The sequence below is a fragment of the Bufo bufo genome, chromosome 1 (genome assembly GCF_905171765.1).
Source record: "Bufo bufo chromosome 1, aBufBuf1.1, whole genome shotgun sequence".
In the NCBI taxonomy this organism is placed as follows: domain Eukaryota; kingdom Metazoa; phylum Chordata; class Amphibia; order Anura; family Bufonidae; genus Bufo; species Bufo bufo.
The window spans coordinates 623,851,020-623,983,512 of NC_053389.1; the positions used below are offsets into that span (position 1 = coordinate 623,851,020).

At 45.8% G+C, this 132,493-nt stretch overlaps 2 protein-coding genes and 8 non-coding genes across 13 annotated transcripts; 8 read left to right on the forward strand and 2 right to left on the reverse strand.

Moving 5' to 3' along the window:
- Positions 1-15,865: 15,865 nt before the first annotated feature.
- On the reverse strand, positions 15,866-107,201 carry LOC120985707 (endonuclease 8-like 1). Of its 4 annotated transcripts, none has more exons than XM_040413806.1 (10): positions 107,130-107,201; positions 36,742-37,165; positions 34,636-34,755; positions 34,484-34,547; positions 25,116-25,215; positions 24,890-25,014; positions 24,754-24,781; positions 21,237-21,286; positions 19,510-19,915; positions 15,866-15,986 (listed from the first exon to the last, which is right to left on the reverse strand). In XM_040413806.1, exons 2-10 carry the CDS (start codon positions 37,161-37,163, stop codon positions 15,958-15,960), a joined length of 1,344 nt encoding a protein of 447 aa, XP_040269740.1. In that variant the 5' UTR covers positions 37,164-37,165; positions 107,130-107,201; the 3' UTR covers positions 15,866-15,957. The 4 variants fall into 4 exon arrangements, with proteins under 4 accessions (XP_040269740.1, XP_040269742.1, XP_040269739.1 ...); XM_040413808.1 differs by lacking the exon at positions 107,130-107,201 and adding an exon at positions 75,335-75,357; XM_040413805.1 differs by lacking the exon at positions 107,130-107,201 and adding an exon at positions 38,926-39,007.
- TRNAD-GUC lies at positions 39,261-39,332 on the forward strand. Its single transcript has one exon. It is a non-coding gene; the product is annotated as a tRNA-Asp (tRNA).
- Positions 39,549-39,622, forward strand: TRNAI-AAU. Its single transcript has one exon. It is a non-coding gene; the product is annotated as a tRNA-Ile (tRNA).
- LOC120985709 (endonuclease 8-like 1) lies at positions 47,461-75,401 on the reverse strand. The gene is made up of 10 exons (XM_040413809.1): positions 75,367-75,401; positions 62,354-62,777; positions 60,568-60,687; positions 60,416-60,479; positions 59,807-59,906; positions 59,583-59,707; positions 59,456-59,483; positions 53,758-53,807; positions 52,298-52,703; positions 47,461-47,677 (listed from the first exon to the last, which is right to left on the reverse strand). Exons 2-10 carry the CDS (start codon positions 62,773-62,775, stop codon positions 47,649-47,651), a joined length of 1,344 nt encoding a protein of 447 aa, XP_040269743.1. The 5' UTR covers positions 62,776-62,777; positions 75,367-75,401; the 3' UTR covers positions 47,461-47,648.
- Positions 75,637-75,708, forward strand: TRNAD-GUC. The gene has a single exon. It is a non-coding gene; the product is annotated as a tRNA-Asp (tRNA).
- TRNAI-AAU lies at positions 75,956-76,029 on the forward strand. The gene has a single exon. It is a non-coding gene; the product is annotated as a tRNA-Ile (tRNA).
- On the forward strand, positions 83,157-83,228 carry TRNAD-GUC. Its single transcript has one exon. It is a non-coding gene; the product is annotated as a tRNA-Asp (tRNA).
- TRNAI-AAU lies at positions 83,476-83,549 on the forward strand. The gene has a single exon. It is a non-coding gene; the product is annotated as a tRNA-Ile (tRNA).
- Positions 107,202-107,402: 201 nt separating the features above from the next.
- On the forward strand, positions 107,403-107,474 carry TRNAD-GUC. The gene has a single exon. It is a non-coding gene; the product is annotated as a tRNA-Asp (tRNA).
- A 245-nt stretch (positions 107,475-107,719) lies between these two features.
- TRNAI-AAU lies at positions 107,720-107,793 on the forward strand. The gene has a single exon. It is a non-coding gene; the product is annotated as a tRNA-Ile (tRNA).
- The last annotated feature ends 24,700 nt before the right edge of the window (positions 107,794-132,493 follow it).

Sequence of the window (132,493 nt, forward strand, 5' to 3'; positions counted from 1 at the left end):
AGCTTCTGATCGGCAGGGGTCCGACACCCGGGACCCCCAGCCAATCAGCTGTTTGAGAAGGCAGAGCGCTCCAGCAGCGCCGCAGCCTTCTCACTGTTTACCGCTGGTCCAGTGACGTCACGACTAGTATCAACTGGCCTGGGCGGGGCTAAGCTCCATTCAAGTGAACAGAGCTTAGCCCCGCCCACACTAGTTGATACTAGTCGTGACGTCAGTGGGCCGGCGGTAAACAGTGAGAAGGCTGCGGCGCTGCTGGAGCGCTCTGCCTTCTCAAACAGCTGATGGGCGGGGGTCCCGGGTGTCGGACCCCCGCCGATCAGAAGCTGATGATCTATCCAGAGGATAGATCATCAGTTAAATGAAAGTGCAGAACCCCTTTAACCACCTCCGGACCGCTGTACGCACAGACGCGTCCTGGAGGTGGTTGTTTCATTCCTCCTGGACGCGCCGGCGCGTCTTCTCGCGAGACGCGAGATTTCGGTCACAGCCGGCCCGCGCATGCGCATCGCGGGCCGGCAAAAGTTCGAGGAGAGTTGCATCAGCAACCTGCCAGCCAATGATCGTCGCTGGCAGGTTGCTGATTTTTAAAAAATCAAATCACAAGCCATATAACAGATCATATTAGTAAATATGATCTGTTATATGGCTTGTCTGCTCCTGTGCTGGTCCTTTTCGTCGGTTGGATCCAGCACAGGAGCAGACTTCACAGTGAGTACACCAAACAGCACACCTTAGCCCCAGATCACCCCCCTGCACCCCAATTAACCCTTTGATCACCCCTTTGATCGCCCCTGTCAATCACTAGTGAAAGGAAAAAAAGTGATCAGTGTAAACTGTCACTTTTTTTTTTTCACTGGTATTGGCTGTTAGGTTTTAGGGATAGTTTAGGCCCCTTGGTTAGGTAGTTAGCGTCAGTTAGCGCCCACCCCACCGCACCGCAGTCACTTTTATTCGCTGATTAGCGTATCGCTAATCAGCATTTGTACTTTTATAGTATCTGTAAGTGATCAAAACTGATCACGGTCAGATCTATAATAGTATTAGTTAGGGTTGTCCCGATACCACTTTTTTAGGACCGAGTACAAGTACCGATACTTTTTTTCAAGTAGTCACCGATACCGAATACCGATACTTTTTTTAAATGTCATGTGACCGTTTTGGGGGATCTGTGGATCTGTGGATGACGCACTGTCATGTGGGGGATCTGTGGATGGCACTGTTATGGGGGACCTGTGGATGGCACTGTTATGGGGGATCTGTGGATTGCACTGTTATGGGGGATCTGTGGATGGCACTGTTATGGGGGATCTGTGGATGGCACTGTTATGGGGATCTGTGGATGGCACTGTTATGGGGGATCTGTGGATGGCACTGTTATGGGGGATCTGTGGATGGCACTGTTATGGGGGATCTGTGGATGGCACTGTTAGGGGGGATCTGTGGATGGCACTGTTATGGGGGATCTGTGGATGGCACTGTTATGGGGGATCTGTGGATGGCACTGTTATGGGGGATCTGTGGATGGCACTGTTATGGGGGATCTGTGGATGGCACTGTTATGGGGATCTGTGGATGGTACTGATATGGGGTGGGATATCTGTGGATGGCATTGTTATGGGGTGGGGGGATCTGAGGATGGCATTGTTATTTGGTGGGGGATCTGTGGATGGTGCTGTTATAGGGGATCTGTGGATGGAACTGTTATGGGGAGGATCTGTGGATGACACTGCTATATGTCATCCACAGATCCCCCTCATAACAGTGTCCCCCAATACACCGGGCCCCGCCGCTCACCGAAGTATTTATAAACGTGAATCCTTATCCTGTTATTAAGTTGAACTAACGCTGCCCTCTCCCATGTTCCCCTGTATCCCCCTGTATCTCCACAGCACTTACTTAAGCTTCCATAGCAGGCAGAGCAGACGGCACCAGTAACGTCACTCACTGACGTCGCGCGTCTGCTCCGCCTGCTTCACTCATAAAGTGGGCGGAGCAGGCGCTCTACGTCAGTGAGTGACGTTACTGCTGCCGTCTGCTCTGCCTGCTATGGAAGCTTAAGTAAGTGCTGTGGGGATACAGGGGGATACAGGGGAACATGGGAGAGGGCAGCGTTAGTTCAACTTAATAACAGGATAAGGATTCACGTTTATAAATACTTTGGTGAGCGGCGGGGCCCGGTGTAAGAGTACAGTGACTGCACCGGGCCCCGCCCATAGTTACGCCCATAGTATTCTATTTATGTATCGGGGCGGGGTATCGGCGGCTGAGTACCGCCGAGAAAACTCGGAATCGGTCCCGATACCGATACTAGTATCGGTATCGGGACAACCCTAGTATTAGTGTCACTTTAGTTCGCCCTCCACCCAAAACGCAGTGTTTGCCCGATCAGGCCTGATCGGTCGCCCACACGTGCGTTCACCCACGCCCGCCCCACCGCAGTGACAAAAAATTATTATTTTTTGATCACTGCACATTCACTTTACACGCACTGCGGCGATAAAAAAATCAGTTTTGATATTTTTTATCAACCGCAGCGGCCTCCGGTACTTCGCTAGCCTCCCCTTTGTAAGACAGGTTTGCTTTTTTTCTTGGGTAGTCTCAGGGAATACCCCTAAATTTAGTAGTCCAAAATGTCAAACAGGGGGTATTCTTCTGAAGAGGCCTACAGGATTCTGACCCAGTCGGATGAGGAGTGGGAACCCTCATCTGACGAATCTAGCGGGTCAGAATATGAACCTGTAGAAAGCAGTGGCTCTCTGACCCAAAGTTCGGACGAGGAGGTTGAGGTCCCTGGCAGCACCAGGCGTACCCGGCCCCGTGTCGCTAGACCACAGGTTACGCAGGATCCGCTTCAAGAGCAGCAGAGTGGGGCTGTCGCTGCCGGATCACGTGGTGAGGCATACACCAGCAGCGCAGCCCTTCCTGGACCTAGTACCAGCACTGCCGTACAACCTGGTGAAGTAGCGAGCACCAGAAGGGCAGTTGAAGCTGGTACGGTGGCACGTGCAGTAGTTACCCCGTCGCAGCCACCGCGCAGACAGGCCCGTAGACCCCCTAGAGTCCCTGAGGTGCTGGCAAACCCTGATTGGCAGTCACCAACTTCAGCCGCACCTGTAGTTCCCCCTTTCACCGCCCAGTCTGGAGTTCGGGTTGAGACGGCTCAAATCGCTTCGGCCCTGGGATTTTTTGAGCTGTTCTTGACTGCGGAGCTCTTGGACTTAGTCGTGGCAGAGACCAACCAATATGCCACACAATTTATAACCGCAAACCCGGAAAGCTATTATGCCCAGCCTTTCCGGTGGAAACCAGTCCAAGTTTCCGAACTTAAAATTTTTCTGGGCCTTCTCCTCAACATGGGCCTGACAAAAAAGCATGAATTGCGGTCATATTGGTCCACGAACCCAATTCATCACATGCCCATGTTCTCTGCTGCTATGTCCAGGACACGATTTGAGACCATCCTGCGTTTTCTGCATTTTAGCGACAACACCACCTCCCGTCCCAGAGGCCACCCAGCTTTTGACCGGCTCCACAAAATTCGGCCCCTCATAGACCATTTCAACCAGAAATTTGCAGATTTGTATACCCCTGAGCAAAACATCTGCGTAGACGAGTCCCTAATACATTTTACCGGGCGCCTTGGCTTCAAACAATACATCCCAAGCAAGCGTGCCCGGTATGGGGTCAAATTGTATAAGCTCTGTGAAAGGGCCACAGGCTATACCCACAAATTTCGGATCTATGAGGGAAAAGATCAGACCCTGGAGCCGGTCGGTTGCCCTGACTACCTGGGGAGCAGTGGGAAGACAGTCTGGGACTTGGTGTCACCCTTATTCGGCAAGGGGTACCATCTTTATGTGGACAATTTTTACACAAGTGTGGCCCTCTTTAGGCATTTGTTTCTAGAACGGATTTGCGCCTGTGGCACCGCGCGAACTAGTCGCGTGGGCTTCCCCCAACGGCTTGTAACCACCCGTCTTGCAAGGGGGGAGAGGGCTGCCTTGTGTAACGAAGAACTGCTCGCGGTGAAATGGAGAGACAAGCGTGACGTTTACATGCTCTCCTCCATTCACGCAGACACGACAATCCAAATTGAAAGGGCAACCCGTGTCATTGAAAAGCCCCTCTCAGTCCACGACTATAATGCGCTCATGGGAGGGGTGGACTTCAATGACCAGATGTTGGCTCCCTATTTAGTTTCCCGCAGAACCAGACGCTGGTATAAGAAGGTGTCTGTATATTTAATTCAATTGGCGCTGTACAATAGTTTTGTTCTCTACAGTAAGGCTGGGAGAACAGGATCCTTCCTCAAATTCCAGGAAGAGATCATCGCGAACCTCCTTTACCCAGGAGGTTCCGTGGCCCCATCCACCAGTGTAGTTAGCCGTCTACACGAGCGACATTTCCCCAGTGTCGTTGCTGGTACCTCAACCCAACCGCCACCCCGAAAAAAATGTCGTGTCTGTAGCAGGAGTGGAATAAGGCGTGACACCCGCTATTTCTGTCCTGACTGCCCTGACCACCCTGCCCTATGCTTAGGTGAGTGTTTCCGGAAGTACCACACACAGGTACACCTAGCATAGGGATTGCATCTCACAGGACAGGCACACAGGGCTATTAGGGCCCTTTTACTCACAGCTGCTGCAAACCTCTCCTTTCACCTGGGATAAAGTGCATAACGTACTTCGCCACATCTTTTGGCGATTTGCGCTTTGCACATTGTCCCATGGGGAAGGAGAGGTTTGTTCTATAAAGGTAAAAAAAACTAAACAAAAAAAAAATTACCGGTAAGTAAAAAAGTTACAAAAGTTAAAAAAAGTTAATATGTTCTGTTCCAAAGTTAATAAAGTTATTGCTTTGCGGCCTGGTTTTTTCTTTTTTTTTTTTTTTTTTTTTACCTTTCAGGTGGACCAACCGATCGACTAGCTGCAGCACTGATGTGCATTCGGACAGAAGCATTGCGCTGCTGTCAGATTACACGCAAGTCGGTGTATGCGGCGCTGCAAGACGAGATTTCTCCTCTGCAGTAAAAGATATGTTTGCCGAGGCATATGAGCTGAGGAGGTGGCGGTGTTCATATACTTTGGCAAACACTTTGTATATATAAAAAAAAAAATCCCGGCAATGATTTATTCATCCACATCGATTGATGTGAATGGAGAAATCGGGTTTGCCAGGGCATACGAGCTAAGTGGGCATGGATGTTGGGCGGAGCTCCTATGTCCTGGCAGACGCCTTTCCCCTCCTTTTTCTTTTTTTGGCAGAGATTTTTTCATCCACATTGATTGATGCGAATGAAGAAATCTGTGCCGTTCATTTTTTTCTTTCAGCCCAGAGGCTGAACGGAAAAAAAAAATCTCATTACCTGTATGCTCAATATAAGGAGAATAGCAGAAACTCCTAATGCTGGGCATACATGTAATGATTGCGGAGACCCTCAAATGCCAGGGCAGTACAAACACCCCACAAATAACACTATTTTGGAAAGAAGACACCCCAAGGTATTCGCTGAGGGGCATATTGAGTCCATGAAAGATTGAAATTTCTGTCCCAAGTTAGCGGAAAGGGAGACTTTGTGAGAAAAAAAAAAAAAAAAAAATCAATTTCCGCTAACTTGTGCCAAAAATTTTTTTTTTCTATGAACTCGCCATGCCCCTCATTGAATACCTTGGGGTGTCTTCTTTCCAAAATGGGGTCACATGTGGGGTATTTATACTGCCCTGGCATTTTAGGGGCCCCAAAGCGTGAGAAGAAGCCTGGTATCCAAATGTCTAAAAATGCCCTCCTAAAAGGAATTTGGGCCCCTTTGCCCACCTAGGCTGCAAAAAAGTGTCACACATGTGGTATCTCCGTATTCAGTAGAAGTTGGTGAATGTGTTTTGGGGTGTCATTTTACATATACCCATGCTGGGTGAGATAAATATCTTGGTCAAATGCCAACTTTGTATAAAAAAAATGGGAAAAGTTGTCTTTTGCCAAGATATTTCTCTCACCCAGCATGGGTATATGTAAAATGACACCACAAAACACATTCCCCAACTTCTCCCGAGTACGGCGATACCAGATGTGTGACACTTTTTTGCAGCCTAGGTGGGCAAAGGGGCCCACATTCCAAAGAGCACCTTTCGGATTTCACAGGTCATTTACCTACTTACCACACATTAGGGCCCCTGGAAAATGCCAGGGCAGTATAACTACCCCACAAGTGACCCTATTTTGGAAAGAAGACACCCCAAGGTATTCCGTGAGGGGCATGGCGAGTTCCTAGAATTTTTTATTTTTTGTCACAAGTTAGTGGAAAATTATGATTTTTTTTTTTTTTTTTTTTTTTACATACAAAGTCTCATATTCCACTAACTTGTGACAAAAAATAAAAACTTCCATGAACTCACTATGCCCATCAGCGAATACCTTGGGATGTCTTCTTTCCAAAATGGGGTCACTTGTGGGGTAGTTATACTGCCCTGGCATTCTAGGGGCCCAAATGTGTGGTAAGGAGTTTGAAATCAAATTCTGTAAGAAATGACGAGTGAAATCCGAAAGGTGCTCTTTGGAATATGGGCCCCTTTGCCCACCTAGGCTGCAAAAAAGTGTCACACATCTGGTATCTCCGTACTCAGTAGAAGTTGGGGAATGTGTTTTGGGGTGTCATTTTACATATACCCATGCTGGGTGAGAGAAATATCTTGGCAAAAGACAACTTTTCCCATTTTTTTATACAAAGTTGGCATTTGACCAAGATATTTATCTCACCCAGCATGGGTATATGTAAAAAGACACCCCAAAACACATTCCCCAACTTCTACTGAATAAGGAGATACCAGATGTGTGACACTTTTTTGCAGCCTAGGTGGGCAAAGGGGCCCATATTCCAAAGAGCACCTTTCGGATTTCACTCGTCATTTTTTACAGAATTTGATTTCAAACTCCTTACCACACATTTGGGCCCCTAGAATGCCAGGGCAGTATAACTACCCCACAAGTGACCCCATTTTGGAAAGAAGACACCCCAAGGTATTTCGTGAGGGGCATGGCGAGTTCCTAGAATTTTTTATTTTTTGTCACAAGTTAGTGGAAAATGATGATTTTTTTTTTTCTTTTTTTTTTTCATACAAAGTCTCATATTCCACTAACTTGTGACAAAAAATAAAAACTTCCATGAACTCGCCATGCCCATCAGTGAATACCTTGGGGTCTCTTCTTTCCAAAATGGGGTCACTTGTGGGGTAGTTATACTGCCCTGGCATTCTAGGGGCCCAAATGTGTGGTAAGGAGTTTGAAATCAAATTCTGTAAAAAATGACGAGTGAAATCCGAAAGGTGCTCTTTGGAATATGGGCCCCTTTGCCCACCTAGGCTGCAAAAAAGTGTCACACATCTGGTATCTCCGTACTCAGTAGAAGTTGGGGAATGTGTTTTGGGGTGTCATTTTACATATACCCATGCTGGGTGAGAGAAATATCTTGGCAAAAGACAACTTTTCCCATTTTTTTATACAAAGTTGGCATTTGACCAAGATATTTATCTCACCCAGCATGGGTATATGTAAAAAGACACCCCAAAACACATTCCCCAACTTCTACTGAATAAGGAGATACCAGATGTGTGACACTTTTTTGCAGCCTAGGTGGGCAAAGGGGCCCATATTCCAAAGAGCACCTTTCGGATTTCACTCGTCATTTTTTACAGAATTTGATTTCAAACTCCTTACCACACATTTGGGCCCCTAGAATGCCAGGGCAGTATAACTACCCCACAAGTGACCCCATTTTGGAAAGAAGACACCCCAAGGTATTCCGTGAGGGGCATGGCGAGTTCCTAGAATTTTTTATTTTTTGTCACAAGTTAGTGGAAAATGATGATTTTTTTTTTTTTTTTTTTTTCATACAAAGTCTCATATTCCACTAACTTGTGACAAAAAATAAAAACTTCCATGAACTCGCCATGCCCATCAGTGAATACCTTGGGGTCTCTTCTTTCCAAAATGGGGTCACTTGTGGGGTAGTTATACTGCCCTGGCATTCTAGGGGCCCAAATGTGTGGTAAGGAGTTTGAAATCAAATTCTGTAAAAAATGACGAGTGAAATCCGAAAGGTGCTCTTTGGAATATGGGCCCCTTTGCCCACCTAGGCTGCAAAAAAGTGTCACACATCTGGTATCTCCGTACTCAGTAGAAGTTGGGGAATGTGTTTTGGGGTGTCATTTTACATATACCCATGCTGGGTGAGAGAAATATCTTGGCAAAAGACAACTTTTCCCATTTTTTTATACAAAGTTGGCATTTGACCAAGATATTTCTCTCACCCAGCATGGGTATATGTAAAAAGACACCCCAAAACACATTCCCCACCTTCTCCTGAGTACGGAGATACCAGATGTGTGACACTTTTTTGCAGCCTAGATGGGCAAAGGGGCCCATATTCCAAAGAGCACCTTTCGGATTTCACTCGTCATTTTTTACAGAATTTGATTTCAAACTCCTTACCACACATTTGGGCCCCTAGAATGCCAGGGCAGTAGAAATACCCCACAAGTGACCCCATTTTGGAAAGAAGAGACCCCAAGGTATTCGCTGATGGGCATAGTGAGTTCATAGAACTTTTTATTTTTTGTCACAAGTTAGTGGAATATGAGACTTTGTAATAAAAAAAAAAAAAAAATAAATCATAATTTTCCGCTAACTTGTGACAAAAAATAAAAAGTTCTATGAACTCACTATGCCCATCAGTGAATACCTTAGGGTGTGTACTTTCCGAAATGGGGTCATTTGTGGGGTGTTTGTACTGTCTGGCCATTGTAGAACCTCAGGAAACATGACAGGTGCTCAGAAAGTCAGAGCTGCTTCAAAAAGCGGAAATTCACATTTTTGTACCATAGTTTGTAAACGCTATAACTTTTACCCAAACCATTTTTTTTTTACCCAAACATTTTTTTTTTATCAAAGACATGTAGGACAATAAATTTAGAGCAAAATTTATATATGGATCTTGTTTTTTTTGCAAAATTTTACAACTGAAAGTGAAAAATGTCATTTTTTTGCAAAAAAATCGTTAAATTTCGATTAATAACAAAAAAAGTAAAAATGTCAGCAGCAATGAAATACCACCAAATGAAAGCTCTATTAGTGAGAAGAAAAGGAGGCAAAATTCATTTGGGTGGTAAGTTGCATGACCGAGCAATAAATGGTGAAAGTAGTGTAGGTCAGAAGTGTAAAAAGTGGCCTGGTCTTTCAGGGTGTTTAAGCACTGGGGGCTGAGGTGGTTAAGTTAAACTCTTTCATTAGGTGTTCCACGTTAGGAGCCATAAGTAGATACAGGTAAGTCCGTGCCTCCTCACTGATTGTGAGAAGTGTGGTATGAGTCTCAGATAGGTGGGCACAGCATGTTGGACACTGAAATGCCATATATGTGGAAAATTTGCAATTTTCATTTTGCGTGGTCTGCCGGGCATTAATTTCTGCAAAATACCTTTGACGTCAAAATGCTCACTGCACCCCTTAATACCTTGTGGGGTGGAGTTTCCAAAATGTGTCCACTTTTGGGGGTTCCAATTATTATTTCACCCCATAGCCTCTACAAGGTGCTCTTTTACTCCTGAGATCTGTTCAGGCAAATCGTCTGGCCGCGCAGCGATGGGAAGGGCATACCTTTCTTCCATTTGGGGCATTCCCTGGCTTAGGGGTCCTCTTGCCTGATGTTGGTGTTGAGCATTGCTGTGAGATGCAAGGCAGGGTCCCTTAGCAGCAGAAGATGTTGGCACACTGTAGCGGTGCAGGAAATAATGAGGTCAAGTTAACAGCAGAATGTTTTTTCACTGAAAAATTAAAGGGTTATGCCATGATTGATGTAAAAACTTTAAATCACACATCATATAGTACATGACAAATACCTTTGTAACAAAGCTAGAACCAGCCCTGTAGCTCACATGGTCTGATAGATTTATATCAAGCTGACAGCTCAAGGGGAGTGTCTTGCCTGCAGATAAGGGGGCATGTCCATTCTGCTGCAGCTCTCTCCCTATCACAGCTCAGGGGGCGTGTCCATTCTGCTGCAGCTCTCTCCCTATGACAGCTCAGGAGGCAGTTAAAGGTTTAAACTGAGCATGTGCAGCGATATTAGTGAGCTGGATAAAGAAATAATAAAATGAACAAACAGCAGGTGTCGCTATACATGTGCATTTTACTGAATAACTCAATGGCTATACAACATTTTTGGATGGTTTGAAAACTGTATACTATTTTTTGTGGGACAACCCCCTTAAGTTTAGATGCATTGGTCACAGGTCTCATGGTATGGTATGCATGGACTGGCAGTTGTTACACAGACACCAGACCCACAGCACTGGACTGGATGGACCTTTAACGGGTTTAACCTTTAACCTTTAGATGTGACTTCACCATTTACTGTACCTCTGCTGTGACATCACTATCTGCATTATCATTATGCTATGACATCACTGTATGGGCTATCCTTGTACTGTGACATCACTGAGTTTATCATCTATGTATATGGATCCAGGTGTTTTGTTGAACTCCATATTATGACCACTAATCTCCATTTTGTGCCTTATTGTATATAATTGGTGGCACATAAAGAAAGTCGTTATACGTCTTCTCTAGTGTCCAACCAAGGTTGAAATGAAGAGGAATAATATGATCTTATGTGGCATCCCAGGTCCACACTAGATATTAAGTGAGATCATGAGGTAGGGGTAAAAGAATACTAACTGGGATGCTGTGTGTATAATGTGAAACTACAGACACCATACTCAGATGTAGATATGAGTTCCTATTACATAAAGCCCTTCATTTACAATTGAAGGTTTGGAGCTACCATGCCAAGACTGGTGGATAGTGGGATTGATTATAGAAGCATTTTAAATACTTACGTGAACATAGCGGCATTACTATTACTGGGGGAATTTTCGGGGGCAATATAGAGTGCATTATTTACTACTGGGAACTCTGTGTTTCCTGCACTATAGTAGATGGGGGGCATTGGGGGGCACAGCGTGCACAGTGTTGGGATAGTGCCAGGATAGGGAATTTGCATTTAGATGGTTGGAAGGATGATGGAAAAGTGAGGAATCTAAGATGTCTACGTAACAAACTCTACAGAGATGCGATGCAGCTGGAAAAAGTTGTCATGGCAGTCTGGTTCAAATGGTTCAGATGAGTAGAGAGAACATCTACAGTATATTTGAGGAGACATCACTGGATGTAAGAGTCATGTGGTGCTGTATTCTCCTATATGACCAGACAGCATGCTGAAGGTAGGGTTTACTCGCTGCTATAGCCTACGTCTCACCTCCTCAGCCCCCTCCTAGAGGGATCCCGATCGCGGTCATTAGCCGCGGGTATCTGCTGTATGAAACAGGAGGCACACGGTAGCTATGTCGTGCACTCTACTTCGGAGCGGGCGCCATCTTCAAAGACCTGACATCCACCAAACTCACACTGTGGATGTCGTGAAGGGGTTAAAAATGCCACACACATTGCTATTTTTTTTCAAGCAGGGCCAAAAAAAAAAATGGAGGTCTATGGGTCAAAAAGGGCAGAAAATGAGAGAAAACCAGACTAACAGCAATTACTAAAAATGCATCAAAAGTTTTTAATGCCACTACAACAGACGCCATGTTTGTTCTGTGTTCAATAATTCCCAAAGGCACCCATGAATCTGGAGCTGGCATTTTTGTATAATAGTTGCAGAAAAACACCCTGTTAAAAAAAAAAAAAGACCAAATGACTTGAAAAAAAGGCTACGGGGAAGATTCATCAAAAATGATGCTATGTACATGAACTCTATGTACAACTTTTATACATGATTTCATACTATTTCATATGAATACTCAAAAATTATATAAATTTTTTTTTTAAATGATCCTAAGAAAAACTGATTTAGTTGCCCATAGCAACCAATCAGATTGATCCTTTTTAGTTTTAAAAGGGGCTCTAAAAAAGATAAATGGAGTCTGATTGGTTGCTATGTGCAACCAAGTCAGTTTTCCTTAGCATCAGTTTTGATAAATCTTCCCCATAGCCTTTTTTAGGAACGCCTCCCACGAGCGGAGATCAGGGAGAAGTTCCGTTTTGATAAATCTTCCCCTATGAGTGACACTACCCACAGGGTGGATTCACACAGATTTTAGTGGCAGTTTTCAACACTTTTTTTTGCACCTGGGGTTTTTGGTATGCTTTTTGCTGGAGTGTTGGTTCCTCCTACTTCTTCTTCTACTGTTAGTTCAGCTAGTTTGCAGAATGTTGGTTCTTCCAAACTTCTAACCTCTAGCATGAATTCAGTACCAATTTTAGATAGAGGTATGGGGTCGACGCCTTTGGGGTTTCACTTGTCTTTTAGTGTTAATTTGTTGATTTACTGGCATTGTTACCGTCTTCTAAAGATCACTTAGTTCGTACTGAGAAAAGAGATAAGGTTGAGGAGGATAAGAAAAGGAATAGTTCCTTGATTAATTGGCTTCAAGCATTCTGTATTCATGCTGTGGTTTTGAGTCCGTGTTTTCCTGATAGATGAAGGGGTCTCATCCAACATGTCGATAGTGTCCTGAAAGCTTATTGTGATTTTGGAGAACTGGCTTGGTACCACAATGACGAATCTTTTCGCCAGGCGATAGCAATCCATTCTTCCATTAAATCGGCGGGGGGAAGGAGATGTTGACTTATGGCTGAATTTGATGCTACCCCAGAGTGCGGCAGTTGTTAAACAGGCAACCCCTGGGAAGACCACTCTCAAAAAGGGAGTTTTTTTTTTTGCCTTTAATGAGGCCACTTGTAAATGGTGGAATAATTGTCATTATTGCCATGAGTGTTCTTTTTGTAAGGCTGCTCATCCTATGAACTGCTGCTTCAAGGAGTTTGGTCAACCTGCGCCACCTTTTCCTAGCCCCAAAGAGCTGTTGTTAAAAAGTCTAGACACCAGTGAGGTTGCAAAACATTCTGCCTTGTCTTGACCGTTACCCAGATGGCTAAATTAATAACTGATGGTTTTTCTGTTGGCTTTGTGGTGCCAGAATTTGCTGGGCCTGGGTGTGTTTGAGTGCATAATTTAAGAACATCCCGGCTACAGTGGAAAGGTGTAGTAGAACCTTTGAAGGACAGAGTATAAAGATAAAAGTAAAATAAGTTTACGCAAAAAAAATGACCCACCAAAATTAGTATCATAACTCTAAGGGCGCATTCACACGAACGTGGTTTGGTTCCGCATTATTCTATAATGGGCCGTCCGTTCCACAATTTGCGGCAGCTCCGGTCACATAGCATTATATTGATTTATGATGCTATGTAACCCTTACAGTTCTGGAATGTATTGGATAACACTGACAACATTATGTCAGTATTATCCAATACTTTCCAGACCTCTAAGGGTTACATAGCATCATAAGTCAATACAATACTATGCGACCCCGGCAGTACTGGGAGTTGAGGACAGGAGCTGTCTTATACTCACGCAGCGAGTCCAGAGTGCGCAACTCGCTCGTCTGAGAGCGGACTACAAGTCTCAGCTGTACAGTACAATGCGATTGCTGATACACACAGGATTTTCCCCCTACCTGTGCAATGCTCTGCAGACATTTCCTCACAGCCAGCATAAGAGTACAGAGGAGAGAACGGTGTTTCAGATCTGCGTTTGCAGGGGTGAGGAGGGAGTGAAAATCCTGTGCACAGCATTTGTCTCTTCGTTGCCTGAAGAAGCAGACCCTCCAACCCCGAGTCTGTGCTGCTTATGGTAGAAGGGGTTAAACTGTGCTGAAGAATCCAGTGGGAGGGGAGACATAGGGCAGACAGCTCAGAGCAGGGAAAGAAGCGGACATCACAGGTCATGTGACGCTCCGCTAACTAGGAGAACAGGGCCACTGTAGATGAAGTAAGTGAACTGAAAACCCTTTAGATTTGCTTAGTTAGAAACATACAAAGAGCAAAAAAAAACAAAAAAAATATATAAAACTTTGAGAACCCCTTTAAGGAGGCAACATGATGTGGCTCTTGTTTTTTTCTTAATATGTCTAAGGATTTAAGGGGTTTAGCATCCAGTACATAATGATCACTTATCCTCAGGATAAATCAATATCAGATAGGCGGGAGTCAGCTGTTTGAAGAGGAGGCGGTTTTAAAGGGATATTCCAGTGTACAGCATGCTGGATAGGACATAATTGCTTGATCTGTGCAGTTTCGACCAGTTGCACCAACCATAGCTAGAAGGACTTTCAATTGAGCAGCGGTCAAGTATGCACCCTACTGCTCCACTGACAATGTATGGTAAAAAGCAGAGCATAGAAAGACGGGAGGCCCCCTTACACATTAGATGGTAGGTCGGATGGCAGGGCACAGTTGGGTTTTAAAATGCCCGCTTCATTTGTTCAGCAGGTGAGGTGTTTGGCAGCGGATTATTACCCATTCAGAAAAAATGTACATTCAGCTGAACTTGCACTTGTATGGTGTCAAGAGGAATAGCTGCCGGCCGAACAGGCGTTCTGTGGGCAGAAATGTGTATGGCCGGCCTTACTGTTAAGGGGCATTCACGGGAACGTATCATTTTTGCAGTCTGCAACTTGCGAATCTGCAAAACATGGATACCGGCCATGTGCGTCCTGCCTTTTGCAGATCAGCATGTCCTGCTCTTTGTTAGAGATGTCTATTCTTGTCCACAAAACACACAAGAATAAGACATGTTTAATAAATTTACTATTGGGGGGGGGGGGGGGCGACATACAGATGCGGACAGCATGCAGTGTGCATAAATGAAATGAACGGGTCCACATCCGATCCACAAAAAAATAAAAATAAAATGCACATCAAAACTAGTCATGTGAATGCCCCTTTACGCTAAATTCCCAAGACAGAGTGCCCCTCTGTCACCGTTTCCACCCCAATCCTGGCACTCAAAGAATGAGACCAGCCAGCAACCCTTGGCTACACTCCTGCTACATTATACAGTGATCCCTCAAGTTACAATGGCCAAGTTGAAACCAGACTCAAGTTTTTTTTTCTTCCTGGCAGTAAATCCACATAATGAAACTGTATAAAGATTAAAACTATATTTATTTTATTGAAAAGGTTTAAAAGGTGTGTGGTTATAAAAATACATTTCAATATAAAATTTAATATTTTAACAGAAATCACACTTAAAGGGTTTCTACCACCTCGTTTTGAGAAATTTAGCTGTCAGACACTAGCGATCCGCTAGTGTCTGCTCTACCAAACAATGCTATTATAATAGCTTTTTGTGCAGCCGTTTGCATAAAAAACTAACTTTTATCGATATGCTAATGAGCCTCTAGGTGCTATGCGGGCGTCTTTTCAGCACCTGGAGGCTCGGTCTACCTTCACAAAATGCCGCCCAGCGCGTCCCTCCAGCCCACCCATCTCCTCTGGAATGCGATTCTCCCTCTGAGTCAGCGGACGAATTCTCGCGCATGCGCCGTGCGTGTCTGTCTTCGGCGCAGTTAATGTCTGACCGCTTTCTGCACAGACATCTCCACGGTCAGACATTAACTGCGCCGAAGACAGACGCGCACCGCGCATGCGCGAGAATTCGTCCGCTGACTCGGAGGGAGGATCGCATTCCAGAGGAGATGGGTGGGCTGGAGGGACGCGCTGGGTGGCATTTAGTTAAGGTAGACCGAGCCTCTAGGTGCTGAAAAGACGCCCGCATAGCACCTAGAGGTTCATTAGCATATCGATAAAAGTTAGTTTTTTATGGAAACAGCTGCACAAAAAGCTATTATAATAGCATTGTTTGGTAGAGCAGACACTAGCGGATCGCTAGTGTCTGACAGCTAAATTTCTCAAAACAAGGTGGTAGAAACCCTTTAAAAAAAAGAACAAAAAAAAAATAAAAATGATCTTTTTTTTCCTGAAGGACCAAGCTGGTTTAAAATCAGCAGTGGATCTGCATAAAACATGAGCAGCACGTTTCTCTCATAACAGGCTTCTAGTAGGCGTTCATGACTTTTTCTCTGCAGCACGTAGAGCTGGGGATATAAAGAATACATAGAAAATTAAATATACAGTATATGTAGTACCTTGTACTATTATCATATTTTACAGATTGTCAACCATTCTACAGTTCAGAGCCGATGATTGGAGGCAAGCTTATCAGAACTAACGAGCAGTAATTGTGAAGGGATTATGAGCTTGAAGCTCTGTGCTCTGATCAGTGCTCCCTGTGAATGAGAAACTTGATCAGTGCTGGCTGTGGATGAGTGTAAAGGGGGAATATTAATCACCAATATTTATGCAAATATCGATAATTAATATTCATAAATGGGAGGAACCATCTTGTGATAACTCCGCCCATTTATGCCTTTATATAATAATAACAATACTTTCGCTATGCTCTACACTGATCACTTATGCTAACTGCATGCGCCTTACTAACTCGCTACCGCTAACAAGTACACGCTACACAAAAGGGTACAAATATAACAGTATTTATTACACCAAGCAATACACTAACAATACACTACGCACGCAGTACACTACAATACAGCACTAAATATACAATCCTAAACTACACTACACATTCCCATATTCCACCCATAAACTAACTAGACAATTCACACATACAAGTATATTAACAATCCACCCCACCTGACTATATACTGTCCCTACGGGGTATGACGAAGGGTTATAAGGATTTGTTTGCAGAGCAGAAGCATGCTCTACAGGACCAGGGTAACCAAGGCAGGGAACCAGGGCCACCAGGGTACAGGGGTCTAGGGGGGGGGGGGGTGTACCAGGGGAGAGCAGGCACACAGGGAACCAGGGGTTAATCAGGGTTAACCAGGGGTGTGGAGTTCCAGGGGTCAATAGGGGATCAGGGGATTTAGGGTTAGGTTTACAGGGAACAAGGGGTGTATAGGGTCAAGGGTATCAGGGACCAGGACTCACAGAGACCATGGTCCATAATAGGATAGAGATGGGGATCAATGTAGGGGTAATAGGTAGGGTTGCACAGTGGGGTATGAAAGGGTTAGGGATCAGGGTGTCAGGGAATAAGGGGGTGATACTTATGTCCAGGGAGGGGTCTCGATCCTCACTGCGGCCTCGAGCGCCGATCGCGCTCTCCTAGATGAAGGGGGGGTCCGGTCGAGTGCTCTGCTCTGAGCGCAGGGCGCGCTCTCCTCCACGTGGGGGGCGGCAGGGGGGGGGTCCCGCACCGCTTCGTCCGGAGCGCAGGACGCACTCCTCTTCAATGGTGGGGGGCCCAGAACCTAACTCTGGAGTGCCGGGGCCGCCGGATATTTATCCCCCGGCGGCCCGCACTCCCGCGCCACCAGGGGGCGCGCGCGCGCCCCCATCCTCCACGTGGGCCGGCGCAGTGATATGACGTCACTGCGCCGGCCAGCACATCGGGGACGCGCTGCAGACAGGCGGGAGAAGCCTTTGATCTCCCGCCTGCTGCACCTCGCATTCCGGACAGTGCGATGGTAATCGCATTGTCGGAATGCACATAATAGAAGGAGGAGAGGCTTCTCCCCTTCTTCTATCATGTGTAATTATCTCCAGCAGCGCTGAGGATAATTACAACAAAGGGCTCAGATTCTGTTGAATCTGAGCTCTTTGTATCCATCAGGATGACCGGACCCTTGTCTGGTCATTCTGATGTAATTAGCCAGATTGCATCGGTGTGAATGCTTGGGGCACATTCACACCGATGCACCTGGTTTCAGTTGTAGGAGGGGGGGGGGATATATATAATATACATGCGAATTGATGCTTGGGGCACATCCATACACATGTATACATTAATCATATCTAAGGGGGATTATATAAGGGGATATATAAGGTGGCACAGATAAGGGGGCAGAAGCCCCTACACTATCAGGGGGCACAAGCCCCTACACTATCAGGGGGCACAAGCCCCTACACTATCAGGGGACACAAGCCCCTACATTATCAGGGGACACAAGCCCCTACATTATCAGGGGACACAAGCCCCTACATTATCAGGGGACACAAGCCCCTACATTATCAGGGGACACAAGCCCCTACATTATCGGGGGACACATATTTCCCACAGGGGCCAGCATGAGCCCCTGGGGATCACCATGGGCAGACGTGCACAGATGCTGGGCACATCTGTGCACATCGTCCCATGATGCTATGTCTCATGTATGCACATATATACCATACATGCCCGCACGTGTTTGCAGGCATGCATGGATATATATGCATACATCTCAACCGTTCCTCAACAATGAGAAACATGATTCTGCACCAGTCAGACAGCACAGAGCTCTGATCTCAGTCATTAAGATCTCTGCTTGTCTCATATTGCTGCCTTCTATCCTTACACACTTCCAAGGTTGCAGTGTAGTCAGCTCGGTATTTCACTTTTACTTTCTTATGACTGTCATTGTGCAAATGTAGCCCACAACAAATTCTGGGACACAAGGCACCTTTTACTTGACTGTGAGACTCTGAATGGCAGTATGTGCTGGGACTTGTAGTAACACACCTGCTGGAAAATCTGTGTCAGGATTTCATAGAAGTTGGCCTAACAGCAGGAAAGTTGTTGAAACAAAAATAAAAAATAATTATATACACACACAAAATACACCCTTGTTTCATCACTTGCATCTCTAGCAGTGCTGATCCGATGATTCTTGCCAGTTTTCCCTCTCTGGTCTGGGGATCACCAAAGAGTCAGAGCTAGACCAGCAGATGATAAAACAGTATTGTTTTATTCTATTTTTTAATGTTAAAGTACGTTTTTGCTGTTTTGTTTTTATAAGACAACCCCTTTAAAGAAAATCCGTAAGCACACCCACCTCTTGGAACCCCTTTCAGTGGTGCCTGGTAGCTAGTTGCTGTACATACACAGCAGCCCATTAAACACTGAGTTCCCTCATATAGTCAGCAGAGTTCTCCCATAATCAGTCAGTATCATTTGTTTCAGTATATACTAGTGTACAAGGGTCAGTTCATAAAGAGTTTTTTTTACCGCTGATTTAGGAGCATCAAAACAGACTCCCATATATGTCAATGGGAGCAGCACAAGTGGAAAAAAGAAGCATAGAAAAAAGAAGAAGCAGCATGCCGTATGTTGTGGCACAATCCACTCTACAATCTTTCTTTGGAATGAAAAGGAAGGCTCAAAAAAACTAAACAAACCTTTCCATACAGGTCAGTGCTTTTTTTGCTTTGGTTTTCGGCACGGATCTGCTCTAAATACCACAAGTTTAAAAAAAAAAAAAACACAAACCACAAAAAAAGTGTGGGAAAAAACCCCAAATGTGCATTATACAATAAATTTTGTAGGCAGATTTTCAAAATCCGCCATGTGAACATAAAATATACCAGTTTAAGGTAGCTTTAGCAAAAAAAAATCGAAAGTGTAGTGTATACGCAGGTGAACTTATTTGTAGAAGAACAAAAATGACTGACTTCAGTGGACACAGTTATTACCTATACACTTTTAAAGTTATCTACAACTCTCAGAGGACAGAAACCATATAATTGCAACCTAATGAAATCAGACATTTGGCTCACCAGATTTTCTTCTTGTTCTAGGCTTCGACTTCGGCGAGTCCTTTGGCTGGTTGCCCACATCAGACCTGAGCCTCCTTGGCCTGGGTTTAGGTGTAGGCACATCTTCTTTCTCTTGTTTTATAGCTTTTCCTCTTCTTGATGGAGTCTTTGGCATTGGGCTTCGGTGGGACTGTCGCCCACTGACCTTCACTTCAGGGTCTACAGCTTTCTTTCCTCTTGGTAACCTCTTTCCTTGTTCTCCTTTATTTCTCATTTTAGCGTCTTCAGTTGTATTTTCAGTCATTTTGGCCCTTTTCCTTTTTACAGCAGTTTCCTCTCCTGCTTCAACCTTCACTTCTTTGCACTCTTTCTTCACAGCTGTCAATTTGCCCCTTGTAGATTTCCTTTTAGTTGCATTAGGCTCAACCTATATGGCAAATAATTATTTCCAGTTAGACACTTCTTTCATTTAGACCTTTTTTTTTCTCAGACAAAAATCAAACACAAATGTTCAATCAAGATCTTTCCTTGTTATCATCTAAGCACGGTAACCAGGCAAGATTAATTTAGATTATAGGAATATTGTAATACAACATTAATATTCTGCATTTTCCACCAGTCTCCCTCTACAGGCTCCATCACTAAATATTAGTTGTCCCGAGCCAGTGAGTGAAAATTAGCTGCAATGATGTCTCCCATACACAGCACATGGAGAAGAGGAGATCCCTCTCTTGTCGATCTGTAGTACCACCTGATAAACAGCAGCAGCATAGAGTGCATTATACAGCAAAACGGTGCAGAGTGGCTGTGAAGCCAGTGAAATAGAAACTGCAGTAGCATCTCTGTGTGGGGGAGAGAGCCAGAGACACAATCTGCAGCTCCTTCCTCCCCCTCCATTGACTTATGTACCCAGATCCATCAGTGAGCCGATCTGATCTTTCAAGACAGGTTTTAGTTATGAATGGAGTGTGAATGATCAGTGTTGAGGCAGGAGAAGATTTTCTCCGATATTTAAATATACAGCAAGTTTCTTAAATTTGTTTGTACTATTGATTTATGCAAAGATTGCTGTAATGACTATGCCTATTTAAAGGGGTTGTGCAGCCTGTTTGTATTGGCGCACGACATCGTTGAATAACTTCAGTAATTGATTATTACAGTGAAAAATCTCGGAACCAAAGCAGAGTTTGGTTCCAAGTTTTGAAGTGTTTTTTCACAGTAATAATCAATTACAGAAGTTATACAACGAAGTCTCACGCAACTTCGTGAATAACTTACTTCGGCTCATCGGAGCCCGTACATTCTAATACTGTAAGGAGATGAATCACCATACAGTATTATGACAATTTTTTTTTGCAAAGTGGCTTCGAATGTAGCATCCGAAGCTCGCTTTGCTCATCTCTACTGGTGACCTACCCTGAGGACAGGTCATCAATATCTGAAGCCTGAATAAAACCCCTTTAAGTACAGCAATCCGGCAATGTTATATGGAGATCGGACAGTTCTATCAGCACACTTCATGTTAACATTACTTTTGGATTCCTTTTCTATAATTTTATGATAATTTAGAATATCTGCTATTGATCAGCTGGGATTGAATTGCTGAAGAACAGAAATTTCCCTATAAAACATACATGTATAAAATACTTTCAGTTAAAGGGGTTGTGTCATCTCCAGTTATCAGACAGTGGGGGCCTATCCTAGCCACCAGTGTTTGGGATGACACAACCCTTTCCATAAAATAGTACCTTGACTGCTTTGATATCCACAGATTTGCGTTTGTTTCGTGCTTTCTTCCCTAAAATTCAGTCCAAATTTTAATAAAGTCAAAGGATTCACAATGCATACAACGCTATATTTCCTGTAAAAACAATGGACACCTCAGCAGTAGCTGACCCCGTTATAATGGGGTCTGTCGGTGACCTTTATTGTATGAATAATCCCACAATACATTGTGGTTTCTGTTATAATTGGAAACCACAAAGTAAGGGCTGCATTACACCGACAGATTATCTGACCAACTTCTGTCCAATCAGACCAATAGTTTGTTTGTATAACAGACCACCTGACCAGTGATAATACAGCACTAAATGTGAACAGAGCCTTGATTGGGACTAATTTTATACAACAAAAAATATAAATGAAAAAAAAATGAACCTAAGAAACAGATTAAAACAGCAAATTGAACAAATATGCCTTTGTTTAAACAAATGGTTCGTTGTCCGATCTTGCAGTCTTATCTTATGTACATCCTTCTATCTGCCCCCTCTTCTATAGTGAGTAAATGAGGGAGAAGGTGGAAAAGAGTAACACGACTGCAGGATCCGACTACATAGGATTTATCGGACACATAGAAGCCGTATACACCCTGGTAGGATTTAGTTATATCAAGACCACTAATAAAATTGCCTCTTTATTTGAGAAATAACAAAAAAAATATTGTACATCTAGACTTTAAAGAGCACCGGTCAGCAGGATCAACTCCATTAAACAAGGCATACTGCCTGGTAGAGTTGGACCTGCTGATTAAATGATACCCGACTTGTAAAAATCATTTTGCGGTTTTCATGAAGAAAATAAATAAATGGGGGGACATTTACTAAGACCTGCGTTTTAGACGCTGGTCTTAATATCCCCTAGACCTGGCAGTGGTTCCAACGTTATGAAGAACCACCGGCCTCTCCGTAGCTTCGGCGCATCCAGAGCCAGTTCTAAATGTAAGACAGCTTCCGAGAGGTCTTACATTTCGACCCTTTTCTAACACTTGAAACAAGTGTAGAAAATGGTGAGATGGGCCTGTCCCCTTCCCCGCCCACTTTAGACCTGGCTTGAGTAGGGAGAAGTCGCAGATTGCGGTGCAAAGGACCTCTGCACCGTAATCTGCGCCAGAAATACGCCTAATTTAGTTTCATAAATGACCCCCTATTCTTTAACCCTTTCAACCCTGGGAAATGTTTGTTTTTTCACTCCCTGCCTTCCCAGAACCAGAAGTTTCTAATGACACAATTTTATACTGCTTTCCCTATGCAGTAAAATAGACTTGTTACCTTCATTCTCTGGGTCAGTACGATTACAGCGATACCACAATTATATAGTTTTTCTTGTGTTTTCCATACTTTGAAAATAAAAACTGGAGAAAAAAAAAATTCTCTTTGCATCACCATATTAAGAAGACTGGCACTTCGCAGGAAGTTCAACCAAAGATGCGATTTATTGGTCACATATTATAATTCCATAGTGACGCGTTTCAGCACGAATGTGCTTTCATCAGACTACAAACATCTCACTCAAGCTTTATATACACAAATTAAATACAGAGGAACTGACATCATTGGTAAAGCTCCTCCCCCTCATTGACGATAGTAACCATATCATCGAAATTTTATAATCGGATATAATCCAATATTCGGTAATTAATCCCGCTGGGGAAAAAAAAAAATATACATTTGTAAAAATTCGTATAAGCAGTGTACTTCATGGTTACTATCGTCAATGAGGGGGAGGAGCTTTACCAATGATGTCAGTTCCTCTGTATTTCATTTGTGTATATAAAGCCTGAGTGAGATGTTTGTAGTCTGATGAAAGCACATTCGTGCTGAAACGCGTCACTATGGAATTATAATATGTGACCAATAAATCGCATCTTTGGTTGAAATTCCTGCGAAGTGCCAGTCTTCTTACTACATTGTTTGATTGGACGCCATTCCACTGACACGTGCACCGCTAACTTCGAGAAAAGGTAGTGCCGACCTGTTATCTACTGCATCACCATATTGTCACAAACTCACCTGTCTCCAGCGGCGCAATCTCCACCGTCAACACAGCTATGCCGGGAGAGACGCGCTGCTAAGCCAGGCCTCCTGGTGACGATACAGCATCCTTAGTAACAGGATGCAATGCGGTGTTCCTCCCCACAGCTGGCGTGTGCTGGAGGAGACTAGCAGGGGGCTGATTGCTCAGCTGCTCTATTCCTATGTGCTAGTGTTTCTGACTAATGGAGTGCTGAGTCATGACCTATCAGGTTCTGATCCTGGAACTCTGTGCTCTATTTAAACCCCTTCCTGGCCATACAGCAGTGCCAGTGAGTCTGACTCACTAGCTGCGTTTCTGTGCTTTTGGATTGCTCGTTCTGACCACTCTGTCTCTCATTTGGTACGGCGTAGCCTGTCTAGTTCTGACCCATTTACGTATGACCCTGTTTTTGTGTTGTTTTGTCTCTTGGCGTTTGTGTGTCTGCACCTTAGTAGTATAGGGACAGTCAACCAGTTGCAGTCTTGCTACCTAGGGCTTGTACTGCAAGTAGGAAGGAAAAGCGACTAGGTTCTAGGTCAGGGCTCACTGTCTGTCCCTACCTACGGGCCTTACACATATTCTGACATCCACAACTTTTTCATAGTTTTGTCTACTGAGCTGTGTGAGGGCTCATTTTTTAGGGGGGGATTTGTAGTTTTTATTGATATAATTTTGGAGTGTGTATGACTTTTCGATCACTTTCTTAAGAAACTATTTTTATTCTTGGGAAAGGGGGGACTTTAACAAGCGACTGTTAGATCGCTCGTCCATTTAGACTGCAATAAATGAACATTGCAGCCTATGGCAGTTCCATTGTGTTCCTATGGAGCCCTGCCACCTGCAGGCCTCCATGAGAGCTACTGCTGTAGTAGCCTCAGATCCTTCAAAGGAAACAAGTCTACTACAAAAAATAAATGCCAACCTGGATCGCCACATGTGGTAGCCATTTGGACCCCATGAAAAAGCCGCCTCAGATGCCATGGTCACAACTGACCATGGCATCTGAGGGGTTAAATGTCTGATCGTCGTTATCGCTGATCACAGACATTAGCCCTAGGTCTTTGCTGTATGAAACCTGAGGAACCTGGAGGCTACTGTGTCCGCTGTGCTCTGCAGCAGGTGCCATCTTCAAAGCCCCGACCAGCGCCGTACATGTACAGTGCTGGTCAGGAAGGGGGTTAAGAAAATAAGGGCTCGAGTGCAGTCAGCTTTCCAGTGCTGGCCACACTACTTGGTGCACTGAAGCCCTCATCTGCATAAAAAAAATAAAAAATAAAAAAAAAGTCTTTTTATTCTCTAGATTTTCATGTTAATCAGCAGGAGCAACCCTACCAGATATCATACATGGTATAATAATATTGATCCTGCTGACAGGTGCTCTTTAAGAAGAGAATTTGCCATCAATCTCACTACAGTTTTTTTTTTTTGAGAAACAGATATAGATGATGAGACAACCAGTAAGGAGAACGTTACCTTTTGGAGCAAGTGGGCCTGGTTCTCCCTGCAAAAGAAATTTTAAAAAAATTATCAGAACCCAAAAGTTAGTAGCCTCAACTCAAATTCCCCTTACTACAAACACAAGTTACCCTGCACACATCTTATGTCTCACCTGGAACCAGACTGTCCTCCCATTGCTGTCTCTCAGAGATTTCATTCCTGGAGCATTGTAACACTGCATCCACTGCATCAGGACAGTATAGTCATGTGTATGCGCAGGGTTATAACCTTTATCCGCTGACGGAAAAAAAAAAAAAAAGTAGATAAAGGGGGCCTGATACCACTGCATATATCCACATGGTTTGGATCAGAACCTCGTTAAAGCAATTTAGTCCTACCCAAATGAATGACCGCCAAAGGCACAGAGTTACAAAGCTGTAAAAAGTCGGGATTTTCTTTCTTGATCTTGATTTTCTTACTAAGAGAAAGGTCTCCGTTCTGAAACAACAGCACGTACCAGTGAATATCTATCCCACAGAAAATGTAAAGGGGTATTCCGGCAATATCGTGTTATCCCCTCAGTCTCCATAATGAAGTGCAGCTAATAACGGGCAGAAGATCTCAAGAACTAAAGTAATATATAGACCGATACTGGGGGCTCCCTGTACCCCAGTACTGTGCTCAGAACATAATCAGCGTCAGATTAATATCATCCATAGCAACTTATCTTCTATTAATCGGCGAGGCCAGGAGCACACAAGGCTGGTTTTATCCATTTTTTGTGGCTTTTTTTGTCTTTATGCATATACAGAAATATTATAGCCCCCCCCCCCACACACACACACACACACACAATGACAGTCCTAATGAATTTTTTAATAAGTGGAAACATTTTATAATAAAAAATAATAATAATAATTATATCATGCTTCACCTCACCGAATTTACATGACTTATATTAGAAAAAAGTGTAATATGTGCTCGTTCTTAACACCATAGCTGTCAATGCATTCATACCAGAATACTTAAATACACTCCCCCATGCAGCTCTAGGTCTCCTGCTTCCTGCTTCACTTCAGTACATGATAAAAGTATCAGCCTGCAGCCACCACTAGGGGGAGCTCAGTGCATAGGAATTTATATACAGTAGTGAACACTCAAAAGGCTATGGACACTTTTGTGCACTAAACAAAAAAAAATAAAAAAATCAATAAACCCATACCTTACCGTAATGCAGCACATAATAAAATTGCACTTGTTTATTGGTATCAGCTTTGCTTCCCATGCCCTCAGAAATGCTCTTCTATAAGTTTTGCTGACTGCTGTCATCTCCTGTGAGGCTCTGTGGATTTCCCATGCACAGCACAAGCTCCGCTGCCCCGCCCCCACATCCTGTTACATAGCACAGCTAGCAGCCACTTACATACAGGCTGCTGGAACCTGCAAGTAACTTGGTAGTAAGATTTCATTCCAATCCACAACATGGTGAGTCTTACAGTATGCTACAACCTGTAATAAGCAGATCTATTTCTCACTTTCTATTCTGTAGAAAATCCATTATTTATAGACACAATAGCTATTTCTGCTGTTAACGTTAGTGCAGCGATCTACAGTCAGAACCATGGCGTTATAAGCAGGATATAGATCTCATTACTGACAGCTCTCAGTCCATGCACTCTCTTCTGAACACAGTATTGTGTGCAGTCTACACAGTGAACTGTCACTTTTCCCACACAGATTAGTACAGTGTGACGACACACAATGCTATGTACACGGTGGGGGAGATTTATCAAAACTAGTGCAAAGGAAAACTGGCTTAGTTGCCCATAGTAACCAATCAGATTCCTCCTTTCATTTTCCAATGAAGCTGTGAAAAATGAAAGGTGGAATCTGATTGGTTGCTATGGGCAACTAATGCTACTTTCACACTCGCGTTTTGGCTTTCCGTTTGAGATCTGTTCAGGGATCTCACAAGCGGTCCAGAACGGATCAGTTTTGCCCTAAAACATTCTGAATGGAAAAGGATCCGCTCAGAATGCATCAGTTTGCCTCCGTTCAGCCACCATTCCGCTCTGGAGGCGGACACCAAAACGCTGCCTGCAGGGTTTTGCTGTCCGTTTGACGAAGCAGAGCCGTCCTGGCACACAATGTAAGTCATTGGTGACGGATCCATTTTCTCTGACACAATAGAAAACCGATCCGTCTCCCATTGACTTTCAATGGTGTTCAAGACGGATCCGTCATGGCTATAGAAGACATAATACATAATGCATGCGGTTGTATTATTGTAACGGAAGCGTTTTTGCAGATCCATGATGGATCCGCAAAAAAGCGCTAGTGTGAATTAAAATCACTGAGAGCAAGTATCTTAAAACATAACTTTTATTTATGTATTTGTAAAAAAAACAACACCACCCATGGATCCAATAAAGATCCTTTTGACAAATACCACGAGCTATCAACTACATAAAGGCTGAAAAAGTGAGGTGACAAAGGCAGCAAACAGTCGGGACGCGGGAAAATTAAAACTATCCCTTCACTGAGCCCTTAGGCCTCTTTCACACGAGCGTGTCCGGATTAGGTCTGGATGCGTCCCGGTGCATTGGGGCAAACCCGCGCGAGTAGGTACGCAATTGCAGTCAGTTTTGACTGCGATTGCGTTCAGTTGTTCAGTTTTTATCGCGCGGGTGCAATGTGTTTTGCATGCGCGTGATAAAAAACTGAATGTGGTACCCAGACCCGAATTTCTTCACAGAAGTTCAGGTTTGGGTTCAAGGTTGTGTAGATTGTATTATTTTCCCTTATAACATGGTTATAAGGGAAAATAATAGCATTCTGAATACAGAATGCATAGTACAATAGGGCTGAAGGGGTTAAAAAAATAATAATAATTTAACTCACCTTAGTCCACTTGTTCGCGCAGCCGGCATCTCTTCCGTCTTCATCTGTGAGGAAAAGGACCTTTGATGACATCACTACGCTCATCACATGATCATTCACATGATCCATCACCATGATGATGGATCATGTGATGAGCGTAGTGACATCAAAGGTCCTTTTCCTCACAGAAGAAGACAGAAGAGATGCCGGGCTGCTCGAACAAGTGGATTAAGGTGAGTTAAATTATTTTTTATTTGTTTTTAACCCCTCCAGCACTATTTTACTATGCATTCTGTATTCAGAATGCTATTATTTTCCCTTATAACCATGTTATAAGGGGAAATAATAATGATCGGGTCCCCATCCCGATCGTCACCTAGCAACCGTGCGTGAAAAATCGCACCGCATCCGCACTTGCTTGCGCACTTGCTTGCGCACTTGGGATCGAAGTCTATAGATCCATTCTGTATCCATCACGTGACAGAGATACTCTTTTAGTTCCCAAGGAATCGACCCCAGTCCGGGACACTATTCGGATCATCTCCACCTTTGATGTGGAGAATAGACGTATTCAGAACATAATCCGAAAATACTGGCCCATACTACATATGGACCCTGACGTGGCAGATGGCCTTACACCTAATCCAAGTATTACGTTTAAGCGCGGTAGCTCTCTGAAGGATAGACTGGTCCATAGTCACTTCACACGCCCTACACCACCAGGCAGTTGGCTGGAACGTAGACCTTTAGGAACGTTTAAATGTGGTTCCTGTGTAGCCTGTCCATTTGTTAATAGAACTAAAAGTATTGTATGTTCTGTTACGAAACAGGTATTCATTAGAGATTTTACCAACTGTCGGAGTAAAGGAGTAGTACACTGCTCAAAAAAATAAAGGGAACACTTAAACAACACAATGTAACTCCAAGTCAATCACACTTCTGTGAAATCAAACTGTCCACTTAGGAAGCAACACTGAGTGACAATCAATTTCACATGCTGTTGTGCAAATGGGATAGACAACAGGTGGAAATTATAGGCAATTAGCAAGACACCCCCAATAAAGGAGTGGTTCTGCAGGTGGTGACCACAGTCCACTTCTCAGTTCCTATGCTTCCTGGCTGATGTTTTGGTCACTTTTGAATGCTGGCGGTGCTTTCACTCTAGTGGTAGCATGAGACAGAGTCTACAACCCACACAAGTGGCTCAGGTAGTGCAGCTTATCCAGGATGGCACATCAATGCGAGCTGTGGCAAGAAGGTTTGCGGTGTCTGTCAGCGTAGTGTCCAGAGCATGGAGGCGCTACCAGGAGACAGGCCAGTACATCAGGAGACATGGAGGAGGCCGTAGGAGGGTAACAACCCAGCAGCAGGACTGCTACCTCCGCCTTTGTGCAAGGAGGAACAGGAGGAGCACTGCCAGAGCCCTGCAAAATGACCTCCAGCAGGCCACAAATGTGCATGTGTCTGCTCAAACGGTTAGAAACAGACTCCATGAGGGCCTGACGTCCACAGGTGGGGGTTGTGCTTACAGCCCAACACCGTGCAGGACGTTTGCCATTTGCCAGAGAACACCAAGATTGGCAAATTCGCCACTGGTGCCCTGTGCTCTTCACAGATGAAAGCAGGTTCACACTGAGCACATGTGACAGACGTGACAGAGTCTTGAGACGCCGTGGAGAACGTTCTGCTGCCTGCAACATCCTCCAGCATGACCGGTTTGGCATTGGGTCAGTAATGGTGTGAGGTGGCATTTCTTTGGAGGGGCGCACAGCCCTCCATGTGCTCGCCAGAGGTAGCCTGACTGCCATTAGGTACCGAGATGAGATCCTCAGACCCCTTGTGAGACCATATGCTGGTGCGGTTGGCCCTGGGTTCCTCCTAATGCAAGACAATGCTAGACCTCATGTGGCTGGAGTGTGTCAGCAGTTCCTGCAAGACGAAGGTATTGATGCTATGGACTGGCCCGCCCGTTCCCCAGACCTGAATCCAATTGACCACATCTGGGACATCATGTCTCGCTCTATCCACCAATGTCACGTTGCACCACAGACTGTCCAGGAGTTGGCAGATGCTTTAGTCTAGGTCTGGGAGGAGATCCCTCAGGAGACCGTCCGCCACCTCATCAGGAGCATGCACAGGCATTGTAGGGAGGTCATACAGGCATGTGGAGTCCACACACACTACTGAGCCTCATTTTGACTTGTTTTAAGAACATTACATCAAAGTTGGATCCGCTTGTAGTGTGTTTTTCCACTTTAATTTTGAGTGTGACTCCAAATCCAGACCTCCATGGGTTGAAAAATTTGATTTCCATTTTTTAATTTTTGTGTGATTTTGTTGTCAGCACATTCAACTATGTAAAGAACAAAGTATCTCAGAAGAATATTTAATTAATTCAGATCTAGGATGTGTTATTTTTGTATTCCCTTTATTTTTTTGAGCAGTGTATATGTGTGCCAATGTCCTTGTCCTCGCGACTATGTGGGGAAAACCTACAGAGCTTCGACGAAGAGTCTTGGAACGTGTCAATGACATTAAAAAACAAAAAGAACAGCCCCGTGGCAGACCATGTCTGGGAATGTCATGGAGGCAATCAAATTCCTAAATTTTGCCATGCTTGAAGTGGTACGACCCTCACCCAGGAAGGGTGACTGGGATCGAAGGATCCTTCAAAAAGAAACAGAATGGATCTATAGACTTCGATCCCAGTCACCTGGGGGACTCAATGAGAGGTTAACTTTCTCTTGCGTTATTTAGCCCTGCTGTCTCTGTCATTACTTCAGAGTAGCCTCTCCTCCGGTACTATTTGTTTCTAAAATATATCTTTGTTGGTTTTAACTTCCCAACTTATTGTTGTTATCGTAAATCTCATTAATCTATATCTATTAACCCTTTTATTTGGCTTAGCATTTTCTTTGCAATGGCACATTATGGATATTATGCCACATGATGGACTATCTGCATTTATCAGGATATTACCCTCACAAAACCGTATTTTGGCTGTACACACTCCTTATGTGTGGTTACCTGCCTTTTGAGTAGATTTGTTGGCTTTGCGCATGAACGATTCCATGATACGAACATCTACGTTCCACAGTGGAACGCACTGCCATCCTACCTGTGGCCCTGACATGCGCAATATCTCTACCGCATTGGATACACATAGTGCGCATGCGCAGTCTGTCTCGCGTTTTATCCACGGCCCTGACATGCGCTCTTTTTTCATCGTACTGAATACACAGTAAGCATGCGCAGTCTGTCCTGTCAATCTGTAGTGGGTGGAGTGACGCTCGGGCATCGTCACCAGTATGTCCAAATCATCTCCTGAACGAGGCTTGGCGTGCATATTGTTGTGGGCGGTAGTAAGCTGCATGTATACCTCCAATGGGAGTTAATACCGGTCATACTGATAGATCCATCCACCAATGGGGGAACACCTTGAGCTACCATCTGCTCCAGTTTGCAGCGGACATCATTCACAGTACTGGTCTTGTGAGTATATCTTTACTGACTACGGCACCCCGGTATGTAAATTGCTTTAAGTTCTCTTGTATTAATGCCCATGCATCGTGATGGGATACTCGTACAACTTCCTTTTACCCTGTATTGGTGATATAAGTTGTATTACGTCTTGAGACCTGGATTATCTTTGATTCTGGCTTTTATATGCACATACTTGGCTGTATTTGGTTCCGCTTGCAATTGTTCTGTACGGTGCATACTGTCACACGCACGCTAATAGCTACTGTTTATAGTATATTGGTCCCCTGAGGAACCCCCGTAATTATCCTCCAAAAAAGGGGGGGGGGGGGGGAACGCGTCGGGCTATACCTTAGCTAGTTTTTTCTAAGTTAGGTTGAGGACAGTTTAAGGACAGAATAGTCCTAGGTACGAGAACAGGGAACACCTACCATCAGGGTGTGTCCCTGGGTTGAGAAGTGTAAGGGCGCAGTGAAGGGATAGTTTTAATTTTCCCGCATCCCGACTGTTTGCTGCCTTTGGCACCTCACTTTTTCAGCCTTTATGTAGTTGATAGCTCGTTGTATTTGTCAAAAGGATCTTTATTGGATCCATGGGTGGTGTTATTATTTTTACAAATACATAAATAAAAGTTATGTTTTAAGATATTTGCTAGTGTGAATTAGCCTTAGCCAGTTCTACTTTACACCAGTTTGATAAGTGACATATACAAGAAAAAAAGGTCTGCACTCTCAAACACTTTATTCACTCCTGTGGTCGCAATGTTTTCAGCTTATTCACAGAGCCTTTTTTCAACCTAAGCTAAAACGTTGCAACTAGTGTTGAGCGAGCTTGTGTTTCAAGTTCGGCGTACAAGGTTCAGGTTATCTACGAATTCCGTTATGGATTACGCTACCACGGACCATAAGGGTCCATTCACACATCTGCAACTGTTTTGCGGTCCGCAAATTACGTATCTGCAAAACACGGACACTGCACATGGCTGGCACTATGATAGAAATGCCCATTCTTGTCCGTGGCTGTGGACAAGAATACTACATGCTCTATTTTTTTTGGCGGGGCCACGGAACGGAGGTGCGGATGCGGACAGCACATGGTGGTGCTGTCCGCATCTTTTGCGGCCCCATTGAAAATGAATGGGTCCGCACCCCTTCCGAAAAATTGCGGAACGGATGCAGACGTGTAAATGGACCCTTCGTCATGGTCCGTGGTAGCAGGATCCATAACGGAATTCTTACATAACTCGAACCTTGTACGCCAAACTTGAAACACAAGTTCACTCATCCCTAGTTGCGACCACAGGGGTGAATAAAGTGTTTTTCTTTTCACTCATTTTTTGAGAGAGTGCTGCCATTTTTTTTTTATTCTTATGTTGTCTAGGATTTGTTGCCGGATCCATTGGCCTGCACCTCCATATTGATATTTGGCCTGATGTGCTGCCATTGTTATATATTATATTCCTGCAGTATATAAATCTTTAGCTAGAGGTAGTTGTGCATTATGTGTGTGTATATATGTATATATCTCTCTATCTTACTCTTTTTGTGAGGCAAGGTAACCAAAAAATGTCTGTTCTGTCAGTTTCTGGCAGTTTAATTTTTATAAATGTTCACCTATTTTTATAGAGCAGCTCGTAAAAACACGGCGATACCCAATATGTCTATTTTTTATTTTATTTTGGACTTACACAATAAAAAAAAAAATTGTAAAAGAAAAAAAAAAAAAACAACACTTTTGTGTTTCTATTTTCTGAAAGCCATTATTTTTTATTTTTTGGGCGATTGTCTTAGGTAGGTTCTCATTTTTTGCGGGATGAGATGACGGTTTGATTGGTACTATTTTGGGTTACATATGACTCTTTTGATCACTTTTTATACCATTTTATGGGAAGTGCGGTGGGCAAAATTGCAATTCAATCAAAGTTTATTTTCTTTTTTTATGGTATTCACCATGCGGTAAAAGTACATGGTCAGATGCCTCTACAATACACTGTATAGTGTACTGCAATGTATTGTCATTCACAGTAAGCCTGATCAGGTTCAGCTATACCATGGCAAATCCGGAGGCCTGTGAAGGCACCAGGTTGCCATGGTAACCATCGGGACGCTGTCACAGTGGCCTGATGGGGGAGGGAGCTCCCTCCTTCAGTTTACCCTTCATGCATCGGGCTGCTGCCACAGCAGCCTGATGGTTATCTCCTTCATGCAGCGGTCCCTAAGGAGGGGGGAGGGGGCTTGTTGCATTGCCGGCCATCCTGAAGGAGGGGGGGAAAGCTTGTTGCCGGCCATCCGAATGGGAGGTGACTGCTTGTATGGAGGCGCGGACGACCATCCTACACGGCGGGGGAGGAGGGACGGCATCGGGCCCGATGGTCAGCCCCTTCCATACAGCGGTCCCTAAGGACCATGGCATGGAAGGGTTATGTCTGCAGTTTGAAGCAGACGTCAACTGTACAAATTTTGCAGTAATTCAGATATATATGATGTATAGGCCCACATAATATTATGAGGCTGATATTTCTGCAGGGAAAACATTGCTAGTCTCCTATGCAGAAATAAATGTACACAATTTTACATTTATCCAACACCATACACTAAACATAAGACCACTGCTGCCATACACAGCACCCACCTGACGCTGCCATACACAGCCCCCACCTGACGCTACTATATACATTATATACACATTGCACACACAGCTCTGCTACATGTCCATTACACAGATAGAAGTAATCTGTGCACATTAGACACAAAAAACTGTACAATAGACTGGTTACACTGACATAGCCCTGCTTCATACACACCTTCCATACATAAAGTACCTCTGCATTCTCCACCAGCACAGTCCTACATGGAGCCTGTGTTTCCCTAACTCCTCCCACACACATGGCTGATCACATAACTGTGACATCACCACAGGTCCTGTAACCACAATGTAGTCTGGAGCTGCTCATGGTGAGAGAAATGTCCGTGAACCAATTGGAGAAATGATTTTCTCCACACAAAAAAAAAAAAAAAAAAAAAAAAAAAGCCAATAAAAATACTGTGTGAAGCAAGGCTAAAGGTGCCACCACAGTTTTTGTCATGGGTTTTCTTTTGTGGCACAGTGTTTGAGCACACATTTTTTAGCTTTTTTTGCATGCCTTGCGGTTTTATATAGGAAAGCATGTGCCCCTTTGTAATGTCTTTTGTAGAGCAGTATGCAAAAAATGCATTGTTAAAAAAAAAATAAAAAAAAATTGCATGCTTGTGCTGCATTTAATACTTCCCATAGACTTCCATGTAATATCTGCAGATGACTTTCTTTTCATAAAAAATGCAAAAAAAATGCCTGTGGGACATGAGCCTATAGGTGATGGATATTCCAAACATTCTGCGAGATCAGATTTTTAGTGCCCATCTCTTACCTGGCTTTGATTGGTCACACTTTCCAGGACAACACGTGCTGGGGTAAATGGAGGAATCTTCAGCCTGACCACGGACGATACGGAGAGGTTAGTTATAGGAACACATTGTAACAGGGAAGAGTCATAAAATGTAAAGCTTCTATTATACCGACCGATGCAGGATCTCTGATCGCAAGTAGTTGCCAATCCCATTGAAGTATTTCTGGTTCAGCATGAGCTCACAGATCGGTTTGTCAAATAGCTTCGCAGACAAGTGTTTTAATACGTTCTCCCTGTATGGAAAAAATAAATATCAGACAACACACAGAATTAGAATACTAGGTGATTTAAAGGGAATCTGTCAGCAGTTCTGACCTTGCTAAACTGCTGACAGCTCTAGGTAGGGTCTGGGGAGAACTGTATGATACCTTTTGTGCAGTCTTTACTATCAGGAGTAGTGTGAACATGAACTTTTATTCTGCCAAATTCTGCTCATGCAGGTGCACTTTAGGTGGAGCTTCACTGTTAAGTTTCCTCTGCATTGAGCTGCTTTACAGCCCCTGCCCTCTGCATGACAGCTGTAGTGCTCTGATGGTTGGATGCTACAGCTGTCACTCAGAGCAGAGGGGAGGAGCTATGAAGCAGCTCAATGCAGAGAGCACTTAAAGGGGCTGTCCACTTTCTGGTCACTGTTGACCAATGTGTTTGTGAGAGGATTATGTGACACTTACTAATATAGTCTTCATTGAAATTCCGCACCATTTTCTATATTTTATCAGATATGTCCCCTTGTTTACAAAGTCTTTTGTGCTGTCCACACAGAGGTCCTGTCCATAAAATGGCTGCCGACGGAGGGTCATGTGAGCAGGTTAATCACCTCCATGTGACATCTCTTCTATTCAAACACACTGAATCTGCTCTAAACTCTGAAAAGAACAAGTGCAAATGACAGGTGCAGTGTATTTGAACGGAGGAGTGATTTGCCTGGTCACATGAAGTGATTTGCCTGGTCACATGACACTCCATAAGCGGCCATCTTATGGACAGGAACTCTGTGTGGACAGCACAAAAGACTTTGTATACCTTAGAAAATATAGCAAATGGTGCAGAGTTTCAACAGAGACTATATTAGTAATAATCATCTCATAAACACATTGGTCAACAGTAACCAAAAAGTGGACAACCCCTTTAATAGTGAAGCTCCACTTCTGCTACACTTGCAGTAGCAAAACCTGCCAGAATAAAAGCTCATACTCCTGTAGGGACAGGTTGCAAGGGACTTGTGGGGCCACGTATATCAGTTGAGGATCTCCATCAGTGACAGTTGGACAGACAGGTCCCAGCCATTACCAGAAGACACCAGCTCTGAAAGGTACACAGTCCAGCGGCTGCTATCTTAGCTTTGCCCTCTAGTGTTGCCCAGTGTAAGGGCCCTTGCACAGGACCGCATGTCCTCCAAGACATACGGTCCATGAGCAGGCCATATGTCCCAGAGCGGCATTGATCGTGCGCACAGCATAGCATCATAGATTACAATGATGCTGTGGACGTCGGGCCACCTGCGGGGCTATTGTCCTGCACTCATATGATCTTATGAGTGCGGGACAATAGTCCCGCAAGCGGCCCGACGTGCACAATATCATTGTAATCTATGATGCTGTGCGCTCCCGTGCGCACGATCTATGCCGCTCTGGGACATATGGCCTGCTCATGGACCGTATGTCTTGGAGGGCATATGGTCGCGTGCAAGGGCCCCAAGTCTGTAGTCAAAGGCCACAGTAGACTTGTACCACTCTGCTGTCAGTTACTGGATAAAGTATCCAGAGGAACTGTCCATAAGAGTATTCAAAAGTACTGAAGGGCAGAGAAGAAGTAGCACAGCAGGATCTCTGGAGGTCTACCGGCACGAATCTGAATTACAGACTATAGTGAGAGAGAAAGCTGAACCTAAGTTACCCTACTTAGAAACCTTTCCTATTGGTGTTTTTAGAGAACCTGGATATTAAGCGTGCTTCCAGGTTAAGAACAGCATCCCCGTGTGTCGCGATCGGGGATGCCGTTCAATATTTCAGTGTATTAGACCTGCAGTTCCTATGTTGGGCAGCAGGTGACAGGCCAACATAGGATATCAGCAATTATAGAATTATTATACTCCTTATGGTAGTATAGTAATATTCTCTAAAAAACAAAGTAGTGGACATTGTAGCCTCCTAGAGGGGCTACAATAAAAAATAAAATAAAAAAAAATTATAACTGTCACAAAGATCACGAATATTCACCTGAACTTGTCATACTCAGTTATCACACAAGGACCGCGCTCCAGCTGCCATGTGCCGTTATACTCCCAGCTTCCAAAGCGTCGTGGATCAACAAAGGATAGAACTTGCCGGGGAGCATCCAGGGTGTAGAAGCGCAGGTGAGCGTGCTTGGGGAGTTCTTCCTCTGCGGTGAGCTTGAAACTTCCAGACATGCCAAATCTGAAGACAATGCAGGCCACGTCAGCTCCATCTGCCACAGGCGTGAGGATCAGCTTCACCTCTTTTCCCCGAGACACAGCATGGATGGTGTACTCCGGACAGCTGAACGGCACTTCCGAATTTTTGCTGACTGCTGACTTCTCCACCTTACCTCCGAAACGCAATCCATCACATACTTTATTAACATAGAGACCGGCAAAGTGAAGCTCTGGACCTTCTGGCATGTCTGAAATGTACAGGAAGCAGGTTATAACATCTGGAATGCAGTATTGGGTCACCTCGGCTCATACACCGAGACTGCTTTAGTCATTACCTCTGAAAGTGCTAGCAACCTAGAAACCAATGTACAGCATACCTTTGTGGAGGCTCCAATGAAACCTCACTGTAACAACCCACCTGCAGTGTGGTGTCCACTGGGCGCTCCTTCTCCAGTGAAGAGTCCTGAAGCTTTGGCAGTGCACCCACTCAGACCCTTTCCTTCGCGTCATGTGATGTGCTACCCAGGTTGCCAATCAGAGCGTTTCTTTTTTATGGACAACTGATCCCAATTTTCCCAAAAGTGCTGTAGCCATCTCCTCATATGACATGATGAGAGAACCTGCCCAGATGTGGGTGGTACATTACTGACTGGACGGCCTCCGATGGAAGAGCACGTGGCCAGCAGCATCCTCAACAGCAGGGATACCCAACCCGTGGCCCTCCAGCTGTTGCAAAACTACAACCCCCAGCATGCTCAGACATCTTACAGCTATCAGCCTACAGCAAGGCATGGTGGGAGTTGTAGTTTTACAACAGCTGGAGGACCGCAGGTTGAGCATCCCTGCTCTACAGTATAGAAATATGCACAGCACTACACGTGTATGTGCAGGGTTATTCAATGGACAGGTCTGGTCACGTGTCCCTCCGTCAGCAGCCATGTTTCAGAACAGGCAGGGAAGAGACTGGACTGAGACAAGGGACAGGACTTCATGGAGGAGGACAATCGGACAGATCACCTATAATATCACAAGAAGCTTATACCACTGTCTACAGCAATTTTGGAAAAATTGTGATAAACTGGCCACCCCCTTAAAAGGAACGCCCAGCTGACACTTGGCATCACGGGACAATAGTGATCATTGATGGCCACCATATACATTAGAATTTGTCGGGAGCTCCTGACTCTACCCAGACAGATGATTTCGGGGAAGAAAAGGAGATGTTCTCCCGAGAGGCAAGACACCTCCAGAAGTTTCTGGCAGAGGCCTTCTCCGGCCTCCCCATAGCATGCATAGACCTGTATGAGGAAGCCAGGAAAGACAGCTGGCGGATGAACTGGTGGCTTTAGGGTTGGCCATCAATAGCAGAATGGATGTTATGTAGGTGGAAACGCCACCAAAAATGCACAAAAACTGCTAGGAACTTTAGACCCCCCCATTGATTTCAACGGGGAACGCAGCTAAAATCTGATTCAGAGAAGTAACATGGCACTTCTGATGCAGAAAAAAAAACCACCACCATGTGCACAGGGAAGCGTTATTTGGGAATCTGTTGAGGCGCTTGGATTGCAGCTCATTTCCACGGCGGGTTTTCGCAGTGTGAGCATACCCTGAGGGTCTTACTCTCAGAACCTCCACTCAACAGCTGTAGCCTGTTCACACTGGTCCGGCACCGGACATAAGCCCAGGCTGTCCAGACCCCAATACTGCCCACTGTTGGCCTGCAGCAGGGGATGCCAGGGTCACCCATGGGTGGCAGCCAAGCCCACCTGTATCTCACACTATATGCCATATACAGGAGTTGTGGATTTTGTTGCAGAGAAAAAAATAGAAAAGGCATCTGGCAGCAGACATTCAGTAGCACAGACATGTCCCTGCATGGACCGTGCATATTGGTGGCAGTCACGCCCCCTAGCGCAGGTTATGTAAGCAGCACGATGCGGTACCGCCGCTCAGTGCCAAGCGGCTATATACGCCCTGCACCCAGCATGGCACACTCTCATCATACCTGGTAGTTACCCGGCCGGGTACCTCACCAACCTGAGCGGTTATCAGTTCACTGCGCTCCCTGATATCTTCAGACATCCACAACACTTCACCCGGAAACACCCTACTCGCCGCTCATTGGTTAATTAAGTTGAGGAGGCGTGGCCATAAGTCGCTGTGCATGTTGGAACTTGAAGTTTATAGCTGGTGTGCTGCACGTGGTTGTGTGAGATGAGGAGAGTGCTGTGTGTACGAGATGTTGGGATTTCTCGCACATTCCATTGTCATTCAGTGACACTTCTATTGCCTCTGGAACACATATGAGAAGGGCGGTGATCCCGTTCTTCACATAGCAGTTCCTCGTTAGTATAGTGGTAAGTATCCCCGCCTGTCACGCGGGAGACCGGGGTTCGATTCCCCGACGGGGAGGCTACTTATTTTCTTCCCCAAAAAAAAAAGTCGGATTTAGTCAAGAAATAATAATCACACTTTTGTGATATAATATCCATAATAAGAAGTTATAACTGTTATATCTTTTGAGTGTCACGTGTTATAAGTGCAGCGGAAACCATTTTATTATAAGGAGTGTTATGGCATACTGGGTGAAGTCAGCATAATTTCCATAAGAAAACAACCCTTGTACATGGCCGGTTAGCTCAGTTGGTTAGAGCGTGGTGCTAATAACGCCAAGGTCGCGGGTTCGATCCCCGTACGGGCCATAGATGTTTTTTGTCAAACTTAATTCCAGCATCCAAAAGCAAAGCTGAGTTGTTTTTTTTAATCCTTTAGGACCAGGCTAATTATTTTTTTGGGGTTTTCTCCTCACCACCTTTCAAAAGCTATCATTTTTTACTTTTCGGTCCACAAAGCCTTATGAAGGTTTTTTGTTTGCGGAACAAGTTGTGCTTTATAATTTACCATAGCTTGTAGTGAAAAAATGATTTGTGTGTTAAAATTGAGAAAAAAAAACAAACTACAATTCCACAATGGTTTTTTTGGGCTTTGTGTTTACGTTGACTGTGGGATAAAAATGACGCAACGACCTTATTCTGTGCGCAGGTACGATTACGACTATACCAAATTTATATACTTTCTGTTATGGTATACTACTTTTAATTTTTAATACTACCTTAAAATTTTTTTCTTTGCCTCAACATGTCCTGACAGCGATAACTTTTTTATTCTTTTGTCTACAGAGCCCTTATTTTTGCACACGGCAAGCTGTAGTTTTTATTGGTATCACTTTGGGGAACATACACCTTTTTGATCAATTAAAAAAAAATAGAAGAAAGTTTTAAAAAGTTAAACAGTTAAAAAATAAACATCATAGGCATCAACACATCTGAAAATGCCCATACTATTACAAATATTTATCCCATAGAGTGAATGGCATAACAGAAAATGTCTGATTTGCTATTTTCTACCCAAAAATTGAGTAAAAGGTGATCAAAAAGTCATACACACTCCATAATGGTATAAAAACAAAATACAGATCATGCTGCAAAAAAATTTAGCCCTCACACAGCTCCGTAAACCAGTATGTGTGATATGGAGGTGGAAGGAGAGCTGTATGACTGTGCTTCTCCTCACATGTATCATCACTATGAGGTAAACCAGTATGTGTGATATGGAGGTGGAAGGAGAGCTGGATGACTGTGCTTCTCCTCACATGTATCATCACTATGAGGTAAACCAGTATGTGTGATATGGAGGTGGAAGGAGAGCTGGATGACTGTGCTTCTCCTCACATTTATCATCACTATGAGGTAAAACAGTATGTGTGATATGAAGGTGGAAGGAGAGCTGTATGACTGTGCTTCTCCTCACATGTACCATCACTATGAGGTAAACAAGTATGTGTGATATGGAGGTGGAAGGAGAGCTGTATGACTGTGCTTCTCCTCACATGTATCATCACTATGAGGTAAAACAGTATGTGTGATATGGAGGTGGAAGGAGAGCTGTATGACTGTGCTTCTCCTCACATATATCATCACTATGAGGTAAAACAGTATGTGTGATATGGAGGTGGAAGGAGAGCTGGATGACTGTGCTTCTCCTCACATTTATCATCACTATGAGGTAAAACAGTATGTGTGATATGGAGGTGGAAGGAGAGCTGGATGACTGTGCTTCTCCTCACATGTATCATCACTATGAGGTAAACAAGTATGTGTGATATGGAGGTGGAAGGAGAGCTGTATGACTGTGCTTCTCCTCACATGTATCATCACTATGAGGTAAACCAGTATGTGTGATATGGAGGTGGAAGGAGAGCTGTATGACTGTGCTTCTCCTCACATGTATCATCACTATGAGGTAAACAAGTATATGTGATATGGAGGTGGAAGGAGAGCTGTATGACTGTGCTTCTCCTCACATGTATCATCACTATGAGGTAAACCAGTATGTGTGATATGGAGGTGGAAGGAGGGCTGTATGACTGTGCTTCTCCTCACATGTATCATCACTATGAGGTAAAACAGTATGTGTGATATGGAGGTGGAAGGAGAGCTGTATGACTGTGCTTCTCCTCACATGTATCATCACTATGAGGTAAAACAGTATGTGTGATATGGAGGTGGTAAGGAGAGCTGTATGACTGTGCTTCTCCTCACATTTATCATCACTATGAGGTAAACCAGTATGTGTGATATGGAGGTGGTAAGGAGAGCTGTATGACTGTGCTTCTCCTCACATGTACCATCACTATGAGGTAAACCAGTATGTGTGATATGGAGGTGGTAAGGAGAGCTGTATGACTGTGCTTCTCCTCACATTTATCATCACTATGAGGTAAACCAGTATGTGTGATATGGAGGTGGAAGGAGAGCTGTATGACTGTGCTTCTCCTCACATGTATCATCACTATGAGGTAAAACAGTATGTGTGATATGGAGGTGGAAGGAGAGCTGTATGACTGTGCTTCTCCTCACATGTATCATCACTATGAGGTAAACCAGTATGTGTGATATGGAGGTGGAAGGAGAGCTGTATGACTCTGCTTCTCCTCACATGTATTATCACTATGAGGTAAAACAGTATGTGTGATATGGAGGTGGAAGGAGAGCTGTATGACTGTGCTTCTCCTCACATGTATCATCACTATGAGGTAAACCAGTATGTGTGATATGGAGGTGGAAGGAGAGCTGTATGACTGTGCTTCTCCTCACATTTATCATCACTATGAGGTAAACCAGTATGTGTGATATGGAGGTGGAAGGAGAGCTGTATGACTGTGCTTCTCCTCACATGTATCATCACTATGAGGTAAAACAGTATGTCTGATATGGAGGTGGAAGGAGAGCTGTATGACTGTGCTTCTCCTCACATGTATCATCACTATGAGGTAAACCAGTATGTGTGATATGGAGGTGGAAGGAGAGCTGTATGACTGTGCTTCTCCTCACATGTATTATCACTATGAGGTAAAACAGTATGTGTGATATGAAGGTGGAAGGAGAGCTGTATGACTGTGCTTCTCCTCACATGTACCATCACTATGAGGTAAACAAGTATGTGTGATATGGAGGTGGAAGGAGAGCTGTATGACTGTGCTTCTCCTCACATTTATCATCACTATGAGGTAAAACAGTATGTGTGATATGAAGGTGGAAGGAGAGCTGTATGACTGTGCTTCTCCTCACATGTACCATCACTATGAGGTAAACAAGTATGTGTGATATGGAGGTGGAAGGAGAGCTGTATGACTGTGCTTCTCCTCACATTTATCATCACTATGAGGTAAAACAGTATGTCTGATATGAAGGTGGAAGGAGAGCTGTATGACTGTGCTTCTCCTCACATGTATCATCACTATGAGGTAAACCAGTATATGTGATATGGAGGTGGAAGGAGAGCTGTATGACTGTGCTTCTCCTCACATTTATCATCACTATGAGGTAAACCAGTATGTGTGATATGGAGGTGGAAGGAGGGCTGGATGACTGTGCTTCTCCTCACATGTATCATCACTATGAGGTAAAACAGTATGTGTGATATGAAGGTGGAAGGAGAGCTGTATGACTGTGCTTCTCCTCACATGTATCATCACTATGAGGTAAAACAGTATGTGTGATATGGAGGTGGAAGGAGAGCTGTATGACTCTGCTTCTCCTCACATGTATCATCACTATGAGGTAAACCAGTATGTGTGATATGGAGGTGGAAGGAGAGCTGTATGACTGTGCTTCTCCTCACATTTATCATCACTATGAGGTAAACCAGTATGTGTGATATGGAGGTGGAAGGAGAGCTGTATGACTGTGCTTCTCCTCACATGTATCATCACTATGAGGTAAACCAGTATGTGTGATATGGAGGTGGAAGGAGAGCTGTATGACTCTGCTTCTCCTCACATGTACCATCACTATGAGGTAAACCAGTATGTGTGATATGGAGGTGGAAGGAGAGCTGTATGACTGTGCTTCTCCTCACATGTACCATCACTATGAGGTAAACAAGTATGTGTGATATGGAGGTGGAAGGAGAGCTGTATGACTGTGCTTCTCCTCACATTTATCATCACTATGAGGTAAAACAGTATGTGTGATATGGAGATGGAAGGAGGGCTGGATGACTGTGCTTCTCCTCACATGTATCATCACTATGAGGTAAACCAGTATGTGTGATATGGAGGTGGAAGGAGAGCTGTATGACTGTGCTTCTCCTCACATGTATCATCACTATGAGGTAAAACAGTATGTGTGATATGGTGGTGGAAGGAGAGCTGTATGACTGTGCTTCTCCTCACATTTATCATCACTATGAGGTAAAACAGTATGTGTGATATGGAGGTGGTAAGGAGAGCTGTATGACTGTGCTTCTCCTCACATGTATCATCACTATGAGGTAAACCAGTATGTGTGATATGGAGGTGGAAGGAGAGCTGTATGACTGTGCTTCTCCTCACATGTATCATCACTATGAGGTAAAACAGTATGTGTGATATGGAGGTGGAAGGAGAGCTGTATGACTGTGCTTCTCCTCACATGTATCATCACTATGAGGTAAACAAGTATGTGTGATATGGAGGTGGAAGGAGAGCTGTATGACTGTGCTTCTCCTCACATGTATCATCACTATGAGGTAAACCAGTATGTGTGATATGGAGGTGGAAGGAGAGCTGTATGACTGTGCTTCTCCTCACATTTATCATCACTATGAGGTAAAACAGTATGTGTGATATGGTGGTGGAAGGAGAGCTGTATGACTGTGCTTCTCCTCACATTTATCATCACTATGAGGTAAACCAGTATGTGTGATATGGAGGTGGAAGGAGAGCTGTATGACTGTGCTTCTCCTCACATTTATCATCACTATGAGGTAAACCAGTATGTGTGATATGGAGGTGGAAGGAGAGCTGTATGACTGTGCTTCTCCTCACATGTATCATCACTATGAGGTAAACCAGTATGTGTGATATGGAGGTGGAAGGAGAGCTGTATGACTGTGCTTCTCACATATATCATCACTATGAGGTAAAACAGTATGTTGGACTAGACATTAAGCTGGTTACAATAACGGCCACTAGAACAGTAGTGCATACACATTAGTAGGAACAGTCTATATTAAATGGCAAGGGGACGGCTGGCACTGACTGGTGGCTGAGACTGCTGACACTGTGACTGGTGGCTGTGGCACTGACTGATGGCTGAGAAGGCTGGCAGCAACTGGTGGCTGAGACTGCTGGCGCTGTGACTGGTGGCTGTGCCACTGACTGATGGCTGAGACTGCTGGCACTGTGACTGGTGGCTGTGGCACTGACTTATGGCTGAGAAGGCTGGCAGCAACTGGTGGCTGAGACTGCTGTCTGTGGCTGAGAGTGCTGGGACTGTGCGGCTCTGTGATGCACAGACAGTAATGGTGGCGCTCCGACGTGGAGAGCACACCATCACATGCGAGTGGCGGTGATGATTGGTCGGCTCGCTGCGCATGAGCAGTTAAATTGTCAGCACAAACACACAGACACGCAGCCCTGAGCACGCACACAGGGCTTTATTATAAGAGATAGCTTGTACCATTGATTCCCTCAAACACAATCTATAATAATAAAAGACCTGTGTGCGTGCTCCGATAATTAAACTGCGCATGTGAGGCGCACCGACCAATCAGCACACGGCGCTCTGCCTGCACTGCCCACACCAGCGCGCCGACCAATCATCACACGGCGAGGTCTCAGTCATCCTTTCCCCTGAAATTAAATGGAACATGGTCAAGATCATATATTCAGAGAAAAATGAATGATATCCTATTTTCATGTCATCTATCCTCCAGAGGGAGCTGTTTCATTGATGTCTGTATATGGAGATTTATCAATGAAACAGCTCCCTCTGGAGGCCAAGATGAAATAGGATATCATTCATTTTTCTCTGAATAATCCCTCTGTCTGCCCGGCGTCACCCTCACCCACTGATACACATTCCCTTTAAGGAACCTCACCATGCTCGAGATGACATCATCCCTTTAATTTCATCCTGCCGCTCCTGGCCTCTGATTGGCTCATCGGCACTCCCTACACACCTCTCCAGCGATTGGTCCAGGTCTATGTAATTGAAACCCCATAACCACGCCTCTATAGGTGTTTGATGCAGCGTCTGGTCTCTATGGAAGCCATAATTGTCTGCATCAGCTGTCTATCAAATCTCAGAGGGTGGTGCCTGGGTGCCAGGGAAGTGCTGGGCTGGTAATAGGGGTGATTTTCTGTGCACCCCGTTGTTTGAGCGATGTGGGAGGAGTGGGGTGTCAGCTGGAAGGGATGATGGAGCTGGAAGACACCGGCTTTCCTTTCCTTGTCGCTGGCTAGCAGAGCTGCTGCAGCGGGGCACCTGCATCTCCGCTCCACAGTCTGCAGCTCTGACCGAGGTAGGGAGCGGAGAGGAAGACAGGAGCCCATGGTGTGTGACAGTCAGCGCCATGCAGCCGCCCCAGCGCTGAGAGCCAGACCATGGAGCCGCCCCCAGCTGCCACTCTTCTCCTCACAGAGCCAGCAGGGAATGGAAGTTGCTGAGCTGTGAGTACCATGGCAGAGGGGCCAGACGGGGTTTGTGAGCGGTGCGGCCGCGTATGGAGCGCTGTGCCCTGATTGGTCGCTGTGTCCTGATTGTCAAAAGATCTGTAATTACCTTATAATAACAGCTTTCATTAATGTCCTCTGTCCCGTTCCACTGCTCCCTTAAAAGACAGTTGCCATGGCTTGTCTGTCTCTGGTTACAAAGACAGGAAGACAGAGGGGCGGTCCTTCACACTGCATGCCTGCATTAGGCTTCAGAGTGAGGAGGCGTGTCTCTCAGTAATCCAATCTGATTGGCTGGCAGGGAGCTGCTCGCTACAGCAAGTGTGTATGGGAAGTGAGGGAAAGCAGTTTTGGCCTCAGAGAACTGGCAGAGGAGCCATCTTGAGAAGGTCCTCATATTGTAAACATTTAAACAGCTGTAACTAATGGAAAAACTCAAGGAAAACAGTAGTATGTGAAGAAACTAGAGATTGCTTTATGCATAATGCTGCTGCAGCAGTAACATGTGCCAAAACTGATTTTTTGATGAAAACATGACAGTTACCCTTTAAGGCTATATACAAATGACCATACAAGTTTCGCAGTCCATAAAACTGCGGATGCACAAAATATACTAATACCACCCTTCTGCATTCCTCATTTTTGTACTTGAAATGGTTATTCTTGTCGGCAAAACAGACAAGAATAAGACATGTTGTATCATTTGCAGAACAGCCACACAGACACAGACTGCACATGGATGAAACCCATGTGCTGGGTGCTTTTTATGTGGACCCATATAAAAGAATGTGTCCGCATCCGAACCGATCAGCTGCTTCTAGCAGGATAATGTGTCACCAGAAAATGACCTTTTATTTAAATCACATGTTTATGTTTAACACAGTTTTAGAGAATTTCTGAATGTCATGTCTGGTGCTGCCAGCCGAACAGGCGTTCTATTGATAGATATCCAATGTGTATGGCCGGTCTTCCTGTTAGGTTACTTTCCCACCTCTGGTAGCATCTTTTCGTTGGGCTGTTCTGACAGACAAGCGGAGGTTTGGCAGGACACAAACCGCAGCGGCAGCAGTTTGTGTCCGGCTGGATCTTCGTTTTTCGGAATGCCGGCAGTGCTAGATCCGGTAAATTCCAGGTGGCTGCTTTCTGCCGGAATTCACACCGGAGTGGAAGGTAACCTTAGGAGACTGCTACTTATCCTTACACCACCGTATCCTTTTTGCGGTCCGCAAATTGCGAATCTGTAAAACACAGATACCGGCCATGTGTTTTCTGCATTTTGCTTTACTCTAAATACCCGAGACAGAGAGCCTTGTTGTCATTGTTTCCACCCCAATCCGGGCACTGAGACTCCTGCTACATCATGATATATTATTCAAATTAACTGTGCATCTATCTATTTTAAAAACTGCCCTCACAGTCCATGTCAGGAGAAATCTACTTACATATTGACATTATTCATTGCTTTCTAATATTGTCCTGGCAGGAAATCAACATAATAATGGAATTGTATAAAATGAAAACTACATTTTATTGAAAATTGTTAGGTTATAAAATACATTTTAATATAAAATATGGTATTTTGACAGAAACCACACTTAAGAGCAAAACAAAAATGTATAAACATGATTTTTTTTTTTCCCTGAAGGACCAAGCTGGTTAAAAACCGGTAGCAGATTTGCATAAAATACATGAGCAGCGGGGTTCTCTTATAACAGGCTTCTAGTAGGCGTTCATGACTTGTTCTCTGCAGCACGTAGAGCTGGGGATATAAAGAATACATAGAAAATTATATATACAGTATATGTAGTACCTTGTACTATTATCATATTTTACAGATTTGCTCTCAACTGTAGAACGTCGGTTGACAATGACTGAAGGCAAGCCTATCAGACATTTACAAGCAGTGATTGTGAAAGGACTATAGGGCACATTTATTAGCACCGGCATTTTAGAAGCCGGTCTTAATAAACCCCTAAGCTGGCAGTGGATATGTCAGAGTTACGAAGAGGTGCTGACCTCTCCATAACTTCGGTGGATCCAACGCTGCTTCTAAATGTAAGACAGCTTCCTAGCCGTCTTATATTTAGACCTTTTTCTACACCTAAAGCCTCATGCACACATCCGAGAAACACGGACCGTGTGATACCGGCCTGGATTTCTCCTGCACTCAGAAGAAATCCAGGCCGGTATCACACGGTCCTTGTTTCACGGACGTGTGCATGAGGCCTAAAGCAGGTGTAGAAAATTGAAAATGAGACGGGCATGTCAGCCCGTCCCCTTTCCCACCCACTTTTTTAGACCTGGCATGAGCAGAGAGAAGTCACAGATTGTGGTGCAACTAAATTAATATACCAGACATAATAAAAAGATAGAAATCACATGTAAAGTGCGGTACTACCCGTGGGAAATAAGGAAGTATAGTTTGTACTAAGTAGAGGGTAGTACCGCACTTTACATTGATGTCATTCATCTCTTTTGATTATGTCTGGTATATTAATTTAATAAAGACTTATATTTTTTTTTAGCTCTAATGACTCGTGTCTTTATGTAGGCTGATGCACCTGAAATACTAATTTAGGGGTATGTCAGATTGATAAATGACCCCCTATGAGCTTAAAGCTCTGTTCTCTTTGATCAGTGCTGCCTTTGAATGAGAAACTTGATCAGTGCTGGCTGTGGATGAGAAACATGATTCTGCACCAGTCAGACAGCACAGAGCTCTGATCTCAGTCATTAAGATCTCTGCTTGTCTCATTGCTGCCTTCTATCCTTACACACTTCCAAGGTTGCAGTGTAGTCAGCTCGGTATTTCACTTTTACAGCAGCTTCTACTTTCTTATGACTGTCATTGTGCAAATGTAGCCCACAACAAATTCTGGGACACAAGGCACCTTTTACTTGACTGTGAGACTCTGAATGGCAGTATATGCTGCGACTTGTAGTAACACACCTGCTGGAAAATCTGTGTCAGGATCTCATGATTTTGAAATTGGCCTAACAGCAGGAAAGTAGTGAAACTAAAAAAAAGAAACAACAAAAAAACACAATAATCCCGTGTTCAATCCCTTGCATCTCCAGCACTGCTGATCTGTTGGTCCTTGACAGTTTTACCTCCCTGGTCTGGGGATCACCATAGAGTCAGAGCTGGAGCAGCAGATGATAAAACATGTCACTATTGTTTGATTTTTTTGTTGTTTAGCTGTTTAAAAAAATATAATACCAGACAGCCTCTTTAAAGCAAATCCTTAAACACACCCACCTCTAGCAACGCTTTCAGTGGTGACTGGTAGCTACCCGCTGTACATACACAGCAGCCCATCAAACACTGTGAGTTCCCTTACATCAGGGGTGGGGCCCCCTGCCAAAACATATTTTAAAAATGCTAATGTCTGCTTCCATTGTGGAAGCGATCATTAGCATGCGGGAGGCATCGGAAGGTGAGAACAGCGCATTGCCCCACGCTGTGTCCTGACACGTACAGTGTCAAGACGTAGTGCACGTAGATACGCACTATGACCTGATGCTGTGCGCTGTCAGGTCACAGTACAACTCGGCAGGAAGAAGACCAGGGAGGGTAAGTAAATCTGCCAAGTGGCAGCGTAGTCCGGAGCTGGAGAGGTAAGTTTATTTATTTATTTTAAATGTCTGATTGGGGCTGATCTGAGGCCTGGGGGGGTCTGATGGGGCTGATCTGAGGCTGGGAGTCTGATAAGGGTCTGATCTGAGGCTGGGGGGCCTATTGGGGGTCTGATCTAAACTGTGTGTCTGATCTGAGGCTGGGGGACTATTGGGGGTCTGATCTGAGGCTGGGGGGTCTGATTGGGGCATATCTGAGGCTGGGGGGTCTGATCTGAGGCTGGGGGGGTCTGATCTGAGGCTGGGGGGCCTATTGGGGTTCTGATCTGAGGCTGGGGGTTCTGATCTGAGGCTGGGGGGGGTCTGATCTGCGGCTGGGGGTCTGATAAGGGTCTGATCTGAGGCTAGGGGGTCTGATCTGAGGTTGAGGGGGTCTGATCTAAACTGGGTGTCTGATCTGAGGCTGGGGGGTCTGATGGGGCTTATATGAGGCTGGGGGTCTGATAGGGGTCTCATCTGAGGCTGGGGGCCTATTAGGGGTCTTATCTGAGGCTGAGGGGTCTGATCTGAGGTTGGGAGGTCTGATGGGGGTGTGATCTGAGGCTGGGGGTTTGATGGGGGTCTGATCTAAGGCTGGGGAGGGTCTGATCTGAGGCTGATGTAGGCTGGGGGCTTCGATAGGAGGCTGATTTAAGGCTGATGGAGGTGGGGGGCAAATCTGAGGCTGAGAAAGGGACAAAGGCAGGGATAGTTACGAAGAAAGAGGCAGGGACAGTAGCAGGGAGAGTGAAAGCTGGGTGAACCCCTCTCTCGACCCCTCTGGGTTTAGCTTGGCTGCCATTAATGTCAAATAAAGAACTAAATATATAACATTCTCAAGTTAAAATTAGACTACTATATGTGGTCAAAATGGCACCTGTACTATTTGTAATATATAGTGCAGGCACCATTTTGTGCTGAAAAAATACAGCGCTCTAGATTTTTTTAATTGAATATGTTCGACCAAATATAGCTGTCAAATTTTTAAGTTGAGAATTTTGTATGTTACAAATATCCAAATGGCCCTCAGCAGCAGAGTTCTCCCATAATCAGTCAGTAACATATTTTTCCATTTGTCTTAAAAAGTTAAAAATACAGTATATATTAGTGTACTAAGGGCCAATTCATAGTAAGTTTTTTAGCGCCGAATTTGTGGCGCCTTAAAACAGACTACCATTAATTTCAATAGGAGCAGCACTTGCCTTTTTTCCCATGTGGAAAAAAAAACATGGAAAAGGCCCCTTTTCACACGAGCGAGTTTTCCGCGCGGGTGCAATGCGTGACGTGAACGCATAGCACCCGCACTGAATCTTTACCCATTATGTCTCTGTGTACATGAGTGTTTTTTTTCACGCATCAGTTCTGCATTGCGTAAAAAACACTAAATGTTCTATATTCAGCGTTTTTTTTACACAGCCCTGGCCCCATAGAAGTGACTGGGGCTTCAGTGAAAAATGCATTGCATCCGCAAGCAAGTCCAGATACAATGTGTTTTTCACTGATGGTTGCTAAGAGATGTTGTTTGTAAACCTTCAGTTTTTTATCACGCGCGTGAAAAACGCATCAAAACGCATTGCACCCGCGCGGAAAAAACTGAACACAATCGCAGACAAAACTTACTGAACTTGCTTGCAAAATGGTGCGCGTTTCACTAAACGCACCCTGAACGCATCCGGAGCCAATTCGTCACGCTCGTGTGAAAGAGGCCAAACAGAATCAGGATGCCATATCTTGGGGCGCAATCGACTAGGAATCTTTCATTGAAATGAAAAGGAAGCGTCAAAAATGCTCCGTACCTGTCTGTGAGTTTTTTTGGCATGCTTTTTGGCACAGATCTGCACCAAAAACAACAAGCTGAAAATGTAGTTTTGTATTGACACCCATTGGTTAAAAAAAAGAATGTTAAAAAAATGCAAAAACATGAAAAATCATGAAAAACACACACAAAAACATGTGTGGATTGCATGTTGAATTTTGTAGGCAGATTTTTTAAATCCTTTAGTGAACATACCCTAAACTGGTATATTTAGTTATTTTTCTCCTACCAGTAAATACTTGAATCCTGTCTTAGTATTTTTTAGAAAACTGAGTGTAATCCATAAAGATAACAATAATTGAGCCTTACACTGTATCTTCACATTGTCCTCTGAAAGTGCAGAATAGGCTACTTTCACATTAGCATTTTTTCGTTACAATAATACAACCGCATGAATCCGTCATGAACAGATCCGGTTGTATTATGTCTTCTATAGCCATGACGGATCCGTCATGAATACCATTGAAAGTCCATTTTCTATTGTGTCAGAGAAAACGGATCCGTCCCCATTGACTTACATTGTGTGTCAGGATGGATCCGTCTTGCTCCTCACCACATCGTGGAGAGAACACTGCTTGCATCGTTATTCTGTCCGCGATCGGGACGCAACCAAACGGAACGGAATGCATTCTGGTGTACTTAGTTTCGTTCAGTTCCGTTTTGTCCCCATTGACAATGAATGGGGACAAAACTGAAGCGTTTTCTTCAGCTATTGGGATCCTATGACGGCTCTCAATAGCGGAACTGAAAACGCTAGTGTGAAAGTAGCTTTATATCCAGTTGGCTTATTTGGAGCACTGTGCACCCCTGTAACTGCCTATAGATAATCCCGGGATCACACACTTTTTAGAAGTAAATTATTACCTATACACTTTTAAAGTTATCTACAACTCTCAGAGGACAGAAACCATATAAATGCAATTTAATAAAATCAGACATTTGGCTCACCAGATTTTCTTCTTGTTCTAGGCTTCGACTTCGGCGAGTCCTTTGGCTGGTTGCCCACATCAGACCTGAGCCTCCTTGGCCTGGGATTAGGTGTAGGCACATCTTCTTTCTCTTGTTTTATAGCTTTTCCTCTTCTTGATGGAGTCTTTGGCATTGGGCTTCGGTGGGACTGTCGCCCACTGACCTTCACTTTAGGGTCTACAGTTTTCTTTCCTCTTTGCAACCTCTTTCCTTGTTCTCCTTTATTTCTCATTTTAGCTTTTTCGGTTGTATTTTCAGTCATTTTGGCCTTTTTCCTTTTTACAGCAGTTTCCTCTCCTGCTTCAACCTTCACTTCTTTGCACTCTTTCTTCACAGCTGTCAATTTGCCCCTTGTAGATTTCCTTTTAGTTGCTTTAGACTTAACCTATATGGCAAATAATTATTTCCAATTAGACACTTTCTGTGCTATTATTCAGCATTTTCACCAGTTTCGCTCTGCAGGCTCCATCTCTAATTATCACTTGTCCCTGAGCTGGTGAGTGAAAAATAGCTGCAATGATGTCTCCCATACACAGCACATGGAGAAGAGGAGATCCCTCTCTCTCATCTCTCTGCAGTACCCCTTCATAAACAGCAACAGCATGGAGTGCATTATACAGCAAGGAGTAATAAGATAGGGCAGTTACTAGATGCTACAGTAGCATCTCTTTCTGCGTCTCATCCTCTCTCTCAATCTGCAGCTCCCCTCTCCATGGACGTAACCAGATCCATCAATCAGCCAATCTGATCTGTCAAGATGGATTTTAGTTATGAAATGAGGGTGAATGATCAGTGTCGAGGCAGAAGTGGCTCTTAAGAGAAAAAGAGATATATTCTCTGATATCTAAATATACAGCAAGTTTCTTATCTTGTCATGTACTATTGATTTATGTAAACTTTGCTGAAATGACTATGCCTGTTTAAGTAAAAACCCATGGCTGTGGGGTCGGTCCTCTGGATAGGTCATCAATATCGGATCAGCGAGGTCCAACAACCGGGACCTTCGCCAATGAGCTGTTAGAAGAGGTTGGCGCTCTGTGAGCACAGCAGTCTCTTCCTAGGCCTAGTTCCTATTGAATTGAATGGGACTGAGTTGCAATATCAAGCACTGCCGCTATACTATGTACAGTCCTGCTGCTTGGAAAGCTGCCGGCTCCGCTCCCCAGAGCTCCGGTGAGCACAGCGGCTCCCTGAAACAGATGATCCTGAGGACAGATCATCATTATCTTTACCTCGATTACCCCTATAACATTTTATTACTTTTGGATTCCTTTCTCTATCTTTACAGGTTACTTTTCTATAATTGTATGATAATTCAGAATATCTGATAATCTGGCATTGATCAGCTGGGATTGAATTGCGCAATAACAGAAATTTCCCTATAAAACATACATGTATAAAATATTTTCAGTTAATAGTCATGTTTTTTAAAACGGTACCTTGACTGGTTTGATATCCACAGATATGCGTTTCTTTAGCGCTTTCTTCCCTAAAATTCAGTTGAAAATGTTAATAGTCAAAGGATTCACATAAAGACAGACAAAAAAAAAAGTGAGGCTTAGGTTCTGTTCAGAGCCGGTCACATACTCCATCATTTTAACCCCTTACTGACCACCCATACACTTTTTTTACGGTGGCTCAGTCTAAGTGCTGCACGGGTCCCCCGGGGAGCGGGGGCCCAGCTCTCACATGAGAGCTGCGGCCCTGCTCTAATGGCCAGAGCTGGCAGGAGTGCCGATCCGGGCTGTTTAACACTTTACATGCCGCGGGCAATGGCGCCCACCGCATCTAAAGTGCTGACAAAGGGGGCGGACTCCCTCTGTCTCCCATCGGCATCCTGCAAATGCGATCGTGGGGTGCCGATGTGTGTGAAAGCTGGCTGTGGTCTATGAAGGCCCCAAGCCTGCTTTGATTAGTTTCCAGCAGGCTGCGCCTCTCTGGTGTCAATGTCAGAATAGCACTGACATTAAAATTCAATGCACTATAGGGATGGTATAGGGATAGTGCATTGCATTTTAAAATCAGTAAAAAAGCAGTCTGTTATAGTCCCCTTGTGGGACTATTAAGTGGTAAAAAAAGTAAAAATAAATAAATAAACACATTAATTCAATAAAAAAATCCCATAAAAAAAATTACGCTTTTTTCCCCATAAAAAATACGTTTTTCAATGAAAAAAATTGAACAAATTCTTAGAAAAAAGACCTTGGCTGATTAAATTTAAAACATAACTTTTGCGTTTTATCATTTTTCTATTCACCATCTATCTATATATATATAGGGTCGATGATTATTAACATATTAATAGATCTATCATCTTTACTCTCATTAGCCCCTATTTAGACTTTTTTCTAAGGAACTAGCTTGAAAATTTGATTGTCGGCAATCTTGCTGTAGTAGTAAATGTGCCACTAGCATACCGACTGTGGCTGTTAAGTGTGCGGATGCGCACGCGATTATGTTGCTAGGCAGCTGATCACGCTGCGCCTCCATATCGCTTCTCCCGGACACGCCCCATTGCCACATGATGACTCCTCCCGATCACGTGTACTCCCGCAGCACCTGTTTCCTGGAACACCAGCTTGGCTCACGTTCCACTTGCGCTCCAGCCGGCGCGCGCAGGTAGGGAGGAGCCATGTTATGGGCACATTAGCCGGGGGATTTAAATAAGGGTGGTGGAAGCACCTCCTTGATTTATGGCGGTGAGACGCGGGTTTAGGGTGACATTTCGCCTAGCCCATACAGACACCGACCACTGTCGTCCTCTATGCCTGTTACTTGAGGAATGATCTACACACTTGGACTCCTCTGATCTTCAAACTGGTCAGTTTTACTTATGTATGAACAGTCGTGAGATTTAATTGTTTTATATTGTGACAGTAGGGCTTATTTTTGGTTCTATTTTTCGATTTGTTTTTCAGTTTACCCTCCATCTGTATACTTATCTCCTGATGAGTCTCGGGAAGGGAAGAAACATGTCATGTTGGGACATGAGAGAGGAATATGCTTAGGGACTAGGCCCCTACAAGAGAAAGGTTCCAGACGGGGTCATCCCCATTGGGGCGGGTGCTCCGTATTTTTGCTAGGTAGGGACGGCTCACTCCCTATCCCAACCAACTTTTAGGGCATCAACTTAAGGGCTATGTAGTTTTATTTCCCCGGAAGAATAACAGCATTTATACGGACCTCGTCATTTGACTATCCAGGACGGTTGAAAGGTAGAAACTTACCTGAGTATATCCTCATAGAACTGGCAAGGCTATTCCATTTATTACCGTCTACTGTCTACCTGTATTTTTAATACCTTTTTTCTATTTTTTAACCATTTATTTAAGCACTATGTGGGTTTATCTTTTTAATTATCATCAGTAAAAGTTATGTTTTAAATGTAATCAGCCAAGGTCTTTTTTCTAAGGATTTGTTCTATATTTGAGGGTTGGACCTTTTTTTTCTATACGCAATTATCATGTATTAAGTAGAGTATTTATGCAATGAAAAAAATTGCAAAAACAAATCTCCCCCATATGTTTCGTATTGCCACGTCCGTAACGACCCAAACTACATAAATATCACATAAATTATCCCCTATGGTGAACGCCACAAAAAAAACCTAAACAGAATTGCTAATTTATTCTTAGTTGCCACCTAAAAAACGTAATAACAAGCGACCAAAAAGAGTAATTTACTCCAAAATGATACCAATGAAAAATACAAGTCGTCCCGCAAAAATCAAGTCCTCACACAACTCAGTAGAAACAAAAAATAAAAAAGTTATGGGTCTTGGGAAGCGGCAATACAAAAACATTTTTTTTCTTTTTTAAAAAAGGGGTTTTTTTTCAAAAAAAGTTGTAAAAAACGTAAAAATATGTATTTGGTATCACTGTAATTGTACTGACCCAAATAAAGATATTATTTTATTTATACCGATAAATGAACGCCGTGAAATTTATAACGTAAAAATGCAGTGGCAGAATTGCTGTTTTTCCATCTCCCTCCCAGAAAGAGTTAATAAAAGTTAATGAGAAAGTTATGTGTACCCCAAAATGGCGCCATTAAAAACTACAACTCGTTCCGCAAAAAACAAGCCCTCATAAAGCTATATAGATGGAAAAATAAAAAAGTTATAGCTCTTGGAACACAACAATGAATAAAGGAAGAAAAACGCTTGGTAAGTATGGTCCAAAATAAGCTGGTCATTAAGGGGTTAATGAGAAGAATAGCGAGCCATACAGCGCTATATTTCCTGTCAAAACAATGGACACCTCAGCAGTACCTGACCCCGTTATAAAAGTCATTGGGTTCTGTCAGTGACCATCACTGTATGAATGATCCATACATACACACACTGTAGAAAGAGAAACATGGAATTAAAATGAAAAAGCTAACTGCCGAAGCCAACTATAACAAAAGTCCTGGTACTAATAGATGTTGTTCTTTTCCCTTGAGAATGGCGTAGCACTGGTTTGTTGCTCTGTTGTTTTTGTTTTTTACACTCTGTATAATCTACTGTATTTCAATGTCATATTATATAAGACCTTCGGGTTGTACTTTTACATTGTACAATTGCAGTATATGACATTGTGATATCCTTCTTCGAAAAATACTGTAGTGTTTAATTCTCAATAAAAAATGTGTTCCAAAAAATGAAAAAGCTAAGAAAAAGATTAAAACTGCAAATTTAAAACATATGCCCTTTGTTCAAACATACGGTTTGTTGTCTGATCGTGCAGTCTTATCTTATATATTGTACATCGTTCTATCTGCTTCCTCTTTTACAGACCGTAAATGAGGGAGAAGGTGGAAAAGAGTAACACATGACTGCAGGATCAGACTACATAGGATTTATCTGTAGTCTGTAACCATGGAGACGCATAGACCTGCTAAGGAGCTGTATACATAACAGGAGGATTTAGCTATATCAAGACTACTGACAAATTTGTTTCTTTATTGGAGAAATAATATAAAAAAAAGTGCATTCACCATCTGGATTAACCCCATTATATAAGATTTAATGGGCAGGGTTGATCCTGCTGATTACAAGATACCTATCTTTTCAAAAATCATTTGTGATGTTCATTCATGTTTTTTGTAGGACAAGTTGACCTTTCTATTTCTATTGGCACTATTTAATATTGCATATGTAGTGGGAAGCTGGAACAAAAATCCAAATAGGGTAGAATTAGGGAAAAAACGTAATTTCCGACACAGTTTTATGCGTTTCCCCATGCGGTAAAACTGACCTGTTATGTGATGCCACATTTATATAGTTTTTCCTATAAATTTTTTTCTTTGCATCGCCATAACTTTTTTATAGTTAAGTCTATGGAGCTGAGTGACGGCTCATTTTTTGCATAGCAATCAGTAGTTTTTATTGATACTGTTATGATGAGTGTACTGTACCGGATAAATACGTTTATATTTTAATAGTTCTGGTGCTTTGGGATATGGTGTGCAAATGATCTTCTATTAAAAATGTATTATGGGAAAATGGGGGGGTTTATAATCAATTGTTAGATCGCGTGTCCCTTAGACTGCAATGAAATACCATTGCAGCCTATGGCAGTTCCATTGTGTTCCTATGGAGCCCTGCCACCTGCAGGCCTCCATAAGAGCTACTGCTGTAGTAGCCCCAGATCCTTCAGGGGAACCAAGGCTACTACTGGGAACAAACAGCTCCCCCTATTGCCACACAAGGAAGGTGTTTGGGCCCCAGGAGAAAGCCAGCTCAGATACCGTGGTCACAATTGACCATGGCATCAGAGAGGTAAAATGTCTGATCAGCGTTATCGCAGATCACAGGCATTAGTGCTGGGTCTTTGCCGTGTGAAACAGCAGAAACATGGCAAGCTACTACACCCACTGTGCTCTGGAGTGGGCACATACTTTAAAGACCCGACCAGTGCCGTACATATATGGTGCTGGTCAGGAAGGGTTAAGCAAATGAGGGCTTGAGTGCACCGAGAGATGGGACCTTACCCCTCAATTCACCTCCGCTTTCCAGTGCTGGCGACACCCTTTGGTGCATTCCAGCCCTCATTTGATTAAAGAATAAAAAAATATATATTTGAACCCGGCAACAGATTTTCACAAGACAGATATCATTCTAATCAGCAGGATCAATCCTACCAGACAATATACACTCACCTAAAGAATTATTAGGAACACCATACTAATACGGTGTTGGACCCCCTTTTGCCTTCAGAACTGCCTTAATTCTACGTGGCATTGATTCAACAAGGTGCTGATAGCATTCTTTAGAAATGTTGGCCCATATTGATAGGATAGAATCTTGCGGTTGATGGAGATTTGAGGGATGCACATCCAGGGCACGAAGCTCCCGTTCCACCACATCCCAAAGATGCTCTATTGGGTTGAGATCTGGTGACTGTGGGGGCCATTTTAGTACAGTGAACTCATTCTCATGTTCAAGAAACCATTTTTCCAGTCTTCAACAGTCCAATTTTGGTGAGCTCGTGCAAATTGTAGCCTCTTTTTCCTATTTGTAGTGGAGATGAGTGGTACCCGGTGGGGTCTTCTGCTGTTGTAGCCCATCCGCCTCAAGGTTGTGCGTGTTGTGGCTTCACAAATGCTTTGCTGCATACCTCGGTTGTGACGAGTGGTTATTTCAGTCAACGTTGCTCTTCTATCAGTTTGAATCAGTCGGCCCATTCTCCTCTGACCTCTAGCATCCACAAGGCATTTTTGTCCACAGGACTGCCGCATACTGGATGTTTTTTCCTTTTCACACCATTCGTTGTAAACCCTAGAAATGGTTGTGCGTGAAAATCCCAGTAACTGAGCAGATTGTGAAATACTCAGACCGGCCCGTCTGGCACCAACAACCATGCCACACTCAAAATTGCTTAAATCACCTTTCTTTCCCATTCTGACATTCAGTTTGGAGTTCAGGAGATTGTCTTGACCAGGACCACCCCCCTAAATGCATTGAAGCAACTGCCATGTGATTGGTTGACTAGATAATTGCATTAATGAGAAATAGAACAGGTGTTCCTAATAATTCTTTAGGTGAGTGTACATGGTCTATGATTTGTTCTCTGAAGGTGCTCTTTAATAAGGAGAATATGCCATGAATCTCACTACAGGGATAGATGATGAGACAACCAGTAAGGCAAAAGTTACCTTTCGGAGCAAGTGGGCCTGGTTCTCCCTGCAAAAAATAAATTAATTAAAACCGAAGATCAAGGTTTGTAGCATCAACCCATAAATTCCCCTTTGTACAAACACAAGTTACCCCCACACGTCTCACCTGGAACCAGATTGTCCTCCCATTGCTGTCTCTCAGAGATTTCATTCCTGGAGCATTGTAACACTGCATCCACTGCAACACGACAGTATAGTCATGATGATGCCCACGGTTAAAACCTTTTTCCGCTGACGGAAAAAAAAAAAAAGTAGATAAAGGGGGCCCGATACCATTGCATATATCCACATGGTTTGGATCAGAACCTCGTTAAAGCAATTTAGTCCTACCCAAATGAATGACCTCCAAAGGCACAGAGTTACAAAGCTGTAAAAAGTCGGGATTTTCTTTCTTGATCTTGATTTTCTTACTAAGAGAAAGGTCTCCGTTCTGAAACAACAGCACGTACCAGTGAATATCTATCCCACAGAAAATGTAAAGGGGTATTCCGGCAATATGGTGTTATCCCCTCAGTCTCCATAATGAAGTGCAGCTAATAACGGGCAGAAGATCTCAAGAACTAAAGTAATATATAGACCGATACTGGGGGCTCCCTGTACCCCAGTACTGTGCTCAGAACATAATCAGCGTCAGATTAATATCATCCATAGCAACTTATCTTCTATTAATCGGCGAGGCCAGGAGCACACAAGGCTGGTTTTATCCATTGTCTTTTTCTTTTTGCAGTTTTGCCATTTTTTGTGGCCTCTTTTTTCCCCCTTATGCACCCAGACAGGGGTATACACAATTATACACCCCCCCCCCCACCACCACCACCTTCATAATGGATTGATGAGTTTTTTTTTATAAATGGAGACTTTTTTTAATTAAAAAAAGCCACGCTTCACCTCAGCTGCTGGAGGAAATTCCAAACGTACGTACTGCTAGATCTCTCTTACCTGGCTTTGATTGGTCACACTTTCCAGGACAACACGTGCTGGGGTAAATGGAGGAATCTTCAGCCTGACCACGGACGATACGGAGAGGTTAGTTATAGGAACACATTGTAACAGGGAAGAGTCATAAAATGTAAAGCTTCTATTATACCGACCGATGCAGGATCTCTGATCGCAAGTAGTTGCCAATCCCATTGAAGTATTTCTGGTTCAGCATGAGCTCACAGATCGGTTTGTCAAATAGCTTCGCAGACAAGTGTTTTAATACGTTCTCCCTGTATGGAAAAAATAAATATCAGACAACACACAGAATTAGAATACTAGGTGATTTAAAGGGAATCTGTCAGCAGTTCTGACCTTGCAAAACTGCTGACAGCTCTAGGTAGGGTCTGGGGAGAGCTGTACAAACATACCTTCTGTAAAAAAAAAATATCAGGAGTGTGAATATAAGCTTTATTTCTACCAGATTCTGCTTGTGCACTGAAGACTGGAGATGGAGTATCACTGTAAAGTGCTCTCTGCATTGAGATGCTTCATAGCCCCTCCTCTCTGACAGCTGTAGTGGTCTTCTGGTTGGTTGCTACAGATGTCACTCAGAGCAGAGGGGAGGGGTTGTTAAGCAGCTCAATGTAGAGAGCACTTAACAGTGAAGCTCCACCTCTAGTGCACTTGCAGGAGCAAAACCCACCAGAATAAAAGTACATATTCACTTTACTCCAAATAATAAAAACTTCACATTAGTTATGCTTGCACTGCTTTGCCCAGCCCCTACTTAATGTCAGCAGTGAAGCATGGTCAGAACTGCTGACAGATTCCCTTTAAAAGGGTTTTCCGGAATTTTATGGCCTATCCTTTGGGAAAACTCCTAACGTACACTCTGCACTTTTCAACCCACCTCAAGTCCAGTATTCCCATCGCTCAGTATTTTTTTACAATACTGTTAAACGTTTTTTTACTATTGCATGTCTTCACCAAAAGAGCGAGGATGGAGTAATACAGCTCCATTAAAGGGGTTATCCAACCCCTGAAATGCCCCCCCCTTATATGCCAGGGCCCCTCACACACAATATACTTAGCTTCCTCCCCAGCACAGCGGTGCTTCTGAAGCCTGCATGGCTGCCGCTGCATCTTCACATCGCATGAGATGCTAGGGAGGCTCTTCCCCGTCACCACCTGATATTGGCTGCCCTCCTTCCCAAATGTTTTCATCCGCACGACGGGGAGATGCAGCGGCGGCCATGCGGGCTTCAGAAGCTACACGGGTGCCGGGGAGGGAGGTAAGTACATTGTGCGTGAGGGGCCCGGGCATATGGGAGGGCATTTCAGGGGTTGGATAATCTCTTTAAAAAGGGAAGGGGGTTCCCTTTTAACGTCAAGGTAAGTGCGCATTTATGCTGCTGCTATGTGAGCATTTACTAGCAGCACTGTGAATAGCATATCCCAACCACTTCTCCCGCTGTCAGTCCGCGTCTATCCTTGGACCCCTCCAGATTAGTCCTCTGTATAGCAGCTGCACGTGGCTGCAAGTAAAGAGCCATCAGACGGAGAAGACCTCGGGGAGTGGAGCTAGTAAGTGTGTAACTGACGGACAGCTCCTGGGCTGCTGCTCCATGCTTTCCACTTCTGTTGGGGCTGATTCACACAACTGCGCTCAGTCCATGATACAGGCCATGTGTCGGCAGCATCTCCCAGACTGACCGCGGCTCCTGTGACCAGAACTGACTGCATCATAGTGATTTATGATACAGTCAGTTCCTATCTGATCTTGTGTCTATTGTACTGTACTCAGATCATCATGTCAGTGCTGTACAGTAAAGCCACTTTCACATAAAGCACTATGATGCAGTCAGTTCTGGTAAGGGGAGCTGCCCATATTACATATAAACTGGACAGAAATCAATAAAAAAGAAAACAGCGAAACACCTCAAAGAGTCTATTCACCTGAACTTGTCATACTCTGTTATCACACAAGGCCCGCGCTCCCTCTGCCATGTGCCGTTATACACCCAGTTTCCAAAGCGTAGTGGATCCACAAAGGATAGAACTTGCCGGGGAGCATCCAGGGTGTAGAAGCGCAGGTGAGCGTGTTTGGGGAGTTCTTCCTCTGTGGTGAGCTTGAACCTTCCAGACAGACCAAATCTGAAGACAATGCAGGCCACGTCAGCTCCATCTGCCACAGGCGTGAGGATCAGCTTCACTTCTTTTCCCCGAGAGACAGCGCGGATGGTGTACTCCGGACAGCTGAACGGCACTTCCAAATTTTTGCTTATTGCCGACTTCTCCACCTTACCTCCGAAACGCAATCCATCACATCTGTTATTAACATAGAGACTGGCGAAGTGAAGCTCTGGACCTTCTGGCATGTCTGAAATGTACAGGAAGCAGGTTATAACATCTGGAATGCACAGGGTTAGACTTGGGTTCCTTGCGCCCATCAGAGGAAATTATTCTCAAGGCGCAACTCCTTCTCTCATCAATAAAGTCTCATAGGTTTTAAATAAAAGAAACAGACTCTGGTGGCAAGTGATTACCTCCAACAGCAGCCAAATAGTATTGTAGTGGGCCAATACTCGGTCACCCTGGCTCATACATCCACCTTCTGCACACCTTTATATGCTTGCTGGAATACTCGGGGTAACTGGGAAATGGACAAATCCCAGTCACATTACCACTGGAAGTGCTAGTAGCGTAGAAAGCAATGTAAAGCATACCTTTAAGAGTGTCCATAGTAGTAGCATAACAAATAAAACCTAATTGCAATCACCCACGTGCAGAGTGCTGAGTGCTCCTTAACCAAGTGTCCTGAACTTTTGGCAGTACACCCACCCAGACCCCTCTGCTCCTCTCATATGTCATTATGAGAGAACCTGCCACGATGTAGAAATATGTGAAGGGCGGTACATTACTGACTATACAACCTCTAATGGAGGGGCGTGACCATCAGCATCCTCTACTTTATAGAAATGTATACACACTACACGTGTATGTGCAGGGTTATTCAATGGACAGGTCTGGTCACGTGTCCCTCCGTCAGCAGCCATGTTTCAGAACAGGCAGGGAAGAGACTGGACTGAGACAAGGGACAGGACTTCATGGAGGAGGACAATGGGGCTGATTCCCCTATAACATTATAAGTAGCTTATACCGCTGTTTACAGCAATTTTGGAAAAATTGTGATAAGGTGGCGACACCCTTCACGGAACGCCCAGCTGAAACTTGGCATCATTGGAAAATAGTGATTTAAGGCCGTAAATAGCTGTCTGCAATAAATGGGCACTGTCCGTGTGCACTCCCTGTTGCGGTATGGACTCATTGACTTGAATAAGTTCACGATCCGCAAGATACGGCATAAAATAGAACATGTCCTCTCTTTTGCGGTGCTGAGGCATGGACCTGGAAGCTCAAGGAAAGTACTTCTGATCCGTGCCTCTGTTCGCAAAAGATAGGACATGTTCTATCTTATACCGTATCTTGTGGATCATGGACTCATTCAAGTCAATGGGTGCGGAGTGCACACGGACGGTGCCCGTATATTCCAGAGCTGCTGTTTGTGGTCCGTAATATGGGCACAACGACCATATGTTCACCTGCATGAGTCCTAGAAGACACTTCCAGGAGTGTCTCTGGCAGAGGCCTTCTCCTCTCTCCCCATAGAATACACAGAAATGTTCAGCCAACGTGTATGAGGGAGACAGGAGAGATCAAGGGTGCACCACCAATGAGGCGAGGCGAATGGGAACCAGGTGGGGACAAATGGGGGGCAGCGGAAGGGCCATAGGCAATGAGTGCTTCCATTGTGCAAATGCTCATCTCTGCATATTCAACTGTATCGCTGTTCTCTGCCTGTAGCCTAGGTCAGTGTCATCCTCGTCACATACAGTATACAGCTCAGGGCACAGACCGGATGGAGTGTGTCCTGCACCGCATCGCTGACAGCAGAATGGAGGTATTTGAGTTTATAATTTTTATTTGGCAGCATGATGTTGGGCCACAATGGGGAAGGGGGGGGGGGGTGTGTGTGTTATTATTTTGTAACTGGGGGAAGCAGTATGGAGACATTGGGGGCTCTGGGCATTTTTGTACTGACACACATAAGGGGGCCACTATGGGGACATTTGTTCTACTGGGGGCACTAAAAAAGGGGTATTTTTTTGTACTGGAACACGTTATAAGGGAGCATTTCTTGTATTGTCACACATTGTGAGGGGGAATTATTTTACTGGCAAACAAAAAGGGCCATTTTTTTTGTTCTGGTACACATTTATAAGGGGATCTATTTTGTACAGGCACACATTATAGGTGGAATTATTACTACTGATGGTATTATGGTGGGTTTTATTACTGTTGGGGGACTAAGTGGAACATGATTACTAGCATGGGCACTATAGAGGCATTATTGCTGACGGAGTGGAATTCGTTCCGAATTTCAGGAAAAATTTGATTCGCACCGAATGCGAATTTCCTCGCGCTTCGTATTAACGAATCGCATTTTTCCTTAAATGGCTGCTGCATGTGTGAGGACATGGAGAAAGGAAGTCTAGGAAGGCGGGATCGGGGCGTCGTCTGGCTGCCGAGGCGCGTGGATGTAGTGTGCGGCAGCTCCGGAGTTAGCACGGTATTCAGCGACCTACAAAGAGACTACACCCATGGTGAACACACCAAAACTGGTCAGAAAAAGCTCCGATCCTTTCCTAAGCATGACCGGGAGAAAGAAAAAGGGGCAGAAGCACCCGCAGCTAACAAAGTTTTACTTTACCCGAGAGGCGGGAAGATCCCAAGATGGCGCCGGAGAGGAGAACGCCGCCGAAAGTGATAAAGAGGAAGACGTCCACTCAGCTAGTCACCCGGACCCTGGGGAAGAGCTGGCTATATCGAAATCCCCGAGACCTGCACCCGGAATTAGAGATTCATCCATCGGGCAGGAGGGAGCCTGAGGCGCAGCAGCGGCAAGCAGATCACATGGGGGAGAGGCGACATCACATCCCACTCCACTGAACGGTTCTCCTGTTGCAGAAATCACCAAAGCAGGTACTCTGGGAACACACAGGGACTTGCAAGATACGGGTGAAGCAGAATTCTTAGCACTGCCAGTCACCAACATAGCCCTGACAGATACTGCCATGAGAGACATGCTTCTAATACAGAGGCGCTCTCTTTTGCATGATATGCATTTGATAGTGGCTCCCATAAGAAAAGAGGTGGAGGAACTAGGGGCCAGAACAGACCACCTGGAACGCAAATTTGGGGAGTTTGCAGGCTCCCACAACGACCTCATTGACGCTCACTATGCCTTAGAAGCTGAAGTGGAGGCTATGAAAATTAAAATGGCGGATCTGGAAGACCGTAGTAGACGTAACAATATAAAGATAAGAGGCATCCCAGAGAATTGTGGTGGCTAAAGACATTTCTTTATACGTCAAAGAGCTGATTAAATGTGTTCTACCTCACTGCAGGGATGAGGACTTAGAGATTGACCGGGCACACAGAGTCCCACGTCCTAGACATCTGGACGAAAACGTGCCAAGAGATGTTCTTGCCAGAGTTCATTTTTATACTGTCAAGGAGCAACTGATGTCCTCTGCCAGGAAAAATGGTGGTCTACCTGCACCATATCACAAAATATCTTTATATGCTGACCTGTCGGCTGCTACGCTCAGGCAAAGGAGGGCCCTGATACCCATCACATCTGCTTTACAAAAAGCTAAAATCCAATATAGGTGGGGGTTCCCAGTGCGCCTTCTAATTCATCATATGGGAGAAATGTTTGCTATTAAAACAATAGAAGAAGGAAAGAAAGTTCTGCAGAGTTGGGACATCCCTATAGACCCCCAGACGGAGCTGCACCGGGGGCATCCTGAAAAAATCCGGAAAGATTGGGACACTGTTAGATGAAGAGACTCACCGGAGGGTGGTTTAACCTTCAGTGCTACTGGCCGGAGAGGTGATTCGCCAAAACAGGCTATTACCTAGGCTTCAGACGGGACTTTGATACCCCAAGTTATTTAGGTTCACGGAGAGCCTGTTGGTTCTCACGGATACACCTATAGGTTATGTTTTTGGTTATAGGAAGGCGGGATCACCCATACTGACTTGCATGCAGCCACTCAGCAGCCCTGTGATGTCACAGCCCTATAAATAGGGCAGCCATCTTAGATTCTGCCATTCACCAGCGTACTTAGTGCAGGGAGAGACGTGTCTACAGGCACTAGGGACAGTGATAGAAAAATCGTCATTGTGCTAAAAAAAAAAAAAAAAAGATTTACAAGTGCAGGGAAAGATTATTCAAGGTGTAGCGAATGGATAGGGAGGAATCATTCCACTGCATTTTTGTTGAACAGGGTTCAGTCGGGGAGGTGACAGCCTGGGTAATAGGAACAATCCTACTGGCGATACAAATTGCCATTATACAGCTCTGTAATTCCAGCAAACCGTTCTTATTAGGATGCAAATGCTGTTTTATACAGGCATTAATTATGGTCGTGGCTACGGATACTGGAGCTGGCGTGACGGTGCCAAGGAATGACCTATCCGTGCTGCTAACTACGGTAAATAGGCCTGGATTGTGCCCATAGCCGCGGACGTCGGTAGCCTATAAGGGGGCATACCCTGAGGAAGCCCTTGAAAAAAAGGGGAGGGAGGGTAGGGCACTGAATGACGCCTACGCCCCTCCCACAATAACAGGCTGAAAACAGCCTTGACAATTATGGTCATGGCTACGGATACTGGAGATGGTGTGACGGTGCCAAGGAATGACCTATGCGTGCTGCTGACTAACTAAATAGGCCTGGATTGTGCCCATAGCCGCGAATGTTGGTCAAGGGGCAAAAGGTCAAGCAAGGTAGATTTTAGGATTTTTATTGAATAGGTACATGGTTTACAACGCTAGTTTGCGAAAAGACTTCTGAAATTTCCTGGTGCGGATTGGAAATGTACCTGGTGAAGCAAGATGATTCCCAACAACCCATTTTACGGATGATATGACTGGGTACATTGTGCTTGGATGCCGTGGAGGCCGCCCCGATCCGGAAGGAGTGTCCTGATATGGTTTTGGGATCAAAACCTAGGCCTGAAACTAGTAGACGGATGTGAGAAACGAACTGTGCTGTCGTGAGGGGCTTGGATTTGAAGGGCAATAGCGGGCTATCTGGGGAGGAATGACCCAAGGAGCTCATTAATTAGTTTAAAACCTGGACTGGGCACCACTTATTGAAGGATTTGAAATATTTTATTTGGACTGGAGGCCATGATTTTGACGTTTTGGTGGAAGGCAGTAGCAAGAGGAAATGGTCATGATTCCAGGCTAGCTGGCTCTTGGTCAGGTCCTTGGATTTTGGAGAGAAAACTGTGAATTCTCCTGGTCACAGATAATCGTAGAAACCTAAATACATGGCTGCCTTGATAACCGTTCTAGGTTGGAGCCCGAAAGGGTTGCTGTCTAGGGAATTGGAGAGCTTCCTAAACAGTTCCCCTGAAACTGGTTGTCTGATTGGAGTGCAGGGTTGGCTACTTTTTTGAATCCCCCTAAGGATTGCCTTGATTGCGAATTTGCGGGGGACGTGAATATCGCCCTACTATCGGGATGTTTTAAGGTAGAGTAGTATTGCATCCCTGCCATGTATAATCTGATGGAATTATAGCAGAGTTTGAGGTGATGGTGACAGTAAGCCAAAAACGCCATTAAATAAGTGGTCTTATCTGTGCCGCTCCTTGGGTGGAGAAGTGAAATTTTTTTGAAGATGTTCCAACCGGTTTTGTAATTTCTAGCTGTGTTGGCAGTGATCTTTGTACGAGGGATTTTGCGGATGAAATGAATTGTGCTAGTCCATGCGTAGGGTGTTGAACTCTGGAGGGGAAAGTCCTGCTGGCTCCGCCTCCGGCATGACCTGGAAGAAATGTTGGAAATGGAAGCGTGACAGTGCGTCAGCCGCTGAATTCTGGAAGCCCTGGATGTATCTACATGATATCTGGAAATTGTGCTGTAGAGAAAGCCAAACTAATTTGCGGACAAAGGACATGATGTGATGTGATTTTGACCTGCCCTTGGTGATGATGTCCACTACTGCCTGATTGTCCGTGATGAATGTCACCGGGGAATTTGCCCACTGCCTGCCCCAAACTTGCGCGGCCGCTACAATCGGGTAGATTTCTAGCAGAGGGGAGGATCTGAGGTACTCTCTGAGAGACGAGATTTCGGGTGGCCACTGGCCTGCAAACCACTGGTTATTGTAGATGGCAGCGAAACCTTTGGAGGCAGCTGCGTCTGAAAAAATGGTAGGAGAAGAGGGACGCCATTGGGGAACGAATAAGGAGATCCCATTCCAGTTGGTCAGGAAGGAATTCCACATGGTCAAATCGGCCATTGCTTGGGTGTCCAGAAATACTGCGGAGTCCTGCTCTGTGGCTGTGGCTTTTGATGCTGCCGCCACCTCCACACTCTGTCATTGTGCCACTCTGTGACCTCCTGAACCTGTCTTTGTAGCAGCTGTAAGGCCTGTATGGTCCCATCAGAATAGGCTTGTGATTTGGTAGCCAAAAGCAAATGTGGGTACAAAACACAGAAGACTTGAAAATATTCCATTCACGTGTCATCTCTGTTTTGGATCCACTCCTGTTTTTTTGGCATTAGCAATACTGATGGATTACTGACCAAATGGTGACCAAGTGAAGGCGGATGGATCCATTTTTTTTGTGGGTTATTGTTCTGACAGATCAGAGGAAGGGCAAATTAATCAGTGACGTCAACACCAACTTACTGCTGACACCCTCTCCATTCTGTCAGGGGGCTCTACTTGTATAAGTGTTTAATAGAACAGATTCTGTAGACATCTATGTGGAATCAGCTGACGACGGTGTAAAAGGAGTGTGCTTCTTCTTGGCGCGAACATCGACCTGTAAGGCCATACTTGAGTTATTTGGTCAGTTTTAGCCACGTGACTGCCCAAATAAGTGAAGTGTGCAGTGATTCTAAGAGTGACACCTGTCATCTGCATGTCATACTGACTAACAGTATTATTTCACTACCAAAGCAGACTCCCTATGCGTGTTACTAAAAGGCAGTGTTTTACACCACTATAAAGGCTCTCTGCAGCCAGGAAATAGCCGTTTTTTTTTTACTGTAATTCACTGCAAATTTATTCAGATCGAACCAAGTTTTTCCCCAAAAAATTGGTGAACTGGCAAATCGAATTTTTAAAAAATTTGCTCATCTCTACTTAGAACCTCATCAGCTGTTCACACTTGTCCGGCCCCGGACGTACTGCACCAGGGCCCAGCCGCACTCAGCCTCATACTGCCCACTGTTATCCTGCAGCAGGGGACAAGCAGGGGCATCCATGGGTGGCAGCAAGCCTTGCCAAGCCCACCTATATCTCATATTATATGCCATAAAGGAGTTGTGGATTTTGTTGTAGCAAAAAAATTGAAATTGCATCTGATCCCTAAAAGATTTGCTTTTGTCTCCAAAGAAGCAGACTACAAGGAAAACCTGACAGGACCACACTGCCAGTGTGAACAGAGACTAACACAGTGCCATCCGTGTAATAGTTTATAAACCATCCAGGACACTAAAGAGCCCCGCAGCAGACATTCAGCACCACAGACATGTCCCTGCATGAACCGTGCATATTGATGGGAGTCATGCCCCCTAGCGCAGGTTATGTAAGCAGCACGATGCGGTACTGCCGCTCAGTGCCAAGCGGCTATATATGCCCTGGGCGGCGGTACCGCATCGTGCTGCATCTCGTGCTATATACACCCTGGGCGGCAATACCGCATCTCTGATGCCTCCCCCTCATACCTGGTAGTTACCAGGCCGGGTACCTCACCAACCTGAGCAGTTATTGCTAGAGATGGCCTTGCGGTTCATCCGGCGGTCGTTTCGCAGCGAACTTTACGCATTCGCGATTCGCCGAACATGCAAACATATGGCGATATTCACACGTGCCATATTTTTTTGCATAGCGCCAAACTTTGACCCATGACACATCCATCAGGTGGGACAGGACAGCCAATTGAGACGTTTCAGCACATGGACACACCCCTAACCCTATAACAGAACCCGATCTGGCAGCCATTTTACATTATGTGTTTTGCCAGTGTAGGGAAAGGTTGCATTTTGGAGCAGGGACAGTTAGGGACACCAAACGCTAGCTAATAGGGCCACAAAAGTCCTTTTAAAGGGATTCTGTCATCAGAATTTAGGCCTATAACCTAAACATATGGCGAGGTCCCTACTAATACACAGAATCCTAAAGTGACCTTATCAAATGCGCCTGTGGCTCTATAATCATATAAAACAGGTTTATATAACCTGTCACTCACGTCAAAATGTGTCCAAGGGGACGTCTCACGATGCAGGGTGCCCGGCTGCAGCCATCTCCTTTCGGTGTCCAGCGCCGCCTTCTGAATTGAAATCTCCGCCCTCCCTTCCATTAGATCCGCCTACCTCATTTCATCGCTGCCAGGAGTGAACGATGAAATGAGGTAGGCGGATCTAATGGAAAGGAGGGCGGAGATTTCAATTCAGAAGGCGGTGCTGGACACCGAAAGGAGATGGCTGCAGCCGGGCACCCTGCATCGTGAGACGTCCCCTTGGACACATTTTGACGTGAGTGACAGGTTATATAAACCTGTTTTATATGTTTATAGAGCCACAGGCGCATTTGATAAGGTCACTTTAGGATTCTGTGTATTAGTAGGGACCTCGCCATATGTTTAGGTTATAGGCCTAAATTCTGATGACAGAATCCCTTTAAGGACTGGTATAGGTGTGCTATCGATAGGTGTGATATACTTATAATATACTTTCTAACATAGAAATTATATTATAGTGTATTTGTATTGTGCAGCAGTTGTGTGCGGTTCTGCTGCGATACAGCAGCTAGATAGAGGGACAAACGCTATTGGAGTAACTAATTGCAACGGGTGTGATATATCTGTTGCCCCCAAAAAAACTGCTTGAGGGCTGCGATATACCTCCTTCCACAAAATCCTGATTGAGGGGTGTAATATACCAGTTTCTGCCAAATACTGATTGAGGGGTGCCATATACCTTCTTCCACCAAATACTCATTGAGGGCTGCGATACACCTGCTTCCACAAAATACTGATTTAGGGGTGCCATATACCTGTTTCCGCCAAATACTGATTGAAGGGTGCTATATACCTGTTTCTGCCAAATACTAATTGAGGGGTGCCATATACCTTCTTCCACAAACTACTGATTGAGGGATGCTATTGCTATATACCTTTTTCCACCAAATACTGATTGAGGGCTGTGATATACCTTCTTCCACAAATACTGCTCTTCTTTACGGACTTAGGCAGAGGGTCATTTAGAAAATCAAAGGCAGAGGAAGAGGCAGACCGTTCCGCAGGAATGGTAGGGGTCGGGCAGGTGCACCAGGCCAGAGCCTAAGTGGGAAGTTGGAGAAGGCGTGTGCAATAACTTCAAAGGGAGCACCAGAGTTGGTTGAGTGGCTCACTCAGCCTTCCGCATCTGCACCCTCATCTTCTGTATCTGCACCCTCCGCACTCTCTGCTGTGTGCACCCCCAAAGACACCACCACCACTATAGCCCCTCCACTCGAGTCAAAAGAATTATTTTCCCATCCATTCCCAGACCTTACCGATGCGCAGCTATTCTTGGCATTGGATGAGGAAGTGGAGGTAGCAACGGCCGCCACCCAGCGGTCTGACAGTACCCAGATCAGGCCAAGGAGGGTAGTCCCCGCTGTTGCTGCCTACTCCGAGATCTCTAATGTCAGTGGTGGTGAAGGTGACGATGATCACGTGTCGATGGACGTCACGTGGGTGCTCACAAGAGAGGAAGAGGAGGGGAGTTCAGAGGGAGAGACAGAGCAGCAGATAGGGAGGAGAAGCAGGCAGAACTCGCAGTGCACAGGAGGCAAAAAGCAGACTGCAAATGTATCTGGAGCGAGCCATCCACCATGCACGGTCACATCTTGCGCTCCCAGGACGCCGACACATAGCTCTGCAGTGTGGGCTTTTTTGAATGTGTCAACTGCTGATAATAGTGTTGCCATCTGCAGCCTGTGCTGTCAATGCTCACCTAGGGACAACTGCCTTAAGAAGGCACCTGGCCCCCCATCACCGAGCCCAGTGAGAGCAACGCCGTCAGAACCCACAAAGCGCCACTTCCGGCGCTCTACGTCCTGCCTTTTCTCCTCTCTCCTTCCATTTGTCCTCCACTCCACCTTCCACAGTGCCATTGTCGCATTCATCTGGCATAAGGCAGGCTTCCGTGGCCCAAATGTTTGAGCGTAAAAAAATGATGACGTCGGATAATCCTCTTGCCCAACGGCTGACCGCTGGCTTGTCGGAACTGCTAACCCGCCAACTACGGCCATATAAATTGGTGGACTCTGAGGCCTTTAGAAAATTTGTGGCCATTGGCACACCGCAATGGAGGGTCCCCGGAAGGAAATATTTCTCCCAGAAGGGCATCCCAGAGCTATATGGCCACGTTCAGCGGCAAGTTAATATATCTCTGGCACACAGTGTTGGTGCCAAAATACATCTGACCACAGACATGTGGTCTAGCAAACACGGGCACAGAAGGTACATAACTTTTACTGCCCACTGGGTGAACCTTCTGATGGCCATCAAGCATGTAACCCGTGGCACCAGTGTGGATTTGGTGTTACCACCACGGACTGCGTGCAGGCCTGCCTCTTCTTCTCCTCCTACTCCATCCTCGGCTGACTCCTCCTTTTCCACTGCTACCGCCTCTTCCGCTGCACCCCCCAAGCTTCCCAGAACCTAATTGACGTGCCAGGTTAGACGTTGCCATGCTGTGCTGCGGCTATTGTGCCAGGAAGCCAAGAGCCACACCGGTCCTTCCATCCTTTTTTTAAACCTGGCATGAGCGTGAAAAATATGCATATTGATGCTAAGGACCTTTGCGCCACAATCTGTGTCAGAAATACGCCTAACATAGACGTATTTCTATATAATAAATGACCACCTAATTGTATTATTATTCGGGGGTAGGGCTAATATCTTTATATTATATTGATTCTAGTGTATTATACTGTGCCCTATATTTCCCAGTAGAAAAATGATCCTTGGGAAACACAGTCCTCATCCCTGACCACCAGGACCAGGTAGCGCTCTGTCAGTACATGGCGGCCTCCCCTTTCCGCCACGCTGCTCCACTGTGTACTGGTGCTTATTCTCACACTAGGGCAGGGTTCACATCCTATTTTTGCCATCCATTTAATGCATACCAAAAATGTATGCGTTAACAGATGCCTCAGACTGATTCCATACAGTGGCGTCCATTCACCATACAGTTCTATGGTAGAAAAAAAAATTTACGTTAACGTATGATTTTTTTTTTACTGGATACAAAAACGTGGAGTGCTGCACATTTGTATACATCAAACCGATGGGAAATAAAAATTTTCTAGGCTCCAGCAGGGCACATTTTTGAGAGTTTCCCTTTAAGAAGCATAAAAATGGCCCCTGATTAAAATACATAATTTTTTGTGGGAATTTTTGCCAATGATCCCCCTCTGGTATGTCACTGTCCATGTTGTGGGACGATTTGTGCATTCATAGTTTGTATTTGGTGGCTGTAAATATGACCTGAAGGTTTTTCAGGTTCGCCTGCCATTAAAGTGAATGGGGCCCGCCGCGAACGCGCGGTTCGTGAAACATCCCAGCCCATGTTCGTCCATCACTAGTTATCACTGCCTTCCCTGATATCTTCATCCACAACACTTCACCCGGTAACGCCCTACTCGCCGCTCATTGGTTTATTAAGCTTAGAAAGCGTGGCCTAGATCGCTGAGCAAGCTGGAACCAGAAGTTTATAGCTGGCGGCTGCGTGTGCTGTGTGTAACAGATGCTGGTATTTCCCGCATATTCCTTTCCATATTGATCTGGTACCACTGGACCACATAGCAATACATAGGAGAAGCGCTGTAAACACTTCCATTGTATAGCAGTTCCTTGCTAGTATAGTGGTAAGTATCCCCGCCTGTCATGTGGGAGACTGGGGTTCAATTCCCCGACGGTGAGGCTACTTACTTTCTTCCTCCAAAAAAGTGGATTTTAGACAATGAAAAATAATCTTACTTTTGTAATATGATCTTCATAATAAGAAGTTATAAATCTTTTATCGTTTGACTGTCACGTTTTATAAGTGCAGCAGAAACTACAGTGGGGCAAAAAAGTATTTAGTCAGCAACCAATTGTGCAAGTTCTCCCACTTAAAAAGATGAGAAAGGCTGGAATTTTGGCCCATTCCTCCATGCAGATCTCCCCCAGAGCAGTGATGTTTTGCGGCTGTCTCTGGGCAACACAGACTATATATTATACAGTTATATTAGGATTGTTTGGGAGAGCAGACACTAGCGGATCGCTAGTGTCTGAAAGCTAATTATGTGAAAATGAAGTGGTAGAAACCCTTTAAAGGGGTTTACCTACATTTTACTACTGACGACCTATCCTTAGGTCATCAGTATTTGATCGGTGGTGGTCGGACACCTGGGACCCCTGCCGATCAGCTGTTCGAGAGGGCAGCAGCGCTTCTGTGAGCGCTGCAGCCTTCTCTCTGCTGTTCATGTGTCACATGGCCTAGGCGCAGCTCAGCTCCAGAGAAGTGAATGAGGCTGAGCTGTGATACCAAGCACTGCCACTATACAATGTACGGCGCTGTGCTTGGTAAACTGTGAGAAGGCTGCGGCGCTCACGCAAGCCCCAATGCCTTCACATACAGCTGATCTGTGGGGGTCCCAGGTGTCAGACCCCCACTGATCAGATACTACTCATGAGGATAGGTCATCAGTGCCGTCCATGTAATAGCACAGGTTATGTAAGCAGCACGATGCGGTACCGCCGCTCAGTGCCATGCGGCTATATACGCCCTGCACCCAGCATGGCACACTCTCATCATACCTGGTAGTTACCCGGCCGGGTACCTCACCAACCCGAGCGGTTATCACTGCGCTCCCTGATATCTTCATCCACACTTCACCCGGTAACGCCCTACTTACCGCTCATTGGTTAATTAAGTTGAGGAGGCGTGGCCTAAATCGCTGAGCAAGTTGGAACTAGAAGTTTATAGCTGGCGGCTGCGTGCGCTGTGTGTAACAGATGCTGGGATTTCTCGCACATTCCTTTCCATATTGATCTGGTACCACTGGACCACATAGCAGTACATAGGAGAAGCGCTGTAAACACTTCCAATGTATAGCAGCTCCTCGTTAGTATAGTGGTAAGTATCCCCGCCTGTCACGCGGGAGACCGGGGTTCGATTCCCCGACGGGGAGGCTACATGTTTTCTTTTTTTTTAAAAGTGGATTTTAGACAATGAAAAATAATCTCACTTTTTTTTATATAATCTTCATAATGAGAAGTTATAAATCTTTTATCGTTTGACTGTCACGTTTTATAGATGCAGCAGAAACTATATTCTGGGGAGCATTGTAGAAGTGTCAGATAACAGGAAGATCCTTAGTACATTGCCCGATATTCCTAGTAGTTTTACAAATGTCCCTAACAGGCTGCAGTATATATGGCCGGTTAGCTCAGTTGGTTAGAGCGTGGTGCTAATAACGCCAAGGTCGCGGGTTCGATCCCCGTACGGGCCACATGTTTTACTGTGAAACAAGCTGGAGGCCTGCAGAGCCTACTCTCCATGTCCAGAGGCAACGCTTACTTTATTTATCCCCTTAGGACCAGCTAAAAAAAATTATATTCACATGACTCCGTTTTCCTCCACTCACCAGGAGTAGGACAAGCAGTTTCGGGTGCCATTGGGGGCTGGGGAACAGGAGTTGATTACAAGCTAATACAGTCTATTTTTAATCATTGTTCTGCCCTTAAAGAGGTTATCTGACACTAACAAATGCCCCCCCATATGCCGGGCCCCCCACACATTCAGACGTCCGCACTTTGGGTCCGCATCCATTCCACAATTGCAGAACAGGCGTGGACCCATTTATTTTCAATGGGGATGGAAAAGATGCGGACAGCTCACAGTGTGCTGTCCGCAGCCGCATTTCTGATCCAAGGCCCCGAACATCCGGTCCGTGGCTCCACAAAAAAATAGAACATGTCCTATTCTTGTATAGGGGGGAGCAGCCAATGGCAGGCAGTGACGGGGACGAGCCTCCTTAGCGTCACCATCAATACTAGGGAGGCTCATCCCCGTCACCGCCTGCCATTGGCTGCTCCCCCCCAACACCGGATGTTTTCATACACACACGGGGAGAAGCCGCTGCGTCAGTGCGGGAAGCCAGGTAAGTAGAATTAGTGTGAGGGGCCCGGCGAACAGAGGGGCATTTGTTGGTGTCAGATAACCCCTTTAAGGCTATATAAACACGACCATATCAGTTTTCTTTTTGTGGTTATTCTTGTCCACAAAATGTACGGACATGTTCTGTAATTAGCGGAACGGCCACACGGATGCAGACATGGATATAATCAATGTGCTGTGTGCAATATTTGCGGACCCATAAAAATGAATGGGTCCGTGTGTGATCCACAAAAAAAGCGTATCGGAAACTGATCCAAACTATAGTGGTGTGAACAAGGCCTAAAAGGCATGTGTCAGCGGTGACATCCCTTTAGGGGCACGTCCAGTGCCACATAGATTTGCTCCACTGATTATAATGGTGCCTTTCTTTTATACATCTGTGGATCCCTTGCAGAGAAAGCGAACTTTTAAGAAATATTCAAATGAGGCATTTAGTGCAACGAGGGTGGCACCATTGCTCTAGTTGCACTCAAGCTCCTCACTCTGCCCAGGGCCAGGGGAATGATATACCTGCAGCCTGGCCCTGTCAATTGAGTGTGCGAGGGAGGGGCCAGAGAGAGAGGAGCGGAGCTTGGGTGCAATGAGAGCAAGGGTGCCCTCTCTTTGCACTAAACACCTAATTTGCATATAACTTAAAAATTTGATTTTGCAGCCTCTCACAGCATACCAAGCACAGCGCCGTACATTTTATAGTGGCAGTGCTTGGTATTACAGCCCAGCCCTATTCACTTGAATGGGGCTGAATTACTCCTAGGCCACGTGACCAATGAACGTGATGTTACGTGGCCTAAGTGTTCACAGAACGCTGCAGCCTCTTCATCCCTCGAGATGGACCCCGCCAATCTCATATTTTTGATCTATCCTATATGTAAATCCTAAAGAACTGGTTCTTTTTGCCCTTTCAAGCATATTATTCCCATGTGAATCATTCTAGAGGGCTTTTAGAGCTGAATCCATTGTATGATTTCTTTCTAACGGGGTCTCTCAGGTCCCAATGTGGTGTCCATCCTTCTGACTGGAAATATATGCCTACATATTGCAACCAACGTGACAGAACTAAGAATCCAACAGCAGCGGGAGCAGTGTCATAGGGTGGTCAGGGGGCCCCTGATTGATGTGTGGACAGCCTCCTTTATACTCCGATGACTCCAGAACCCAAAAGGTACAAAGCATGTTCATTAGCTAAATATTAAATGCCCCATTCAGGGATCAACCCTGTGACCTAGGTGTTACAAGCAGCAGTGTGGTCTTTGCAGGCAGCCATATTACCCTTCATTATATTCCAGGACAATATCATTATTACTACCGGAAAAGTAGAAATCGGGGAAGTTGCAAGGCCAGTGACCTTGGTATCTTAAAGGGGTTGTCCCTGAATGAGAAACCTATCCACAGGAGGTCTGACTGATGGGACCCCCAACGATCACAAGAATGGGGTTGCGTGTCCTCCTTTTAAATAAAACGGTGGTTTGGCCTGTGCACTTCTGCTCCATTCAAACTCTATGGGACCGTCAGAAATAGCTGAACACTATCTCCAGCAGTCCCATGGACTTTGAATCAACCGCTGCTTTACTCAAACTGGGGACATGGAACCCCAAGTCTCGTGATTGATGGGGGTCCCAGCAGTCAGGTAATGGACAGACTGCTTTCTGCTGCAACTTCAGGTGTGTGGGGGTCATATGTATGCAACATCTCAAATATATATAATATAAAGGAAGATTTATCAAAACCAGAACAAGTGAAAAGTTTTACCCGTCATTTGTCAGAGGCCTGGGCAGAATGCGATTGGTTGCTCTGGAACTACTCTGATTTTCCCTGTGATATACATCGCCATTTAGTTAGAACTTCCTTAAGGGTCCATTCACACGTCCGTTGTTTCTTTCCTGATCTGTTCCGTTTTTTGCTGAACAGATCTGGACCCATTCAATTTCAATGGGTCCTGAAAAAAAATCAGACATTGAGCTGTCCGTTTTTTTTCAGGACCCATTGAAAATGAATGGGTCCAGATCTGTTCAGCAAAAAACGGAACAGATCAGGAAAGAAACAACGAATGTGTGAATAAGGCCTAAAGGGTTTCTACCACTTCGTTTTCACATAATTAGCTTTCAGACACTAGCAATCCGCTAGTGTCTGCTCTCCCAAACAATCCTAATATAACTGTTTATTGTCCTGCCGTTTCGCTAAAAAAAGAACTTATATTGATATGCTAATGAGCCTCTAGGTGCTATGGGGGCGTCATTAGCACCTAGAGGCTCTGTCTACCTTCACAAAATGACGCCGCCCAGCGCGTCCCTCCAGCCCGCCCATCTCCTCCGGAATGCCATCAAGCGGACGAATTCTCGCGCATGTGCCGTGCGAGTCTGTATTCGGCGCATGCGCAGTGAATGTCTGACCGCTTCCCTGCTCAGACATCTCCACTGCGCCTGTTCCTCGGAGCACTATGACGTCATCGGCGCAGTGGAGATGTCTGAGCAGGGAAGCGGCCAGACATTCACTGCGCATGCGCCGAATACAGACGCGCACGGCGCATGCGCGAGAATTCGTCCGCTTGATCGCATTCCGGAGGAAATGGGCGGGCTGGAGGGACGCGCTGGGCGGCGGCATTTTGTGAAGGTAGACGGAGCCTCTAGGTGCTAATGACGCCCCCATATCACCTAGAGGCTCATTAGCATATCAATATAAGTTTGATTTTTAGCGAAACGGCAGGACAATAAACAGTTATATTAGGATTGTTTGGGAGAGCAGACACTAGCGGATCGCTAGTGTCTGAAAGCTAATTATGTGAAAATGAAGAGGTAGAAACCCTTTAAAGGGGTTTTCCTACATTTTACTACTGACGACCTATCCTTAGGTCATCAGTATCTGATCGGTGGCGGTCGGACACCTGGGACCCCTGCCGATCAGCTGTTCGAGAGGGCAGCAGCGCTTCTGTGAGCGCTGCAGCCTTCTCTCTGCCGTTCATGTGTCACATGGCCTAGGCGCAGCTCAGCTCCAGAGAAGTGAATGAGGCTGAGCTGTGATACCAAGCACTGCCACTATACAATGTACGGCGCTGTGCTTGGTAAACTGTGAGAAGGCTGCGGCGCTCACGCAAGCCCCAATGCCTTCACATACAGCTGATCTGTGGGGGTCCCAGGTGTCAGACCCCCACTGATCAGATACTACTCATGAGGATAGGTCATCAGTAGCAAAATGTATCAATTAATTTGCAGAATATAACTGTAAATAGCTGTCCGCAATAAACAGGCACCGGCCGTGTGCACGCCGCGTTGCGGTATGGACCCACTGACTTGAATGGGTTCACGATCCGCAAGATACGGCATAATATATAACATGTCCTTTCTTTTGCGCTGCCGAGGCATGGACCTGGAAGCTCACGGAAAGTACTTCTGATCCGTGCCTCTGTTCGCAAAAGATAGGACATGTTCTATCTTATACCGTATCTTGTGGATCGTGGACCCATTTAAGTCAATGGGTACGCAGTGCGGAGTGCACACGGACGGTGCCCGTATATTGCAGAGCTGCTGTTTGTGGTCCGTAATATGGGCACAACGACCATACGTTCGCCTGCATGAGTCCTAGAAGACGACACCTCCAGGAGTGTCTGGCAGAGGCCTTCTCCTCTCTCCCCATAGAATACACAGAAATGTTCAGCCAACGTGTATGAGGGAGACAGGAGAGATCAGGGGTGCACCACCAATGAGGCGAGGCGAATGGGAACCAGGTAGGGACAAGTGGGGGGCAGCGGAAGGGCCATAGGCAATGAGTGCTTCCATTGTGCAAACGCTCATCTCTGCATATTCAACTGTATCGCTGTTCTCTGCCTGTAGCCTAGGTCAGTGTCATCCTCGTCACATACAGTATACAGCTCAGGGCACAGACCGGATGGGGTGACAGCAGAATGGAGGTATTTGAGTTTATCATTTTTATTTGGCAGCATGATGTTGGGCCACAATGGGGGGGAAGGTTATTATTTTGTAACTGGGAAAGCAGTAGAGAGACATTGGGGGCTCTAAAATGGGGCATTTTTGTACTGACACACATTATAAGGGGGCCACTATGGGGACATTTGTTCTACTGGGGGCACTAAAAAAAGGGGTATTTTTTTTGTACTGGAACACGTTATAAGGGAGCATTTCTTGTATTGTCACACATTGTGAGGGGGAATTATATTACTGGCAAACAAAAAGGGCCATTTTTTTTGTTCTGGTACACATTATAAGGGGATCTTTTTTGTACAGGCACACATTATAGGTGGAATTATTACTACTGATGGTATTATGGTGGGTTTTATTACTGTTGGGGGACTAAGTGGAACATGATTACTAGCATGGGCACTATAGAGGCATTATTACTTCTGGGGCAAAATGAGGGACATTATTACTACTGGCGGCACTGTTACCACACTCTGGCAGAGAATTATTGGTGAGACTTTCGGAAGGACTGTTACGTTGAAGGGGGGGTAGGTACCTTGGTACTGTAGCAGCTTAGCACAATTATATTTGGAGGACACTATGTTTACAGCACTATAAGTGTCAGGGGCAGTATTTACTGGGCAAAGTTCATTTTTAGAGCGCTGTGTGCCAGTACCTATTGCAGGGAGCACTATCTGTGTGGTACTAGTATATTCAGGGGCACTGTTTCTGCAGTATGGTATTGGAGAGCACAGTGGGCACAGTATTAGGGGTGTTCAGAAGGTGCGAAGGATGATTGAAAAGAAGGAAACTAACATGTCTGTGTACCAAACTCTTCAGACAAGAAGTGGCTGAAAGAAATCATCATGGCGGTCTGGTCTGAATGGAGAAGATAAGGAAAGAAAACGTCTTCATCAGAGGACACATCACTGGATGTAAGAGGTATGTGGCACTGTATTACCCTGTATGTTTTGTACCTCTGTAATGTTTTCCAAGTATGTCTTTAACAGTAGGGCTGGAGGGAAGGGGTTAGGTTAAGAATTTGGCATCAGTTTTTGCATCAGGCAGCAAAAGAAAGGCTAGGTGCACCCCTGGGAGAGATAGCTGACCGATGAAGGGGCGGCTTTAGGATCGGCCATCAATATCAGAATGGAGGTTATCTTCACATTGCTAAAATCTGCTGAGTGGCTGGTTTTTGGCACTGCCAAATATCCACAAAAAACTGCTAGGAACATTAGCTCTTCCCCATTGATTTCAATTGGAAACGCAGCTAAAATCTGCTTCAGAGAAGTAACATGCCACTTCTGATGCAGAAAAAAAACACCATTATGTGCACATGGAAGTGTTATTTCCTACTGAAGTAATGGGAATTTGTTGTTAGCGCTTTGATTGCAGCTCATTTACGTAGCGGGTTTTCGCAGTGTGAACATAAAACCTCTGATCAGCTGTTCACACTTGTCCAGCACCGGACATACTGCACCAGGGCCCAGCCGCACTCAGCCTGTAGATGGCATATGCCCAGGCTGTCCACACCTCATACTGCCCACTGTTATCCTGCGGCAGGGGACAAGCACTTAGGCTACATGCACACGACCGTTGAGTGTTTTGCGCTCCGCACGGACATCCTTTAATATAACTGCCTATTCTTGTCTGCAAAGCGCGGACAAGAATAGGACAGGTTATATATTTTTTGCGGACCACGGAACGGAATAACGGATGCGAACAGCACACGGAAGTGAATGGGTCTGCATCCAAAGCCGCCAAAACTGCGGCTCAGATGCGGACCAAAACAACGGTCGTGTGCATGAGGCCTTAGAAAGATGCCAGGGGCATCCATGGGTGGCAGCAAGCCTTGCCAAGCCCACCTATATCTCATATTATATGCCATACAGCAGTTGTGGATTTTGTTGCAGCAAAAAAAAATGTGAAATTGCATCTGATCCCTAAAAGATTTGCTGTTGTCTCCAAAGAAGCAGACTACAAGGAAAACCTGACAGGACCACACTGCCAGTGTGAACAGAGACTAACACAGTGCCGTCCATGTAATAGTTTATAAACCATCCAGGACACTAAAGAGCCCCGCAGCAGACATTCAGCACCACAGACATGTCCCTGCATGAACCGTGCATATTGGTGGCAGTCATGCCCCCTAGCGCAGGTTATGTAAGCAGCACGATGCGGTACCGCCGCTCAGTGCCATGCGGCTATATACGCCCTGCACCCAGCATGGCACACTCTCATCATACCTGGTAGTTACCCGGCCGGGTACCTCACCAACCCGAGCGGTTATCACTGAGCTCCCTGATATCTTCATCCACACTTCACCCGGTAACGCCCTACTCACCGCTCATTGGTTAATTAAGTTGAGGAGGCGTGGCCTAAATCGCTGAGCAAGTTGGAACTAGAAGTTTATAGCTGGCGGCTGCGTGCGCTGTGTGTAACAGATGCTGGGATTTCTCGCACATTCCTTTCCATATGGACCTGGTACCACTGGACCACATAGCAGTACATAGGAGAAGCGCTGTAAACACTTCCAATGTATAGCAGCTCCTCGTTAGTATAGTGGTAAGTATCCCCGCCTGTCACGCGGGAGACCGGGGTTCGATTCCCCGACGGGGAGGCTACATGTTTTTTTTTTTTTTTAAAAGTGGATTTTAGACAATGAAAAATAATCTCACTTTTGTGATATAATCTTCATAATGAGAAGTTATAAATCTTTTATCGTTTGACTGTCACGTTTTATAGATGCAGCAGAAACTATATTCTGGGGAGCATTGTAGAAGTGTCAGATAACAGGAAGATCCTTAGTACATTGCCCGATATTCCTAGTAGTTTTACAAATGTCCCTAACAGGCTGCAGTATATATGGCCGGTTAGCTCAGTTGGTTAGAGCGTGGTGCTAATAACGCCAAGGTCGCGGGTTCGATCCCCGTACGGGCCACATGTTTTACTGTGAAACAAGCTGGAGGCCTGCAGAGCCTACTCCATGTCCAGAGGCAACGCTTACTTTATTTATCCCCTTAGGACCAGCTAAAAAAAATTATATTCACATGACTCAGTTTTCCTAGGACAAGCAGTTTCAGGTGCCATTGGGGGCTGGGGAACAGGAGTTGATTACAAGCTAATACAGTCTATTTTTAATCATTGTTCTGCCCTTAAAGAGGTTATCTGACACTAAGGCCTCTTTCACACTTGCGTTGTCCGGATCCGGCGTGTACTCCACTTGCCGGAATTACACTCCGGATCCGGAAAAACGCAAGTGTACTGAAAGCATTTGAAGACGGAACCGTCTTCCAAATGCTTTCAGTGTTACTATGGCACCCAGGACGCTATTAAAGTCCTGGTTGCCATAGTAGGAGCGGGGAGCGGGGGAGCAGTATACTTACAGTCCGTGCGGCTCCCGGGGCGCTCCAGAATGACGTCAGAGCGCCCCATGCGCATGGATGACGTGATCCATGCGATCACGTGATCCATGCGCTTGGGGCGCCCTGACGTCACTCTGGAGCGCCCGGGGAGCCGCACGGACGGTGAGTACACTGCTCCCCCGCTCCCCGCTACACTTACCATGGCTGTCAGGACTTTAGCGTCCCGGCAGCCATGGTAACCACTCTGAAAAAGCTAAATGTCGGCTCCGGCAATGCGCCGAAACGACGTTTAGCTTAAGGCCGGATCCGGATCAATGCCTTCCAATGGGCATTAATTCCGGATCCGGCCTTGCGGCAAGTGTTCCGGATTTTTGGCCGGAGCAAAAAGCGCAGCATGCTGCGGTATTTTCTCCGGCCAACAAACGTTCCGTACCGGAACTGAAGACATCCTGATGCATCCTGAACGGATTACTCTCCATTCAGAATGCATTAGGATAATCCTGATCAGGATTCTTCCGGCATAGAGCCCCGACGACGGAACTCTATGCCGGAACACAATAACGCAGGTGTGAAAGAGCCCTAACAAATGCCCCCCCATATGCTGGGCCCCCCACACATTCAGACGTCCGCACTTTGGGTCCGCATCCATTCCACAATTGCAGAACAGGCGTGGACCCATTTATTTTCAATGGGGATGGAAAAGATGCGGACAGCTCACAGTGTGCTGTCCGCAGCCGCATTTCTGATCCAAGGCCCCGAACATCCGGTCCGTGGCTCCACAAAAAAATAGAACATGTCCTATTCTTGTCCGCAGCTGCGGACAAGAATAGGCATTTCTATTGGGGTGCCGGCCCGGTGTTTTGCGGATCCGCAAAACACTGCGGACATGTGAATGGACCCTAATTCTACTTACCTGGCTCCCCGGCCCGCTCCTGGTCTCCCGCACCGCTGAAGCTGCTTCTCCCCGCGCGCAGATGAAAACATCCGGTGTCGGGGGGGGGGGGAGCAGCCAATGGCAGGCAGTGACGGGGACGAGCCTCCTTAGCGTCACCATCAATACTAGGGAGGCTCATCCCCGTCACCGCCTGCCATTGGCTGCTCCCCCCCAACACCGGATGTTTTCATACACACACGGGGAGAAGCCGCTGCGTCAGTGTGGGGAGCCAGGTAAGTAGAATTAGTGTGAGGGGCCCGGCGAACAGAGGGGCATTTGTTGGTGTCAGATAACCCCTTTAAGGCTATATAAACACGACCATATCAGTTTTCTTTTTGTGGTTATTCTTGTCCACAAAATGTACGGACATGTTCTGTAATTAGCGGAACGGCCACACGGATGCAGACATGGATATAATCAATGTGCTGTGTGCAATATTTGCGGACCCATAAAAATGAATGGGTCCGTGTGTGATCCACACAAAATGCAGATCGGACACGGACCCAAACTATAGTGGTGTGAACAAGGCCTAAAAGGCATGTGTCAGCGGTGACATCCCTTTAGGCCTCATGCACACGAACGTTGTGTGTTTTGCGGTCCTCAAATCGCGGATCCGCAAAACACGGATGGCGTCCATGTGCGTTTTGCAATTTGCGGAACGGCATGGACAGCCATTAATATAACTGCCTATTCTTGTCCCCGGACAAGAATAGGACAGGTTATATTTTTTTTGTGGACCACAGAATGGAGCAACGGATGCGGACAGCACACAGAGTGCTGTCTGCATCTTTTGCGGCCCCATTGAAGTGAATGGGTGCCAAAACTGCGGCTCGGATGTGGACCAAGCCAACGGCCGTGTGCATGAGGCCTAAGGGGCACGTTCACTGCCACATAGATTTGCTCCCCTGATTATAATGGTGCCTTTCTTTTATACTGTGGCTCCCTTTACTTTTAAGAAATATTCAAGTGAGGCATTTAGTGCAACGAGGGTGGCACCATTGCTCTAGTTGCACTCAAGCTCCTCTCTCTGCCCAGCCCCCCTTTTGCATCACTGATTGACAGGGCCAGGCATTAGGTGCATCATTTCGCCAGGCCCCGTATTCTCACACATGCCCCATCCAATATCATATTGGCGCATGCACAGTACACTTGCTTACACCTGGCAGAGACTCTGCTGCACTGCACATGTGCCAATATATTGAACAGCACAAGTACGAGAATTCAGGGCCAGGGGAATGATATACCTACAGCCTGGCCCTGTCAATTGAGTGTGCGAGGGAGGGGCCAGAGAGAGAGGAGCGGAGCTTGGGTGCAATGAGAGCAAGGGTGCCCTCTCTTTGCACTAAACACCATTTGCATATAACTTAAAAATTTGATTTTGCAGCGTTCACATACAGCTGATCTGTGGGGGTCCCAGGTGTCGGACCCCCACCGATCAGATACTACTTATGAGGATGGGTCATCAGTAGTAAAATGTATCAATTTATTTGCAGAATATACAGTGCTGCCCATAATTATTCATACCCCTGGCAAATTTTGACTTAGTTACTTTCATTTAACCAGCAAGTCATTTTTTGACGGGAAATGACATAGGTGTCTCCCAAAAGATAATAAGACGATGTACAAGAGGCATTATTGTGGAAAAAAACCCATTTCTCATCTCTTATTTACCGTATTTATTCGCCCTATAAGACGCACTTTTCCCCCCAAAAGTGGGGGGAAAATAGCAGTGCGTCTTATGGGGCGATTGCTGCATTTTTGCGAATTTTCAATGATACGCCGCGCCGCAATGCCATGCGGCGGGTGTATCAGCTGAGAGGGAGGAGGGGCTGGGGGCCGGCATCTGCTTTTATAATGACAGCGGGGCCTGTGCAGTGACTGTATTCTACTACACGGGCCCCGCTCACTGTATATATCTTATCTATAATTGTAGGCATTGTTAATATATAAAAGTTCAAGGTAATCAACGCCTGTCTACTGTACTTACAAGCGCTCGTAGCAGAGAGGAAGGAGGAGGCAGGCCGGGAGGACGGGCGCTGGCAGCGTGAGTCACTACGTCACGCGCCTGCGCCGCCCACTTTATGAATGAAGCAGGCGGCGTGGGCGCATGACGTAGTGACTCACGCTGCCAGCGCCCGTCCTCCCGGCCTGCCTCCTCCCTCCTCTCTGCTACGAGCGTTTGTAAGTAATACAGGCGCTGATTACCCTGAACTTTTATATATTAACAATGCCTACAATTATCGATAAGATTATATACAGTGAGCGGGGCCCGTGTAGTAGAATACAGTCACTGCACGGGCCCCGCTGTCATTATAAAACCAGATGCGACCCCCACCCCCTGTATTGGGGGTCATTCACACCGCAGGGACACTATTAGGGGGGGAAATCTGTGGATGACACATAGCATAAGATGCTATATATGTGTCATCCACAGATCCCCATAACAGTGCCATCCAGAGACCCCAATAAGAGCCATCCAGAGATCCCCCATAACAGTGTCACCCACAGATCCCCCATAACAGTGTCACCCACAGATCCCCCATAACAGTGTCACCCACAGATCCCCCATAACAGTGTCACCCACAGATCCCCCATAACAGTGTCACCCACAGATCCCCCATAATAGTGTCATCCACAGACCACCATTAGTTCAAAACCCACCAAAAGCACACATTTTGGTTCAAAATTATTTTTTTCTTATTTTCCTCCTCAAAAACCTAGGTGCGTCTTATGGGCCAGTGCGCCCAGTGTCCAGTCCAAAATTATTCATACCCTTCTCAATAATCAATAGAAAAGCCTTTATTGGCTATTACAGCATTCAAACGCTTCCTATAATTGCAGACCAGCTTTTTGCATGTCTCCACAGGTATTTTTGCCCATTCATCTTTAGCAATGAGCTCCAAATCTTTCAGGTTGGAGGGTCTTCTTGCCATCACCCTGATCTTTAGCTCCCTCCACAGATTCTCAATTGGATTCAAGTCTGGACTCTGGCGGGGCCACTCCAAAACGTTAATGTTGTTGTCTGCTAACCATTTCTTCACCACTTTTGCTGTGTGTTTTGGGTCATTGTCATGCTGAAATGTCCACTGGTGCCCAAGGCCAAGTTTCTCTGCAGACTGCCTGATGTTGTCGTTGAGAATCCTCATGTATTGCTCTTTTTCATGGTGCAGTTTACTGTGATTAGGTTCCCTGGTCCATTGGCTGAAAAACACAGCCAAAGCATTAGGTTCCTACCACCATGTTTGACAGTGGGGATGGTATTCTTTGGGTTGAAGGCTTCTCCTTTTTTACGCCAACTGGACACTTTTTGCTCAAATGTAAATAAAAGCGGAGAAATGTTTTTTTCCCCCCACAATAATGCCTCTTGTACATCGTCTAATTATCTTTTGGGAGACACCTATGTCATTTCCCGTCAAAAAATTACTTGCTGGTTGAATAAAAGTAACTTTAAGTAAAAATTTGCCAGGGGGTATGAATAATTATGGGCAGCCCTGTAGCTGTAAATAGCTGTCCGCAATAAACGGGCACCGGCCGTGTGCACTCCGCGTTGCGGTATGGACCCATTGACTTGAATGGGTTCACGATCCACAAGATATGGAATAAAATAGAACATGTCCTCTCTTTTGCGGTGCCAAGGCATGGACCTGGAAGCTCACGGAAGGTACTTCTGATCCGTGCCTCTGTTTGCAAAAGATAGGACATGTTCTATCTTATACCGTATCTTGTGGATCGTGGACTCATTCAAGTCATTGGGTACGCAGTGCGGAGTGCACACGGATGGTGCCCGTATATTGCAGAGCTGCTGTTTGTGGTCTGTAATATGGGCACAACGACCATACGTTCGCCTGCATGAGTCCTAGAAGACACTTCCAGGAGTGTCTGGCAGAGGCCTTCTCCTCTCTCCCCATAGAATACACAGAAATGTTCAGCCAACGTGTATGAGGGAGACAGGAGAGATCAGGGGTGCACCACCAATGAGGCGAGGCGAATGGGAACCAGGTGGGGACAAATGGGGGGCAGCGGAAGGGCCATAGGCAATGAGCTCTTGTGCAAATGCTCATCTCTGCATATTCAACTGTATCGCTGTTCTCTGCCTGTAGCCTAGGTCAGTGTCATCCTTGTCACATACAGTATACAGCTCAGGGCACAGACCGGATGGGGTGACAGCAGAATGGAGGTATTTGAGTTTATAATTTTTATTTGGCAGCATGATGTTGGGCCACAATGGGGGGGGGGGGGGGGGGGGGGTGTTTATTATTTTGTAACTGGGGGAAGCAGTATGGAGACATTGGGGGCTCTAAAATGGGGCATTTTTGTACTGGAACACGTTATAGGGGAGCATTTCTTGTATTGTCACACATTGTGAGGGGGATTATATTACTGGTAAACATAAAGGGCCATTTTTTTAGTTCTGGTACACATTATAAGGGGATCTTTTTTGTACAGGCACACATCATAGGGGGAATTATTACTACTGATGGTATTATGGTGGGTTTTATAACTGCTGGGGGACTAAGTGGAACATGATTACTAGTATGGGCACTATAGGGGCATTATTACTTCTGGGGCAAAATGAGGGACACTATTACTACTGGCGGCACTGTTACCACATAGTGCACTCTGGAAGACAATTATTGGTAAGACTGTTACGTTGAAGGGGGGGGGGGTGGTTACCTTGGTACAGCAGCAGCTTAGCACAATTATTTTTGGAGGACTCTATGTTTACAGCATTATAAGTGTTTACATCATTATAAGTGTCAGAGCGCTGTGTGCCAGTACTTATTGCAGGGAGCACTATCTGTGTGGTACTAGTATATTCAGGGGCACTGTTTCTGCAGTATGGTATTGGAGAGCACAGTGGGCACAGTATTAGGGGTGTTCAGAAGGTGCGAAGGATGATTGAAAAGAAGGAAACTAAGATGTCTGTGTACCAAACTCTTCAGACAAGAAGTGGCTGAAAAAAATCATCATGGCGGTCTGGTCTGAATGGAGAAGTTAAGGAAAGAAAATGTCTTCATCAGAGGACACATCACTGGATGTAAGAGGTATGTGGCACTGTATTACCCTGTATGTTTTGTACCTCTGTATGTAATGTTTTTCAGGTATGTCTTTAACCCCTTAAGGACGTAGGACGTACCGGTACGCCATGTTTGCCGAGTCCTCAAGGACCTAGGGCGTACCGGAACGTCCTAACATTAACAGTACATTGTGGCGCGGCGGGGGTTAATAGGAACAGGATGCCTGCTGAAATCATTCAGCAGGCATCCTGTCACAACGCCGTATCGGCGGGCATCCTGTCACAACGCCGTACCGTATCGGCGATCGCCGCAAACCGCAGGTCAATTCAGACCTGCGGTTTGCGGCTTTTACCTGCGGTTGCGGCGGGCGGTGCCATCGGGTCCCCATGCGGCTGTAGGGGGGACTGGATGGCATGGAAGGTAGCGCGATGTCTAAGGAAGGCATCGTGCTGCCTTCCGGTGACGAGCCTGTGAGATCCAGCCCCCTGGATCTCACAGGCCGGAAGCTGTATGAGTAATACACACAGTATTACTCATACAGCCAATGCATTCCAATACAGAAGTATTGGAATGCATTGTAAAGGATCAGACCCCCAAAAGTTCAAGTCCCAAAGTGGGACAAAAAATAAAGTGAAAAATAAAGTTGAAAAAATAAAGTTTTCCCCCCAAAAAATGTAAAGTTTCAAATAAAAATAAACAAAAACGTCATTTTCCCCAAATAAAGTAAAAAAAAAAAATTGGTAAAATATAGGAAAAAAAAAAAAAAGTATACATATTAGGTATCGCCGCGTCCGTATCGACCGGCTCTATAAACATATCACATGACCTAACCCCTCAGATGAACACCGTAAAAAATAAAAACTCTGCTAAATAAACCATTTTTTGTCACCTTACATCACAAAAAGTACAACAGCAAGCGATCAAAAAGGCATTTGCCCACCAAAATAGTACCAATCTAACCGTCACCTCATCCCGCAAAAAATGAGCCCCTACCTGAGACAATCGCCCAAAAAATAAAAAAGCTATGGCTCAGAATATGGACACTAAAACATCATTTTTTTTGTTTTAAAAAAGCTGTTATTGTGTAAAACTTACATAGATAAAAAAAAAAGTATACATATTTGGTATCGCCGCATTCGTATCGACCGGCTCTAAAAAATTTCACATGACCTAACCCCTCAGATGAACACCGTAAAAATTAAAAACTTTGCTAAATAAACCATTCTTACATCACATAAAGTGTAATAGCAAGCGATCAAAAAGTCATATGCACCCCAAAATAGTGCCAATCAAGCCGTCATCTCATCCCGCAAAAATCATACCCTACCCAAGGTAATCGCCCAAAAACTGAAAAAATTATGGCTCTCAGACTATGGAAACACTAAAACATGATTTTTTCTGCTTCAAAAAAGAAATCATTGTGTAAAACATACATAAATAAAAAAAAATATACATATTAGGCATCGCCGCATCCGTGACAACCTGGTCTATAAAAATATCACATGATCTAACCTGTCAGATGAATGTTGTAAATAACAAAAAAATAAAAACGGTGCCAAAACAGCTATTTCTTGTTATCTTGCCTCACAAAAAGTGTAATGTAGAGCAACCAAAAATCATATTTACCCTAAACTAGTACCAACAATACTGCCACCCTATCCCGTAGTTTCTAAAATGGGGCCACTTTTTTGGAGTTTCTACACTAGGGGTGCATCAGGGGGGCTTCAAATGGGACATGGTGTAAAAAAAAACTGTCCAGCAAAATCTGCCTTCCAAAAACCGTATGGCATTCCTTTCCTTCTGCGCCCTGCCGTGTGCCTGTACAGCTGTTTACGACCACATATGGGGTGTTTCTGTAAACTACAGAATCAGGGCCATAAATATTGAGTTTAGTTTGGCTGTTAACCCTTGCTTTGTAACTGAAAAAATGTATTAAATTGGAAAATTTGCCCAAAAATTTTAATTCTGAAATTTCATCTCCATTTGCCAATAACTTTTGTGGAACACCTAAAGGGTTAACGACGTTTGTAAAATCTGTTTTGAATACCTTGAGGGGTGTAGTTTCTTAGATGGGGTCACTTTTATGGAGTTTCTACTCTAGGGTTGCATCAGGGGGGCTTCAAATGGGACATGGTGTCAAAACAACAGTCCAGCAAAATCTGCCTTCAAAAAACCGTATGGCATTCCTTTCCTTCTGCGCCCTGCCGTGTGCCCGTACAGTAGTTTACAACCACATATGGGGTGTTTCTGTAAACTACAGAATCAGGGCCATAAATATTGAGTTTGGTTTGGCTGTTAACCCTTGCTTTGTAAAAGTAAAAAAAATATTAAAATGGAAAATCTGCCAAAAACTTGAAATTTTGAAATTGTATCTCTATTTTCCATTAATTCTTGTGGAACACCTAAAGGGTTAACAACGTTTGTAAAATCAGTTTTGAATACCTTGAGGGGTGTAGTTTATAGAATGGGCTCATTTTTGGGTAGTTTCTATTATGTAAGCCTCGCAAAGTGACTTCAGACCTGAATTGGTCCCTAAAAATTGGTTTTTTGAAAATTTCTGAAAAATTTCAAGATTTACTTCTAAACTTCTAAGGCCTCCTGCACACGACCGTTTTTCCCCCCGTTTACTGGCCATTTTTTGCGTTCCGTATACGGAACCATTCATTTCAATCGTTCCGCAAAAAAGCCGGATTGTACTCCGTATGCATTCCATTTCCGTATTTCCGTTTTTTTCCGTTCCGTTTAAAGATAGAACATGTCCTATTATTGCCCGCAAATCACTTTCCGTGGCTCCATTCAAGTCAATGGGTCTGCAAAAAAAACTGAACACATATGGAAATGCATCCGTATGTCTTCCGTTTCCCTTCCATTTTTTGCGGAACAATCTATTGAAAATGTTACGCCCAGCCCAATTTTATCTATGTAATTACTGTATACTGTATATGCCATACGGAAAAACGGAACAGAAAACGGAAACACAACGGAAACAAAAAACTGAACAACGGATCCGTGAAAAACGGACTGCAAAACACTGAAAAAGCCATACGGTCGTGTGCAGGAGGCCAAAGCCTTGTAACATCCCCAAAAAATAAAATATCATTCCCAAAATGATCCAAACATGAAGTAGACATATGGGGAATGTAAAGTAATAACTATTTTTGGAGGTATTACTATGTATTATAGAAGTAGAGAAATTGAAACTTGGAAATTTGAAAATTTTTACAAATTTTGGCTTCATTTTACCAGTGTCATGAAGTACAATATGTGACGAAAAAACAATCTCAGAATGGCCTGGATAAGTCAAAGCATTTTAAAGTTATCAGCACTTAAAGTGACACTGGTCAGATTTGCAAAAAATGGCCAAGTCCTTAAGGTGAAATAGGGCTGAGTCCCTAAGGGGTTAAAAGTAGGGCTGGAGGGAAGGGATTAGGTTAAGAATTTGGCATCAGTTTTTGCATCAGGCAGCAAAAGAAAGGCTAGGTGCACCCCTGGGAGAGATAGCTGACCGATGAAGGGGCGGCTTTAGGATCGACCATCAATATCAGAATGGAGGTTATCTTCACATTGCTAAAATCTGCTGAGCGGCTGGTTTTTGGCACTGCCAAATATCCACAAAAAACTGCTAGGAACATTAGCTCTTCCCCATTGATTTTAATGGGGAACGCAACTAAAATCTGCTTCAGAGAAGTAACATGCCACTTCTGATGCAGAAAAAAACACCATTATGTGCACATGGAAGTGTTATTTCCTACTGAAGTAATGGGAATTTGTTGTTAGCGATCTGATTGCGGCTCATTTCCATGGCGGATTTTCGCAGTGTGAACATACCCCAAGGGTCTTACTAGACTCAGAACTAGAGATGAGTGAATCGAAGCTGACGAAGTGGAATTCGTTACGAATTTCAGGAAAAATTTTATTCACACTGAATGCGAATTTCCTCGCGCTTCGTATTAACGAATCACATTTTTCCTAAAATGGCTGCTGCATGTGTGAGGACATGGAGAAAGGAAGTCGGGATCACCCATACTGACTTGCATGCAGCCACTCAGCAGCCCTGTGATGTCACAGCCCTATAAATAGGGCAGCCATCTTAGATTCTGCCATTCACCAGCATACTTAGTGCAGGGAGAGACGTGTCTACAGGCACTAGGGACAGTGATAGAAAAGTCGTCATTGTGCTAAAAAAAAAAAAAAGATTTACAAGTGCAGGGAAAGATTATTCAAGGTGTAGCGAAAGGATAGGGAGGAATCATTCCACTGCATTTTTGTTGAACAGGGTTCAGTCGGGGAGGTGACAGCCTGGGTAATAGGAACAATCCTACTGGCGATACAAATTGCCATTATACCAGGGCTCCAGATGGCGACCAAAGTGGTCGCTAATGCGACTTAGAATTGCAAAATGGCGACAAGACTTTGTAGTCTAGACCCTCCGCTGCTCTGCCGCTTTAAGAAGACACAGCAATCCAATAACAGAGCTCTGTTATTAGTGAGGAGGCTGCTGATTGGTCAGTATGAGCGTGCTGCCGTACCATTGGCTGCTCCTCTAACCCCCCCTTCTCCCGCGCTGAACACAGCAGCTTGCTTTTCAGTTATGAAAGCGGGGAGTGCGCTCACTGCCGACTGCTCCATAGACAAGGGGCAGCTAAAGTAGACGAGCTCTTCAGTCCTGCAGCGCACGGAGGAGAGCGTTCTGCGCACACTGCGCCATGTGCTGAGGGTGCCCTGTGCCCCCCATGTAAGGGGTAAGTGGTGGAGAAGAGAGGGCAATGATGGTGGACCGCTGCAGTGCGCTCAGCCAGTAACGCTGGGCTTTGTCTCCTCACACTAGCAGATGAAACGGATTCCATAGCTGCTTTACACAATTCTGTCACAGGCCTGGTGCACTTTATGTCTGTGTGCTAAATAAAAAGAAAGGAATGCACTGTTGCCAGCACGACCAATCATCGTAGTGTAGTGCAGGGTTTCAAATCGGGACAGTGAATGGGGTCGCATTGCAACCCTACAGTTGTGAGAATTATTGGGGCTGTCATGACAATGTGCAGGTCGCAAAATGACCCCTCTCACTAGTGGCAATGCTCCATTGCTACACTGCGATCTCTGGCCATGTGATGTTTGTCACAGCCAAAGGCCCCTTGCAGACGAGCGCTCCTTCCGCAGCGAGTCCGCAACGCAGCTCCCGGCCTGACCTCCCAGCGCTGCCAGGGGTGACATAGCATTATATTGATTTATGATGCTATGTAACCCTTACAGTTCTGGAATGTATTAGATAACACTGACATAATGCTGTCCGTGTAATCCAGAACTGAAAGGGGTACATAGCATCATAAATCAATATAATGCTATGTGATTCCCGTCAGTGCTGGGAGGTCAGGCCGGGTGCTGTGTTGCGGACTCGCTGCGGGAGTAACGCTCGTCTGCAAGGGGCCAAAGTCACCATGTAGCCCCAGGCTTATCTAACCCGTGGTTATGTAATAAATGGCCATTTGGGACAACCACTTTACACACCTTTTTTACAGCCCTGTTTGCTGTTTATTAGTGGCGAAATAAAAAATATTTGATCTAATATTTGGTTATTTGATCTAACAGTATGTCAGGCAGAGAAGTGCCAGTCCCTGCACAAGGGAGTGGCAGAGGCCTAAATGTTTCTGGCGCAGGCAGAGGTCACAGCAGAGTAAGGGGCCGTGGCAGCAGGGGTCACTTCGAGAGGCCTGACTTACATCAGACACCCCCAGCCAAGAATCAGCGTGTTCGTCAGACACAACCCTTAGTTGGCATCGCCCTGGATTAGGCCCTGTCCTTTTCTGTTCCCTCACCGTGAGAAGTATTATATGCTGTAGGCTCTGCCTTTTCAGCGAGGAGGAGCTATTAGAGGACAGTCAACAGCTACTGCCCAGCCAAGATGTGGAGGCGACATCCGCCGCTTCCTTCGCTAGGCGGGCAAGTAGTGATGAGGAGAGTGGCGTGGGAGCTGGTGTTGAGAGCAGTCAGGCTCCTGACCCAGAGACGGTTGAGGAGGACAGTGACGCGCAGACACTACTCGATGATGATGATGTAGCTGATCACACTTGGGGGCCGGGTGACGAAGGTGCTTCATCATCTTCGGAAGAAGAGGGAGTCAGCTTTCCCGTGAGCCAGAGGCGGAGCCAGCAAGTCGCTAGCGTGGCCAGGAGTCAGCAGGGTGGCAGCAATGGGAGGTCAGGAGCCAAACGCGCCTGGGGTAGACCACCCGCTTCACGGGAGTAGCGGTGCAGGGGCTCAAGGAGGCAACGGCGGTAGCAGTCATTCAGTGTGTAGTGTTGGGGGTAAAAATCACCTACTTGGCGGTGTGGCAGTTTTTTTAAAAGCCGCCGAAGGAGGTGAACGTGACCATATGTAGAATCTGTAGGCAGAGGGTGAAGCGTGGCCAGGGTGCCAATGTTGGCACTACGGCCCTGCGTCAACATATGCAGCGTCGCCATAAAGTGGCCTGGGAGAACCGTGGCTCCGATGTGGTGGTCCAGCCTGCCGCAGCAACCGCTGCACCACCCACTGGGACGCACCCGGTTTCTGGCAGTCAAAGCTCCACCACCAAAGGGAGCTGTTTTTCCTTCCTATCATCTGCCAGTCCTGATGCTCCTGCTCCTCCTCGTCAGTCATTCCGTCCTCCTACTCCCTGTCAGCAATCAATCACCAAAGTGATTGCCAAGAGACAACAGTATGCAACCGCACAGAAGCTGAATGTGTTCCTGTCCAAGTTGCTGGTGCTGCACTCCCTCCCTTTCCAAGTGGTGGACTCTGCACCTTTCCGAGAACTGATAGCTTGTGCCGAGCCGAGGTAGAGAGTCCCAAGCTGTCATTTCTTTGCAAAAAAGGCAGTACCAGCCCTGCACACATATGTAGACTGGAGGTGGGGCAGTCCTTGAGCCTGTCAGTGTCTGCCAAAGTGTACGGCAGCGCCGACGTGTGGAGCTGTAACTACGGTCAGGGACAGTACATGTCCTTTACGGCCCACTGGGTGAATGTGGTTCCTGCACAGCCACACCAGCAACTTGGCCTCCACGTTGCCACGCCGTTGGGCTAGCGACAATGTCTGCCTCTGCCTACTCATCCTCCACCATGTCCTCAGCCTCCACTGCAGGGACAATGCCCCTCCAGCATACCACATGTGCAGGGCACGGCAGTGTCACGCTGTTCTGCACCTCGTTTGCCTGAGCGAACGGAGTCACACAAAGGAGGAACTGCTCCATGTCCTTCAGCAACAAATCGAATCCTGGCTTTCTCTGCGACAACTGAAATCGGAACCATCTGCAAGACATCCTGAATGGCCAGGAAACTTTGCATGCACTTCAGCCACTCGTACACCGCAAAGCACACCCTCCTTGAGCTGCAGCGGCTGAACGGCATCCCCCAACATAGGCTGAAATGCAATGTTTCCACCCGTTGGAATTCCACCCTCCAAATGTTGGACCGACTATAGGAACAGAGAAAGGCCATCAACGATTTCCTGATGATCCAAGCGGACAGGAGTACTCCCCTGTGTAACTTCGATGTCAGCCAGTGGCAGCTCATGTGTGACACCTGCCGTTTGCTCAGGCCCTTTGAGGAGGCCACGTTATTTGTCAGTCGCCAGGACTACGGGATGAACGACGTCATTCCACTGATTCATGTCCTGAAACAGATGCGGGTAAATATGGCTGGTCAGGGGACTAGAGACATGGCGCCTAGATCTCACGGCCACATAAGCCCTGTGGGGGCTGAACTGGAGGAGGAGGAGATTGGAGCACAAGCAATGTCTAGCGAAATGGGTCGTTTTGCTACACAGGTGACAGGAGAGGAGGAGCAGGAGGAGCAAGAGGGAGATGAGGAAGACACATTGTGGCAGTATGCAGTGGAGATGGAGGGACTTCCTGCCTCCGGGTCACTTGCGCAAATGGCCCGCTGCATGTTCACTTGCTTGTGTAGTGACAGCCGAATTGTCACCATTCGGCAGAGGGATGACTTCTGGCTCTACACCTTGCTGGACCCTCGCTACCGGTCCAAAATAGGGGCCTTTTTTACACCCGCTGAGAGGGAGGACAAACTGAACTACTATAGAGACATCCTATGTAGTCAGTTGGCCGCTGCCTATCTGCGCCATCGTCCATCCTCTCGCAGGTCTGACCGGGGGGCCCTCTGTGCTCACGTTCAACTGCCATGGCTGCTAGGGAGGGGTGGGGTGGCAGGAGCAGTACCAGCTCCATCAGCAGCAGCCTAAGTCTACAGTCGCTGATGAGCAGCTTTCTTAATCCCCTTAATGAAGAAACTACTCACCAGCAGCAGCATCTAGACCTGGAGCAGAACCTGAACCAGCAGGTGGTGGCATACTTGGAGTGCACCCTGCCAGCCGACCTTAAAGATCCGCTGGACTACTGGGCAGCCAAAGTGGATTTGTGGCCGCAACTGGCCGAGTTTGCCCTGAAAAAGCTGTCCTGCCCGGCCAGTAGAGTGGCATCAGAGCGGATGTTTAGTGCGGCGAGGGCTATAGTTACCCCTAGAAGAATTTGCCTGTCCACCCAAAATGTGGAGAGACTGACCTTTGTCAAGATGAATCAGGCAAAGATCAGCCAGGATTTCCACCCACCAATTCCTGATGCATCAGACTAGATTATCCATGGTGCCACACCAACACTTTTACAAAAGAGACTGGTTTCTTCTGGCTACCTGCCTCAGCTACTATTCTGATGCTGCCACTCGCCTGATGCCACACATCTGATGCCAAGAGCTCTTTCTTTTACCACCATCTTCAGTGGGTACTAGTATTGCCACCCACCTCCACACTATGTCACCTTTCCAGTCTGTGGTCTCCTGATGCTGCTGCTACCTCCACACTATGTCACTGTCAAGGCAAGTGGGGATAAGAGGAACACCAAGTAAACAAACAGCAACAGGTAAAGAGACTAGGCCCCAAATCTAGGGGGGGGGGGGGGGGGGGGGGGGGGGGGGGAATGGTAACCTCCTAACAATCACTAAGCCTCTCCCTGACTGCTGACAGTATGAGCAAGTCCTGATGGTGAACGAACTCATACGCTGGAACCTAAGGCCTGCTGACACTGTAGCAAACCCTAACTTAGTGAGAAGGGAATGAGACAGCCAGTACCTGCCACAGTGAAGGGACCAGCGTCTCCCTGAGATCTAGCAGCAACACACACACAAAGGAGAAAACAGGACTTAGCTTGAGACAAGCAGGAAGTAGAGGATCCACAAACAACCAGTATAGAAATCCAGAAGGAAAATATCAACCGCAAAGTCAGCAGTAAGAGGCGAACTTAAATAGAGCCTCTTAACCCCTTAAGGACTCCTATTTCACCTTAAGGACTTGCCCATTTTTTGCAAATCTGACCAGTGTCACTTTAAGTGCTGATAACTTTAAAACGCTTTGACTTATCCAGGCCATTCTGAGATTGTTTTCTCGTCACATATTGTACTTCATGACACTGGTAAAATGAAGTCAAAAAAATTCATTTTTATTTATAAAAAAATACCAAATTTACCAAAAATGTGAATAAAATTGCAAATTTCCAAGTTTCAATTTCTCTACTTTTATAATACATAGTAATACCTCCAAAAATAGTTATTACTTTACATTCCCCATATGTCTACTTCATGTTTGGATCATTTTGGGAATGATATTTAATTTTTTGGGGATGTTACAAGGCTTAGAAGTTTAGAAGCAAATCTTGAAATTTTTCAGAAATTTTCAAAAACCCAATTTTTAGGGACCAGTTCAGGTCTGAAGTCACTTTGCGAGGCTTACATAATAGAAACCACCCAAAAATGACCCCATTCTAGAAACTACACCCCTCAAGGTATTCAAAACTGATTTTACAAACGTCGTTAACCCTTTAGGTGTTCCACAAGAATTAATGGAAAATAGAGATACAATTTCAAAATTTCACTTTTTTGGCAGATTTTCCATTTTAATAATTTTTTTCCAGTTACAGAGCAAGGGTTAACAGCCAAACCAAACTCAATATTTATGGCCCTGATTCTGTAGTTTACAGAAACACCCCATATGTGGTCGTAAACCGCTGTACGGGCACATGGCAGGGCGCAGAAGGAAAGGAATGCCATACGGTTTTTGGAAGGCAGGTTTTGCTGGACTGTTTTTTTTGACACCATGTCCCATTTGAAGCCCCCCTGATGCACCCCTAGAGTAGAAACTCCATAAAAGTGACCCCATCTAAGAAACTACACCCCTCAAGGTATTCAAAACAGATTTTACAAACGTCGTTAACCCTTTAGGTGTTCCATAAGAGTTATTGGCAAATGGAGATGAAATTTCAGAATTTCAATTTCTTGGCAAATTTTCCATTTTAATCAATTTTTCCCAGTAACAAAGCAAGGGTTAACAGCCAAACCAAACTCAATATTTATGGCCCTGATTCTGTAGTTTACAGAAACGCCCCATATGTGGTCGTAAACCGCTGTACGGGCACACGGCAGGGCGCAGAAGGAAAGGAATGCCATACGGTTTTTGGAAGGCAGATTTTGCTGGACTGTTTTTTTGACACCATGTCCCATTTGAAGCCCCCCTGATGCACCCCTAGAGTAGAAACTCCAAAAAAGTGACCCCATTTTAGAAACTACGGGATAGGGTAGCAGTTTTGTTGGTACTAGTTTAGGGTACATATGATTTCATATCATCTGACAGGTTAGAACATGTGATATTTTTATAGACCAGGTTGTCACGGATGCGGCGATACCTAATATGTATACTTTTTATTTTATTTATGTAACTTTTACACAATGATTTCTTTTTTGAAACAAAAAAAATCATGTTTTAGTGTTTCAATAGTCTGAGAGCCATAATTTTTTCAGTTTTTGGGCGATTACCTTGGGTAGGGTATGATTTTTGCGGGATGAGATGACTGTTTTATTGGCACTATTTTGGGGTGCGTGTGACTTTTTGATCGCTTGCTATTACACTTTTTGTGATGTAAGGTGACAAAAAATGATTTAGCACAGTTTTTATTTTTTACGATGTTCATCTGAGGGGTTAGGTCATGTGATATTTTTATAGAGCCTGTCGATACGGACACGGCGATACCTAATATGTATACTTTTTTTTTATTTATGTAAGTTTTACACAATAATATCATTTTTGAAACAAAAAAAAAATCATGTTTTAGTGTCTTCATATTCTGAGAGCCATATTTTTTTCAGTTTTTGGGCGATTATCTTAAGTAGGGTCTCATTTTTTGCGGGATGAGATGACGGTTTGATTTTGGGGTGCATATGACTTTTTGATCGCTTGCTATTACACTTTTTGTGATGTAAGGTGACAAAAAATGGTTTATTTAGCACAGTTTTTATTTTTTATTTTTTACGGTGTTTATCTGAGGGGTTAGGTCATGTGATATTTTTATAGAGTCAGTCGATACGGACGCGGCGATACTTAATATGTATACTTTTTTTTCCCCTGTTTTTTTTTTTTACTTTATTTGGCGAAAATGAAGTTTTTGTTTATTTTTACTTAAAACTTTAAATTTTTTGGGGGGAAAACTTTATTTTTTAAACTTTTTTTTTACTTAATTTTTTGTTCTACTTTGGGACTAACTTTTGGGGGTCTAATCCCATTTACAATGCATTCCAATACTTCTGTATTGGAATGCATTGGCTGTATGAGTAATACTGTGTGTATTACTCATACAGCTTCCGGCCTGTGAGATCCAGGGGGCTGGATCTCACAGGCTCGTCACCGGAAGGCAGCGCGATGCCATCCTTAGACATCGCGCTGCCTTCCATGCCATCGGGCCCCCCCTACAGCCGCATGGGGACCCGATGGCACTGCCGCTGCAACCGCAGGTAAAGCCGCAAACCTCAGGTCTGAAATGACGTGCGGTTTGCGGCGATCGCCGGCACGGACACCCCCCCCCCCCCCAGCGTTGTGACAGGATGCCCGCTGAATGATTTCAGCAGACATCCTGTTGCGATTAACCCCCCGCTGCGCCGCAATCGCGATTTAAAGTTAGGACGTACTGGGAAATAGGGCGTACCAGTACATCCTAAGTCCTTAATGGGTTAAACAGCAAACAAGGAGAACCTGTGGAAAGGTGGGTTCCAGCCCACAACAACAAACAGAAAGGAAACATAGAAAGACCTTTCACATAGACTCACGTGCTGCAAGTCTATGCGATCTTCTCAGAACTCTTACAGGGCAGGCAGTGACAGTACCCCCCTCTTCTACGGGTGACCTCCAGGCACCCAGGACCGACCTTATCTGGGTGCGCCCTGTGAAAAGCCTTCAGAAGGCAACTAGCACTGACATCAGTCGCCGGAACCCACATTCTTTCTTCTGGCCCGTAACCCTTCCAATGTACGAGGTACTGAAGGGAACCACGAAGAATACGCAAGTTAATTATTCTGGACATCTGAAACTCCAGGTTACCATCTACCAAGACAATAGGAGGTGGAGGTGGCATGGGAGATGGTTCAGCAGGTTCCACATAGTTTTTCAACAAAGACCTGTGAAACACATTATGGATCTTTCAAGCCTGTGGAAGTTCGAGACGAAACGCAACCGGATTAATAATAGCAGAGATCTTGTAAGGACCAATAAATCTTGGGCCCAACTTTCAAGAGGGAACCTTTAACTTAATATTCTTCTTTGTAGAAAGAAAGCGGGCGGCACTCACCATCGTGAAGATATAAGATATTGCTTTATTGCTGCATCAAGCAAAACACAGGCGGCACCGGAGCTAGGAGTCACTTCCCTGCAGGGAAGTGACTCCTAGCTCCGGTGCCGCCTGTGTTTTGCTTGATGCAGCAATAAAGGAATATCTTATATCTTCACGATGGTGAGTGCCGCCCGCTTTCTTTCTACAAAGAAGAATATTGTCCTGGACTAATTGTTGTTTGGGCTCGTCCACGGCTGAGATCGTGGTATCAGAGGAGAACCGTGTGGGATCTGCAATTTCGGGTTAAAGGAGAGACGTGGAGTGTGCCGCTCATAATTCTATTTGGAGTGTGAACCTTCAACTTAATGTTCTTAGTGGACAACCACACCAAATCACCCACACACAGGTCCGGACCAGCCATACGTCTCTTGTCAGCTATACGTTTATAGCTTTCATTTTTTTCAAATTGATTTGAATCTTCCGCCAGATAGATGACAATGTGGAAGAGAATCTTTCCTCTTCAGGTATACCAGAGGACACAGGTGAAACCTATATGCACAAAAAATGGTGACTTATCAGTGGACTCCAGTCTACGGTTAATTAAGGCAAACTCAGCCAAAGACAAAAACGAAGACCACTCTTCCTGATTCTCGGAGACTAAACACCTCAAATAACTTTCCAGATTCTGGTTAGTGCGCTCAGTTTGTCCGTTCGACTGAGGGTGGAAAGCCGAAGAGAGGGGCAACTGAACTCTCAGACGAATACAGAATGCCCTCCAGAACCTGCAAACAAATTTCATTCCCCTATCACACACCACATCAGAGGGAATGCCGTACAATTTCACGATGTTATCAATAAACACTTGAGCGAGAGTTTTGGCATTGGGCAAACCTGATAATGGTATAAAGTGTGTCATCTTACTGAAGAGGTCCACCGCCACCAAAATCACCGTCTTCCCAGAGGAACAAGGCAAATCAGTGATAAAGTCTATGGACAAATGCGTCCCGTGACGGGATGGACAAAGGAAGAAGAGATCCCGAAGGCAGAGTATGAGTCACCTTGGCACGTGCACAGGTCTCACAGGCTGCCACATAACCCTCCACACCTTTACGTAAACCTGGCCAGCAGAATCTCTGGGAAATAAGATCCACAGTGGATCTGCTCCCAGGGTGTCCCAAAAGGACAGTATCATGATGTTCCTTGTGCCGAAGCCCAGAAGGAACAAACAACCTCCCTGGAGGACAGGAATCAGGTGCCTCACCTTGAGCTGATTTTCATGCATGGTTGCTAAGGAGACGATCAGGATGGGGACCCGATCTTTATTATTTGCCCTTATAACATGGTTATAAGGGAAAATAATAGCATTCTTAATACAGAATGCTTAGTAAAATGTCCATTGAGGGGTTAAAAATAATAAACAAATTGAACTCACCCCATCCACTTGGTCGCGTAGCAGATCTCCTCTTCTTTCTTCAGGACCTAGGTAAAGGACCTTTGATGACGTCACTGCGCTCATCACAAGGTCCGTCACATGGTCAGTGACGTCCTCAAAGGTCCTTTATCCAGGTCCTGAAGAAAGAGGAAAGAAGAGGCGATCCGCTACGCGCTCAAGTGGATGAGGTGAGTTAAATTTGTTTATTTTTAACCCCTCAATGGACATTTTACTAAGCATTCTGTATTAAGAATGCTATTATTTTCCCTTATAACCATGTCGTAAGGGAAAATAATAAAATCTACACAACACCTAAGGGTACTGTCACACTAGCTGCAGGACGGATCTGACAGGCTGTTCACCCTGTCGGATCCGTCCTGCTGCTATTTCGCCATGCCGCCGGACTGACGCTCCGCCCCATTGACTATAATGGGGAGGGGGCGGAGCTCCGGCGCAGCACGGCAGTGCACGGCGAGAGGCCACTGGACTAAAAGTACTGCATGTCCGACTTTTTAGTCCGGCGGCCTCTCGCCGTGCACTGCCGTGCTGCGCCGAACCTCCCCCGGAGCTCCGCCCCCTCCCCATTATAGTCAATGGGGCGGAGCGTCAGTCCGGCGGCATGGCGAAATAGTGGCAGGACGGATCCGACAGGGTGAACAGCCTGTCGGATCCGTCCTGCCGCTAGTGTGAAAGTAGCCTAACCCAAACCCGAACTTCTGTGAAGAAGTCCGGGTTCGGGTCTGGGTACCAAAAATGCTGATTTTTCTCACGCGCGTGCAAAACGCATTAAAACGCTTTGCACTCGCGATGAAAAATCACGCATTTTTCCGTGATGCACCCGCATCCTATCCGGCCCTCACACGCGACGCCCTTGTGAAACAGGCCTAATAGTATAGGTTCTGTAGACATCTATGTGGAGTCAGCTGATGACGGTGTAAAAGGAGTGCGCTTATTCTTGGCGCTAACATCGACCTGTAAGGCTGAGTTCACACTTGAGTTGGTCAGTTTTGGCCCTGTGACTGCCCAAATAAGTGAAGTGTGCAGTGATTCTAAGAGTGATGTCATCTGCATGTCATACTGACTAAGGCCCCTTTCACACGGGCGAGTATTCCGCACGGGTGCAATGCGCGAGTTGAACGCATTGCACCCGCACTGAATCAGGACCCATTCATTTCTATAGGGCTGTTCACATGAGCAGTGATTTTCACGCATCACTTGTGCGTTGCGTGAAAATCGCAGCATGCTCAATTTTGTGCGTTTTTCACGCAACGCAGGCCCCATAGAAGTGAATGGGGCTGCGTGAAAATCGCAAGCATCCGCAAGCAAGTGCGGATGCGGTGCGATTTTCACGCACGGTTGCTAGGAGACAATCGGGATGGGGACCCGATCTTTATTATAAGGGAAAATATTAGCATTCTGAATACAGAATGCTAAGTAAAATAGCGCTGGAGGGGTTAAAAAAAAATAAAAAAATGTAACTCACCTTAATCCACTTGATCGCGCAGCCGGCATCTCTTCTGACTTATTTCTTTGCTGTGTGCAGGAAAAGGACCTGTGGTGACGTCACTCCAGTCATCACATGGTCCGTCACCATGGTAAAAGATCATGTGACGGACCATGTGATGACCAGAGTGACATCACCACAGGTCCTTTTCCTGCACACAGCAAAGAAAGAAGTCAGAAGAGATGTCGGCTGCGCGATCAAGTGGATTAAGGTGAGTTAAATAAAAAAAATTAACCCCTCCAGCGCTATTTGACTTAGCATTCTGTATTCAGAATGCTATTATTTTCCCTTATAACCATGTTATAAGGGAAAATAATACAATCTACAGAACACCGATCCTAAGCCCGAACTTCTGTGAAGAAGTTCGGGTTTGGGTACCAAACATGCCGATTTTTCTCACGCGAGTGCAAAACGCATTACAATGTTTTGCACTGGCGCGGAAAAAATGTGCATGTTCCCACAACGCACCCGCACCTTTTCCCGCAACGCCCGTGTGAAAGAGGCCTAACAGTATTGTTTCACTACCATTGCAGACTCCCTTTGCGTGCTAGGCTACTTTCACACTAGCGGCAGGACGGATCCGACGGGCTGTTCACCCTGTCGGATCCGTCCTGCCACTATTTCGCCAGACCGCCGCTCTGTCCCCATTGACTATAATGGGGACAGTGGCAGAGCTCCGGCGCAGCACGGCGAGAAGCCGCCGGACTAAAAAGTCGGACATGCAGAACTTTTAGTCCGACGGCCTCTCACCGTGCACTGCCGTGCTGCGCCGGAGCTCTGCCCCCGTCCCCATTATAGTCAATGGGGACGGAGCGGCGGTCCGGTGAAATAGCGGCAGGACGGATCCGAAAGGGTGAACAGCCTGTCGGATCCGTCCTGCCGCTAGTGTGAAAGTAGCCTTACTGCAAGGCACAGTGTTCTACACCCCTATAAAGGCTCTCTGCTGCCAGGAAATAGACGTTTTTTTACTGTAATTTGCTGCACATTTATTGGGATTGAACAAAAATTTTCCCCAAAAATTTGGCGAACCGGCGAGTCGAATTTTTTTTTAATTCGCTCATCTCTACTCAGAACCTCTGATCATCAGCTGTTCACACTGGTCCGGCCCCGGACGTACTGCACCAGGGCCCAGCCGCACTCAGCCTCATACTGCCCACTGTTATCCTGCAGCGGGGACAAGCAGGGGCATCCATGGGTGGCAGCAAGCCTTGCCAAGCCCACCTATATCTCATATTATATGCCATACAGCAGTTGTGGATTTTGTTGCAGCAAAAAAAATGTGAAATTGCATCTGATCCCTAAAAGATTTGCTGTTGTCTCCAAAGAAGCAGACTACAAGGAAAACCTGACAGGACCACACTGCCAGTGTGAACAGAGACTAACACAGTGCCGTCCATGTAATAGTTTATAAACCAGCCAGGACACTAAAGAGCCCCGCAGCAGACATTCAGCACCACAGACATGTCCCTGCATGAACCGTGCATATTGATGGGAGTCATGCCCCCTAGCGCAGGTTATGTAAGCAGCACGATGCGGTACCGCCGCTCAGTGCCATGCGGCTATATACGCCCTGCACCCAGCATGGCACACCCTCATCATACCTGGTAGTTACCCGGCCGGGTACCTCACCAACCTGAGCGGTTATCACTGAGCTCCCTGATATCTTCTTTCACAACACTTCACCCGGTGACGCCCTACTCACCGCTCATTGGTTAATTAAGTTGAGGAGGCGTGGCCTAAATCGCTGAGCAAGTTGGAACTAGAAGTTTATAGCTGGGGGCTGCGTGCGCTGTGTGTAACAGATGCTGGGATTTCGCGCACATTCCTTTCCATATTGATCTGGTACCACTGGACCACATAGCAGTACATAGGAGAAGCGCTGTAAACACTTCCAATGTATAGCAGCTCCTCGTTAGTATAGTGGTAAGTATCCCCGCCTGTCACGCGGGAGACCGGGGTTCGATTCCCCGACGGGGAGGCTACATGTTTTCTTAAAAAAAAAAAAGTGGATTTTATAAAATAAAAAATATGACTTTTTTTTATATAATCTTCATAATGAGAACTTATAAATCTTTTATCGTTTGACTGTCACGTTTTATAGATGCAGCAGAAACTATATTCTGGGGAGCATTGTAGAAGTGTCAGATAACAGGAAGATCCTTAGTACATTGCCCGATATTCCTAGTAGTTTTACAAATGTCCCTAACAGGCTGCAATATATATGGCCGGTTAGCTCAGTTGGTTAGAGCGTGGTGCTAATAACGCCAAGGTCGCGGGTTCGATCCCCGTACGGGCCACATGTTTTACTGTGAAACAAGCTGGAGGCCTGCAGAGCCTACTCCATGTCCAGAGGCAACGCTTACTTTATTTATCCCCTTAGGACCAGCTAAAAAAAATTATATTCACATGACTCCGTTTTCCTCCACTCACCAGGAGTAGGACAAGCAGTTTAAGGTGCCATTGGGGGCTGGGGAACAGGAGTTGATTACAAACTAATACAGTCTATTTTTAATCATTGTTCTGCCCTTAAAGAGGTTATCTGACACTAACAAATGCCCCCCCATATGCCGGGCCCCCCACACATTCAGACGTCCGCACTTTGGGTCCGCATCCATTACACAATTGCAGAACAGTTGTGGACCCATTTATTTTCAATGGGGATGGAAAAGATGCGGACAGCTCACAGTGTGCTGTCCGCAGCCGCATTTCTGATCCAAGGCCCCGAACATCCGGTCCGTGGCTCCACAAAAAAATAGAACATGTCCTATTCTTGTCCGCAGCTGCGGACAAGAATAGGCATTTCTATTGGGGTGCCGGCCCGGTGTTTTGCGGATCCGCAAAACACTGCGGACATGTGAATGGACCCTAATTCTACTTACCTGGCTCCCCGCGCCGCTCCTGGTCTTCCCGCGCGCAGATGAAAACATCCGGTGTCGGGGGGGGGGGGGGGGGGAGCAGCCAAAGGCAGGCAGTGACGGGGACGAGCCTCCTTAGCGTCACCATCAATACTAGGGAGGCTCATCCCCCATCACCGCCTGCCATTGGCTGCTCCCCCCCGACACCGGATGTTTTCATACACACACGGGGAGAAGCCGCTGCGTCAGTGTGGGGAGCCAGGTAAGTAGAATTAGTGTGAGGGGCCCGGCGAACAGAGGGGCATTTGTTGGTGTCAGATAACCCCTTTAAGGCTATATAAACATGACCATATCAGTTTTCTTTTTGTGGTTATTCTTGTCCACAAAATGTACGGACATGTTCTGTAATTAGCGGAACGGCCACACGGATGCAGACATGGATATAATCAATGTGCTGTGTGCAATATTTGCGGACCCATAAAAATGAATGGGTCCGTGTGTGATCCACACAAAATGCAGATCGGACACGGACCCAAACTATAGTGGTGTGAACAAGGCCTAAAAGGCATGTGTCAGCGGTGACATCCCTTTAGGGGCACGTCCAGTGCCACATAGATTTGCTCCCCTGATTATAATGGTGCCTTTCTTTTATACATCTGTGGCTCCCTTGCAGAGAAAGCGAACTTTTAAGAAATATTCAAATGAGGCATTTAGTGCAACGAGGGTGGCACCATTGCTCTAGTTGCACTCAAGCTCCTCTCTCTGCCCAGCCCCCCTTTTGCATCACTGATTGACAGGGCCAGGTTTTAGGTACATCATTTCACCAAGCCCTGTATTCTCACACATGCCCCATCCAATATCATATTGGCGCATGCACAGTACACTTGCTTACACCTGGCAGAGACTCTGCTGCACTGCACATGTGCCAATATATTGAACAGCACAAGTACGAGAATTCAGGGCCAGGGGAATGATATACCTGCAGCCTGGCCCTGTCAATTGAGTGTGCGAGGGCGGCTACTTGCTGGTAGCAGCCGCATCCTCCGATGGTAATAACGCCCCCTCGGCATGCTGATTGACAGGGCAAGGGAAGGGAATCGTTCTCTGCTGGCGCTGTTAGAATTTGAAATCTCGCGCCTGCGCCGTACCTGTCTTCAATCGGCGCAGGCGCACTGAGAGGCGGCCGCTCGCTCAACCGCTCCATCCTCAATGCGCCTGCGTCGATGACGTCATCGCATACACCCGGAAGAGAAGACGCCGGCAGCGCTGGAAGGAGGCGGATGCTCGAATCAGGTAAGTATGTACATAATAAGCATGCTGCCACAAAAACCACCAACGAAATGGGAATAAATAATTTTATAAAAATGACAGTTATTAACACTATACCACCAACGATTATTAATAATAAATCTCTTCCGGGTGTACTTGATGACGTCATCGACGCAGGCGCATTGAGGATGGAGCGGTCGAGCGAGCGGCCGCCTCTCAGTGCGCCTGCGCCGATTGAAGACAGGTACGGCGCAGGCGCGAGATTTCAAATTCTAACAGCGCCAGCAGAGAACGATTCCCTTCCCTGGCCCTGTCAATCAGCATGCCGAGGGGGCGTCATTACCATCGGAGGATGCGGCTGCTACCAGCAAGTAGCCGCCCTACTTGCTGGTAGCAAGTTAATTAGCATATTTTAAAAATCGATTTTTAGCAAATTCTACTGAACCAAAATGATTAATTTGCTTATGTATCATGAGATCGCACTATAGGGAATATTAGTAAAGAAAAAAAAAAAAAAAAACGGTTTAATGGGGTGACAGAAACCCTTTAAAAATTTGATTTTGCAGCCTCTCACAGCATGCCAAGCACAGCGCCGTACATTGTATAGTGGCAGTGCTTGGTATTACAGCCCAGCCCTAGTCACTGGAATGGGGCTGAATTACTCCTAGGCCACGTGACCAATGAACGTGATGTTACGTGGCCTAAGTGTTCACAGAACGCTACAGCCTCTTCATCCCTCGAGATGGACCCCGCCAATCTCATATTTTTGATCTACCCTATATGTAAATCCTGAAGAACTGGTTCTTTTTGCCCTTTCAAGCATATTATTCCCATGTGAATCATTCTAGAGGGCTTTTAGAGCTGAATCCATTGTATGATTTCTTTCTAACGGGGTCTCTCAGGTCCCAATGTGGTGTCCATCCTTCTGACTGGAAATATATGCCTACATATTGCAACCAACGTGACAGAATTGTGTCCCATTCAGGGATCAACCCTGTGACCTAGGTGTTACAAGCAGCAGTGTGGTCTTTGCAGGCAGCCATATTACCCTTCATTATATTCCAGGACAATATCATTATTACTACCGGAAAAGTAGAAATCGGGGAAGTTGCAAGGCCAGTGACCTTGGTATCTTAAAGGGGTTGTCCCTGAATGAGAAACCTATCCACAGGATAGGTGATAAGTGTCTGATCAGTGGTGGGCTGACTGCTGGGACCCCCAACGATCACAACAATGGGGTTGTGTGTCCTCCTTTTAAATAAAACGGTGGTTTGGCCTGTGCACTTCCGCTCCATTCAAACTCTATGGGACCGTCAGAAATAGCTGAACACTATCTCCAGCAGTCCCATGGACTTTGAATCAACCGCAGCTTTACTCAAACTGGGGACATGGAACCCCAAGTCTCGTGATTGATGGGGGTCCCAGCAGTCAGGTAATGGACAGCAGTTCAGGAGGACTGCTTTCTGCTGCCACTACAGGTGTGTGGGGGTCATATGTATGCAACATCTCAAATATATAGTATTACACTCAGTATGCCCCATATCACCAAATTAAAATGTTTGCAGACCTGTCAGCTGTCACCCTCCAGCAACGGCGGTCATTAAGCGCATTCACCACTGCACTGAGGCAAAATAACGTGCCATATAGGTGGGGGTTCCCAACAAAAGTTCTGATACACCACCAGGGGACCCTACACATGATAACCTCATTGGAATCCGGAAAGAAACTCCTGGAACATCTCAATGGAGGGCACTAACCTAGGATCAAGCTCACCCACTCATTTGTCTCCTGAATGGCAACTAGTGTCCCAGAAAAGGAGGCCTACTCACTGACTTGTGGACATGAGGTTCTACCATCGTAGATAGGGAGGTGCTATGTGGCCTCTTCCCGGCCATGAGCCGAGAGATTCGCCCAATAGGCTGATTATCGTCATGGTATACCGATCCGTTAACCCTTCTTTATATAGTTTTGTTGTATTGTTTAACCCTTTTGAATTCCTTCCCCATTATGTACACCTGAATAGTGAATTTATCACCATTAACTACCTTGCCAAGTCTCCAAAACTCATACTCCTAGGGAATGCTGCCTATTATGATCTCTCCGTACTGTATTACCCATCTAACAATAGTCTAGACTCTATGCTTTTACAGCGTGAGTCAGTTCATAAATGGTTCTCAAAGTAGTTGCCCTTAACACTAAGGGCTTGAACAGCCCATTTAAAAGATCCATGCTGTGGAAGGAGGCGAGAGCCCTGAAGTGCGATATTTTATGTGCCACTGAAACACACTTAAAAAAAGAGGATGCTCATAGATTGAAGAATATCCATTTCCCCCATATTTTCCACTCCCATTACCCCAAGAAAAAGAGGGGTGTAATGGTAGCAATAAAAGATTCGGTAGATTTTCTGCTGAATAAATCCATTGTAGATCAGAATGGCCGATATATTATCCTGGTGGCCTCCATAAATAATGTGACATACACCCTAGTATTTCTATATGTTCTGAATAAACATCAGATTTCCTTTTTTAGGAGAATAATGAATAAGGTGAATGCAATAAAACACGGCCTGGTTCTGTGGGGGGAGGGGGGGGGGGGTTCAATGTCGTGCTGGATCCTCTTTTAGACTCTACAACTCAACACAGAGATCACACCCCTGCTATGGCTTCCCTTTTATTGAGAGAAGATCTATTCGATGTCTGGAGGATCCACCACGACAGAGAAAAAGATTATTCATTTTTCTCAAATGCTCATAATTCATATTCCAGAATAGATTTCTTTTTAACTGACAGATCCCTCTTCCGAAATACAACTCACTCCACTCCTCAGTTGAACTTATCACATGGTCCGATCATGCGCCAATCACTTTAACTATTAGCGAAAATGACATCAGACCCCCTTTCTCTCCGTGGCGAAACAACACTTACCTAATGGAACACCCTAAATATAGGATCTCACTCTCAGAGGAATTAACGGAATTCCTTCAAATAAATGAGGGCTCTGTATCGAATCTCTTTTCCTTATGGAATGCCCACAAAGCATTCATGCGAGGAATATTTATCAAAATTGGCTCCACAGCCAAAAAAGAAAGAGAAGAACGTAATTCCAACTTACAGAGTCAGCTCCAGTCCTTAGAGTCACAAAATAAGGCTAACCCCTCAGTCCATACTGCAAACCAATTGCAAGATTTGAGACTTCAACTAAAAGACTGCCTGCTATACAGACATGAAAAACGTATAAAAACCCTAAATGCATCCTACTATTCCCAAGATAACAAGACAGGGAAACTCCTAGTTCACAGATTAAAAGAAAGGGCTTTTAAAGCTAAAATTCCATTCCTTACATCACCACAATCAGGACGGAAAATCGCAGAACCTTATGGAATAGCAAATTCCTTTAAAAGGTTTTATGAATCTCTATATAACATCTCTCCATTAACAGATCCCTCCCCTCAGATAACAGAGGCTATTGACAAATTCCTTCTTTCCCTAAATCTCCCTTGCCTAACCATCGCTCAGAGGGCAGATCTCAACCCCCCCATCTCGGAGAAGGAAATTTTAGGAGTTATCAAAAAATTACCCCATAACAAAGCCCCCGGCCCAGATGGATTCTCGAAGGCATTCGACCATATTAACTGGACGTTCACATTTGCGGTCCTGTCAAAGCTGGGCTTCTCTGGGGCAATCCTGTCGGCTATCACTGCACTTTACACCCAGCCTAGTGCCAGGGTTTGGGTCAATGGTGCTCTCTCAGACCCCTTCGACATCACTAATGGTACCCGACAGGGTTGCCCTTTATTGCCTTTGATGTTTATACTCTCAATTGAGCCATTAGCCCAAGCAATTAGACAAAGCCTGGAAATCATGGGAGTGACTATAGGAACTATGGAACATACCATCAGCTTGTATGCTGATGACATTATCTTGTCTCTGACAAACCCCCATACATCTGTCAAATCTGCTATGGATATAATATCCCACTTTGGAGACCTGTCATTTTATAAGCTTAATGCTACTAAGTCACAAGCGCTCCCTCTTCACATAGAGCTTTTTGCCACTTTTCTACCCTTATTTGGGTCGGAAAACGGAATAAATAAGTTTTTATCTATCCTCCAATCTCTGGTGACATCTAGATAATGAAGTACACTTTTTCTAACATCTAAATTATGAAATTTTGTTTCCTGCTCGTTTTTGGGGTTGACACAAAACCGGGAATGACAATGTCTTGAGAACTGTGGAAAGTAAAAACCACCTTAGGGAGAAAATTGGGATCTAATTTGAATATGAGCTTGTCTTCAAACACTCTAAGGAAGGGCTCTTGGATAGATAAAGCCTGAAGCTCACAAACTCTTCACGCAGAGGATATTGCCACTAAGAAAATGGTCTTAAGAGTAAGCCATTTAAAAGTCAGGGAGTCTAGAGGCTCAAATGGAGAATCTGACAAACTTGTAAGAACAGTATTCAGGTTCCATGGAGCGACCATATTTTTAATTCTGCGTTTCAATCTATCAGCCGCTTTTAAAAACCTAGAAACCCAGGAGACCTCATAAAGACTAGTGTTATATAGGGCACCTAATGCGGAAACCTGTACCTTAAGGGTATTCAGGGAGAGACCCATATCCAAACTGTCCTGGAGAAATTCCAGGATGAGAGGGATATTGGGGTTAGATTGCACCACACCAGGATGCAATTATTTTCCCAACCTTAGAGGTATTGGAATTTCTACTGAGCAAAAGGGTATTTACAATCCTCTGTGATAGACCTAGACCTAAGAGGATGGATTGCTCAGTAACTTGGCTGACAGCTTGAGAAGACTGTGGTTCGGATGAGAGATTGGACCCTGCATTAGAAGATCTTTCCTCGGAAAGAACAGGATTGGATCTTCCTGGCTGAGGGATTTTACGAGACCAAACCAGCCCCTTCTGGGCCAAAAGGGGACGACCAGGATTAGGACACACCTTTCGGATTGGAATTTCTGCAGAACCTGTCACACCGGTGACAGGTTTGAGAAGGTCTGAAAGATTATCTGCTCATTAGTCATCTGACAGCATCTTTTGGTTTCACTTTGTCTGTGTGTTGCTTGTATGTTCACACCTCCTGTTCAGGTGTGGATCATGTGACCTTTACCTCCCCCTATTTAGTTTGACTTCACCCATCACTCCTTGCTCTGGATAGCTTCATTTGGTGTTGGAAGAGCTGGAGTGTGGTTCTAGTTGAAGTCCTGATTATCCATCATCCTTAGAAGTTAAGTGTTGTTTACTAGGCCTCAGTGAGACGCTGGTTCCTTCACCAGGGAAGGAGTGGGTTGTCTCTGCCCTGTCATTAAGTCTAGGGCATCTTTGGGCCACCAGGGTTTTCTAGGTTCCTGTGTATGGGCATGTCTACCATCGAGAGGTGCCCATACGGATAGGAGTTAGGGCCAGGAGCAGGGTTTCATAGGTGGTGACCCTTTTCCTTCCCTAGCGGTGAGGCCTAGTGTGTTTTCCCTTCCGTCTTGTTGTCTTTTGGTGTTCTCCCCTACTACATCCGTGACATTATCCAGAGCCCATACCGCCATTTTTTTGTTCTGATCTGTGCAGCTATGGATGCTATGACTGCACTGGTCGAACAGATGCAGAATCTGACTTTGGAGGTAGCAGACCTCCGTGCGATGGTTTTGCAGATTCAGAGCCCACAGGCTGCTGGTTCCGGTGGTGGGTTCCAGGCCTGCCCTGAACCGTAGGTAACTCTCCCGGACAGGTTTTCCGGGGGTAGTGACAATTTCATCCGGTTCAGGGAGTCATGTAAATTATACTTTAGGATTCGTCCATACTCTTCTGGTGATGAGTGTCAACGTGTAGGTATGATTATTTCATTACTAAAGAGGACGCCCAATCTTGGGCTTTTTCTCTGCCGACCGGATCACCGTCCCTCCGGTCGGTAGATGGATTCTTTAGAGCCTTGGGTCTTATCTATGATGACCCGGATCGGATCTCTCAGGCCGAGACCAAGTTATGGGGTTTGCGGCAGGGAGAACGTTCTGCAGAGAACTTTTGCTCTGAATTTAGGAGATGGGCTACGGATACAGAGTGGAACGATTCTGCTCTCCATAGCCAATTCTGCCAGGGTCTCTCTGAGAGACTGCAGGACGTATTGGCTTTTCATGAAAATCCTGAGTCATTGGAAGCAGCTAGCTCCCTTGCTGTACGTCTTGATAGACGCCTGAGGGAGAGATCTAGGGGTCCTCACCTTCAGAACGTACTGTCCAATAAGGGTACTGCTTCCTTTGACACTTATGGTGGAGAGACTCGGGTGGTTGTGCCTTGTGATGAGCCTATGCAGTTAGGAGGAGCTACTCCTGGAACTACTGGCAAAAGCTTGGGTCATGGAAAGGAGTCTGCTTTTATTGTGGCAAGAAGGGACATTTTGTGAATATTTGTCCGTACTTGCAGCATCAAGGTGTAAACCAAAGGAAAAAAAAACGTTTAATCCCCAAATTACTATTGGTAGTGTGGGTGGGCAGCAAGAAAACCTACTTTTGTCTTTTACTGGTAGTACCCGTTTTCTCCTGTCAGCCGAGGTGGCGCTAGAGTCCAAAACTGTGAAAATCAAAGCTTTTATCGACAGTGGGGGAGGAGTTAACTTGATTGATGGACAGTTTGTACACATTCACGTGTTGACTACTAATGCATTAGAGAATAGTATTTCTGTCTTTGCAATTGACTCAGCACCTCTCGCCCAAAAATGCCTGTCGCAGGTAGTGAATGACATTCATTTAAGAGTGGGTGATTTGCATCAGGAATCTATCTCCTGTTATGTGTTGGAGGGTCTGCCTGCTCCGTTGGTGTTGGGCTTACCATGGTTAAGCAAACATAACCCTAACATCGATTGGCAAGCGAGACAGATTCTCGAGTGGAGTGATTTTTGCATGGACAACTGTCTTAATGCATCGTTCTCTATGGTTACCACTAAAACTGTACCCTTGTTCATTTCTGAATTTTCTGATGTGTTTTCTGAGAGTGGTAATCAGGAGTTGCCTCCGCACCGGGAGTATGACTGTCCCGTCAATCTTATTCCCGGAGCTAAATTGCCCAAATCTCGGTTGTATAATCTTTCGGACCCCGAAAGAAAGGCTATGCGAGAGTATATCACCGAGAGTTTGGCAAAGGGACATATTAGACCATCCAAGTCCCCAGTGGCTGCTGGATTTTTCTTTGTAAAGAAAAAGGATGGTACCCTGAGACCATGTCTGGACTTCCATGAGCTCAATCGTATTACCGTCCGTGATCCTTACCCCCTTCCTTTGATTCCGGATTTGTTTAGTCAGATTGTTGGTGCCAAGGTGTTCTCTAAATTGAATCTGAGGGGGGCATATAATCTGGTAAGGATCAAGGAGGGGGATGAGTGGAAGACCGCATTTAATACCCCTGAGGGTCATTTTGAAAACCTGGTCATGCCCTTTGGGTTAACCAATGCTCCTGCAGTTTTTCAACACTTTGTCAATGACATCTTTCATCATCTGGTGGGGAGGTTTGTCGTTGTATACCTTGATGACATACTAATTTATTCGCCTAATATGGAGACTCATCAGGATCATATGAAACAGGTGTTACAGATCCTAAGAGAGAATAAGTTGTATACTAAGATGGAAAAGTGTGTATTTGCTGTACAGGAAGTGCAATTTCTTGGTTACCTGCTCTCATCCTCAGGTTTTCGCATGGATCCCGAGAAGGTCCGTGCCGTGTTGGACTGGGATCGACCCGAAAATCTGAAAGCGCTTATGCGGTTTTTGGGGTTTACCAACTACTACCGTAAATTTATCTTGAACTATTCATCGGTGGTTAAACCTTTAACAGACATGACTAGGAAGGGTGCTGATATTTCTGTCTGGTCTGATGCGGCATTACAGGCCTTTTCTGCTGTGAAAGAATGTTTTGCTTCCGCCCCTATTCTGGTGCAACCGGACGTGTCTCAACCATTTATTGTTGAGGTTGACGCGTCAGAGGTTGGGGTAGGAGCAATATTGTCGCAGGGTCCTTCACCCAGTAAATGGCGCGCATGTGCATTTTTCTCTAAAAAACTTTCGACTGCTGAAAGGAATTATGATGTGGGGAATAGGGAATTGCTGGCCATTAAGTTGGTGTTCGAGGAATGGCAGCATTGGTTGGAAGGAGCAATTAATCCTATTACGGTAATTGCGTATCAAAAGAATCTGGCCTACTTGGAGTCGGCTAAGCGACTGAACCCAAGGCAGGCCAGATGGTCATTGTTTTTCACCAGATTTAACTTCATCGTCACTTACTGTCCTGTGGTTAAGAACGTCAAGGCGGATGCTTTGTCACGTAGCTTTCCTGGGGGGGGGTGAGTCTAATGACCCTAGTCCCATTTTATCTGAAGGGGTAGTTATTATTTATTATTGAGGACTATGTGTCAGCCTGTGGTACCTGTGCACGTGCTAAGGTGACCCATACTCAGCCTTCCGGATCTCTGCTTCCATTGCCCATCCCGTCCAGACCTTGGACCCATTTGTCCATGGATTTTATCACGGATTTACCGAATTCTTCAGGAAAGACCGTGATTCTGGTGGTTGTTGATCGTTTTAGTAAAATGGCACACTTTATTGCATTACCTAGTCTAGCCAATGCTAAAACTCTTGCGCAGGTGTTTGTCGACAACATCGTGAAACTACATGGCATTCCCTCTGATGTGGTGTCTGATAGAGGGACTCAGTTTGTTTCCAGATTCTGGAGAGCGTTCTGTACTCGTCTGGGTGTACAATTGTCCTTCTCTTCGGCTTTTCATCCTCAGTCGAACGGACAGACGGAGCGCACTAATCAGAATCTGGAGACTTACTTGAGATATTTTGTTTCAGAGAATCAGGAAGAGTGGTCTTCATTTTTGTCGTTAGCTGAGTTTGCTATAAATAACCGTAGACAGGAATCCACTGATAAGTCGCCGTTTCTTGGGGCATATGGGTTCCATCCACAGTTTGGTACATTTTCTGGTGCTCATAATTCTGGCATTCCTGAGGAGGAACGATTTTCCTCTTCTTTGTCTTCTATTTGGCGGAAAATCCAAAATAACCTGGAAAAGATGGGCAACAGGTATAAGCGTGCGGCTGACAGGAGACGTATGAGTGGTCCGGACTTAAGGTACCTTCTTGGAAGTTGGGACCAAGATTTATTGGTCCATATAAGATCACTGCCATTGTTAACCCTGTAGCCTTCCGTCTTGAACTTCCTCAGGCATTAAAAATCCATAACGTATTTCATAAATCGTTGTTAAAGAAATGTGTGGAACCTGTTGAGTCGTCCTCCTTGCCTCCCGCTCCTGTCATGGTGGATGGCAATTTGTAATTTCAGATCAGCAGGATTGTGGACTCCCGAGTTCTCTGGAGATCCCTCCAGTATCTCGTTCATTGGAGAGGGTACGGACCAGAGGAGAGGATGTGGGTTCCAGCGATCGATGTTAATGCTAGTCGTCTGGTGAGAGCATTCCACAGAGCTCATCCTGAAAAGGTTGGTCCTGGGTGCCCGGAGGTCATCCGTAGAAGGGGGGGTACTGTCACACCGGTGACAGGTTTGAGAAGGTCTGAAAGATTATCTGCTCATTAGTGATCTGACAGCATCTTTTGGTTTCACTTTGTCTGTGTGTTGCTTGTATGTCCACACCTCCTGTTCAGGTGTGGATCATGTGACCTTTACCTCCCCCTATTTAGTTTGACTTCACCCATCACTCCTTGCTCTGGATAGCTTCATTTAGTGTTGGAAGAGCTGGAGTGTGGTTCTAGTTGAAGTCCTGATCATCCATCATCCTTAGAAGTTAAGTGTTCCGCTTGTTGTGTTTTGTATTCCTCCCCCCCCCCCCTGTTGTTTACTAGGCCTCAGTGAGACGCTGGTTCCTTCACCAGGGAAGGAGTGGGTTGTCTCTGCCCTGTCATTAAGTCTAGGGCATCTTTGGGCCACCAGGGTTTTCTAGGTTCCTGTGTATGGGCATCTCTACCATCGAGAGGTGCCCATACGGATAGGAGTTAGGGCCAGGATCAGGGTTTCATAGGTGGTGACCCTTTTCCTTCCCTAGCGGTGAGGCCTAGTGTCTTTTCCCTTCTGTCTTGTTGTCTTTTGGTGTTCTCCCCTACTACATCCGTGACAGAACTTTTGGGATCATTGGGATTGGGGGGGAAGGCATAAACCAGTCTCGACGTCCAGTCCTGAGTGACGGCGTCTACTGCCACACCGGGATCTCTTGGATTGAGTGAGAAGTAATACGGTACTTTGTGGTTTCTTCTTGAGGCGAACAGATCTAGTGTAACGAGGGGCCGGCGCTGCATGCTTCCTTCGCAGCGCCGCCAGCGTCCTGCGCAAGGAGGGGGTCAAGAACGCAGCCTGCGTCCCTTGTCTCCATGGCAGCAGACGAGCAGCAGAGATGCTGATCGCCGATAATGATGATTGGTGCTCAGCTGTGTTGGGCTGTGTACTGCGAGTCACATGACGCTGGCCACATCATGTGACTCACCAGCCAGGGCTATTTAAACAGGCAGCCTGCTGGCCACAGGTTGCCTGTGATTGGTCTTATTTCATTCACCAGCTTATCGTCTGTTAGTGTTTGTTGTGTTTTGACCTCGGCTCCGTATTTTGATCTCACTCTTGCTACCTCCTGCATTTGACGTGACCTCTTGGCTTTGACCCCGGTGTGAGCTTGACTTGATCTTGCTTTTCCCTTTTGTATTGTTGTTCCTCCTGGCTCCTGACCTCGGCTCGTATTGACTTTGATTTTTGATTAACCCCTCAGTGCCTGCCTGTCACTTTGTTGTTTTCTCCTGTATTGTATTCCTACCTTTAAGGCCCTGCACGTACTCAGATTAGGCACCGCCGTCAAGTTGTACACCGTCGCCTAGGGCGGACCGTGCAAGTAGGCAGGGACAGAGGTGAGGGTGGAGCTCAGGGCGGCACACACTCCTCCCGTACGTGACATCTAGACTCGGATTGCCTCATGGATTTTGGATCCTCTGAAAGGCTGACTGGGATAGGGAACACTCACCTGAAGATTGAGAGAACCCTTCAAGTGTACTGCGGCTAAAGATCAAAACAACATCCGATATATACCCCAACCATGGGATGATTACTTATTCAAGTAACTGATTAAACCTATGGCAGCCATCATAATACATACAGCCTACAGAGAAAATGCCAGACCGCTTATACTAAATCTTTTATTACAAAAATCACAATTCATTACAGACATGATTAAAAGAAATTGGTGCAGGAGATAAAAACGACATCACTGGAGGAAACATACAGCGGATACAAGTCCTTGCTCGTCCAACATAATCATTCATTAAAGTGCATATGCAGAAAATTCATGGATAGAAAGAAGGAACATCGGACATTTAACCATACTGTGTCTCCTCCAGGATGGCGCCAACCCCAACGCGCGTTTCGGCGTACCTTCGTCTGGGGGTAGCATCATCACTGGGAGACATAGATTATATACAAGTACCGACCAATCAGTACATACCATCTATTTGCTAGTTTGTCCGTCACCGCGATCGCGCCGGAAATGACCTATAACTTGGACGCTGGCATCCAGAGGACCACGTGACCTGGTTGGATCACCTGATCCTCACGCGGTCACGTGATACGGGTGACGTCACGTAACAGCGCACATGAATGTCGCGGCCCCGTGACGTCATCCTAATTTATTGTACGCATTTCAAAACAGTAGCAGAACGGTCGCACTACCACACTCATATATTGGAGAGACGTGAGTGTGCAAGAATTGGGAAAATTTAAGAAGTATAGAGAAAAGAGATAGAAAGGCGGCCACCTTCATTAGATATAAAAGACATTCAAGAATCGATATATATTAGGCATAAATTAATTCAAGATATGACCCGTATGGGATAGGTCACATATATCCCATATAGATCAGAGCCTCTGAACATACATGTGAACAAACATATATTAATTAGTACATATATAAGTGATTATCCTTGTGGTATCCACATATCAGATCTATGCCATAATGTGGAGAACCCATATGTGTTTCAATTATAAATTAACATACTTGAATACATACATCAATTACGTGATACTCCAATTAATGATTTAATCCAAATCGTGATAAACAATTATGATATGTGCCCCCTGCTATACCACAAACAGCCATATCATTTAAAGTGCAAGGGTGCAATACAAAGCAAAAAAAACAACAAAAAAACATCACGTGGTCCTCTGGGTGCCGGCGTCCAAGTTATAGGTCATTTCCGGCGCGATCGCGGTGACGGACAAACTAGCAACTAGATGGTATGTACTGATTGGTCGGTACTTGTATATAATCTATGTCTCCCAGTGATGACGCTACCCCCAGACGAAGGTACGCCGAAACGCGCGTTGGGGTTGGCGCCATCCTGGAGGAGACACAGTATGGGTAAATGTCCGATGTTCCTTCTTTCTATCCATGAATTTTCTGCATATGCACTTTAATGAATGATTATGTTGGACGAGCAAGGACTTGTATCCGCTGTATGTTTCCTCCAGTGATGTAGTTTTTATCTCCTGCACCAATTTCTTTTAATCATGTCTGTAATGAATTGTGATTTTTGTAATAAAAGATTTAGTATAAGCGGTCTGGCATTTTCTCAGTAGGTTGTATGCGGCTAAAGATCTTAGGTTCCTCTCTGCCCATAAAAAAATCTGTTTTGAGAGATTCTGAAGGTGACCATGCCGTGTACCTCCCTGATATTGGATGAAGGCTACAGCTGTAGAATTGTCCTAGTGGATTAGTACATGACGGTTCTTGGATTGTCTCTGAGTTGCTTTTATGCCTTCCCATATAGTCCAAAGTTCCTTGTAGTTGGATGACATTCTCCTCTGAGCTTCGGACCAAGTCCCCTGAGAGGAACCTGTGGCAGTAAGGGCACCCCAGCCCCAGGAACTGGCATCCGTTGTCAGCGATAGCACTTCCTCCTGGCTCCAAGAGACTCTTGATTCCAGATTCTTGTCTCTGAGCCACCACTGTAAGGAGGTCTTTACCTCTTTGGTTACGTTGGTTACGGACATCCCCTGGTCTAGGGTTAACCGAGATCTGTTCCATTTCCTGAGAATGAGGTCCTGCAGAGGCCTTATGTGGAATTGGGCCCAGGCGACAGCTGGAATACAAGAAGATAGGCGACCTAAAATCTTCATGGCCTGTCTGATTGAACAAAAGGGCTTTCTTAAGAATTGTTGGATCCGTAATAGGGATGAGCGAACCCGAACAGTATAGTTCGGGTTCGTACCGAATTTTGGGGTGTCCGTGACACGGACCCGAACCCGAACATTTTCGTAAAAGTCCGGGTTCGGTGTTCGGCGCTTTCTTGGCGCTTTTTGAAAGGCTGCAAAGCAGCCAATCAACAAGCGTCATACTACTTGCCCCAAGAGGCCATCACAGCCATGCCTACTATTGGCATGGCTGTGATTGGCCAGTGCACCATGTGACCCAGCCTCTATTTAAGCTGGAGTCACGTAGCGCCGCACGTCACTCTGCTATGATCAGTATAGGGAGAGGTTGCAGCTGCGACGTTAGGGCGAGATTAGGCAGATTAACTCCTCCAAAAGACTTCATTCTGTGATCGATCTGCAGCTGTGGATCATTGAAGTGCTATTATTGACTTGCTCACTTTTTTGAGGCTGCCCAGAGCGTTTTTAGATCACTTTTTTTCTGGGGTGATCGGCGGCCATTTTGTGACTTGTGGTGCGCCAGCACGAGCTATCACCAAGTGTATTTAACCATCGATAGTGTGGTTATTTTGTGCTATATCCTACATCAGCTGCAGGCTGAGCCTGTGTCACCGAAGTGCATTTAACCATCAACAGTCTGGTTATTTTTTGGCCATATACTACATCAGCTGCAGGCTGAGCCTGTTTCACCCAAGTGCATTTAACCATCAACAGTCTGATTATTTTTTGGCCATATACTACATCAGCTGCAGGCTGAGCCTGTGTCACCGAAGTGCATTTAACCATCAACAGTCTGGTTATTTTTTAGCCATATATTACATCAGGGGCAAGTTGAGCCTGTCACCCAGCGCCTAAAAAATAGACCTGACATTTCTATTCAACCAAATCTGCACAGTTTTAGCTGGTCAAGTTATTTGTAGTGACCGTCAAAGCAGACTTTTTGTTCTGGGTTGAAAAAGCATTCCCAAATTTGCCATTCTGAAAATAACTAGTTTGTGGTATTTCAGGCCTACTTGAAATCTATCCCAAAAAGAAAATCTTACATTGAAGGTATTGATAGTGTCATTCAGAAAAACCTAAGACACACGCTAGCGTGCTGATAGAAGTGTCATTCTGTGATTAAACCTATAACTGTCACACAGCGCAAAAAAAAAAACAGGTCTCACATCTCTATTCAACCAAATCTGCACAGTTTTAGCTGGTCAAGTTATTTGTAGTGACCGTCAAAGCAGACTTTTTGTTCTGGGTTGAAAAAGCATTCCCAAATTTGCCATTCTGAAAATAACTAGTTTGTGGTATTTCAGGCCTACTTGAAATCTATCCCAAAAAGAAAATCTTACATTGAAGTTATTGATAGTATCATTCAGAAAAACCTAAGACACACGCTAGCGTGCTGATAGAAGTGTCATTCTGTGATTAAACCTATAACTGTCACACAGCGCAAAAAAAAACAGGTCTCACATCTCTATTCAACCAAATCTGCACAGTTTTAGCTGGTCAAGTTATTTGTAGTGACCGTCAAAGCAGACTTTTTGTTCTGGGTTGAAAAAGCATTCCCAAATTTGCCATTCTGAAAATAACTAGTTTGTGGTATTTCAGGCCTACTTGAAATCTATCCCAAAAAGAAAATCTTCCATTGAAGTTATTGATAGTATCATTCAGAAAAACCTAAGACACACGCTAGCGTGCTGATAGAAGTGTCATTCTGTGATTAAACCTATAACTGTCACACAGCGCAAAAAAAAAACAGGTCTCACATCTCTATTCAACCAAATCTGCACAGTTTTAGCTGGTCAAGTTATTTGTAGTGACCGTCAAAGCAGACTTTTTGTTCTGGGTTGAAAAAGCATTCCCAAATTTGCCATTCTGAAAATAACTAGTTTGTGGTATTTCAGGCCTACTTGAAATCTATCCCAAAAAGAAAATCTTCCATTGAAGTTATTGATAGTATCATTCAGAAAAACCTAAGACACACGCTAGCGTGCTGATAGAAGTGTCATTCTGTGATTAAACCTATAACTGTCACACAGCGCAAAAAAAAAAACAGGTCTCACATCTCTATTCAACCAAATCTGCACAGTTTTAGCTGGTCAAGTTATTTGTAGTGACCGTCAAAGCAGACTTTATGTTCTGGGTTGAAAAAGCATTCCCAAATTTGCCATTCTGAAAATAACTAGTTTGTGGTATTTCAGGCCTACTTGAAATCTATCCCAAAAAGAAAATCTTCCATTGAAGTTATTGATAGTATCATTCAGAAAAACCTAAGACACACGCTAGCGTGCTGATAGAAGTGTCATTCTGTGATTAAACCTATAACTGTCACACAGCGCAAAAAAAAACAGGTCTCACATCTCTATTCAACCAAATCTGCACAGTTTTAGCTGGTCAAGTTATTTGTAGTGACTGTCAAAGCAGACTTTTTGTTCTGGGTTGAAAAAGCATTCCCAAATTTGCCATTCTGAAAATAACTAGTTTGTGGTATTTCAGGCCTACTTGAAATCTATCCCAAAAAGAAAATCTTCCATTGAAGTTATTGATAGTATCATTCAGAAAAACCTAAGACACACGCTAGCGTGCTGATAGAAGTGTCATTCTGTGATTAAACCTATAACTGTCACACAGCGCAAAAAAAAACAGGTCTCACATCTCTATTCAACCAAATCTGCACAGTTTTAGCTGGTCAAGTTATTTGTAGTGACCGTCAAAGCAGACTTTTTGTTCTGGGTTGAAAAAGCATTCCCAAATTTGCCATTCTGAAAATAACTAGTTTGTGGTATTTCAGGCCTACTTGAAATCTATCACAAAAAGAAAATCTTCCATTGAAGTTATTGATAGTATCATTCAGAAAAACCTAAGACACACGCTAGCGTGCTGATAGAAGTGTCATTCTGTGATTAAACCTATAACTGTCACACAGCGCAAAAAAAAAACAGGTCTCACATCTCTATTCAACCAAATCTGCACAGTTTTAGCTGGTCAAGTTATTTGTAGTGACCGTCAAAGCAGACTTTTTGTTCTGGGTTGAAAAAGCATTCCCAAATTTGCCATTCTCAAAATTGTGGTGAACGGGAACAATGAGGAAAACATCTAATAAGGGACGCGGACGTGGACATGGTCGTGGTGGTGTTAGTGGACCCTCTGGTGCTGGGAGAGGACGTGGCCGTTCTGCCACAGCCACACGTCCTAGTGAACCAACTACCTCAGGTCCCAGTAGCCGCCAGAATTTACAGAGATATTTGGTGGGGCCCAATGCCGTTCTAAGGATGGTAAGGCCTGAGCAGGTACAGGCATTAGTCAATTGGGTGGCCGACAGTGCATCCAGCACGTTCACATTATCTCCCACCCAGTCTTCTGCAGAAAGCGCACAGATGGCGCATGAAAACCAAGCCCATCAGTCTGTCACATCACCCCCATGCATATCAGGGAAACTGTCTGAGCCTCAAGTTATGCAGCAGTCTCTTATGCTGTTTGAAGACTCTGCTGCCAGGGTTTTCCAAGGGCATCCACCTAGCCCTTCACCAGGGGTGGAAGAGATAGAATGCACTAACGCACAACCACTTATGTTTCCTGATGATGAGGACATGGGAATACCACCTCAGCACGTCTCTGATGATGACGAAACACAGGTGCCAACTGCTGCGTCTTTCTGCAGTGTGCAGACTGAACAGGAGGTCAGGGGTCAAGACTGGGTGGAAGACGATGCAGGGGACGATGAGGTCCTAGACCCCACATGGAATGAAGGTCGTGCCACTGACTTTCAGAGTTCGGAGGAAGAGGCAGTGGTGAGACCGAGCCAACAGCGTAGCAAAAGAGGGAGCAGTGGGCAAAATCAGAACACCCGCCACCAAGAGACTCCGCCTGCTACTAACCGCCGCCATCTGGGACCGAGCACCCCAAAGGCAGCTTCAAGGAGTTCCCTGGCATGGCACTTCTTCAAACAATGTGCTGACGACAAGACCCGAGTGGTTTGCACGCTGTGCCATCAGAGCCTGAAGCGAGGCATTAACGTTCTGAACCTTAGCACAACCTGCATGACCAGGCACCTGCATGCAAAGCATGAACTGCAGTGGAGTAAACACCTTAAAAACAAGGAAGTCACTCAGGCTCCCCCTGCTACCTCTTCTGCTGCTGCCGCCTCGGCCTCTTCTGCTGCTGCCGCCGCCTCGGCCTCTTCTGCTGCTGCTGCCGCCGCCTCGGCCTCTTCCTCTGCCTCTGGAGGAACGTTGGCACCTGCCGCCCAGCAAACATGGGATGTACCACCAACACCACCACCTGCGTCACCAAGCATCTCAACCATGTCACACGGCAGCGTTCAGCTCTCCATCTCACAAACATTTGAGAGAAAGCGTAAATTCCCACCTAGCCACCCTCGATCCCTGGCCCTGAATGCCAGCATTTCTAAACTACTGGCCTATGAAATGCTGTCATTTAGGCTGGTGGACACACACAGCTTCAAACAGCTCATGTCACTTGCTGTCCCACAGTATGTTGTTCCCAGCCGCCACTACTTCTCTAAGAGAGCCGTGCCTTCCCTGCACAAACAAGTGTCCGATAAAATCAAGTGTGCACTGCGCAACGCCATCTGTGGCAAGGTCCACCTAACCACAGATACGTGGACCAGTAAGCACGGCCAGGGACGCTATATCTCCCTAACTGCACACTGGGTAAATGTAGTGGCGGCTGGGCCCCAGGGGGAGAGCTATTTGGCGCACATCCTTCCGCCGCCAAGGATCGCAGGGCAACATTCTTTGCCTCCTGTCTCCTCCTCCTCCTACTCAGCTTCCTCCTCCTCTTCTTCCACCTGCTCATCCAGTCAGCCACACACCTTCACCACCAACTTCAGCACAGCACAGGGTAAACGTCAGCAGGCCATTCTGAAACTCATATGTTTGGGGGACAGGCCCCACACCGCACAGGAGTTGTTGCGGGGTATAGAACAACAGACCGACGAGTGGTTGCTGCCGGTGAGCCTCAAGCCCGGCCTGGTGGTGTGCGATAATGGGCGAAATCTCGTTGCAGCTCTGGGACTAGCCGGTTTGACGCACATCCCTTGCCTGGCGCATGTGCTGAATTTGGTGGTGCAGAAGTTCATTCGCAACTACTCCGACATGTCAGAGCTGCTGCATAAAGTGCGGGCCGTCTGTTCGCGCTTCCGGCGTTCACACCCTGCCGCTGCTCGCCTGTCTGCGCTACAGCGTAACTTCGGCCTTCCCGCTCACCGCCTCATATGCAACGTGCCCACCAGGTGGAACTCCACCTTGCATATGCTGGACAGACTGTGCGAGCAGCAGCAGGCTATAGTGGAGTTTCAGCTGCAGCACGCACGGGTCAGTCGCACTGCGGATCAGACCCACTTCACCACCAATGACTGGGCCTCCATGCGAGACCTGTGTGCCCTGTTGCGCTGTTTCGAGTACTCCACCAACATGGCCAGTGGCGATGACGCCGTTATCAGCATTACAATACCACTTCTATGTCTCCTTGAGAAAACACTTAGGGCGATGATGGAAGAGGAGATGGCCCAGGAGGAAGAGGAGGAAGAGGGGTCATTTTTACCACTTTCAGGCCAGTCTCTTCAAAGTGACTCAGAGGGAGGTTTTTTGCAACACCAGAGGCCAGGTACAAATGTGGCCAGACAGGGCCCACTACTGGAGGACGAGGAGGACGAGGATGAGGAGGAGGTGGAGGAGGATGAGGATGAAGCATGTTCACAGCGGGGTGGCACCCAAAGCAGCTCGGGCCCATCACTGGTGCGTGGCTGGGGGGAAACACAGGACGATGACGATACGCCTCCCACAGAGGACAGCTTGTCCTTACCTCTGGGCAGCCTGGCACACATGAGCGACTACATGCTGCAGTGCCTGCGCAACGACAGCAGAGTTGCCCACATTTTAACGTGTGCAGACTACTGGGTTGCCACCCTGCTGGATCCCCGGTACAAAGACAATGTGCCCACCTTACTTCCTACACTGGAGCGTGATAGGAAGATGCGCGAGTACAAGCGCACGTTGGTAGACGCGCTACTGAGAGCATTCCCAAATGTCACAGGGGAACCAGTGGAAGCCCAAGGCGAAGGCAGAGGAGGAGCAAGAGGTCGCCAACGCAGCTGTGTCACGGCCAGCTACTCTGAGGGCAGGGTTAGCATGGCAGAGATGTGGAAAAGTTTTGTCACCACGCCACAGCTAACTGCACCACCTCCTGATACGGAACGTGTTAGCAGGAGGCAACATTTCACTAACATGGTGGAACAGTACCTGTGCACACCCCTCCACGTACTGACTGATGGTTCGGCCCCATTCAACTTCTGGGTCTCCAAATTGTCCACGTGGCCAGAGCTAGCCTTTTATGCCTTGGAGGTGCTGGCCTGCCCGGCGGCCAGCGTTTTGTCTGAACGTGTATTCAGCACGGCAGGGGGCGTGTCACGGAACCATGAACCAGACGTACAACAAGAGATAAGTGAAAATAAGAAGGCTTTATTGAAAATAAAGCTGTAAAGCAAAGTCCAAACGGATGGTGAAACCGAGCAGAGTCTTTGCGAAGCCAGAGGTCAGGAACCAGAAGGGTAGTCAGACGAAGCCAGGATCAGGAACCAGCAGGGTAGTCAGACGAAGCCAGGATCAGGAACCAGCAGGGTAGTCAGATGAAGCCAGGATCAGGAACCAGAAGCAGCAGCAGTCTTAGAAGCATGTGAACACAAGAGGACCAAGCAAGGAACTGAAGCCACAGACCTCCTATATATATGAGCTAGGCATCCAGCTCCTCCCAGTGGGAAGGAGGAGCCGCAGGGTGGAAGGCTACAAGAAACCCAGAAACCAAGATGGCCGCCAGCACATGTCAAACGAAGGAGAACAGCAAGAAGGTAAGACCATGACAGTACCTCCCCCTCAAGGGCCCCTCCTCCGCGGAGCACAAAACGGTTTCTGAGGGAAGCGTGCGTGGAAGGCTCGGAGCAAGGCAGGAGCATGGACATCTGCGGAGGGAACCCAGGAACGCTCCTCTGGACCATAACCACGCCAATGGACCAAAAACTGCAACCGACCGCGGACCGGGCGTGAGTCCAGGATATTGCTCACCTCATATTCCTCACGATTGCCCACTTGGACCGGACGAGGCCGAGGAACCGAGGAAGTGAAACGATTACACACCAGTGGCTTCAACAGGGAGACATGAAACACGTTGGAGATCCGCATGCCAGGAGGAAGCGCAAGGGCATAGGCTACCGGGTTTACCCTGCGAAGCACTCGGAAGGGACCAACAAAGCGAGGCGCCAGCTTGGGAGTGGGCACTCGAAGGTTGAGGTTGCGGGTGGACAACCATACACGGTCTCCGACCTGGTAGGAAGGAGCAGGCGCTCGTCTGCGATCAGCCTGGAGTCTCTGGCGCTGCGCAGAGACCTCAAGGGACTTCTGGATCTGTACCCAAGAAGCACGTAGGACGGAAAGGTGATCCTCCACAGCCGGAATATCCTGGGGAGAGAATACCTCCGGTAACACGGCAGGTTGGAACCCATAATTGGCCATGAAGGGAGACGTCCCAGAGGAAGAGTTCACCGCCGTGTTCCTGGCAAACTCAGCCCAAGGCAGGAGGTCAACCCAATTGTCTTGGTGATCGGAGACATAGCAACGAAGGAATTGCTCCAAGGCCTGATTGGATCGTTCTGCGGCCCCATTGGACTGAGGGTGGTAGGCCGAGGAGAAGGAGAGATGAATCCCCAACTGGGAGCAAAAGGCGCGCCAGAACCTGGACACAAACTGACTCCCCCGATCCGACACAATCTCCTTGGGCAAACCGTGCAACCGGAAGACCTCCCTGGCAAAAATCGTGGCCAACTCTTGTGCAGAGGGTAACTACTTGAGAGGAACACAGTGGCACATTTTGGAAAACCGATCCACAATCATGAGAATGACCGTATGGCCTCGGGATGCAGGGAGGTCCACAATGAAATCCATCCCCAGGTGTGACCATGGGCGCTCCCCGGTGGCTATGGGTTGCAGAAGGCCCAACGGAAGGTGCCGAGGGGACTTACTCTGGGCACAAACGGAGCATGCCGCTACATATGCAGCGATGTCGGAACGTAGGGAAGGCCACCAGAACAGACGTGAAACAGCCCAGGACAGCTGATTCTTTCCAGGATGCCCCGCGGTCTTGGAGTTATGGTAGGTTCGCAACAACCGAGTGCGCAACTCCTCAGGCACAAAACATCTGCCGTTGGGTCTCCCAGAGGGAGCACCAGATTGAGCCGCCAAAATCTGCTCACCCAGGGGAGAGGTCAGGCTGGTGCGAATGGCGGCCAGGATCTGATTCGGAGGTATGACCGAAGTCGGAATCGACTCCTCCCTGGACAGCTCGGAGTACTGCCGTGATAGGCATCCGCCCTGATGTTCTTGGAACCGGGTAGGTAGGAGACCACGTAATTAAAACGTGACAAGAACAGAGCCCATCTGGCCTGACGTGGTGTCAATCTCTTGGCCTCAGAAAGGTAGGTCAGATTCTTGTGGTCCGTCAGGATGAGAACCGGAACCACCGAACCCTCGAGCAAGTGCCTCCATTCTTTAAGGGCCTGCACGATGGCCAATAACTCCCTGTCACCAATCTGATAGTTGCACTCCGCGGAAGACAGTTTCCGGGAGTAAAACCCACAAGGAAGCAGAGGACCCTCTGGTGTTCTACGCTGAGACAGAAGGGCGCCTACTCCCGTCTCAGACGCGTCCACCTCGAGGACAAAGGGCAACCCAGGGTTGGGATGCGACAGAATCGGAGCCGACACAAAGGCGGACTTTAGGGCCTCAAAAGCTCGGATGGCCTCGAGCGGCCAGACCTGGGAATTACTGCCCTTCCTGGTCAGATCCGTGAGAGGCTTGGCCAGCATGGAAAAGTCCCCTGATGAACTTCCGATAATAATTGGCGAAGCCCAAAAAGCGCTGCAGGGAACGAAGACCACTGGGCTGGGGCCACTGTAAGACAGCCGAAACCTTCTCAGGATCCATGGAGAACCCCTCAGCGGAAATGATGTAACCTAAGAAGGTTACCTGGATCGGTGAAATTCGCATTTCTCAAGCTTACCGAACAGCTTGTTCTCTCGTAACCGTTGCAACACTCGTCTGACATCCAGAATGTGGGCCTCCATGGATTCAGAATATACCAAGATGTCATCCAAATAGACCACCACACACTGCTGCAACAGCTCACGGAAAACATCGTTGATGAATTCCTGAAAGACTGCGGGCGCATTGCACAACCCAAAGGGCATAACCAAGGATTCGTAATAACCGGTCCTGGTGTTAAACGCGGTCTTCCACTCATCGCCCGCCTTGATCCTTACCAGGTTATATGCCGCCCTCAGGTCGAGTTTGGTAAAGACCGTGGCCCCTTTAAGGCGATCGAACAGCTCGGAAATCAAGGGTATCGGGTAAGCGTTCTTGATCGTGATGCGATTGAGACCCCTGTAATCGATGCAAGGCCTCAACTCACCGCCCTTCTTTTTCACAAAGAAAAATCCAGCCCCTGCCGGGGACGAAGATTTGCGAATGTGTCCGCGTGAAAGCGCCTCCCTCACGTACTCCTCCATGGCCTCATTCTCCGCTACCGACAGTGGATAGACTTTGCCACGAGGAGGAACGGCACCAGATTGTAACTCTATGGCACAATCGTATGGGCGGTGCGGAGGTAGGGCAACCG

Coding starts and splice junctions, on each gene's coding strand:
- LOC120985707 (XM_040413806.1), bottom strand. CDS start 37,163: ATGCCAGAAGGTCCAGAGCTTCACTTTGCCGGTCTCTATGTTAATAAA. Junction 25,216..34,483: donor GTGTGACCAATCAAAGCCAG/GTAAGAGATGGG, acceptor CTGTTGTTTCAG/AACGGAGACCTTTCTCTTAG. Junction 19,916..21,236: donor TGGATATCAAAGCAGTCAAG/GTACTATTTTAT, acceptor TTTGCCATATAG/GTTGAGCCTAATGCAACTAA.
- LOC120985709 (XM_040413809.1), bottom strand. CDS start 62,775: ATGCCAGAAGGTCCAGAGCTTCACTTCGCCAGTCTCTATGTTAATAAC. Junction 59,708..59,806: donor TTTGGAGGTCATTCATTTGG/GTAGGACTAAAT, acceptor TTTTTCCGTCAG/CGGAAAAAGGTTTTAACCGT. Junction 59,484..59,582: donor GGAGGACAATCTGGTTCCAG/GTGAGACGTGTG, acceptor TATTTTTTGCAG/GGAGAACCAGGCCCACTTGC.